The sequence below is a fragment of the Perissodus microlepis genome, chromosome 23, assembly GCF_051167445.1.
Source record: "Perissodus microlepis isolate ML-2025 ecotype Zambia chromosome 23, ASM5116744v1, whole genome shotgun sequence".
In the NCBI taxonomy this organism is placed as follows: Eukaryota; Metazoa; Chordata; class Actinopteri; order Cichliformes; family Cichlidae; genus Perissodus; species Perissodus microlepis.
The window spans coordinates 41,775,346-41,915,880 of NC_140482.1; the positions used below are offsets into that span (position 1 = coordinate 41,775,346).

The 140,535-nt window shown below is 43.4% G+C and overlaps 4 protein-coding genes and 1 long non-coding RNA gene across 8 annotated transcripts; 3 read left to right on the forward strand and 2 right to left on the reverse strand.

Moving 5' to 3' along the window:
• Positions 1–6,290: 6,290 nt before the first annotated feature.
• tnfaip8l1 (tumor necrosis factor, alpha-induced protein 8-like 1) lies at positions 6,291–25,166 on the reverse strand. Of its 2 annotated transcripts, none has more exons than XM_084922257.1 (3): positions 24,375–25,166; positions 10,412–10,691; positions 6,291–8,570 (listed from the first exon to the last, which is right to left on the reverse strand). In XM_084922257.1, exons 2-3 carry the CDS (start codon positions 10,681–10,683, stop codon positions 8,282–8,284), a joined length of 561 nt encoding a protein of 186 aa, XP_084778383.1. In that variant the 5' UTR covers positions 10,684–10,691; positions 24,375–25,166; the 3' UTR covers positions 6,291–8,281. The 2 variants fall into 2 exon arrangements, with proteins under 2 accessions (XP_084778383.1, XP_084778384.1); XM_084922258.1 differs by lacking the exon at positions 24,375–25,166 and adding an exon at positions 10,816–11,609.
• A 4,043-nt stretch (positions 25,167–29,209) lies between these two features.
• cope (COPI coat complex subunit epsilon) lies at positions 29,210–37,336 on the forward strand. Its single transcript, XM_084922256.1, has 10 exons — positions 29,210–29,346; positions 29,508–29,570; positions 29,664–29,764; positions 31,467–31,619; positions 32,129–32,182; positions 33,991–34,072; positions 34,367–34,522; positions 35,965–36,033; positions 36,700–36,774; positions 37,000–37,336. The coding sequence occupies exons 1-10, from the start codon at positions 29,245–29,247 to the stop codon at positions 37,051–37,053; spliced, it is 909 nt and encodes a 302-aa protein (XP_084778382.1). The 5' UTR covers positions 29,210–29,244; the 3' UTR covers positions 37,054–37,336.
• Positions 37,337–37,574: 238 nt separating this feature from the next.
• On the forward strand, positions 37,575–72,164 carry cers1 (ceramide synthase 1). Its single transcript, XM_084922255.1, has 7 exons — positions 37,575–38,685; positions 57,625–57,784; positions 65,065–65,245; positions 65,941–66,102; positions 66,271–66,418; positions 66,531–66,670; positions 68,795–72,164. The coding sequence occupies exons 1-7, from the start codon at positions 38,437–38,439 to the stop codon at positions 68,835–68,837; spliced, it is 1,083 nt and encodes a 360-aa protein (XP_084778381.1). The 5' UTR covers positions 37,575–38,436; the 3' UTR covers positions 68,838–72,164.
• A 6-nt stretch (positions 72,165–72,170) lies between these two features.
• Positions 72,171–86,529, reverse strand: ncln (nicalin). 3 transcript variants are annotated; one of them, XM_084922254.1, is made up of 15 exons: positions 86,234–86,529; positions 85,439–85,629; positions 83,864–84,008; positions 83,683–83,777; positions 79,999–80,079; positions 79,722–79,825; positions 76,820–76,908; positions 76,508–76,647; positions 76,227–76,405; positions 75,513–75,600; positions 75,386–75,424; positions 75,019–75,182; positions 74,852–74,905; positions 74,585–74,663; positions 72,171–73,556 (listed from the first exon to the last, which is right to left on the reverse strand). In XM_084922254.1, exons 1-15 carry the CDS (start codon positions 86,406–86,408, stop codon positions 73,494–73,496), a joined length of 1,686 nt encoding a protein of 561 aa, XP_084778380.1. In that variant the 5' UTR covers positions 86,409–86,529; the 3' UTR covers positions 72,171–73,493. The 3 variants fall into 3 exon arrangements, with proteins under 3 accessions (XP_084778380.1, XP_084778379.1, XP_084778378.1); XM_084922253.1 differs by having other exon boundaries at positions 75,019–75,179; positions 76,179–76,405; XM_084922252.1 differs by having other exon boundaries at positions 76,179–76,405.
• Positions 86,530–114,206: 27,677 nt separating this feature from the next.
• On the forward strand, positions 114,207–135,110 carry LOC146362244 (uncharacterized). The gene is made up of 3 exons (XR_014799448.1): positions 114,207–114,864; positions 127,087–129,542; positions 129,648–135,110. It is a non-coding gene; the product is annotated as an uncharacterized LOC146362244 (long non-coding RNA).
• The last annotated feature ends 5,425 nt before the right edge of the window (positions 135,111–140,535 follow it).

Genomic DNA, 140,535 nt, shown 5'->3' on the forward strand with positions numbered 1-140,535 from the left:
CTACACCAAAGCAGTTAATTTAAAACTTTATGTTTTATTAATACAGTCAGGACAGGGCAAATGAAAGAACTTTTTTCTGTAATTATACACATTTCTCATGTAGAAAAACTGACACGTGCTGTTGAAATTGCACTTCTTGATCTTATATTAACACATCTCAGTGATTAAATGTGTAGTTGACCATTTACACTGACAGAAAGTGGAGTTTCACTCGTCCAGCCCACTTGAGATTAGAGTGGGCTTTATGTTTCCCTGGATGAGTGAAATGACTTTGATATCCCTGCTCTGTTCGACTGAGATCTGGTAGCTGTGGAGGACATTCGAGCGCCATGAAATTTGCTATCGCATTATCCTGCTGGAAGCGCCCATCAGAAGATGGGTACGCTGCGATCATCAAGGGTTGGACAACAATAATACTCTGCTAGTTTTCTGCTTGATACCAAGTGGCCCAAAGTGTGCCAAGAAAGTATCCCCAACACTATTACACCACCTCTGGCAGCCTGAACCGCTGATCCAAGGCAGGATGGATCCATGCTTTCATGTTGTTTACACCAAATTTTTCCCATCCAAATCCAAGGATTGCAGTGGAAACTGAGACTCGTCTTGTTCTGTCATGTGCGAACTGTAGCCTCAGTTTCCTGCTGCATTCAGAGCTGCTTCTCTGCATAACTTGGCTGTAACAAGTGTTTTTTTTAGCCATCCTATCAGCTCGAATCAGTCTGGCCAGTGTCTTTTGACCTATTACATCAACAAGGCATCTTCACCCAGAGAACTGCCGCTCACTGGAAATTTTCTCTTTTTCAGATCGCGCTCTGTGAACTCTACAGATGGTTGTGTAGGAAAATCCCAGCAGATCAACAGTTTCTGAAATACTCAGTCTGGCACCGACAACCAGTCACTTAAAACACTAAATTCTTGACCGCGTCTACATATCTAAACGCACCATGTTATTAACCGATTAACGAGCAGTTGAGGAGGTGATGTGGCTGGTAGGTGCTGGGACTGGTTCACCGAATGAATTCGTCAGCACCACTCGGGCTCAGATGACCGCAGATAATATTTCACAGTTTGTTGTGCGATGATTTAAACCTATGAAAACGAGCATGACATTTCTGGGGTTTCAGGGTTTTTTTGCACATGAAGTTTGCACTAGACAGTGATGAAGTGCAGAGCAGTCAGACTAAGAGAAGTTTACTATTGCACATTCATTCCAATAAACTCTCTAAGTGGGTTTCTGTGTGTGTTAAAGACCTTGAATTCAGGCCTCTTCAAGGTCTCAGCTTTCCTCCAATCAACCACCCACTTTGTGAGGTCCATAAATAACATGGCAGCCAAACACACAATCATCGCTCATTTTAAAGTCAATGCAGAATAAGCCGCTGTCACAGTTGCTGTCCATTTCAGGCTCGCTGGACAGCCTCTTGAGCGCGGTTGCCTTTATTCTCTCCATTATATTAATCCGCTGAATATGTGTCTGAGTGATTGAAGGACAAAAACAAAAAGGGAACGTTGTCCTTTTTTTAAACAGGAGGCCTTTTTGTCACCATCGTACAGGCAGTCAGAGCATATGGTCTCCTTGTAACCTTGTCGACTGCCTCCTGCAGCGCTCCCTCGCTTGTTTTGAGTCCTGCAGCAGTCCGACTGCCCATCGAGAAGCAGCAGAGCGTGTGCGCACGGATACTTCAGCCTCCTGCATGTGTGTTTGCTAAACTTTACTGCCCCTGCACATACACCAGTGTCCTCAATGATTATTTTTTATACACACACACACACACACACACACACAGAGGGAGAGAGCACCAAGAAAACCTTACATAACTTGGTGGAAAAGATGGATGTAAAAGCAGTTCTTTGAAAGTCAAAGGCCCCCATGTCTGTCAAAATTTCCTGTGCAAAATGGCTTTTAGTCACAGTGTGAATGGCTCGGGGCACTTGGGAACTTTCTATAGCCACCTGGACAGCAGAAACGTGAAGTCTGGGGAGGATTAAACCTGTTCGCATGACTGTATTTGGTTCTGCATTCACACAAAGTGAAAATGAAAAGTTTCTCGAGAACACAATGTTCTTCTTTTTTTGCAGTATTAAATATGGAAGTGAGCAGATGCTGGCTTCCCTGAAGTGTCCAGTGTCGCGCTGGTGATAATCCTAGGGGGTTCCTCTTAGACTTCTGTGTGCGCATGCTCGTGTGTGTGCGTGCGTGTGTGTTTAACAGTGTCTTTCCCGTCCTCTCATGTATATTTTTGTGTTGTTTGCTTTTGGATTCCCCTCCACTGTGCTTTTCATCCTTGAACAACACGTCAGTCAGGTGCTCTCTGAGGACTAGAGCGAGAAAGGAAGAGATAGACGTGGGGACACCAAGAGAGGCAGAGAAAAGAGGCGGCAGACACGGGGAGAGGGAGGGAAAAAAGGCGAGTTTTGAAAGACTTCTAACTTCCAAGCTGACTGTCATAGTTGTGCTTGCCAGAGGGGAGAGCACCTTTAAGCATACTGGATGAGTAACGATGTGGAGGGACTACAAAAGCAAAGTAATACATAATAAGCAGCACTCGCTCGGCTCTGCTCTGCCAGCTAACCTACATGAGATTGGTGGCGAGAAAAAAATTGCAAGTGCTCAAAAGGTCAGCAAAGGCCTCGCGTAAAAGAGGCTTCTCTTTTACGAGCGTGCGCGCACTGTAATAAGATTAAGAAAGCGTGAAAGCAGTTGTTACAGTGGGATGTTGGCCTTGAGACGAAAAAGCCCCACAGATAATGTTGTGTCCAAATCAAAACACGACAAACTATCTTATCTGCCGTCCGTAAGCTCGGTTACATCAACGCAACAATTCACGCGTCTTCGTGCATCTGCTGCTGGGACAACAAGCCTGCAGCAAACACACGTTTCCTCCGCTGGTTTTCTTTAAAATGACACAATAAATTCTATCATCATAGAAATAGGCCGTTGATTCATTTTTGCAGTTTTTTCTTCAGTGCCACTAATCCTTTGACTCCAGGCCCAGTCCCTTCCTCACTCATTAGGCCTGAAAGGCATTTTATTCTGGCATGGATGATAAAAGAAAATCTAAAAATACGGCTGTGTTGTTGTACGAGGGCAGAGCGTTGCCTGTTGTTTGAACACAATGCCCTTTGGTTTGTTTTGTTGCACCACCCACAACTCAAACATTAGGGTGTTTGTGCCCGCATTGACATGCGGCCAGGTTTTCGCAGTCTTGTGCCAAAACTAACTGCCTGTATCCTTGCAGGGATGGACCGTGAAAATGCTGCTCGGTTCGTCCTTCCTCGCGTTTGTACGTGCAGGCAGCCAAGCAGGGAAATGATCCCTTTTGTCATTTTTGATCGCAGAGAGAAGTGCGATGCCACAGCATCTCAGCTCAGCTGCGTTTAGTTCGGGTGCGAGTCTATAGCGCAAATCATAACTTGGTAATCTGGGCTCGAACACGAGCGGAAAGAGTAATGGTTCCTCTGTATGCCTCGTCGTTTCGGCTCCCTTCTTAGGATGCAGGCCGGCTCCTTTGTAGTCACTTCATTATGTAAAAATGATAATTATGCCCCAATGGAAGCTCGCTTCACCAAAATGTATCAGAGCCCTCATTCACATCCGCTGATAATCACGTCGTGACTGTCATTTGGAAATTTTCATTTTCAGAAAGTGTTTAAGCGAGACACCCACACTGCAAATGAGAAAATAAGCAAACTTAAATTCCCTCACACCTCCTTCCCCCCGGAGATACTTTTACCTCTCAGGCAGCAACAGAAATTAATAATTTAAAGGGCCGCACACCTCAAAATCACATTTACATATTTTCATCCTGGCCTGTAGCCTCACACGTGCATCGACATCATTTGGTGTGAGTTTCCCAGTTTTTGAGAAATAGAGACGGCTGCCGTTTCCTTTAATACAGCTGCGCTACATGGCACTTTGCTTGTCAGGCTTAAAGCAACAAAAACCTCAGAGGGCTCATTCTACAGAAACATTTTGGCAAAAGGTCTTAAAACGTGTTTCTTTTTCTAACATTGAAGCTTAGACCAAGTTACAGATTTGTTTTTGCACATTTACTCCGCATGTGCTGCCTGTGCTGCTCCTTTCACAGGCCTCTGGAGTCACATAATAACAAATGAGTAAATTATTCTTCACTTTCAGTTTTGGTGACTTTATGATATTTGAAATGAAAATATCTGAAGAACAGTTAAAATGAGTAACGCAGCAGTCCGTTATATCTTACACCTTACCATATCAGCCCAGCAGACTGCTGGCTTCCTTGTGGTTGTCAGAATGGGAGGCAGAGCCTTCAGCTTTCAGGCCTCACTCCTGTGCAACCAGCTGCCAGTTTGGATTCAGAAGGCGGACTCTCTCTACTTTTAACTCAAAGCTTAAAATTTTCGAACATTTTAGTTTTGGGCTCGATCAGGTGACCCTTAGTTATCAGATATCTTCAGTATTCACTAAACGGTCTCTCTAAGCCACATTGTGCCTTTTGCCCTTTCCTTCCACTCATCCCCTTGTGCTTGCAGCAGATGGCCGCCTCTCCTCGAGCCTGGTTCTGCTGGATGTTTCTTCCTGTTGGGTTTTTACTTCCCACTGTCACCAAGTGGTTGCTCACAGGGGTTCACATAATTCTTGGGGTATTCAAATCTTGCTTTTGCTTTGGTGTGAGGACACAACAGTGTTTCAGCCACCCCATGTTTATTTTCTGAAGCAGAAGTTGTATGTTAGTGATAATAAAAACTGAATTTCACTCACCAACACTGAAGCCCTAATGTCTTGGATAGTTTATACCACACAGAGTAATAATGTTGGTCAGATGGTCCATTAAAAGTGGTCCAACAGTGCAAACACAGTTTAATGATTCAAATTATTGGATGAAGCCTAGCAGATGCTGAACTTTGAAAAACTCAATTATCCATTTAAATGAGCTGTAAAATACTATGAAACTAAAAAAAAAACCCTAAAATTTCGACTTACCCCCAGCAGAGCCAAAAGTACTGATAGAGGCCAAACTGTATTTTGTACCAGGCTCTCTCTGCTGTAACGTTTAGGATCAGAGTTGGTGGGGGGTCGACGCCCTTTTGGAGCCAGCCTCGATGGCTCCTAGTGGTTCTGCAGTTTTACCTTCATTGCCGAGCTCCCGAGGGCGCCGCTTAATTGACAGCTAACAGTCTGCAAACCTTGTTGTGAGAGGTTTATGTAGGAACTACTGTCTTTCCACTCAACTACATCCATCAAGCACAGAAAGCACTCAGCTGACTGATATTACAGCTCAGCTGATGGGTGAATCATCAGTGTTTACATCCCGTCAATCCCAAGGCTCTCCATCTCAAGCTGTCTGCACAGCGATACGGTTGGCGGGTGTATCCGAGTGGAAACTGTTTCTACAATAAACTGCTCATATGATGGTTTGTTTTGTGTTTTTTTGAGTCATCAGCCATGATTTCTGGAGCAACACGGCTGCTACATTTTTCAGATGCATTTCTGGCACTCTGAGCACCGCAAGGCGAGTTCCATCGAGATTCATTACGTTCAAGAGAGGCAGGCATCTCCAGAACCGGGCGACTCGCACCAAAACAATGTGCGTGGGTAAACAGCACTAGAGGCTGGGAGAAAAATATGTAAATAGGATTTTACTGAGAACTGTCCCTTTAACTTTAAAGATGTTTTTGTTTACTCAATATCAAAGTTACGGCTTTTAGGAACAGGAAGGAAAATAAGACGTGACTGAGTTGGTCACACATCTTTTTAGTCACACTGTGGTGCTTTGAACTCGAGGGCGAATCCACACACACACACACGTTTAGATAATGACCGTATTAGAGGATAAATGGGCACTTGCTACTGCAGTAGCCTTTCAAGTGTGCTACAGGGAGGATCAGTAGACGTGCTACTGGCCAAATTATCATTCCAAAGTCTGAGAAGTAGCAAAGTCAATGACAGATTAAACTCAAACTGAGTCCACAGAGTGCTACTCGTTGTACACTTGAAATTAAGCAGCAGCTGAGTCGAATGTTTAAACTTTCAAAAAACAGAAGCACAAAGTCCTCTGGCTTACTCATTTCCTGTTCTACCTTCGACTGTGGCGTGGCTTTATAGGAAGTGGAAAGAAATGACCCCAAGTTGAATTGTTTGTCAGTCAGATGGGTTTGTTTTCATAGTTTCCTAACAATGCTGGGAGCTGGGGGGGGTGAGGCGTGGGGGGGGGGGTCGACTAAATCCAGGTGAGCCACAGTCAGACGACCCTCCTGATCGGGTCAGAAACACCATCCAGATAAGAAGATGCGTAATTAAGACAAAAATAAAAAGACAGGAAATGTATCAGTTTTTTTAAAAAAGCATTTTGTATTAAATTTGTCGTGTCTGGATACAGAGAACGCACAAACACAATCCTATGTACACCAGTGAAAATAAAAACACTCACCACAGTCACAAGAGTGAAAATGCAACAAGAAAAGCACGTTTGAGTAAAATAAGTGCGACCGTTTCGAGGGCTCGTGCTGCTTTTTGGTGGATTTCAGAATGAGTGAGATTGAAACTCGCCCTGAGATGAGGAGGATTTGGAGAAAATTGCATTTAAAGACAATTAAAGGATTTACTTCAAAGCCTTCCCAAAATGATGAGGCTGGGCTTAAACGAATCTAACAAATGAGAAGTCATCTCACAATTAAACCGGCGAAGGACTAAAATGACAACAGCCACCACCTCAGTCTTCATTTTCACCATTAATGGGTTAGAACGATCACGTTCACACCATTTTCTGAAGTGTTGTCCTGGAAAAAAGAGTGCTTTTTAAGTAACAGCAGTCCCTTCTCTCCTCTCTCTTTGGCAGAGCTGCTGCAGAAGAAGTTAAAGTTTCAGCAATCCTATCTGGGAATGCACAGCGCTTATTACACGGCTCAATTTCCAATTCTCTCACAGGTACACACACACACACACACACACACACACACACACACACACACAGAATACAAAATGAGGCCGCAGCACAAAACAATCTCCCAGACAGGCTCAGTGATACAAAAACACACAGACAAAAAAAAGGAAAGATGCCCATTATGCAAGGTTGGAGAGGGCTGGTAGTAACTACTCATATACTCCTTTGTAAGGGAGAAACACAACATCATCTTTCACTCCATTAGAAGGACTGGCATCGCGCAAACAGAGATGTTATCCCCATCTCATCACACGAGGCTGCCGTGCGGTGAAATGGAGTGGCTGCTCGACGGAGGCCGGCTCCCAGCCATTACGCCACCCCGGAGCGGGGAGCTATAATTGCAGTGGGAGAGCACAATCAGGTGCTGTGTTTGTCTCTGCTCTAATCTCCGCGCTCTGCCCGGCGCTCTTCACAGACACGGCGCTGCAGCCTTTCATCTGCCTGCTCACTTTTTAGTTGGGATCAGTCAGAATCTGAGCTGGAGTTTTAGTGCTTTTAAGGATAAACGCGAGGCTCCCTAACCTGAAACACAGCTGACCCCGGACTAACGGCATCCATTATGGCGAGCGGTTCGACGGAGTTGGCGCTTAATTCCCTTCTGACAAAATGCCAGAGCAATCTTTGCACCTGGTGCCACATTGCGCACCGCCCTCGCCGCCCGGCCGTGAGTTTTCAGCCTAGATGAGCGTCCAGGCGGCGAGACATTCGAGTCGGCGCAGAGACGATCAACAACACGCAGCACGCTCAAATTCCTTCGAGTTTACATTCCCCCCATGACCCAAATACTTTGCCTTTGTTGTGGTGGCTATAAACCAGGCGATTGGAAGCAAATGTGGGTTTATAAGTGGCTCCGAAACAAAAAGCCACGCTCCTCTGCAAAGCAGAGTTCAGTGCATGATGGCGAGAGCCGCAAAATGCTGGCTGAGCAGGATTACTGCTGTCGTTCACATGGTTTCACTACAGTACAGCGCTTGTTTGGGATCGAGTGCAACACTGCTTTCAGGAAAAAGCAAACAGACAGTAAAACTTCTTTTTGTCCTTGGAAATTCGCTCTCTTCTTCCCCTCGTTGTGCTCCCAGACCCACTTTTGTCCATTTAACAGATACAGCTGGAGGCCTGTGCCTGGTTTCTTGCCTTTTTGAAGCGACAGAGAGAAAGCGAGCCCTTGGAACGAAGATAAAATATGCTATTTAAGGCACAGTTGTCAAGGCTAAGGAGATAAGAGCGTGAAGTTTGACATTCATTAAAAAGAAGGCTGGAAAAAGAAATATACTTTGGACAAAGTTGCCAAGCGAATTTCGATGTTACAGTAAATGCAAACACAAACAAAGGAAAAATAAAAATGTTCACGATGGCAGAGGTCAGAGGTTGCCTTCGTCGAGCATCTTATTGAGCCCGTTACAGATCCTCTGCAGGTGGCCGCGATAAACCTCCGAGGGCCCGTACAGAGTCGCCAGGAAGTCACAGTCGGCAAAGTGATTGAAGACGTGGTTGACTCGCGAGTGGCTCTTGGCTGTCAGGTGGCGCTTGATGGCCTGGTGCAGCAGGTCGCGGCAATCATTCAAGATGGCGCTCATGACGCGCCGGTCAAAGGTGAACTCGATCTGGTGGAAACTGACCGCCGTCATGGCCAGAGTGTGGACCTTCTTCCTGCGAGGAGACAAGAGAGAGGAGACGCTGTCACTTTCTAATTCTGACCAGAGCAGCAGAAGTAAAAATAGAAAGTGCTGCCGCAGGAATTTCTCCAGAAAACTTTCACAACCCCCATATATTAGTTATAGTATTGTCCTGTGCAAAGCTCACATCTCCATGCTAATATAATAACCCTTCTCTGCACTGAGCGCTTGTGTCAGCTTTGCATCCCTCCGAGCTCAGTTTTACTGGAAACACATATAAAGTGATGGAAATGTCCATTCCCTTAATTTGCTTCCATCAGCACACAGAAACGTCCTTTAACTGCACTTCTCCCCAGAATCACATCTTTAATGTTTCACAAGGCTTCCAACCTCCTGACCAACAATATAACACGACTTGTACTTCGCTCAGACACAGTCGAATAACCGATCGTTTATTGCAGCGATGAGGACTCTGCTGTAAGAGCCGCATCGCTTCAATAAGAAAGAAAAAGAAATCAAAGGTAAAATGTAGCCATCGCTGTTAAAGAACCAGCAGGTTGATAAACTTCTGATTTTGTACAGATATTATTCCAGCAGGTTCGTCTCTGACAAAACAAAGTGGTGATAAAATGACCTTCAAATACTGTCTGTGTCCACAACAGAGGACGATCCCCATTCATGTCCTTTAAAGAAATATAACTGGTGCTCATCTGTAGCGTACGTAGTTGGTGCATCAACAGATGATGATCCCTAACATGCTTATATACATACATACGTATTTTCCGCACTATAACGCGCACTTAAAATGCTTTAATTTTCTCAAAAATCGACAGTGCGCCTTATGTATGAATTCTAGTTGTGCTTACTGACCTCGAACAGATTTTATGTGGTACACGGCGCTCAAACATCTGTCAAAAATGTTTTAGTGTGACTTTGGTAAGCTACGAAGCCGCACCGCTTGATGGTTAGCTCGCTAGCTTCCACCTAAACATGATGTAGCATGTTCTGACTGAGAGATTTCTGAAAAATTCAAACGTACAGCTCTGCTATCACTTCCAACATAAATGAAGACAGAAAACTAAACAGCAGTGACGTTTGTAGGGTTACTGAAGTTGGGCTAGCTGGTATATAACGATGTGCTACGTGATCGCTAGCGACACAGCTATGTTAGCATAGCATAAACAGTGAAGCTGGAGGATGAACGCTAAGTTTTTCCCCTCGATAAAAGTTAACGTGAAGGTTCCTGATGGTTAGAGACAAATGCAATCGCATGGCAGGATGCTGTAAACGGACCAAACTTCATTCAGGAGAAGAACTGAGATAATCCATCCACAATACGAGGTTAGTCATTCAAATACTGCAACAACATGGGAACAGAGCAGCTGGAGAGGATTCAGCATTAATGAATCAATGGTACAGAAGTGGAGGAAGCGCAGTTTTTGGCTTTCCCCATATTCAAAAACGGCCTCGTCTCTTTGCTGTGACTGTCGCCCGGCATAATTTGCAGATTATGCTGTTTGCAGCCGCTGCAATGCTTTCCACGAAAACAGGCGCAGCTTGATGACACCATCAACATGCGCTATCGCGGTAGAGCGGTACAGTCAAAATCTCTACCGTTGGCTAAATTCATAGTTTCTACCGTATACTGTTTATACCACCCACCCCTACAACAGAGGATGATCCCCATTCATTTCCTTTAAATAAATATAGCTGGTGCTCATCTGTAGCATACGTAGTTGGTACATCAGCCAACATGGACCCTAACATGCTCACATACCAGGAAACTATAACATGGCTTTGAAGGAGAAGCAGCAAAGTTGGGCTTCGGTCTAAACTGCCTCGTGTAACACGAGAGCGATAAATGACGATCGTCACCTGAAGTTCTCCACCAGGATCAGCTCCTCACTGTTGAACTGGTTGTTTCTGTAGAGCACTCCCAGCTTCACCACCATCTTGATCAAGTTCTTGATGATCTTCTGGGACTCTTTGCGGTTGCGGGTGTACTCCTTGGTGACGCGGTACAGCTCGTCCAGCACTTCGCTGCTGGTGTCGTCGATGAAGAGGCTGGCCACGCTCTTGGTAGCCATCTTGCTCATCAGCTTCTTCTGCGCCTGCAGGGCCAGGCTCTTGGTGCTGAAGGAGTCCATGGTCAAGTCTGGGTCGAGAAGAGACAGAGAGAACATCCTATCAAGCCACAGTCTTATCGATAAACCCCATCAACGTGACAACATCTTGAAAGTTTTCTAAAATTGGCACAAATTGAGAAATAAAACAAGAACCGTTTCTTAGATGTCCTCTTTGACCTTCTCATATCAAAAGCAAAATGAGCCAAGAATACCACACTACCAACACACAATGTGTGAAGATATAGCATCGTCGAATTCTGTTTAAACTGCGGGGCCGAGAACTGTCCGCTTTATCAGATAATGAGCCGTGGCAGCTGTCAAATTAGTCCCAGCAACCCTCTGGCTCGGTGCCTGCAAGGTAGTTAGAGAAGAATGTGTCATTACGCGTGTGGGAGTAAAGTCAGTTACATCCCGACCACGCAAAGCAGGCAAAGTAATCCGAACGTCTCATCAGCTGAATGCACTGACGAAACAAGGCGAGCAGGAGGCAGACAGAGCCCACTCTGCACATGTGTGGATTTATTTATGCATGTCGTTTCTGAGTGTGTGTTTGTGTGGCAAGTGGGGTGACTCAGTGAAAGGCTGCGCCTGTGATAGAGGCTCATAAGGAGGGGGGGTCATCGGGTCTGCCGGCTTTCAGAGCCTCGCTGAGGGGAGGGAGCGAGAGCGCAGCACGCCGTATCGTTTCAGCAGCCTTCTGCAGATCACTTCTTTAGGCTTGAACAGTCTCCTTTTAAAGAAATAAAATCTATTTTCCTGAGCACTCCCTCTCTAACGTTCGCAGATCTCCAAGGATAACCTCAGAGTGCACGAGTGTAAACGGGCACCGCAGTCATTTTCCACGCCTGCCTTATAATACAGGGGGAAGAATGAGGGTGAAGGAAGGGGCATCTGTGTTACAAGCTTCATTTTGTTCGGACATGTTCAACATTTTTAGAGGTTCGCACTCTCAGAAATATATAGAAAAGAACTCTAAATGAAACTGAATACTGTGTTTGGCTTTACTAAAACAGTAAACAGACGTAATCGTTGCAATCTGAGCTTCTCCTCTCTATACTTTAGGTCTCATCATGCCTGCATGCTGAGTGCGTTTGAGCCTCTCTCTTTGAAACCGTTGGCCCTCATTGTGTTTATAAAGTGAGTATAAGTGATGGTGAGATGTACGAGCGCAGTGCAGAGTGTCCACTCAGTGCCTCAAAAACCCAAAGAAGCGTTTTATTCAAGTTACTGACCTATTTTATGGACACTAATTTAATTTCAGCACAGTGTGAGAGTCTGCTACAGTTTCTCTCCTCTGCTCGCTGTTTCACTGGGACTCGTGATGGAGGGGTTGGGCGGACGCCGCATCATGTAACATATTAACGAATCCACAAGGAAGAAGTGGGCCAATGGCAGGAATTTATTTCTAAGTCTAAACCTTCATATAATAAAGATCCAGATCAGGGTTTGATATTGTTTTAGCCACTCGAGACAATAACATTACTCGGTTGGTTTTGGTGTTTAGATACCAGACATGACACGTGCTGGGCTCAGCGCTGGCTTCACTGCATCATGTCAGTGGTCTCTGCAGTTTAATAGATCGTTAGGGCTACTGGGAAGAAACCACAGCAAACCTAAGGCGTATTTACATACAGAGCCAACATACAAAGAGCTGCAGCCTGTTAAAATGCACACCTGACGTGAATTTGAAGGGAAACCTGCTGCCAAGAAAGAGTTTTCCTCCTGCAGACTTGATCCAAACTCCAGTGTACAGTATGCCGTGTAGCAGAGATGCACGTGTCATTGTTTTCTCTGCCTGCTGGCTGGGCAGGAAGTGGTCACAGCGTGCAGTTAAAACGTGTCAATCTTTGCACGCTCAGATTAGGAGCTCTTGCAGGCGCTGTGGTCACAGTGGCGTCGTAATGTGTTTGCACCTTTGGGCTGAAATCACTCACCTACTGTTTGATGGATTTCTATGAAATTTAAACTAAATGCTCAAAATTCCTGGAGGTTCTTTAAAAATGTGTCTTTTTGGGAATATTCATGAAAATATGGTACAAATATTCCTGGTCCCTAAAAGATGACTGCACAGCATTTCACAATCTAATACAGCACCGCCATCCGGTCAAATCTGTACTCCTTAGCAGACGTCGCGTTTTTCTACATCATTATGAACATATAGCCAAAATATTAGTCTTTTGATTTTCTGCCTCATAAATGTTTAATATTACTTAAATCTAAAGGCACCGATTTATTTTCAGTGTTTACTGCCGAGTATGTGCCGTGAAAACATGCAAAGAGTCTCCTTTGCTGCAATTTATTTCCTGATAATTATGTACAATTATTCTGCCGTAAACAGAGCTCTGTAAACAAACACACAGGCGCCTCGGTTTTACATAAATAAATATTCTGATATACAGACAGGTGACAAACTAAACCAATAATGTGAAGCGTCACCTACGCGGGGACTGACAACGGATATGAAATTGTTCTGAGCGATCATCCTGCTGATGAGTCACGGTACAGCACGAGGGGAGTCGGTGAACAGCTTGATGAGTATGAAGATGATATTGGTCATATGCTTGGCCTTTGCAGTCGCTAGATGTCAACAAAATTGAACACCTCTGGAAGATTTTGGACCGACGTGTTAGACGGCGGTCGGCGACCCCGTCGTCAAAACACCAAATGACAGAATATGTTTCAGAAAAGAACCGGAGGCTTTGAGAGCCGAGCTGTAAATGAAGCTGCAGCGGTGTCCTGACACGTTAATGACACACTTTCAATTTAACGTAAATCACCCAACAAAGATTTCTCCTATCCCGTCATCTACGCTGTAGATATGCCATAACCCAACCACAAACCCTCACATAACTACACCCGAGCGACTGACTGGGTTTCTCCTGCAGACGTTTTTTTGAATGGTCAGGAGAGGATGGAGCGACTCAAAGGCGGAAATCCCATCTTCACGCACGAGAGTAAACGGTGCCAACAGCGTTTGCCACTGACGTAGGATCAGCCTGAGGCAACGTTTCAGTGCAGATGTACGAATCGAGCTCAGCTTGTAGGGATCGAGACTGAAACCTCAGCACATTCTGCTCCTGAAAAGTGTCCAAAACGACAAAGCACCAAACGTTGGCACTCCACTTTTGGCTCCTTTTTACTTTTAGTTTAAACTTTAATACTTTAAATCTAAAATAAGACAAATCATTTTGTCTCAAGAAAAACTGAAGCTAAAATCTTTTTGGAATATAATAATATCTTGGATTGTGAAGACTGCTACAGTCTGATAAAGATAAAGGTCAAGTGTCAAACTGACTTTTCTGGGACGTAAAACAAACAAAAACAGCTAAATTTAGTTCCCATCAAACCACCTGAGAAACAGCTGATTAAAAATGCATCATAACCTTTGACCCCTGTGCTTGTAAAGCGTGAAGGTAAAAATTCTGCACGGCTTCATTAAATATACTGAAAGCGAGCTGATTCTGAAAGACTGGTGCAGGAGGCAGCGACTGGTTTGTGTCCAGCTAAAACAAATCCAGGTCGTTTTTGTTGGCTGACTAATCGGCTAATAAACTTATTTTCGTCTGACTGTGTAAACTGATCGCACAGCAAAAAAAAAAATGACAATGACTCGGCCAAATGTGAGGATTAGTGGAAAACAATGCGCATAAAAATGAGGCAAACATTTTCTACCTCCAGGATTCAACAGTCACACCCTGTATAAATCCTCTGACGAGCCACACGTCGCCGAACGCGTGGCTGCTGCACTGAAACAAATGTCCTGTTCGCATCATAAGCGATTACTCTTCACGCCATGCGTCTCCACGTTAAAGAGGATTAACTGTAAACAAATACATGAATGGCAAATTGCCTCTCCGTAATAATCCGGATAACGTGCACACAAAGCGTGAGAGGTGCAATTAGTGCAGCCGACGCAGAGCGCTGACACATCCCTGCTGGGTGACTTGTGACGTTTGCCGTCGTTGGTGCTGGAAGGTAGCGCATCTGCTGCCTGCTACAGCGTGTGACTTTCATTCCTCCCTTCCTCTCTCTGCAATGCCTCTCGAAGAATATCAATAAGACTCCTCGGAGAGAGTGTCAGCAGGATGCTTCCCAGAGAGGAGCCACACGAGGAGAGGCAGAGACGGGGTGGAGGTTTGCTGTACATCAACCCTGAAACATGCAGGAAATAACTGTGGGCGTTAGAACGAGGGGTCATTTATATACCGTCTCACGCCAAATCTAGTTTTCCCAGCGTCTTGTTGCAGGTGCTGGACATTTAATCGGGCCTCTCGCCGCGCCGATCAAGGATCACTGGCAGATCCCTATCGACCGCTTCGCCGCGGTCGTAACTCTAAACTTGCCGTGCTACGCTTGTTACAGAAAATCCTGCTCTGATGCAACGCGTGTGAAATGGATAAGATGAGAAAGACACTAATGATCAGAGTGAGAGAAAAACCCAAACAAACAAAAAATCTGAACTTGGAATCTTTATTTCTATGCAAGTGACAACTGGAAGAAAAGAAACGTCACTTTGTCCTGTTGACACGAGTTAATCACAGAGGACGGCCTCCACAGGAGATGCACTTATCAGAACACGCGTCTGCATCAGCCTCCATCCTCTCTCTGCCTCCGCTGATGGATGTACGAGAGTTTCGAAAAGTGCAAATGGATAATGTGCAGACGCCATTTTCAGGCTCAAGGGTGATTTCGTGGCGCTCATTAAATTATACTTTTGCTGCAGATCTGAGGCGTCGTAGCAGTCGACTCTCCGAGGCCTGCCAACGAGCTGGAAGAGGAGGAAGGCAAGAAGTGGGAAAGGGTGGAGGGTTCGCCTGTCGTACCCGTACACACAAACAATTCAAATGTCTGGCTCTCAGCATTGTCTGCCTCTGGTTTCACTCGAGGCTTAAGAGTGACAAACAGACTCCTGACACTCTTATCTCGAGGACGGAAGGATATCCTCACTCCGGCTCTTAGTCCCCGCCCAAAGCTAAAGGTTTCGCGAAAACATGCTCTCAAGGGACAAGCGATGAAAAGGTTTTCGATTCAAATCCTATTTTTCTTCTGTGACTCTGCTGCACCAAAGCGCTTAGTGCCAAATCTAAATGGCCTGTGAAACGCAGCGGCGTCCAGGGACAGCCCGCCAACCCCAACACGTCTCCGTGGTATTTAGAGGCAACATTTTAACGGATTTAAGGCAAAACAAGACATGACAGCGGCAAATCCTGCTGAGTATTGTGGCAAAGTGTACGAGCCACAGTCATCAGTGCACGCAGACATCAGAGGAACAAACATCTGTTGGCTCACACACGTTACTGATAGGCCGACTTACTGAGCAGCTGAACATGAAATGAAAACAAAGACAGATTGCAGCAGCCGAGAGCTCAGCACTTATAATTGCAGCAGTAAGACAAGTCAAACTCATATACTCCACTCAAAATGAGCTGCACTCGCTCATATAGACACTGAGCAAAAATCTCAAAGCAAAGATGACTCATGGGAAATGAAACCAGACCCCACAGAGTGTCGGATTGATGTCTCAAGACAATAAGGGAGCCTGGGTAATGAACCCAGGGACGCGCTCCCGCCTGCAGGTGCAGACAGGCCTGTCAAGCCTGCGTGGCAGCCTGGCTGAAGGATCGCGGTGAAGAGAAGCTGTGATGACTTTAAAAAAATGACCTTCCCGACCCCCCCCTACTCCTCAGAGGACTATTAAAGCCGGATAGCCACCTTTATTATCTACATTTAATTTCCTTTGTTTGAGTTTCAGGGCAGGTGAAACCGCTGTCTGCAGTGGAGACGCGGCAGCTAAAAGCTTCTCCAGGTCATATGGGAAAAGAGGAATAAGTGGGATGACAACTCCTACTGGCTGTCACTTTCAGTTAGTGTTTCTGTGATGTGGCCACTGTGACCTTTTACACTGATACAGAGAAGACGAGCTGTAAAGACAGCAACAAGATCTTGATGTAGTGGCTACAGCCTCGACGCTCCAAGTTACCAAACAAATGCCACATTTTAAAATACACTTTTTATCACTATAGTTGGATTTCATTGTATGATGACAGAAACAATAACTCATCGAGCCGAATGAATGTGTCAACATTAAAGCTCCAAATTTTTTTCCTTAAAAAGGAGGCCAAAGGTCACAAGGACTAACCCGCAAAAACATATGTAAGATGTTAGTAATCATATTAGCATCGGCTCATATCAGAGCCAATGCAAACATCTTACACGCGCTCTGTCATAGTCGGCATGCTGTCGCCCATTTTTGGGGTTGCCATTGCTAGTTTTGCATTTTGAAACCAGACGTGCCGACTGAGAGATGGGTCAGACTCGCAGCACAAATTTGACTTCTGGAAGTGAAGGACTATGGGGATGCAACCGAAGAAGGCGCGCTTGTGTGCAGCACACCAAACAAAAAGAAAACCCAAGATAAGAAAACACAAGCATGCGTTGCATAGGCCGAATGCTAACTGGCTGGAAAAACAGCATTAAAACAATATTGGTATAACTGGCTGAAGAACAGGAAAAACTAAAGTACGCTTGTTTGTGATGCTGCCCCCTGGTGGCAGTAAACAGCTATAACGGTGCTGGACCGAAGCATAACCACGTCACTCCTTGACCGTGAAACCGCTCATTAGCATTCGTGAGCTGTCAAAGACAAGTCGTTTACCGAGGTCGTGTAGTTGTTGGTTTTTCGCAAACACGGATATTGCCCCCTGGTGGCCATCAAAATGTATTAATTAATTTAAACTTAATTGTTGCCTTCACTTTTCAGACCTGGAATCTGTGTCTATATTTTATACCATCTATGGTTTCAGTGGCACTTTTAAAAAGAAGATCCTGAACCTTATCAGAAAGCGATACTTGTAGCTGAAAAATAATGTAAAAATAATTTGTCCCAAAAATCTAATATCTGTCAGGCTCTGATTCCAATGAGCCCAACGAAAAAACAACAACAACAACAACAACAACAACAAACAGTTTAAAGTGTAAATATGCAACTTCCAAATTTATAAAAGAAAATTTACAAAATCTTCACAGTGGAAACAATCACTGTTTAGCTGGTCTGATGCATTAGTGATGGCACCCCAACCCTAAAACTATCACAATATACAAACAAGTTCTAAAGAGATTTCCATAAAGGCCCAAAAACTGGAAATCTAACCAAAACTATTTACATTTTCCCAACAAAGGGGATAATTATTGACATTATTTCTGCATTATTTGATTTGCACGTGTTGTTTTATGGTCCGCACGTGCTACTTGACACAAACATGTTTTTGGCTTCTGGCTGCTCACATGTAGGATGAAACCAACATGATACGAGCGCGGCACTGCTTTTCCAAAGGGGAGCGTTGTTCAGGATCCAGGCTGCAGCCTCAGCATCCGCTATACTCACCTGTCAATCAAACCAAAGCTGAGGTGTGACAGGTGAGAAAGAGGGGGAAATTGGATACACCTGTAGCTACCGCCCACTCTAACCCGTGCCGTTGTGCCTCATGAGGAAGAGGAGGTCACAGCTACCAAAATACCACCACTTTAATACCTGCTGCCAATCTAGACAGCTTGTTGGATGCTGATAAGAGCCAGCATAAAGAGAAAAACCAGTGAAAGATGTGTTTCTACACTGCTTGGCCACCAAAAGTTGCTAAAAAAGCTTTGGCAGAGTCTGTAGAACTTTCCATGACACTTCATCCTCTAAGTGATTGGTTGATGGCAGCAGAAAATGTCACGACTTTCATGCTCTTCAGGGATCGCTAGTCACATGGATTGGGGCACTGTGACCCTGAAAAAGACAACTCCATCAGCAGAGAAAAATCTTCACCGCTTCAGGATGGAGGCGATTACTGAAGAGACATAAATCATACTGAATTGTGCACTGCACAACAACAAAAAACAGCCCCATTATCTGCTCTCCACTGCATCACGTGTCGATAATTACCTCTGGCATTTCTCACTAACTATTTTTATCTGCTGCAAACACAAAATAATACGTCCAGGTGTATTAAACACAGGAAGACTCTTTCCCGGTTTTAAGTCTCACCTTTCCAAAAGCATAAACCTCGGCGAGCATGCAAGTGACCTTTACCACATCCTCTACCACTCCAAATCGCTCCTCTCCTGTCATTTCCTGCTGTAGTCGTCCAAGTAAAATAACAGATACCACAAAAAGACAAAAGGTGCTGCAAACAGGATCGATATTTTTATCGTTTTTTTTTATGAATAGCAATTTATTCTTAAGAGTTTTTAGTCTTTTATTTGCTTTTTTGGAAAAATATTTTTTGTTGCTCTCCAACTGGTTAAATAGTTCATCCATTCAGATTCAAACCAGCAATCAAAAAGCACTTGATTGCACAACTGACGGCATTCAGTTTTTAATTCAGGATTACTTACTGGTTATTTCCAGTAATCAGCAGTTAATTGTAATATTAGAGCAGCAGGGCAAGGTTAATGGCTGCCCTGCATTTTGTGGTGCATTTTGCATTACAGTCGAGCATCAACATAAGGAGCGGAGTCGAGACTTCTTCGACACAGTGGCAACAAAAAAAATCTGCATGATAAGCATCACAAAGCATTTATTGCATGGCTGCCGGACTGGACTGGATGACGCCCTGCTGTGTACACACTGGTGTGTTGTAGGGCTGCCACAAACAATTATTTTGATAGTCGACTAGTCACCGATTATTTTTGTTATTAGTCGACTAATCAGATCATCATCCATTGGACGTAAAACTTATTGCACCAGCAGCATCTGCTCTTATATAACTATCATTAGCTTACAGCTTTAAGTGTTTAAGGTATGTGCTAACTAAAAATAAAGACAAGATGATAGTTTATTAAATTTTAATGAAATTTGCAGATTGTTTCGGTGAAGTTTAATAAACTCCTTGCTATCTAAAATATAACAGGACACCGGAGTAAATTCTCGAGCATCTCACACTTCTGATAATCAGCTGTCTGCTTGACGTTTATTCAGCTGTGTAAAAACTATAATTTAATCTCAGCCAAACCGATTTACTCAGGAACAAATAAAATACTAAAAAAAAAAAAAAAAAAAGCCAAACAATAACATTGTTAAGTTATCTAAGTGACTTATATATCATGTTTAACCTGAGTAGCAAAAGACGGCGTTGAAGACGATTTGCCGGGAGTCCGGTGTTCTCACGGCTCTAGTTAGCCTTGCCCCCGGCTAGCTATCGAGCTACTGGGTAACAGACGTCTCCGAAAACGTCGGAGCGCTTTTGAAAATATGTGGTGTCTTGATAAACTGAGCAGATATTTGAGGTTTACACAGCTACATTCTCGCCTGAAAATATGTTAAACGTTTATTTTGTGACCCAGAAAGAATAATAAGAATAATATTAAAACTAACTAGCTGCCGCCATTGTTGGAAACTGAGCTGGGCCGCGCTATGAATTCTGGGACAGAGCTACTTCTTCTTCTTCGGGGTTTAACGGCAGCTGGCATCCTTGTACATGCAGTGCTGCCATCTCCTGTTTCAGTCCGTTATTACACTCTTAAATCCTACTACTTATTCCTGCGTCTTTTGTGATCTTACAAAGCTTCAAACGACGCGTCGACTATTAAATCAGTCGTCGACGGTTTTGATAGTCGACGTAATCGTGACTAGTCGACTAATCGTGGCAGCCCTAGTGTGTTGTATTTGCTTTCTTGCTTCTGGTTAAACTTCCACAAGTTATTAAAAAAAGATGCATCCAGTGTACCAGCGTTTCCATTTAAAAGCCTCATAAAACTGCAGAGCTGTAAGAAAAACAAAGTGTCAAGTTTGGGGGAGAAAACCCCCAAAACACTAACGATGTCATTAAATTGATTTTTGTGTGGCAAATCTTGAATGAAAGGGGGAAAAAAAAAAAAGACTTCTCTACACATTCTCCTCAGCTGTGTGATATAATCTGTCTCCACTCTGAGATACAATAGACAATCCAGGTTGTTATATAAGGTACATCCGTGCTTTGTGTTATGAGAGTAACCACTCAAATGAGCTCCAATGGAGCCACTCAACTGTTGGGGGAATCAACAGCAGGATTTCAGGACAAGTGAAAGTTGCAATTTCATCTTTCATCAACTTTTGTAGTGTTTGTCTCGCTCTTCTCTTGAGGTGTTGCATAACAGAGGAGGTGCTGACTGCTAATAGAGCCAGAGCTGGGAGCATTGCACGTGCTAACAGCTGTATGTCTGCGTAATGATGCTCTCTCTGCTCGCACTCATCCAGCTCAGCAGTGCTGACATGAAGAGCCATAATTGCACGCAGAACACGCGGATGGGGGCACATACATGCAACATGCATGCTTTGAATGGCGAGCCCTCTGCTTCCCACGCAGTCATCTCTGAAGACTTGTGCAGATTTGCTGAGAAAGGAAGCAATCAATGCCTTTCGCTCAGAAACCGTACTCCAACCCACCCCCCATTTTCTTTTCTTTTTAACACTTTCCTCAGATCTGCCAGAGCCCGCTCAACAATTAATAATTAACGCATTGGCACATAATGGATTGGAAATTAATAATTCAGTCTGCCGATATGGACTAAAATAGACTAAAGGCTAAGAGCAGTCTGCTGTGGAGCAACAGGTTCAGGCAGACACATGGGATACGGATAAAGGGTGGGCCGTCAGCGCATACAGTAAGAGACAGCAACTGCGAGCTGCTGGCAATAATTTAGGAACATCAGTCAGTGTTACGCATGTGTAATAAGGCTGGGAATACAGTCGCTGCCGCGCTGCCTGGGGCCAGCGCAGCACTCACTGACAACATTTGTTCTTGCATTAAAATGCATAAGTGGGTAGTTGTTTTAACTTAGAGCCCAGTTAATTTGGACCAACGTGCAAAGAGAAAGACTGGCAACAAATCGAGAGGAAAGAACAGCCCGCTTGTTACTTCGCTTTAACTGGCGTGTTTCAGTTTCAATTCTGTATTATTTATCACGTTAACACCGCTGCAAATAATGCAGGACATAATCAAGCTGCTCGTGCTGTGACTGATGTCCGGGCCTGTGACATTTTAATTAAGGCCACCATAGGAGTATGACACATTATGACTAATTTGCCTTACCTCAGAGCCCAGAGAGCATAATTTGCTAACTTGATGTTTAATAAAAGGAGCGCGCCTGGCTGTAAGAACAGCAGGGCTGAGGATTAGTGAAAACAGAGGGGTCACCGGCACGAGAGGATATGATTGTGACATAACTGATACCGTCCCTCGCTGCCTTTATTTCAAGTAACGTCACGATATTTTCAGGTCATACAGCGCTGGCCTTTCATGCAGAATCACAGGTTTTAGCGGCCACCTGCGTGCTCGGCTGAGCTTCGCAGGCCAGTAAAAGAAAGGTCAAACACCTCTCTTGTCTTGTTAATGAGTTACCATGGCGTCTCCTCAGCAGGACCAACAGTGTCTCTGGGATTACTGCCGCAATTTCATGCACTGCCCTTAATAACACTGCATGGGGAATGGTGAGCAACGTGACTGCTTTGTCCTGCTCGACAAGACACGCAAAGGAGGAGATGTGCACAGATAGAGTTACACGGAAATACAAACAGACGAGGCTTACCAGCGTCTGCTTAATCCTGCTGGGAAAGCATTATATATTATTGATTGTCTTTCAAAAATCATACAGTATAAAAAACAATGAACACAAAAGCCACGATTAATGAGGAAAACATATTTATAGTTCTTAAAACCTGCCATCAGTTATTCTCGCGGCTGTCTGTAGCAATGGAAGCCAATATGATTACTTTACAGCTATAACTTATGATTATTCTCATTATTGATTGTTACACTGATTAACCAATTCATCTTGCATACAGCAAAACCTCAAAAATAATGATCCCACTTCCCAAACACTGGAAGTGGTTTTGCTTTGTATGACCAGTGCACAACCTGCTGCAGGCTTTCATTTAGAAAATGTAGGCAATCGCTTCAGGGATTTATGGAAAGGTTATGACCGGTTATTGGAAAATAGTCCAGAGAAATGCCCACTGTCATTTCTAAAGAGTAAGAGGAGATAAATATAGCCAATTAAATATGCAGTTTAGGAGGATTTAAAGGCACAGCCTCCACCTTTCCCTTTTCAAAAACAGCAGGTGTTGAAATGAGGTCCTGCAGTTACTCTATTGTTCATTCTTCCTCGGCTCACTTGTTGCAGTTGCCACCAACAACGAAGCTACAAAGGAAGGCTTTGCAACTAAAAGAGAGCAGGTCGAAAAATGCCAAATCAGTTTTGCTTGCGTACGGAGAGACGGACCTCCGAGTCCTAATCCAAGGCCGTATTTCATTTAACATGCCTTCTGAGGCTGAGCGTGGTAATGTGTGCAGCCACTGCACAGTGAAGCTATTCATCCACCCCCGGCCTTGTCATGGAGAAAAGCTTTGCAATGTAAACATAGCAATGTGTTACAAAACATGCGTGTTAGAGGGTTTTTCCACAGTTTTGATTTTGATAAGCTGAGGATTAGACTGTGAGGCTAATACATAACTGTTGCACATCTCTCCTGACCTCCATACGCATCTGTGTACTTCGCTGCATTGATGAAGAACCGTTGCCACTGCACTTCTTGGAGTTCTTTAAAAATGACCTATTGACAGTCACTCTTCCACTGGGACAATTTCTGATGAGGCTTCAGCAAACAGTAGCTGGATCGATTGAAGGCCCAGATGCATCTCTCCGGTCCTTTGTCAGGTATTTGCAGCATCCCCCCCCTCACTGTTTCCTAATACTGTTCAACTACTGTAGGTAGTTTTTATTTTTAAGTCTGCCACTTCTGCTTTTGCCCTCCACGTGCCTCAGACTTTTTAAGGACTCACTGCAGACCATGTCGAGATATGCCAGGTTTTCAGCTAATCGCTCCTGCGGCATCAAAACTAACATTTTGAAACTGTGTTTAACAAATGATGTGTTTTTGCAACAGGCTGTTAGTAATAAAGTGCCCAAAGATACAACTTAAAATTGGTTCTCTGCCAAGTTGTCGGTCACGTGTAGACACAATACTGGTTTGTCCCTTGATTTTGGTTCCTTTTTTGTGGTTGTATGATTCACAAGTGGTTCAACACAAAGGTACAAGGACTGGGCTTAAAACGCAGCCAGTATCCAAAGGAGGACTGTGAAAGATTACAAGAAGGCACAGGTCCTTGTAAACAAAATGATCATGGACTTTTGCACAGTCCCACTGTAGTATGTACAATATGGTTACTAATAAACGTTAATGTCTTCCTATTAAATCCAGCAAACACGGTCTAAAGCCGCACAAGTCTGAGACATGGGCGGCTGGTATAGTACACACCACCCCCACAGTCAGAGCTTCAGCGGTGCTTTCTCATTACCAATCAATGACCAATAAAAGCAGACACATGATCCTAATGATCATCCGCGTGGTGAAGCACAAACTGTTTATCTTTCATTTCTCGCACCGCGTCCACATCTTATTAAACCAACAACCCGAGCGACTCTCCTTCACTTCGGAAACAGTCCGTTAGCCGCTAAATCGCTTATCAAACGCTAAAGTATCCCAATCACGCACGAACTGATTGGCCGTTACTTCCGCTGAGCTCGAGCCAAACATGGAGGCTGTCAAACACGTAAAGAAACGCAGAAAACAAAAACAGCTCTCATCAAGTCCGTGTTTGTCCGAGGAGGAGTGGAGGGGGGAGCTGGTTTAACCACAGGCCGCTGGGAGGTTTCATTAAGAACTGGTCGACCGTTGAGGTGGGACTCACCTTACTCTGAGCTTCACGGGGACACGGTCAGCCAGCCAGATGACAGCAAGTTAGTACTGTGAGCGAAGTGTCTCAAGAGTTCATCCTGGCAGAGCAGATAAATTCACTTCACAGCATATTCAGGTTTACTTCCACTCGTTCTGCTGCGTGTCGGCCGTGAAACGTCCTCGCTGCTGTTCAATTCAGTTTTTGTTCTGTAACCGTGTCCTCGGCACAGATGTGTAAATTATTGAACGCGTGTTTTCTTCCCTCGGCTGCTGCGCGATCAGTTACCACAGTTTGTTGTAACTCGATTCCTCCCACTCGTAAAAAAAGTTTCAAACTTGAGGGGCACTTGGAAATCACCAGATTGATGTGGGCTCGGACCAATGGAGGAGCAACGAGGGGGAGTGGTCCAGGCCCAATCAGGCCGAAAGAAAAGGGCCATTTACAGCCAGCGCAGTCCCTGCCCCCGTGCAGGGCTTCCAGTAATTATCCTCGTCCAGCTCCCACTCCCAAGGCTGAAAGTTTCCCAGAGGAAACGGTGTTAAGGGAACAATGAGCAGGAACTGTGGGGAGCAACTTTTCTGTCAGGGTCAAAATAATAAATAGCCTATAATGTGTCTTTTTAGCCTGCGTCGGTGCTTCTGGCGACAGTTTTGCAGACAAAATGTGCTAAACGCTGCTGAGAGCAGGCTGTTGGGATAATGATCCTGATGTGAGAGAGGGGGAAACTATCAGCGGATGTTTTCGGGACAGGGGAAGTGTTTCCCCGTCTGTCTAATGAGGATACAGAAATTCCCAAGGTCATATCCTTTTTGGATTGTTATGTTAAGACAATAGTTTATTTTATATATATGATGTAGGCCTGATACTCTTGCACTTGCAGTGCTATGTTCAGGAAACCCTTTTTCTTTTTTGACAGTCAGGTGTGATTATTGAGGCTTTATCTTACTGAGCTACAAGAACATTTTTGTATAATCTCATTTACTGTAAGATTTGTGTTTCTATGGGATGAGTCTGTGACAATGAGGATAAAATAGAACAGTTGTAGTGGTGAGATTGATCTGGAGCGCCCTCTTGTGGTATAATGTGAGAAATTACTCTGTAAGCTGAAGACCTATGCAGAAATGCACATAAAGTAAATTGTGTGCTGTTTTTCTTCTATTAGTACTAAGTGGTGCAGAGAGGGGTCGGGATTATCTGTGATAGAAGGAACCTGGAAAGAGTCCAGGTTGCAGTTCATTCAGCTCTGATGCTGCTAGCAGACAAAGGACACTAAATCTGCATCATTTTACTGCACACATTGAAGGATCTCAGCTTCCTTAGGCGATAGGCCATGCTCATATCTTTCTTGTGTACAGCATCTGTGTTGGTCTTCCAGTTCAGCCTATTGCCAGTGTGGATGCGTAGGTGCCTGTACTCCCTGCAACTCATCACCATCCTGTCCCAGGATAGACACGGGTCATGAAGTCAATCGTCATCTCTCTGGTCTTATTTACTTCCAGAAGCAGGTGATTCCCCCCAGACAATTCAGCAAAATCGTCTACTTGTGTTCAGTTTCTTGCTCATCACTAAAATACAATACATCCAACCACTGCAGAGTCATCAGAGTGTTTCTGTAGGTGGCGTGACCCGGAGTTGTACTGACAATCTGAGGTGTACGAGGTAAACAGGAATGGAGAAAGCACGATCCCCTGTGGAGCCCTGCACATCACCAAACCAGGCAGAGCACTGCTCAATCTCACAGACTGTGTCCTGCCGGGCAGTCTGTCATCCATATAGTTGGGGCTGAGAGTTCTCCATTTTTACACAGCATTCAGCTTACATGCTGTTTGCTGTACAGCAGGGTTTTAAAACAATACTGATGTCCATTTATAATAAGTCATAATTATAAGCAGAAGAATGAGTATTTGTATAGCACTTTCTAAAACACACATTTACAAAGTGCTTAACAGTTTGGATAAAATCACACAGTGATAAGTGTTCATATTTAAACATGGAAACACACAGTGAGATATGCACATTAGAAGAACAAGGGCTAATCCTACCCTGTAAAAATGACACTTCAGCAGTCATTTAAAACAAACCACAGATTCAGCTGACCTGAAAGCCTCTTCCAAAGCTTAGGAGTTATGACTTTAAAAGCGTGATTGTCTCTGGATTTAAAATAGGTGCAAGAAACAGTTAAAAGACCCTGATCAGAAGACTTGAGAGGCTGACTGCTGTTGTAAGGTCTCAGCAGGTCTCATATATAGACACTAGGGGCGCAACGATACACAAAATTCACGGTTCGGTTCGATACTTTGGTGTCACGGTTTGATATTTTTTCGATACAAAAAATGTTCATGCCTTTTTAGTTTGTCATTTATTAAAATTATAAATATATATTTTAATTCAAAAGTACAGTTTTTAAATTTAATGTTGCTGAAACAACAAAGTAATAAATAAATAAATCTATCTGATGGAGAAATCCCTCATCTTTGGAAAAGAGAGTTTATTACAGAGAAATGTCTCTTTCCAAACTAAAAGCTATACTATACGCTTCTTCTGGGCTATATTCTCAGCAGCATATTAAACATATCAGGTCCCCATAAGGAGAATCCTGTGCTAACGGCTGTCTAAATGACTCGGGTCAAGTTTGTAGCATGTGTGCTTGTTGTTTTTGTCTGCTTCCACTTGTCTTTGCACGAGGATGATGTCGGCGTAAACGTGCAGTCATATTCGTTGTGTTCCCACTAGTGCTGTCAGCGTTAATCTGAAATGACGTTAACGCCACAACGCGGCAAATCTCCGTTAACGAGCTACCGCGGATCGCCCCGTGCGTGGGGCTGGACAGCGTCAACATGTTAACGAGCTAACTGCGCTAATACACTAGTTCCCACCATGTAATTGAGCATTGCGTGGCACATCCGACATACTGTTTTACTTTAGTCCATGACGTGCTTACCTTCAGGGTCATACATCACATGAAAACCAAAATAGTTCCAAAGGCCAGATCTGAATGAGGGTGGGGGAGGTTCAGTTTGCCATGTCGCAACGAGCTTAGCTTCTGTCTTGCTAGCTTGCGCTGTGCTCAGTGGATCTGCGCTCGACAGTGCAGCCTAGGTGGAGTAGTCGAACGCAGATCCACTGAACTCTCAACACAGACAGCATCGTCAGAAGAAAAGTTGATAAAATAAATTAAAAATTTTGTATTGTTCGATACATATGCGTACCGAACCGGAAGCACTGCATCAAACGGTTCAATATCGATACGAGTATCGTTGCACCCCTAATAGACAGGAGCCTGGCAATGTAGGGCTGATTTTCAGAAATCTTTAAACGAATTCTGAAAATCCCTGGAAACTGAGGCGGGAAGCAAGAATAGGGGTGATGTGCGAGCACCTTCATGTAAGGAGCCTCACTGCTGCGTTCTGGACCACGAACACAGTCAAGGGAGGCGTCCGAGCAGAAAATGCAAGTGTGCACTAAAAGTGCCAAACTGTTGGGTTTCAGTGAAGGTTTGATTTTTGAGATGTTTCTTAAATGAAAGAAACAAGACTGGCTGAGCTCTGGGATTCAAACTTGCTGTTCATAAATAATACCAACGGCCTTAATACATGATTTGATGTTGCCTGAGAGCAGGCTGGTGTAATAACTGACCTGCTTAGAGATGTCTTCAGGCCCGAACAAATAAAAACCTCAGTTTTAGCACAACAGAAGTTTTTAATCGCAGTGGAGCATTCACTGAGGAGAGGTTGTTTGTCTTGACAGAAAAATACAGCTGTGTGTCATCAGCAAAGAAATTCTAGGAAGTGCCTTTGAAGCTGTTTAGCAGAATGCCCAGGAAAGAAAACTGCACCAAGGATTGAACCCTGAGGAACCCCACGTGTGAGGGGGGCCGATGAGGACAAACAGGTAAGTATGATGAGAACCGTTTGAACCAGAAATACCAACCCCTCCCATGATTACTGGTGTCAGAGGCTGCAGATACGTCAAGCAGAACTAAAGCAGAATAATCACTTTTGTCTAAATGCACAAGAATAAATCACATTAAAATAAGTAAAGGTGCATATAATTGGGTACGGTAAAAGGACTAGATGTTACAATCCCTGATAATGCTTTGCTTCAAATGGAGAAAGTCTTGAGGGATGGCTGTTATGAGGAAACTTTACCAGCGGCACACATCGTTGTGTGCCTCAGCTTCACAGGGTGTTTCGGTCTTTTACCCAGGCGAATCTGCCATTTTTTACCTTCCTTGGTTAGGTTTAGGGATTAGAGATCTGATCTAGATTATCATATTAAAATTTGGGACACATTGTCAGTAGTGGACCTTGGATTCATCGGGTGTTTTGGCCATTATCACTAGACACCCTCATCCAAGGAGGCCCTGCCAGGGCTGATCAGGCCTCTGAGTGTGTCGGTGGTTTATGTTAACTTGTTATTTCTCTTCTACTTTCTTCTGTTTAGTTTTCTACAGTTTATTTTCTTCTATTAATTCACTGCAACTGAGAAGTAATACTTACCTCTTTAATATATATGGAGCCTCACTTCTTCAAAGGGATAGAAAAGGTGAAAGAGAGAAGTGAGACAAGACAGGAGAGAGCAGAGCTGGAAGGGCTCTTCTATGCTATAAATGGGTACTACTCCTAACAAAGTAAGAACGTGACGATCACAAAGTGCCTTAAAATAGAAATTAAAAAATTAAAAAAAATATAAATATATATAACCAGAGCATTAAAAAAAGAGTTGACTAAAGACAACAAATTTTCAGCATGTACCACAGAGATATACCATAAATCTATGCTCTCAGCAGAGTTTGTTGTTGAACTCCATCTCCCAGAATCCTGAGCAAAACGTAAGAAGGTGACGTATATGTGCTACGTGTCCAGGAAGTTCTGTAGTCAACATGGCGGCGCAGCAGGGAGATGTTGATGAGCTGTTCGATGTGAAAAATGCGTATTACATCGGCAGCTATCAGCAGTGCATCAATGAGGCGCAGAAAGTGAAGGTAGGTGACAAACAGTTAACACCTGAATGCGTTTAAACGAAGCTCTCCTGCGTCCCCGCGGCTCTGTGTGAGCCAGCGTCCCGTTTGCGAGCAGCAGTGCTAAACCTGTTAGCTCAAACTTCTCTCGGTGCTGAAATGCTGCCTGTGTTTTGTCTTTGAAGCCGTCGTCACCAGAAAAGGAGATCGAGAGGGACATGTTTCTGTATAGAGCGTACATTGCTCAGGTGAGTGTCTCCATCAGAGCTCTGTCACTGCGCACCCACCGCTGTCACGGAGTGTCGATGAGACCTGTCCTCTTACTTTCTGTGTTATTGCAGAGGAAGTATGCTGTTGTCCTGGATGACATCAAGGCCAACTCTCCCCCCGAGCTGCAGGCTGTGAAGATGTTTGCAGAGTATTTGTCGAGTGAGAGCAAAAGGTACCATTTTTACCTCTCCAAAAGTTGATTCTGTTCATTTGGACGTAGCGTTTTGTGGGAGAAACGTTTGGTCACTCATCCAGGTGACTTCTTCAGTCTCAGCTGACTGCAGGTTTCCCCGATCTTTCCCCCAATCTTATAAACCTCCCAGCCCATTGTTCCTTCAGTGGGCTGGTTTCAGTCATTATGCAGATTTACTCTTTATAAGATCGGGGGGCATGATGGATAAAACGTATTATTTTTCTGTAGTTAATACTAGTTGTCACTGTGGCCTTCCAGTCTGTATCAATAGTAGGCTAAAGTTCACACAAGCAGTTCGATATGTGCTGGTCTTTGTGGCTCTGTGGAAAGCAGATTTAAGGTTGCCAAGAGAGGAACTGCGATGCTGTGTGAGGGTGTCAAGAGTTTATTTGAGGGTGGTGTATGACGACAGCGAGACTGTTGTGAGGGGTGTGGGAGGAGTGAGAGGTGGTTTCAAGGTGGAGGTGGGATTACATCAGGCTCTGGCTCCGAGCACCTTTTTGTTTGTGCTGGTGATGGACAGGCTGTCGGATGAGGTAAGGCAGGAGTCTCTGTGGACTCTGAGGATTGCAGACAACATTCTGAACTGTAGTGGGAGGAGAAAATGGGTGGAGGAGAGGTGGAAGTGTGTGTGTATGTGTGCTAGAGAAAAGAGGAATGAATGTCAACAGAAAAAAGATGCATGTCTGTGTAAGAGTGAAAATACAAGGAGGAAAGGTAGTAAAGGTCATTACCTGGGACGATCATCCAAGGCAGTGGACAGAGTGGGTAGATATAAGTGTTAGGAGCAATTTATGACAGAAGGATGGCAGCAAGCTTGAAAGGGAAGGTTTATATGATGGCAGTGACATGCTCTGATGTATGATGTCGAAATGATGGCGCTGGAGGCAGAATGAAGATGCGCAGATTTCTCTCTGTGAAAATGAGTATATCAGACGGCTCAGGCTTCTGACTTTGAAGACAAAGTTAAAGAGGCGAAGCAGAAATGTGTGCAGAGAAGAGGAGGAGAGTGGATATACTGGACAAAGGATGTTGTAATATGGTAGGAGGAAGATCTCTGAGAAAAGCTGTGCAGAAGGTTGGTGTGATGGGCAGTTAATTGACTGTGTCATCCCCCGAGGGAGCAGCTGAAAGAAGAAGAAGAATTAGATGTGCGATTACTTTTAAAATGCAGAGATTTGGGTTCAGCAGAGACTTCTTGAGTGTTTGAGGGTCCCGGGTTTTCATTCGTTCTTGATACAGGCCTGATGAACACCAACAGGTCTTATATCTGTTGGCACTCCAAACTCCAGGTGTTCAATAATGTCCTGTGTGTCCTAAAGAAGAGAAACAAGTGTTGTGTTAATAATGCACATAAGATACGATAAATAATTCAGTTCCCCTGTGGTTAACAGATTGTATAAAAAATATATTGATGGTAGGACTTGTAGATCTTTTGTTTATTTCACTCTCATATAGACATAGTTACAGACTGTTTCCTGTTCTCAGTGGAAATTGTGTTTTGTGATGTTACGTTTGCTTAGTTTTTATTCATGTTTTACTGCTTAACAAGCCTGACAGAATTCAGGAAGGTGTCCATGTACAAATTTGAATGAAGAAGACAGGAGATGGAAACAGCTTAATCTTCAGGTGGTAGTTGTTTTTTCTTCACAGCTTTTAATTAGGCTTTGTTTTTGTTCAGGGACGTAATCGTTGCCGATTTGGACAAAAAGATGGCAAAGAGTGTGGATGCTGCCAACACCACCTTCCTACTCATGGCTGCCTCCATCTATTACCACGAGATGAATACTGATGCTGCCCTCAGGACTCTGCACCAAGGAGAAAGCCTCGAGTGGTAAGAAGGGAGTGACATTTTTAGCTTAACAAGGTTTGATTTATGATCTGCTCCAAACATTTTCCCCATATTTTACTAATAATCACCACAAAAACAAGAACAGTTTAAATTTTAACGTTCATTTTTATTCATAACCAATATTTGATGGAGATGCTCAGTCATCTGAGCTCATTTTGCATGATTACTGGACTCACTGTGCTGCTTTGACAAATGCGCACAAGTGCCTACACAGCTAATATGTGGGAGTGTGAGAGGGAGATGAACTACATTTACATATAGAAGTCATCAATCATGTATTTTGTTTGACGTTTTTCTAAATATCACAGATGATTTCTGGGTTGTTTACAGTCTGTGAACTCTGTAACTTTGAGCCCTCGTAATTTGTTTTTGGGACGTGAAATGTGTCCTGTGTCATCTGTGCTCAGTGGGATCTTCACTCCCTGCTGTTTAAAGAGCTCTGCATGAAACTGACCAAGCCCTACCCTTGTTGTTCTGTTTTTTTTCATCAGTATGGCCATGACCATTCAGGTGCTTCTGAGCTTGGATCGTGTTGACCTGGCGAGGTATGACATTACTTGGTGTTTTCATCCAAGAGAAAAATGAACATGACAGTAGAGAATTTCCACTAGAATTGGTTGATCAGCTTCTGGAAGCGCACATCTACAGTTCAGTACAAAAATCTTCAACCAGCTTTCAGGCTTTCTTGTGATTTTTTTTTTTTTTTTTTTTTTTTTTTTGATGCGGTGTCAAACAATAGTTCTCCAGGTTCTTCTCTGGATATTGGCTCGTTTTTAACCCTTTATGGCCGGTCGGAGCGGGTACGCTCCGTTTTGCGTAACTATTTTAAAAGCCTGGTAGAACTGGAAGCACATAAGCTGGCACAATCATTTTTTGTGCACATGATACCAGAAGAGTTGTACTTACATCTTATGCATTCAGCTTGTCCGAGGTCACGGTTTCCTTCCACACATGGCTTTGCAAAAATTGCTTTAAAAGCATTTGCAGCAACAAAACCCAAATATTCCAGAAACACGCTTTGCCGATCTGATCAGCTGTTCATGACACTTCCTACGTTGGAATAGACGTCAGTGCGATTTATCTGATGTCGGCCATCACCTGCCCGAAACCGGAAGTGACGTCATTTTTGCGGAAAATATCGTTTTTTTCTATAGCGCATTTACAAAGATATGCTGGTGTTATTAAAATTCATGTTTACACTGCTGGAAATAGTTTATTTTGATGCACACGCAGTTTTTTTGTTTGTTTTTTCAAATTTGCATTATAATATTTTCGTTTTTCCTGCAGTATACAAAAATTGGTGTGTCTCAAAAATAAAACTATGAAGACACACAAATTTCCTGTGGTTGGAAACTATTTTGTGCAACTTTTTTGCATTTACACTTTTGAGGGATAAACCTCTGACTACAAATATGTGTAAAAAACCCAAAATGATTTTCTTTTTTGTAGTTTATTGCACTTTTTTGCTATTTATGTAGTTACTATGGACTTAAAGCATACATATTATTAAAATTTGGGCTGTAATGGTTGTATTGATGTATAGCAACTTGAAATGCTCCCAAAAATGGCACTACAGCATGTAAAAATATAAAGATAACTCAGGCGGACTTGGTTCTATGGTAGGTCTTAAAGGGTTAATCCAGCTCTTGTACCCGACCATTGTCAAAGGAGTTTAGCCTAAAAAAGGAGGAAACAGTGCTGTATCTACACATAATGAACAACTTGTCAAACAAGCATCTTACACAGACTGGGGGATTTTCAAAGAGCGTTTAGCCAAAAACACGGCGTATCTCTGCAGGGTGTGCAGCGTATCCCAAACACAGCCGGTGTGATGAAATCCCCCAGAGTGTGGGATCGTCGTGACAGAGAACAACAAAAAAAGGAGGCCAGCATCCAAAGACGAGCTTTGAATATCCTTCAAGAAGCCTGGAGAACTATTCGTGAAGTCTGCTTACAGAAATTACAAGATTATGGCAGCAGACACACACCCAGTCTCACGGGTCACATGCTAGCCTACTCCTGGTGCCACATAAAATGGGAGGGTGGCGTCAGGAAAGGGCATCGTGTGTAAAATCTGTGCAAATCAGCATGCACGTACATCCGCTGTGGTGACCTCTTGGGAAATAAGAGAGCAGCTACTTTCTATTGTATGTTTGCATGTTTCAATAATAATAGCATAATACAGAGAAATGAGGGGGAGCTCAAGACTTTTGCACAGTACTCTATCAAACAGTTTAACTCAGCAGACCTGCTGTGTGTATTACTAATTCTGTGAATTAGAAAAGCTTGCATTAACAAAAACAGACTGTAAATTGTGGCAGTCATCCTCTCATCACATTTTCTTTTTTCATAGGAAAGAACTGAAGAAGATGCAGGAGCAGGATGAAGACGCCACCCTAACCCAGCTAGCAACAGCCTGGGTTAACATTGCTGTGGTGAGGGGACAAACCTTCATTAATGTCCCTCTGTGCTAACCCTCAGTACATAATACAGGAGTTGGTGTAGCTGCATTGAAATGAACTAAAGCAGCAGGAAATATTGGTGCAGTGTAAAGCTAACCTAGCCAGAGTGTGACAGGTGGTAAATGGACGGTTCTGCTTATTAAACAGCTCATATCTTCAGGAGCTCTGCACCCCCGTCCTCATTAGAAAAACAATACGATGCATATAAAGCAGCTGCGACTGACTTTTCAGAATCATCACTGACTCACAGTCTGTTTGTTATTCCAGGGTGGAGAGAAGCTGCAGGATGCCTACTACATTTTCCAAGAGATGTCTGACAAGTACTCTTCTACACTGTTGCTCCTCAATGGCCAGGCGGCCTGCTACATGGCTCAGAACAAGTGGGAGGAGGCTGAAGGAGTGCTGCAGGAGGCGCTTGATAAGGTTGGAGGACAACAGCAGTTGGCTTTTTTTGGTTTTTGTGTGTCTGTCTAGTCTCTGCATTTATGCACAATTCACTGAATGCTTTATTAACTTGTTTCTAAGGCAGCTTTTAGATCCATGGTCTTAGAGCTGAGAGTAATGCCACTTTTTACGTAATGAATAAACTCATGTTAAGGAACATCTTCCTCCTAGTCGTGATCTCAGCCAATATGTGTGATAGTCAGTCAGATGCTTCTGTTACATTTACAGCCTGCACAGAAGCTTATTTTTGAACCCCATATTAATTCGTTTTCTGCACTGCTCTGGGGATGAAGAACTCCTAAAGCATAATTTATGGTCATACAACTTGGTTGGTACGCTGCCAGACGGGCCGTCCTCGGACCTGAGCGGACTGCAAACGCGCTACTTCTGCCGCACCATCAATTCTGCTTAACACAAGTTTAGTTAGAAAACCTGGGAATTTCTTCACAGTGACTCCACGTTCGCTGCATCCTGACCACCAGTGAGTGGTTCAACCCAGATAAAAATGACAGTTGTTGCTGATCCTTTTGTTTGTGACAGCAGCTGTTACATTTTGCGTCACGCTCAGTGGACGTGAATGGTCGTGTGTTTGGGTGGGAGGCGGGGTTCATTTTAGTGTGAACCATATTATAACTGCTGAATCCAGACGACCTGAAGAATAAAGTATCTTAGTATATAACTGAAGAAGTAAATGATCTGAGTGTAACAGCAGGGGGCAGCACATACACACTTCTTGCACTTGATCTCTAACAGGATTTGGTTGGACTGTAGTTTTTATTCCTCCATTCAACAAATGTTATTTATCCGTGTTCATTATTTAAACTATTGAATATAATCTGTTGTTGTAAATAAAAACTACAGGTCACTTTATAAATCAAAGTCATCTGCATTTTGAATCCATCTGCGAGTGCAGATCACTTTGATGCCAGTGGTTATTATAGTTTTTTCTAATTAGTTTTTATTTGATTTTGCCTTTTTGTTTTTGATTCAGTTTGGTTTCCTGGGTGTATTTTCTCATTTGAGTTAACATCTTTATTGTTTTAAAATGTTAAGCTTTAGCTTAGCTTGTATTAGTTTCGGGGTTAATTTGAGTCCAGATTCTCAATAAACGCATCAGGTAAACTGTTAGGAAATCTTAACCAAACTAACAGATACTAACGATTTGCCTGGAATAACCTTGGTTGGTGATGCCTGCTGTGAGTCTGGTCTTATCATGTTTACAGGTATTGATTTTAGAGAGCATTGGTTCATGTTGCTGTAATGTTCTAAAGCACACATGTTTTTGCTGTGATTCACTTAAAGCAGTGTGACATTAAACTGGATCACTGCGACCTGCAACAGGTCAAGCTGAGTCTTTCAGTAAGAAACTTTAAACATGCTGACAGTAAAGCGTCTTCCTCTCTCTCTCTTATCCCTATCAGGACAGCAGCCACCCTGAGACACTGATCAACCTCATCGTGCTGACCCAGCACTTGGGCAAAGCTCCCGAGGTGAGACTTTGAACCCAAAGCCGTCTGTGATTTAACCATTGGTTTTATCAATATCCTATAGATTAAGTCATCATCTTTCAAAGAGGTTTGAAGCAGCTTTGCCCCCTCACCCTTCATGCCTACATCGAGGATTAAAAATAAGATGCACTTCTTGTTTTGTTTTGAACCAGACAAATCCTTTCTGCCATAGAGGAGTTGCACAGTCTGAAGATCAGAGTTCATGAGATAACGTTCACTTATCTTCCTTACATTATAAGGACTTCAGAGCACACAGATAGCAGCACATTGCTGACATGAAGCTACAAGTCATCATTAGATTGTTTCCACCTGCAGTAACCGCTGATTAGCACATCTCACTCAAGGTTTCCTGGAGTTGTGAGGAAATTTATTTGCAAACTATACGAAACACAGGGTCTTAATATCTGGTATTATAGAAAGGAGTACACAGGTGGAGCATTTAGAGGTTTTATGGCATGACTCTGATATTCTTTACCAGTGTAACATGTTACAGTTTGGTTGCAGACATTTTGGAAAAGTTGTTTCTGTTGGTAACCCTGTGTCACCTTTTGTCTGTAAACCTGCTTTTTGTGGACTTTTGAACTTTGTTTTTGGTCAACGTTACCTGTTTTTGGTACTGTGTGTCTGATGAGTTTATGATGTCCCCAGGTAACCAGTCGATACCTCTCCCAGCTGAAAGATGCACACAGAGCCCACCCGTTCCTCAAAGACTATTTAGCTAAGGTAACATTCTTGCCGTTAAGCATTCTGACAAATATAACGGTTTAATGGATGTTATGAAAGTTTTAGTGCCAGGTGTCCTTTGGAGCGAAGCCACTGTGGGTCTTTAGCCCTTGTCCCACACTGGTGTCATTACGTAAGAGTGCAGATGTACATAAACATGCTTAAAGTGGGTTACAGTGCTCCTGTGGTGCTGAACTGTTCCCTCTGCTCTTTGTTCTCTTGCAGGAGAACGAGTTTGACAGACTAGCCATGCAGTACGCTCCCACAGCTACAGCATAGAGCATCTGCTCGTACTGAGGAGGCACTCTAACAATGGATGGACTTCACTTTAACACCACAGACCCAGCTTCTCCCTTTCATTTAAACGTGTACTGTGCTTTGGTATTTTTTGCTCTGAAACTTTGGCTGTAATATTTAAACCACACTAGATGTCACAATTCCCCGTGGGGACAGCCCAACGAGTCTTTCTTTTGCTAGCCACTCTTGAAAATTGCATTTGTTTTACAACACATCTGTGTAATGCCAGCATTCCTTTGAAATGATAATAAACGTGTGACCCGGCTGTGTGATGATGTGTGGATTTGTGTGCCTGAATGTATTAGCGACCGGAAATTCAGACATGAACGCGCTTTCCGAATTATCTGTGATGCAAATTGTGAACATGACGCTTTTTTTTTTTTTTTCAAACACAAAGACAACGGTAATTACGTCACAGCCCCTCTGCTGCTTTTTTCCTTTCTATTTTTCTTCTATTTATTTATTTTACCCGGTTTCTTTTAAGCGTAGCTGGGTTGTCTGTGCGTCTTTGAACGCACCAGTGAGCGCGGCTCGTCAAACCCTCGGACACGTTTAGTAGCCAGACGACGAGGAGGAGGAGAATAAGAGGAGGCGACGGGGCTCCTGGTGGGATGAGAACATCCTCATTCATCCGTTTTTTGAAGCTGGAATAACTTGTGTTCGTCTGAGACTCGGCCGTGTGACGGGAAGCTGTAGGTTAAACTCGGGAGACGTTATATAAGGCGAATAACGGACCCCGATGAGAGCGCGCGTGTGACAGCGCAGCAGGGTTTGCCACCATCACCGGAGAAGCGACAGAAGCTTTGGACCTCTTTTTTCACCCCCCTCCCTCTGTGTTTGTGCGCTCAAAGGCGATAAATGCTAATTCATTCAAGTCGCTAGCTAGCTTGGAAGCCCCTGCCAATGCTGCTCCATTCACTGCGGTGTGCGTTGCGATTTCATTTAGCTAGGCGGCTAACCGGGGCGCAGATGAGCTGAGTGCGTAGCGGAATGATTAGCAGAAGAAACCTCCTCCAGACTGCCGCTGATGGCTCAGATTAATTGTCTGTACTGGCTTCGTAATTTTTCTGCGTGATTCTCAAATCCAGCCGCGCAGTCCGCCGTGTCTGCTCTCATAGCTGGCGGGGGCCCTGTATCATTCATAAACTGTCGTGGACGCAAAAGAATGGGCCCCGGTCTTAATTTGGAAAACAAAGAATTAGGCTACTGAAGAGGTTAAGCTGGTTAGAGAGGCTTGCTCTGGCTTCTTTTTCTAAGCACAGCTAGCAAGCTGTTTAACCAGTCAGTCGCCGCGTCTGGACCGTACTGCTCGCTGGTGTCTTTGCCCATATTTTTCTTGCGTGCTGGTTTTTGCGCCTCACCACAATGGGTAGTCTTGCCGGGAGCGCCGGGGCGGTTGAAGTGGAGCCCATGCCGGGCTACATAGAGTTCATCACCAGATCCACCATCGTCATGCTGGACGCATGGAGAGACTGTAGCAGCTGCGGTCTGGAGCTCAGCAAACGGACTTTCCTGGATAACGCTTACATTACCTGGACCGAAATCGCCCTGTTTTTCTTTTGCGCCTATTTGTGGACGAAGGTCAGGAGGGGACTGACAGAAAGTCTGTTTAAGGTGGGTGCCATGCAGTCCCTAATACGCTCGTCTTAGGGATTCATTCTTCTAATTGAAACAAGTGTGGCCTCCCATCTGTCAGTAGTTATAACGGGAGGCACACGATGCTCTGTACAGGCAGGTGGGAGTTTAAGAAGTACTGTCTGGAACCTGTTGCAGGTTTAATACAAAGGAACAAGTTAGAGGAAGGGACACCTTAAATCCTCCTCAGATAGCCTAACCACAGTGTCAGAAAATATTAACCTGACTCTCAGGCTGCCACAAACACAGCTGCAGCGGCGCGCGCAGCTTCCCGTACTGCAGGTTCTCATTTTAGTGCCGTTCAAGTAGGGTAAGAAACTGTCCATATGCTCTCGCAGATGCACACGGTAGCTGCCGTACAGCTTCACAGCACACGCTCTGAATGTGCACGCTGTGTGCAGAGGAGGCGAGGAAGTCAGGGGGACTCCCAGGGGAAGAAATGTGTGCGTGTTAGATAGCCTTATCTACACGTGCTGGGTGAACAGGTCCAATGGATGCTCGTTAGATAAATTATTTTAGTTTCACTTTAATTTGGAGTATTTTATTAATGCTGCACGCCTTGTTTCTGCAAGTTTATTATTATTGTTATCCATCCATCCATCCATTCTCTTCCTCTTATCCTTCATCATCATCATCATCGTTGTTATTATTATTATTATGTAAATCTTGACTCGTCGTGTTTCTGGTAATCTAGTCACAGATTACAACTGTTGTGTTTTAAGGGCAACTAACCTATTTGAAACTATATAATTTCATATTATTAGCAAGTGATGCGGATTTCCTGCCTGCGCCTCCCCTCTCTTCTCTTTCTTTATCACACACACACACACACACACCAATCTGCTTTCATAGAGTAGAAATGGTGATTTTTTAAATGTGTGTAACCATGTGCACAGAGTGTCTCTGAGAGCAGCCTCGCAGCATGTCTTTTACCTCGGCGTGTCTCCTGCTGGTCACATACTCAGACTATTCTTTTACTCATCTGAGGCCTGAGCATTTCCATCCGGCTGGTGTTGCCAGGGAGGGGCTCTCTGACCACAGACTTGGCATGTGGTCTCTGGCCAGTTAATCTGCCTGGTGGTGGGGGCAGGGTGTCTACACACGTAGATGTTGTGATGAGGATGATTCGGCCAGAGTTGCACACAGGAGCTGAAAGCACTGTGTGCAGAGCCAGATGCTGCCTGTGAATGTAAAGAAGGAAGCCTGTTTTCATTTTTACATTATGCATGTGTGTCAGCGTATGTATGTTTGACTCAATGAAACATATGTGCAACATAATGGGGGTGGGGGGGGGGGGCTGTAGATGCTGAGTCAAAGCTCAGTTCACTTTTCGAGTTCTTATCAGGGATGAAGGGGGATGAAGAGGATGGGCTCAGTGTTCGTTCAGCCATGTGACGCTAATGCAGTACACCTATTACTGCTACTCATCAGAAAAGCTCAGCTGGCTGCCAGAGGAGCCCGACGTCCTTGTGTGATGTCTTTCTTAGCAGAATGGGAACAAGCCTCCCTCTCCTGAACTTGGATTTGAAGTAAACGACAGAGCATTTAACCTCAGCCTGTTCATAGTTACTCACTCTGTGCTGCTGCTGTGGTTTCTGATTTGGAGTAAAGTGGCTAAACTGTTATACATAAACACACGTCATTAATTTCAGAGCTGATGAGACCCTACGTGCATCAGATACTAGCACAGATGTTAGTGGGAGAAGCACTTTCCTGGTGCTTTTCTGATCGATTAAATTTTATATCTGCAAGGAATAAAGTCACACAAACTCTGAGAATGGCAAAAGCTATTTTTTTCATGACTGTAATTAATAGTGCCAAAGGTACATGTAAATGTTAATGTACAGAACTGTAGACATATCCGCACATCATTAACAGACAGCAGCGATTACATTGCTGCACTCTGTGATACTGGCTCATATCGAATACTGTATTACAAGTTCATACCAGCTTTGCTGCTATTGGGCCAATCGAATGCTACAAAAGAGCAATGAACATATTAGATAAGAAACCTTTTTCATATCACCATTGTCAAATTTAAATTAAATACAAGTTTCTACATTTTACTAATTTCAAATTGTTTAAATGTGCCTGTCTAATATACAAAGTTCTACATGGTCTGGCGCCTCCACCAATGAGTGATTTTATTAAACAAAAGTCCAGCAGTGTTGCCGGGTCTCGCCTGACTCGAGCCACTGTTAGAGGTGACTGAACTGGCATTCAGACGGAGCACCTTTTCACAGATGCTCTGTCATATCAGGGAGTGCGTACACTAAAAAGAGTTAGTGTATTACAAAAAGGGAAACAACTATTAGTGTAACTGGTCAGTGCAACATCAGGGCAGTCAGGGCATGTGCAATACTGGGGTTTGCAATATAATTGACGTGTTTCCGTTATTGTCATCTATACTGTCCTCTGTTGTCCACTCTTCTTGTCATTGTTTGTTCTAATATGATGTGATCACTGTTTTCGTCACATGACCTGTAAATAGTGTCTCTGTATGTTTTTACTAACTTGTGTTTAACACCAACCTGCCAGAGGGTCTGCGGATGGAAATTAGCCCAAGGCTGTAATCTGGCATATTTACATTTGTTAAAATCTTAATTAATATGCATTGCCCCTCTTTCTAAATAAAATAAAATAAATAAAAAATAAATTAGGTACTGCAAATATTCCCGTGGCAACAACTGAGTGAACATGGTAAAGATGACGTGCTGAGCATCAGAAAGAATTGTGATTTAAGAGACTTTAAGAGTGACATTGTTGCTGGTGTGAGAAACTGCTGATGTGATCAGAGGTCGGAGGTCAGAGGGCGGTGAGACTGCTTCGAGCTGATAGGAAGGCAAGTGACTGATATAACCACTCATTAAGACCAAAGTATGCAGCAGAGCGGTGCTGCGAGTGGTGTGTAATTGTGTGGGGCATATTTTCCTGTCACACGTTGTGTCCCTTATTACCAGCTGAGGAGCATTTACATGTAACACAATTCAACACAAAGGCTTCGCATGAAAGAACAGAATCTTGATTGAAGTGGAAGATTTTGTGATCTTGTTGCTTTTACATTGTATCAACTAATATTTTGAAACTCTTTCTTGGACATTTAAAGGTATCGCCTCGTACTCAAGGACATTTTAATGGCTGTTTTATCTTTGCAAAGTAAATCATGGTTAATTGCAGCCCTGCTTTCGCCTCTAACATTAACACCTGTAGATGATGCTTTGACGGATAAAAATAATTAGTTTCCTGTTTTGTTACTTACAGCGCTCCCAGTCCCTTTTGAAGAATGAAAGTTGACCCACTTTACAAGTCTACAGTTACCGGGGTTTGCATTTTTTCACTGTGGAAATCCCAATTATGAAAGCAGAGCAGAATACTTGATTTTGATTGGTGTTTGGCCAGCTTGCCTTGCACCGCAGCAACAAAAGCCGAACCTTGTTCCACTTGGATGACTGATAGAAGCACAGAGACACATCCAAAGTTAAAAAGAGGCATCACGCTTTCTGGGAGGCTTTATATTCACAACCTGGCAGTCCGGAGACATTTAGATGCAGCGGCTATTCAGGCAGGCGGACAAGCGCATATCTTTTTATGGTGCGTGAACTTTGTGCCTCAAAAGCAAGGAAATTAGGTCAAGGTTGCAAACCTGGCAACAATCCTAAGGTGTTGCATTTGGTGTTTATGTGAACCAAAAAGATACCAAAGCAGCCTCCACACACGCTACTATCACTTCACGTCACCGAGCCCTTGGGGAGGGTTAGCCGAGCGCAGTGGGGGTGGCACCGAAGCGCATGTGTGTTCGAGTGTTTTTCAGAATGTTTCACATTCGGTTTGGTGTACGAGGCACAGCAGCACCTTATTGGGTTAAATACAACTTGTTTATAAGGCACTTGAGGTCTGCTGTTGCACAAGATGCTGTAGCGCATCATTAGCACCACGACACCGTTTCAAAGGTGCACGAGACCTGCGAGTGCTGGAACACTTTTCTTCTGAGGAAAATGTGACATTACACAGAATAATTACACACTGCACCTTCCTGTTTGCACAAACATCTTTGGTTCTGTGTTTACGTGGTTTACACGGATGCTTGTTGTTAGATTGTGCATTACACTTATCAGGGAGTGTGCTTGTGTTTATGAGAACGCAAGACTTTAAAAACATTTGTTTATGTTTGCATGCATTTTGTCTGTCATTAAGTCCAATTTCAAAACGGGCCACTCCCGACTCCCGGCAGCAAAGGAATGGCGTGGATGACGACCGGTGTGTGAAATCAGTGAGGAGAGAGAGGAAGGGCGATAGAGGAGTGAGCAAAAGAGAGAAGCGGTGATTAGAGGGAATAATAATAAAAACAATAATCAAGAAAATAATGAAGAAGGAGGCAGGGGGAGGAAGGAAGGAGAGGGGGAAGTGAGCTGAAGGGTGTCATGGCTGGGGCCGAGCCTGCTGACTCAGCAGGCAGCGGCCAATCGTTAACACAAATGTGCGTACACACCCACACGCACGCACATGTTTGTAAAAGCACATATGCCTTCTTGCAACACATGTACCTGCTGTTCACCATCTAAATGCTGCATTAGGCAGCATCGTGTGTGTGTTTTAAAAGTGGTAGTACTAAGTGCTCAGTGGTCAAACTGGGAGCAGGAACATTTGTCTTACACACACACACACACACACACACACACACACACACACACACACACACACACACACACACAGCTTGAGCCTTGTTGCAGAGGTTGTCTCCCGTTATCGAGCTGAATGGTTCCTCATCCTCGGCCGCTCTAAACGTGAAAGCAGTCTGAGGTTTGACAAGGTTCCCAACCACAGATCCCAGATCACTTTCCACTAAGCCTCTGCTCATTGTTTTGCATTAGAGCCACAGTGAGAAACCTGAAACTGGACTTGAGGTTGAGGGGAAGCGATATCTATTCAGCCAAAAGTGCCCACTCAGGTGAAACTTGTAGGAAGTGTGTAATTTTGACACTGATTACAAGCAATCGTTATTTGTCGAGAAGTTTTCCTCTCTCCTCTCCTCTCCTCTCCTCTCCTCTCCTCTCCTCTCCTCTCTAATATATCATCACTTTGCCTTAGGCAGCACCTCCTCCATCACCTGTCACTCGATCTTTCTCTCCTGTGTGCTCCAGTGTGTCAGACATCATAAATACACAGCACTTACAGGTGCATTAAAGTGCCGGGCTTTCCCCGCTGTGTTCTCCACAGAGCATGGCTGCGATTAATCATCATTTGTCACTGCGATGGATCAGTACGGATGTTATACGTGCACATGCAGTTGTACATGTACATTTTAGTCTGAATAATACCAGCGTAGCGTGTTCCTGACAGTGCTTACACATAGTTGAATGTCTGCTCAAAGCTCATGTGCTAATAATGGGCTTCACGCACTTGCAGACTTGGTCCCGCACTGGTCCGTTACAGCCTAGCGTGCACTCGGCTTCATGCCGACTAGCTCAGATTTTATTTGCTTTGCTTTCTAGATGTTTTCACCTGCTGAGTTTCGTATACCTGCTTATGTGTTTTTTTGTTTTGTTTTTTGTCAACTAAAAACATTTGGAACTCCCACACAGCTCCCACACGCTGCCTATCCATCAGTGCCCTGCTAATTTCATTTCAGAAACCGAAGCAGAGTTTCTGAAATTAAACCAGCGCAAACCAGCGCAAACCGCTCTGTTCACCACTTCCCAAAAATTGGCCTTTTTCTGCAGACAGATTCATCACATGTTTGACATTTCATAGCCTGAATTATATAAATAAGTGTCTAATAGATTATTAATGAGTTGTCATTAATTGAGTCCTTAATGTTAACCTCCAGCAGGCTTCAGATTTCTGCAGATTTTCTTCATATTTGCAGACGACTCTTTCATATCCCAGGATTTAGTGCGACTCTGAGTCTCTGTGACTCCAGACAGTAAAGCACAGCAGATCGTTCATTTGATTTGCAGATAAAACTGGGAGTCGTGTGCAGCTTTTAACAGCGTGCACCAGCAGCTACAGAGCGGGGTCATGCATCAGCTCTGTTTGGTGAGTGTCATGGCGTTCCCTCCGGTTGCCTGGAATGTGTCATGCGGCCTTGACCGCAGCAGAGTTGCCGTGCCGCTGGCCAGCCTCTCCAGCTTCTTTCTCTTCCCCTCTCTTAATCGCCCATTTGTTTTCCTCCAGACTGACACGGTGGACAGGCTGCCACTGTGCAATAACACGCTGTCACTCGAGTTTTCACACTTGGCAGATGTCCTTCCTCTAACAAGGACACTTTACAAAAGTGTTTGAGGACTCAGCAGTCATGAGAAACCCCAGTTCATTCGGTCTGCTCATCAGTTCGCACGCATTGTTTTTCAGAGCCATCTCTGCAGCACTTGCTAACTACACTTGTTCAGTGTAGTTAGGGGGGAATCTAAGATCCAGGCATTCTTTGGAGCATTTTTGAGATGCAATTAGATCAGTTTCTTTACCCCAGTCTCTCTCTCTCTGTGGGAAACAAACACAGACACAGTCTGTGCTAAATGCATCCAGAATAGTTTCCTTCTTTAGTCTTTGTCATCCTCTCTTTCAAAATCTCTTCCTCTCCATCCCTCTGTTGCACTCGCCCTTGGATATCTTCTTCTCTGTGTCTCACCACCCACCGTGTGCTGTTGGATTTTATAGCTACACATAGCAAAACTGGAGTTTAGAGCTGGACCTTTATAGGTTCTCACTGACATCTGGCAGTGATTATAGAGGCAGTTCTTACAGGAATAGCCAAGGTGAGTGAGTCAGAGACAGTATGCAGACACTGGCATGTCACGCTTCACCATCCTCTCCAAGACAAATTGTAGCATTACAAACAATATGAACATTAGTGTGTGATAATATTTTTTAAAGTGGATCCATTATGCTAAAGTTTGGCTGCATGGTTTTATTCTTGGAGTAACCTTTGAATGACTTACAGCTCAAATTAATACTTATTTATCTCTCGTGAGGCTTTAGTGGAGCCCATCAGTTCATGCGCTCCTTTTAAGCCAATTTTCTTCTGATTGGCTGCCACGTGCAAATAGAATATTTGAGCAGCAGGTGGGTGGGGCTTCTGTGATGGCCTGAGAAGACCATATAAGAATATTCAATTTCCTTAACATCATACAGAGCCAAGAGCAGAAAAAAAAGTTTCTAACCAACCATTTAAAGAGCTTTGAGCTCCTAGTGATCCCGGGCACAAACTGTGGTCATGTTTGATATGAACATCTGTGTTTAAAACAGACCTGTTGTGTATTTGTCATTACCCGAGAGTCTAATAAAAGACCATGATGCACAAATGCAAACCAGGACCTCCTTGCTGTGAGGCAACAGTTCTAACCACACAGGTGCTGTTAAAGCATTCATGCACACACACAGCTGGAGTTTAGTATCGTGCCCAAGCATACTTCAACATGCAATTCAATTCAGTTTTATTGATACAGCGCCAAATCACAACAACAGTCGCCTCAAGGCGCTTTATATTGTAAGGAAGATCCTACAATAATACATACAGAGAAAAACCCAACAATCATATGACCCCCTATGAGCAAGCACTTTGGCGACAGTGGGAAGGAAAAACTCCCTTTTAACAGGAAGAAACCTCCAGCAGAACCAGGCTCAGGGAGGGGCGGGGCCATCTGCTGTGATTGGTTGGGGTGAGAGAAGGAAGACCAGAGTAGGCGGGGACTTGATCCAACCAGCCTTCTGATTCACAGATGACCCGCTCTTTCTGGCTGCGATCATTTACTGTGACTATAAAATGTGGGAAATTACAAAAAATAAATAAATATGGAAAACTATCAACAGAAAACGTTATTAACTACTGAAGCATTTGAAAGCTAAAGTGGGTGTCTGCACAGGTGTGAGTGGAGTCATATCACAGGTTCTGTCCAAACTAACAATTCAACTAAAGTCGTTATTTCATTTCAACTCCATCGTTTATGTAATGAGGTCTCTCTGTGGTAGCTATAAAAGTTAATAGTGTCTTTATCTTTTTCAATATCTCGGTGCCACTTTGAAGTGTTCAATGTTCTTTTTCAATGACTTCTGTTCATTTTTAATACGCCTGGCCTTTGTGTAGAAGCTGTTTGATATGTTTACGGTGCTTGCATCATAAATTAATCTTAAATAAAAAGGAAGAAGTCAGATTTCCACACCGCTCTGGTGCGATTCTTCCTTTGGGGGTTTTGACCCACTTGTGTCTTTTTGTCAGTTGCATGGTTGCAATATGTGGCTTGCAAACAACAACTCTTTTCATTAAATCCTGGATACATTAAAGCAGTTAAATGAGGCATTAGCACCAGAGCTGGGCTAAACGTTAGCAGCTGAGCTGTTGCCTGGGTATCTTTATGCTCCACACTTGCTTTCACTGCGAATCATTTTACACATCTCAGACGTGACAACAATCAGTGATTATAATATGCAGACTGCATAAATAAACTATAAAAGTTCATCAAATTTAAAGTTATGGTAAATCACCATATGACCTTTCCATTGTAGCAGTTAGCTTTCCTCTGTATTTGTTTAATGATGGTTTAGACCATCATGAGTAAATGGCTGTGATGCACTAACGAACGCCACCTGCAGTGCAGCTAAAACGTAACGAACCATGACAGATACGTTCACGTCCACCTAGAACCACCTGAGGCAAAGACTCTGCAAGACCTCTGGCACCGCAGGAAAGAGTCCCATCTTTCTATTGCAACGCATCAAACTTGTTCCTCTATATGGCTGCATGACGCCAATAAGCTCGTATCCAGTGGGCTCACAACCATATAAAACAACATAACTTCCAGGTCTGCTAAGTCCTTTGAACCTAGATTCTCTTTTTAATGAGTTAAAAGCGTCGTATAAAAGTCTTTAAGACAACAGCCTTGAGTTCCTGATTGCTTTATGGTCTCAATCATTAGTTTCAGGTCAGGTTAAATAGAATATGAAGTCTGTTTATATTCTATACTCATTTTCTAACAGCTTGTCCATCGCTTACTAACAAATTAGTAGGTCGTTTCACACTCATACATACACCAAAGTGTGCTCAGCTCGAGGACTGTAATTGGACTTCACACTGGCTACACCCGTCAGTGTTCACAGCAAGAATCAACTGTTTACTTACCATCGAACATATTTAATCCAGCCGGGTGTGCTGCTGATACATAATCAATGTTGCTCACTTAACCTCTGAATAAAGCTTTGTCTGATCAGTGTAAATTATCCCATTGAAGACACACACACACACACACGCGCACACATGCATTTTACTATTACAGTCCTTGTGCTGTCACAATATGTTCCATACTGCATTATGAACGACAGCCATATGTCTTCTATCTGTTAGTTGGAGTATCTCAGCTCTTTGAGTGTGTATGTTGCTTTCTTTGGTCGTTCTGCAGAAGATTCTTGTCCTGTGTTACTTCTAAAGGAGAAAAGTGCCCCGAGGTCAAAACTGTTGTAGTTTATAGAACAATGTCACAATGTGGGTTTCACTACTGTTACCATAAATCATATTACAGAGACATATAGTATAATACTATGGCATTAAATCATTAGACACAAATTATAACCATGTGACCATCACAGGCTTTATGTTGCTGTTGCCTGTGGCAGAACTAATGAAGTAGACTGTATGATAATGATGAAACTGTATTTCTGGTTAGCAGTAATAATAATGGATTGGATTTATATAGCGCTTTTCAAGGCACCCAAAGCGCTTTACAATTCCACTATTCATTCACTCTCGCATTCACACACTGGTGGAGGCAGCTACGGTTGTAGCCACAGCTGCCCTGGGGCAGACTGACAGAAGCGAGGCTGCCATATCGCGCCATCGGCCCCTCTGGCCAACACCAGTAGGTGGTAGGTGAAGTGTCTTGCCCAAGGACACAACGACCAGGACAGAGAGCCCGGGGATCGAACCGGCGACCTTCCGGTTACAGATACGCTTCCCAACCCCCTGAGCCACGGTCGCCCCAGTGTTACATTTTGTTCCTGCTATTGGACAGATCCATAGTGGTTTGTCATTTTTACCAGTTGGATGGACACAGTACTCTGGTCTATATCAGCTTAGAAACTTTGCTGTAACCTGCTTAAACCTGCTGGTCTGATTGCAAACAGCAAATATGAAACTTGAACCAGCTCCATCTACACTAAAAACGATACTTAATTGTGCAAAACTGCAGAAGTGGTTATATAATTGTCTACTTGTCATTAGGAACCAGGTAGATGAGGGTCAGTGTCATGCAGGAGGTAAACACTTCACATGCCCGGCTTTGTTTTTCTGAGGCAGGTGTAAAAATAGGACTAACGGATGAGTAAAAACTTGGTTATATAAACATAACAACCGTATAATATAAAAAAGAAACTGTTCAATCCTCTTCCAGTTGAACGTTAGGTCTCAGTCAGCATAGCTGCTAATCTGTTAGTTAGGAAACATAATGCTGCTTCACATATGTAACGATAAGTTAATGATCATTTGTCAGTTAATCTGAGAACAAGTGTCGGCTTATTGGCTCCAATAACAGGCTACACCTCCTCCTAATAGGAGCGTCTGCCTTTTCTCTCCCCATGTCATGTTAAGTTTGACACATTACAATATGTGCTGGAATATAAAACACATACCCTGCCTTACCCATGTCTTATGTCAATGAAATAATAAATTTACTCAGCAGGAAGTGAAACCACAGGTTTATTTTTGCCTGCGAGGTCTCTGGTAGAACACGCTGAACAGATTCAGAGAGTTCCTCATGTTTTATAGTGCCGTTTATAGTATGTATGGCATGCAAACCTTTGTTTAAATAACCAAATCAAGTTGATAATCAGTCAAATTCTGTTCATCCTGAAGTTGTTTCCATTTTTCTGTGTTGAGTGCACCGTAAAACAATAATCATGATTGTGGCGTTCTGAAGCCAGCAGAGTCAAATCTTCAGAAATGGCTTTTCCATGTCACGCTAATGCACTTCTGCAGCTGTCAGTCACGATTTCTGTTCATTCGCTCAGCTGGAGATGCTGATGGGTTATCAGCGCTCGTCCAATCACGTTCTGGCATGCAAATTAGTTGTTTCACTAGACAGAGCCCTGTCTAATCGTGTGTTTTTAATCAAATCAAGTTGAAATGTTCAGCAGTTTAGGAACATTCACATGAAAGTTGAAGAACCCATCAGATACTGTTTGGTCCTGTTAGGCTCACTTCCTACAGATGTATTTAGAATTACAATATATGTTGTTTCCCTTGAAATAGGAAAATATTTCTGGTGTCCTTCCAAGCCCACATTTGACCTTTCATTTATGGGGCTGAATTCTGAGTTATTCAGTCGGGTCTTTAGGATTCTCTGTAAGTTAAAAAGTGAAAGTTTTGTATTCTACAGTATGCAAACAGCAGTTAAAAGCTTCTGGCCATAGGCTGTAGTGCAGGTGTGAAAACCAGCATAAAAGTACCAAATCAAATGTATGTTTGTAAAACATCTGACTGCCGTATCAGGAGTAGTGTAGTGGGAATTGTTCATGTGTGCATCAAGACACATATGTTCCTTCCCTTTGTGATTAATCATCCAGTTTTTTTCCATAAAGTCAGTCATGCCGTGGTGAGCTGATTCATCCGAGGCTCAGAGAGAACTGAAATCCTCCTCTTTCTGTTTAGTCACATACAAATTAGCAGTTGACTCATTTCCCAGCATCCACGGCTCGCCGTCGTCCTCAGCAGACCTCTGAGTAGGCAGGATATGAATGCATGCCTACAACATACCAACTGGAGAGATTAGAAGACGAGTGAGGGCGAGTCTGTCGCTGTCCGTAGAGAATAGGAGGAGAGAAGGAAGGAAGTGTGAGATGCACCAACAGTGCAGTGCTAGAAACAAATCAGTGACGTTAGTGGTGTTTGTCTTTATCTCCTTGTTGGCCCACAACATTTCAACACATCTATGATATGACTCGACTTTCACATTGCTGGTATTTCCTTTGTTGCTGCTTCACATTAAAGGCCAGGAACTGTTGAACTACCCAGAAGCTTCTAATGAGAACAATAGAGACTGCTAATAATATAAACGGGTCACATTTGCTACACAGTCTCCACTGATTCACCGAGCTTGTCCAATATTTCTTACAAATACTTGTTACATTGTAAAGTTAGTGGGTACATGATGCATCTTAGATTAGAGATTAGAATACGCTGTTGACATGAAATTCACTGAAACGGTTTGAATCTTATCTGTCTGATAGTTTGTTCTTGTACGTGCGGAGTCTTCCTTACATATGGAAGCGAGTCCTGGAGTTCCACAGGGTTCTGTGCTGGGACCAGTACGTTTTACATTACACATGCTTCCTTTAAGCAATATGATTGGAAAACCCTACATATATTTTCATTGCTATGCAGATGATGCCCAGATAGAAATCAATTATTTAAACTACAGGCGTCTTAAAGACATAAAGACCTGGACGTCTTGTCATTTTCTGACGTTATTATATTCGCCCTACAAATCATAGAAACATTGTATCTAACTACATACTTACTCTGGTTAGTGTTGCGGTGGCCTCCAGCAACACTGGGTGTCCTTCAGTGCAGACATTTAGCTACATTACTTCTAAGCTGGACTATTTTAATTAATCTTCTCTTTGCCTTACAGTATTAAGTGTCTTTAGGTGGCTGTTGTTGTGATTTTACGCGATATAATTGAATAACTGCATCGCTGTGTAAACTTCAGTTATGTGTAAAGTCCATATTGCTGTGGTCACTTTTAGATGGCATGAAAAACAAGAAAATGAAGCTCTGTGAGGTCCGTTTAACTTTGTAAAATGGTGTTTTGATCTAAGCTGATCCAGTTTAAGGACTCCAAGCAGTGGTTGCTTGATTTTCTACATCCATGGAAAATAGCATAAACAAGATGAGCACAAGATCAACTCACCACAAATATCAAAGACAGGAACAGGAAGTGTAAGCATGCAGAGTGTTCTTAACTAATCAAATCAGCTATACAGGTCAGGCTTTCTAAACAATGCAATAAGTGGAGTGTTTCCAGCTCCTTCTGTCTCTCTGGGCGATAATCTTTATCCCCACTGACAGCTGTCCCCTCTTCACCTTGTTAGGAACAAGCAATGACATGGATGGAGTGAGCGAGATGATTTTGTCTTTAGAGAGACAAATAACCCGAATCAGGTGAGGAGGTGGGCTGGAAGTGTAATGAAAAGGATATTTGGTAATTTCGCATTAAGGTCAAGCCAGTGGATTCTAACCTACTTAACAGCACGAGAAACTTCTACGAGATGGGGTTGCGTAAATGGTTAATCACAGATAAACAGGCTGTCTTTACTCGCATATATATATAGTGTAAAAATCTGGCCATCCCTTGGATTAGCCTTTGCAAATCCTATTTGGCCTCGGTGTGGAAAAAAGATGTAAAGAGCACAGAGGGAATGTGTTACAGAATCCAGTTTAAAGGTGACACTGAGACGGACGCAGTGACGTCAGACTCGCTGAGAGGAATCGAAGCCAGGCTGAAGCAAAGGAATGAAAGAGGTTTAGAGAGAGAGTGCAACCCTTATTGAACAGAGCCACGCATGAGCCAGCATCCTGACTCACTGGCCCAGTTTATCTCCTTATGCAACAGGCCACAGTCCATTCACCTTCTCTCATCACTCGCTTCCAGGAAGTGCAGGGGGAGGGAGAGTGAAGAGGGTAATAAGGGGGTCCTGCTACACTTAAGCTGGGAAAGAGTGGGGAGAAAACCGATAAGGAAGTGGAAGCATAATGGAAAGAGATTGTAAGCCACACTGCAGGGCCTTGCCAGCATCCCTGCATGGTTGCTATGGGAACCAGCCATTTGTCATCAAGTCCCTCTCACACTCCCTCCATATACACTTGTACACTATACGCTTTTCTCCTTCTGTTTTAAAGGCCGGCCTCTCTCTGTGGCAGGGAGAGAAACCACAGAAGGGGACAGAGAGATGAAGCCTCCGGCTAGAGAACGAGTTCAGCCAGAGTCTGTCTGTCAGAGCGAGAGAGGAAGAGTGGGGGGGGAGCTGTTGAGTGGTCGTAGGTCCCAGCTGAGTGTAACTCAAGGCCCTGTCATTTATCCGACAGAGGACGAGCGGATTATCTCAGTGTCCTTGACCCACTATACCCCCGCTCTGTAGGCTGGCACAGAAAACCGAAGGGTAGATGGATGGAGTGGGCGGAGAGGACCCAAAGAGATGGTGGGCTGGGTGGCACGCAGCGAGACAAGAAGGGAGCCGTTGGCAGACTGTTACATAATCTCACAATCTGCATTTGAAACAAATGTTGTGGGGTTTGGGATACTCGAAGGCCAGAAGACCAGAATATAGAGAGCTCACCTTTCCCAGAATGAATCTTTGGTATTCCCCAAAAACACCGGTGACTCAGTCATAAATCTGCTAACAGCCACTCGATGCTGTTGGGTCATATCACTTTGTTGAGAGTGGCATTGTCAAAAAATAGCCAGCACAGGGGGGCTGCCTTGCTGTGTGCATGTTACAACAAGTACTGAAACCTAATACAAACCAGGAAGGCCAAAGTAATAGATCCCTGCCTGCACGTCTACAAAGAAGCCAATGTTTTGTGGTTGTCATTGTAATCATGTAGGGATTACACACAGTCACCAAAAAATATAACAACTTGGTTTATTATTGGACTTAATACTCAGGATGCAAGGAGCACCAATACACAAAAAGGTATAAAATGGTAACAACCATCGATTTGCTGTACTGTGAGTTAGAGCCTGAGTCATACAGGAGCTCGCTCTCTCTCTCTCTCTGTCTATATATATGTCAGGTGTAGGAGACCAGCTACTATGGAGGCAGAGCTTGACTCTGCACTAGCCGTGCTTAGCTGTGATGTGTACTCTGCTGTATGTAGCACCAATTTTTGATATTATATTGTATACACAAATATATATAGGTGAATATGTGTATATCTGAGACAGGCCGATGGCGATCAATCATATTGGTCGAGCTCACTTTTGAGTTTTAGGGTGTTTTCACACCTTTGCTATTCAGCCCATTCACATCAAACGCTGGTACGTGTTCCCCGTTTGTCTGTGCAGATATGATTATGGTAATTTAACTCAATCTTGTGGAGGCGGCGGTCTCAATACAGATGAACTCAAGAGCGGCTTGTTTATGGCGAGACTGTGACCCGACCTCAATCTGACCAAACTATCAAAAATACGCTGCAAATTTGAGGGAAATACCTTCTAGCTATGCTTTGCATTCTGGGATGCAGCAGAGTACACAAGCTGTAGTAACTAGCTGTAAAATGACCCGAGGACTCATTTGGATGAGCGGCAATGTTTGGTCAGATGACCACATTTGTCTTTCGTTTATTTACTTTTGTTGCTCTCGCTGCAGACACATCTGGCCAATAAGCAGACTGAATGTTTGGTTTGTAGCAGCACATTTGGGTTGCTACGAGTGCAGATTTCTTTGTGTGAACAGAAACCAAACCAGACGAAAAAGCTAAAAGTCGTGCAAACTCGTGCATGATTTGGATCAGAGTAAACAAACTATTAGAAGTCAAAAGTTTAAAAGCATTCAGCTCTTTTTTTAGACTTCCTCTGTAAATAGTTTTAGCTGCTATCAGTTTTTTCTCTTCTCAGCCTGAACAAGAATAGCAGAAAGAATGAAAAGTACTCAAATCCATAGACTCGAAACACAAGATGGACTCTACTCGTCAAACTGTGGGACACTTTTCACTCATTAGCTAGCTACTTGTTACTGAAATTTTAAAAAAGGACCACGATGTCTTATTTAATACAGTTTTAAAGGACAGATTCGACCCATAAACTGAGGCTATAAATCAGGGAAGCACTTCTACGATAGGCTTACTCTTCACACCCAGACGTCTGTCTTCCATAAACAGTCTATGCTCGTGTTAGACAGTTTTGGTACAGTCCGCAGAAACACATGGTAGTATCTGTCGCTACACGACTGTGACAGACCTTTGGTTGTATAACCCAGTGCAGAGTCGCTGCAGTGCAAACACAGTGACAGAAATACTGCAGATGACTCAAAACACATGTGTGTGTATATATATATATATATATATATATATATATATATATATATATATATATATTTATGTGGTGGAGTGACAGACAAGTCTGGGCGAAACAGCCAGAGGTGAATATAACAGATAGGATCCATATTTTTTAACTTTACTTGGAGATGGATCCGGAATGAGGGCGACTAACCAGTGAGATATGAGCTGGTGCTTTTGCTGCAGCCTGTAGCAGACTCGAGTGTTTCAGCCACTGTGAACGTGGGAAAGCTTATTTTTTTGAGTGAATCGAGGGGGGTGTGTGTTAAAAGAGTGTGGGAGGGGGGCTGTGTGCTGACAGCTGGCTTCTATAAATAAATGTCGCAGGCAGGAGGGAGACGGGGGTAGTGAGAGAGAGCTGGGGGTGAGGGGAGGAGACGGATGGGAGGGCTGATGGAGATGTACTGGAGACTTGAAAGAACGTGGACAGTGTCATGACTTACTCAGCACGCACCGTGTCTCAACCAGTCAGCAGCCCCGGCTGGGGATCGCGTGCCCCGCCCCCCGCGTGCTGCCTGTTCTTCTAAACACGTAACACATAATCTCACATCTGTGTTGCTCCATCAGCTTCTCGTCCTGTTTTGACTCGTGCGTGTGACGCAGACAGACGTCAGACCCAGAAAACAGCAGAGACACATAAAAGCAGGAGAAGAAAGATAAAAAAGCTGAAAACCGGAGTAAAAGTTAGAAACAGCAGCGTCATGCAGCAAAAGCAGAAACCAGAACGCTTTCTAATCTGCAGCCACGCTCACTCCATTAATTTGTCATGTATGTAAAAGGATCACGGAGCCGTAGACCAGCAGCTCGGTAACAACTGATTGAGATGCAGCGTATCACTGACACAGCCAGCTTTCACTCTGCTGCCTCCTGTTACCGTTTCATTGCTTTCCAGCGAGTGTGCGTGTCGTTTGTATACGAGGCGGTGAGATGACTCTGGTTTCCTGTCTTGGCGCAGCTGTGCAACACTAAGCACTTGCCTGTCTGATTAATTTACCTGGTGCACTACTTCACCTACGTGCTGTGCCTTTGTCCACGTCTCTATTAGTTCGAGTGTCACAAGTGATTCCTCCCTTTCATTCAAAATGAATCAATTATGCTCATTTTTAAGAGTTTCCACTGCCACGACAACAAAAGGCCTCACAAAGTGGTGGAAGTGAGTTTGGGGGAGGGCAACCAAGAAGATAACACAGGCTCAACGTGAGTGGGTGGGTCGGGTTAGGTACCGCCTACACGGGTTTGTCTGATGAGGAGCCTCTTCACCAACTTCCTCTATTTCTGCTTGAAAGCAAAGCATTAGCAGACTTTTCTGGGGACTGGCGGTCATGTGCTGCTACTGTAGTCTGCAGAGGCGTGCTGAAGCTCGCGAGCTTCATAGACTGCAGGACGTCGTTGTTCTCCAAACTGTGCAGCTGACCTCTCTTATTTAACGAAGGGCATTTCGACCCCTGCACATTTTTTAGTGTCTGTTCAGTTGTTTGTACTTTGGTTTCATTCTGCACTCAGTTGCCAGATTATTAGGAACAATTAAACAAGCGTATGATAGCCTGGCTGTAAACTGCAGTTGAATGAATCAACATGCTGGTTTTACTTTTCAGTCTAGTTTTGAAGTGCAGAAGTTAAACTGAGATGTTTTATTACACTGTATACAAATGTGAGTAAATTTAGCTCTGGCTGTGTTCGTTTCATGCCGTCCATTCAAGCATAAAAAAGGAACCAAACTATTTACAGACAACTTAACAACTAACTAATTGTGTGTTTGTATTTTTTTGCTAAAACATGGCATGATGTGCAGTGTGTCCTTAAAGAATTTGTGGTAACTGTGGACGTCGTGTCCTTTAGAAATGGGGAGAAAAAGCAAAGACCTGATACAGTCGGTCATGGTCAGTGGATAGTGGCTGTCAAGAAGCCATTCTTAAGATAAGGAAACAGGCAGAAAAGGCTGAGGTTTGCCAAATTACAGCAGAACTGGAGTGAAAATGAGTGGAAATAATAATAATGGAGTGATGAAACCAAATTTGAGATTCTTCGGCTCAAATCATCATCAGTATGTACGGACGAGGTGAGGAGAGATGCACACATCTGTAAAACATTTCAGTAAGAGGTGCTGGGGATCCAAATTATGGACGTAGAAAAGTACCATCAGATTTTGGTCCACCAGCAGCACAAACTTAGAAGCATCTGACTGGCAGCAGCTTCAGTGTCAACATTACAGTCATGCCAAACACGCTGCCAGTGCAGTGAAAGCAACCAGTGGAAGAGGATCAGTCATGGATTGCCTCATCCGGTCAGAGAAGACGCCTAACAGACTTCAGACTGTGTTAGGAACAAAGCTGGTCACACCAAATATTGGCTTTCAAGCAAATTGCATTTTTGCCTTGCATACTGCATTTCCATATACTATTACACATTTCAATAAATCGCTGTACGTACTACTTATTCACAGCTCGAGACTTTTGCACAGCACTGCACCTGCAAAACTCTCAAAGCTTCATGAAGCTTCATGCATGAACTGTTTAGCTTACTGACAATAAACTTGCAACTCTTTGCAAAATATTTGAAATTAATTATTAATTATTTTTCTCAGTACTTGCAGTGCAGCGCAAAACAAGATCGATTCTCTAAAATGAATTATGGGCAACTAAACGACTTCCTCAGCTCTGCAGCCTCAACGTGTATCAGCCGACTGTGAGCAGAGCGAGCAGCCATGTTTGCCTTCCCAGACTCTCACTGCATGTAGAATAGATTTTTTAAAAAGCGTCTACATGAATCAGTTTCCAAGGATCTACCCAAAAGTCTAGAAACAGCTCATTTAATTCTCAGCTCGACTTCCTCTGGTGTTTTTTTTCTCACCGTCTCTCTCTCTGCTCTCTCTGCAGCCTCTCGGACAGTGGTGTAGGCTGCTGCCCAAAGATGCTGCCAAGATGCCAGAGAGCGCGTGGAAGCTGGTCTTCTACACCATGTCCTGGTCCTACAGCACCTACCTGCTCTTCTTCACCTCCTACTCCTATTTCCATGACCCGCCCTCTGTCTTCTACGGTACGATACACAACACTGATCACATGTCTTCTGTAGCCTGTGCTAACTGAATCCTAAGCTCTTCATCATACAGGATGCTACAAAACCCGAACAGGTGATCTTCAGTCATAATTCTCTCAGCACTTTAACTTACACAGATACCGAACTTCTCAGCTCAGAAGCTGAAGCCATTTTAATCTAATGAAACAGCAGGGGCGCTGCCTAATCCTGTGGAGACACTGTGGGGGTAAAATGCCACCTTGAGTCCTCAAATAGGCAGATATTTATAGCAGCGCATGCAGGATGTGGTTCTGGTTTATGCATATTTGCAGCTTTTAACTGGTCACCTTTTATGGTTCTTTATGATTTATTGTAGTTTTTTATACAATGCAAAAAGCATATTTATTTACTTGTTTATACAGACCAGTATTTGTTAAAATAAAGCTATCTATTAATAATTTATTCATGTTTTCCGAGTTCTGCCCCACCGTTTACAATAAATCAGCGGCAAAATTGTACTTCATGGAGAGCAGCGCTGCGGCTGAGACCCTGTGTAATGCTCATCATTGCATTGCTACTAGAGGATAGATGCACACTGGGGATTTCACATATAATTCAGTGGTGCCTTTCATAGTCTCTCAGCCTCTTCTATCAGACACAGAGTTGTCGAGGCTCCTGCGCCGAGCTCACAAAGGCTAGCTGACGGCGCCAGGTTCGTGTTTAATCGCTGCTTCGCTTTTAATAGCTGTCAGCCTGAGATGTGTGCAGAAGCTTTATTCCTCTACAAGGCTGGACTGTTACTAATGGAGGGAGGAAGGGAAAGAAAGATACAGCTACTGTGAGAATTTAGGAAATTAGTCGAAATCAAAGTGCAGTGACGGGACTGAGGAGGGGGAGTGTATCGCTGCCCCAAAGAGATGAGAAAAGCTTTGGTCCCCAGTAGAGGGGAAAAAGGCTCCAGTTCCCATGCCTCCCCCTTGGCAGCTCCTCTGTTGTGATCCAGCTAGTGGCCCTCCTCTCAATGTTTAATGACGGACGGTCCAATCAATGAACATTACACAAGGCCCCAACGTAACCCCATATCACTGGAGACGAGCCTTACTCAAACACAGGAGGAGAAAGTTTCCGTCCAACATCCGATAGGTTTCAGTCAAATAAGCCAGGCTACATGCATTTAGCTCGTTTCTCACAGCACTTTAAAAACCCTCTGTAAAGCTCTCGGGGATAAATGCGATCGCTCCAGCTTCCTCCCATCCTGACTACCACAGCTGACCCTTCACTTCTGGTATCCCCTGGAAGTTATTGTCCATTTGCAGTGGGTTTCTTGCATATGTGTCACACATAAAATGTTGCAGAGCATCAAATATTAGCCAAAGATAACCATTTTTAAATGATGATTTCATTCATTAAGGGAAAAAAATCTCACCTGACCCTGAATAAAGTAATTGGCCACTTTTGTTAAGTCATGAATTAACTGTGAATGAACCATTAGCCACTGCCAGACCTGATAAATCAAGAAATCACTTAAATAAAACCTGCTGACAGAGTCAATTTAGCTAAAAGAGCTCAAAAAGCAACACGTCAACGCGAGTCATTGACATCTATCAGTCTGAAAAGAGTTACAAAGCCATTACTAAGGCTTTGGACTCCAGAGAACCGCAGTGAGAGCCGTTATCAGTCACAGTCACAGTTACAGTTACAGTCACAGTTACAGTCACAGTCACAGTAAGAGTCACATTTACAGCTACAGTCACAGTCACAGTTACAGTAAGAGTCACATTTACAGTTACAGTCACAGCTACAGTCACAGTTACAATCACAGTCACAGTAAGAGTCACATTTACAGTTACACTCACAGTTACAGTTACAGTCACAGCTACAGTCACAGTCACAGTTACAATCACAGTCACAGTAAGAGTCACATTTACAGTTACACTCACAGTTACAGTTACAGTCTCAGTCACAGTTACAGTCACAGTCACAGTTACAGTCACAGTAAGAGTCACATTTACATTTACACTCACAGTCACAGTCTCAGTCTCAGTCACAGTTACAGTCACAGTCACAGTTACAGTCACAGTAAGAGTCACATTTACAGTTACAGTCACAGCTACATTTACAGTCACAGCTACAGTCACAGTTACAGTTACAGTCACAGTTACAGTCTCAGTTACAGTCTCAGTCACAGTCTCAGTTACAGTCACAGTCACAGTTACAGTCACAGTTACACTCTCAGTCACAGTCACAGTTACAGTCACAGTCTCAGTCACAGTCTCAGTCACAGTCTCAGTTACAGTCACAGTCACAGTTACAGTCTCAGTCACAGTCTCAGTCACAGTCACAGCTACAGTCTCAGTTACAGTCACAGTTATAGTTACAGTCACAGCTACAGTCACAGCTACAGTCACAGTCACAGTTACAATCACAGTCACAGTAAGAGTCACATTTACAGTTACAGTCACAGTTACAGTTACAGTCACAGTAAGAGTCACATTTACAGTTACAGTCACAGTCACAGTCACAGTTACAATCACAGTCACAATTACAGTCACAGTTACAGTCACAGTCACAGCTACAGTTACAGTCACAGTGACAGTCACAGTCACAGTAAGAGTCACATTTACAGCTACAGTCACAGTCACAGTTACAGTAAGAGTCACATTTACAGTTACAGTCACAGCTACAGTCACAGTTACAATCACAGTCACAGTAAGAGTCACATTTACAGTTACACTCACAGTTACAGTTACAGTCACAGCTACAGTCACAGTCACAGTTACAATCACAGTCACAGTAAGAGTCACATTTACAGTTACACTCACAGTTACAGTTACAGTCTCAGTCACAGTTACAGTCACAGTCACAGTTACAGTCACAGTAAGAGTCACATTTACATTTACACTCACAGTCACAGTCTCAGTCTCAGTCACAGTTACAGTCACAGTCACAGTTACAGTCACAGTAAGAGTCACATTTACAGTTACAGTCACAGCTACATTTACAGTCACAGCTACAGTCACAGTTACAGTTACAGTCACAGTTACAGTCTCAGTTACAGTCTCAGTCACAGTCTCAGTTACAGTCACAGTCACAGTTACAGTCACAGTTACACTCTCAGTCACAGTCACAGTTACAGTCACAGTCTCAGTCACAGTCTCAGTCACAGTCTCAGTTACAGTCACAGTCACAGTTACAGTCTCAGTCACAGTCTCAGTCACAGTCACAGCTACAGTCTCAGTTACAGTCACAGTTATAGTTACAGTCACAGCTACAGTCACAGCTACAGTCACAGTCACAGTTACAATCACAGTCACAGTAAGAGTCACATTTACAGTTACAGTCACAGTTACAGTTACAGTCACAGTAAGAGTCACATTTACAGTTACAGTCACAGTCACAGTCACAGTTACAATCACAGTCACAATTACAGTCACAGTTACAGTCACAGTCACAGCTACAGTTACAGTCACAGTGACAGTCACAGTTACAGTCACAGCTACAGTCACAGCACAGTCACAGTTACAGTCACAGTAAGAGTCACATTTACATTTACACTCACAGTCACAGTCTCAGTCTCAGTCACAGTTACAGTCACAGTCACAGTTACAGTCACAGTAAGAGTCACATTTACAGTTACAGTCACAGCTACATTTACAGTCACAGCTACAGTCACAGTTACAGTTACAGTCACAGTTACAGTCTCAGTTACAGTCTCAGTCACAGTCTCAGTTACAGTCACAGTCACAGTTACAGTCACAGTTACACTCTCAGTCACAGTCACAGTTACAGTCACAGTCTCAGTCACAGTCTCAGTCACAGTCACAGCTACAGTCTCAGTTACAGTCACAGTTATAGTTACAGTCACAGCTACAGTCACAGCTACAGTCACAGTCACAGTTACAATCACAGTCACAGTAAGAGTCACATTTACAGTTACAGTCACAGTTACAGTTACAGTCACAGTAAGAGTCACATTTACAGTTACAGTCACAGTCACAGTTACAATCACAGTCACAATTACAGTCACAGTTACAGTCACAGTCACAGCTACAGTTACAGTCACAGTGACAGTCACAGTTACAGTCACAGCTACAGTCACAGCACAGTCACAGTTACAGTCACAGTAAGAGTCACATTTACAGTTACAGTCACAGTCACAGTCACAGCTACATTTACAGTCACAGCTACAGTCACAGTTACAGTCACAGTCTCAGTCACAGTTACAGTCACAGTCTCAGTTACAGTCTCAGTCACAGTTACAGTTACACTCACAGTTACAGTCACAGTCTCAGTCACAGTTACAGTCACAGCTACAGTCACAGTTACAATCACAGTTACAGTTACAGTCTCAGTCACAGTCACAGTTACACTCACAGTTACAGTCACAGCTACAGTCTCAGTTACAGTCACAGTTATAGTTACAGTCACAGTTACACTCACAGTTACAGTCACAGTCTCAGTCACAGTTACAGTCACAGTCACAGCTACAGTCACAGTTACAATCACAGTTACAGTTACAGTCTCAGTCACAGTCACAGTTACACTCACAGTTACAGTCACAGCTACAGTCTCAGTTACAGTCACAGTTATAGTTACAGTCACAGTTACACTCACAGTTACAGTCACAGTCTCAGTCACAGTTACAGTCACAGTCACAGCTACAGTCACAGTTACAATCACAGTTACAGTTACAGTCTCAGTCACAGTCACAGTTACACTCACAGTTACAGTCACAGCTACAGTCTCAGTTACAGTCACAGTTATAGTTACAGTCACAGTTACACTCACAGTTACAGTCACAGTCTCAGTCACAGTTACAGTCACAGTCACAGCTACAGTCACAGTTACAATCACAGTTACAGTTACAGTCTCAGTCACAGTCACAGTTACACTCACAGTTACAGTCACAGCTACAGTCTCAGTTACAGTCACAGTTATAGTTACAGTCACAGTTACAGTCACAGTCACAGTTACAATCACAATCACAGTCACAGTAAGAGTCACATTTACAGTTACAGTCACAGCTACAGTCACAGTCACAGTAAGAGTCACATTTACAGTTACAGTCACAGTCTCAGTCACAGTCTCAGTCACAGTTACAGTCACAGTCACAGTAAGAGTCACATTTACAGTTACAGTCACAGCTACAGTCACAGTCACAGTTACAATCACAGTCACAGTAAGAGTCACATTTACAGTTACAGTCACAGCTACAGTCACAGTCTCAGTCACAGTTACAGTCACAGTAAGAGTCACATTTACAGTTACAGTCACAGCTACAGTCACAGTCACAGTTACAGTCACAGCTACAGTCACAGTCACAGCTACATTTACAGTCACAGCTACAGTTACAGTTACAGTCTCAGCTACAGTCACAGCTACAGTCACAGCTACAGTCACAGTCACAGTTACAGTCACAGTTACACTCACAGTTACAGTCTCAGTTACAGTCACAGTTATAGTTACAGTCACAGTTACAGTCACAGCTACAGTCACAGTTATAGTTACAGTCACAGTTACAGTCACAGCTACAGTCACAGTTACAGTTACAGTCACAGTTACAGTCACAGTCACAGCTCCAGTCACAGCTACAGTCACAGTTACAGCTACAGTCACAGTCACAGTCACATTTACAGTCACAGTTACAGTCACAGCTACAGTCACAATTACAGTCACAGTCACAGTTACAGTCACAGCACAGTCACAGCTACAGTCACAGCTACAGTTACAGTCACAGTTACAGTCACAGCTCCAGTCACAGTTACAGTCACAGTTACAGCTACAGTCACAGTTACAGTTACAGTCACAGCACAGTCACAGCTACAGTTACAGTCACAGTTACAGTCACAGTTACAGTCACAATTACCGTCACAGTTACAGTCACAGCTACAGTTACAGTCACAGTTACAGTCACAGTTACAATCACAGTCACAGCTACAGCTACAGTCACAGCACAGTCACAGTTACAGTTACAGTCACAGCTACAGTCACAGCTACAGTTACAGTCACAGTTACAGTCACAGCTACAGCTACAGTCACAGCACAGTCACAGTTACAGTTACAGTCACAGCTACAGTCACAGCTACAGTTACAGTCACAGTTACAGTCACAGTCACAGCTACAGCTACAGTCACAGCACAGTCACAGCTACAGTCACAGCTACAGTTACAGTCACAGTTACAGTCACAGTCACAGCTACAGTCACAGCACAGTCACAGTTACAGCTACAGCTACAGTCACAGCTACAGCTACAGTCACAGCACAGTCACAGCTACAGCTACAGTCACAGCTACAGCTACAGTCACAGCACAGTCACAGTCACAGCACAGTCACAGTTACAGTTACAGTCACAGTTAGAGTTTAAAAAAAAGCCTCCACAGTCGTCTCTTTTATGAAATGTGTCACAAACAGTGTGGCTGAGTCATTCTTCACTCAGTCACCAGCAGATGCTGATGGTGTTTGACTGTAAATGTTTCTGAGATCTAGACGCCACCACAATCTGATCTGACAGATACTGTGACTCTATTTTTGGCCACAAATGGTCGACAGTGCGTTAAACCACATTTTGGCAGAGACAAACATGTGCCTCCATCACATGAGCTGGGGGCCTGATGTTGAAAGGCACGCCTCTGTTCCACCGCAGTGATACATGCAACGCAGTCGCCTCTTCGCCTTTTATCTTGTGAGAAATTGTGCAAAGAGCAGAAGCTGTCTTATGAGAAGAAGGACGTAGATAAGATGCATGTGAGGAAGTTCAGACGTGAACTTCTTCAAGAGGCTACACGACTCTTTGTGTTTATTGGAAGATGTTCTGTTTTCACTCCAAACCGAGGTCATCGTGCATTTATCGATTAACAAAGATGTTGATGACCGGCAGATAGTCATGTGTTATAGAGGCTTTAAGAAGTGCACACATGGTTGACTTGTGCACGGATGTTAATGAGCTCTGGATTTGAATCTCACCGTCAGCTGAGGCCTTTCTGCATGTTTGGTTGACCACAGTTTAATGGCTTAAAATTACAAAGTGTTACAAAAAAGTGTTACCAAAAAACCCCCCACAAAAGCTTGTTAAGACTAGAAACCCGTATCGCCCAGTGTGTGGTGTTGCTGCCCTGTAAACAGAGTATCTTTGTTATTTATGGTCGTGTTAAAGATGGCGTTGGCGACAGGAAGGGAAACAGTAAAGTCCAGAATAAAAACAAAATGCTTTACTGTACATCATTCATTATCTACATTCACAAGCGTGTTCTTAAAACACCTTCTTATGCAAGCAGGATAAAATTTCCCATCTGTCCCTGCAGACTGGAAGAGCGGTATGTCAGTGCCTACAGACATCGCCATCGCCTACCTGATCCAGGGCAGCTTCTACGGCCACTCCATTTATGCTACCATCTATATGGACGCATGGAGGAAGGACTCTGCTGTCATGGTGGTGCACCACATCATCACGCTGGCGCTCATCAGCTTCTCCTACGCATTCAGGTACTTTTTGTTTTTCCTGGTTTAATCTGTGAGTTTTTTGCACACGTGAGCTCATTTTCTAACACAGAAGCACAAAATCACAGTTCATGAATGATTGTATAGTTTTGGTTGGTTAGTCGAAACACCAGTTTGACTGGAGGGTAGGAGGCAGAGTTTAGTGGAAACTAGAGCAGATGTGTTCGTCTTTCTTTTAATTAAGTAAAACGCAGATTATCAGAAAAAAGTAAATCTGTAAATACGATTGCTGACAACATCGAGGGAATGACATTTATCACGTTACAGATGGCCCCGCCCCTCCCTGAGGCTGGCTCTGTCGGAGGCTTCTTCCTGTTAAAAGGGAGTTTTTCCTTCCCACTGTCGCCAGAGCTCTTGCTCTTAGGGGCTCATATGATTACTGGGGCTTTCTCTGTGTTGTTGTAGGCCATACAAAATGCTTTTGTGCAACTGTTGTTGTGATTTGGAGCTATATATAAAAGACTGAATTGTAATTGGACCGCTGACCTCTTCAGTGTTTTGAGGTAAAAAGGATAAAATGCTATGTGGTGTGTCTAAATATCACATTGTACCGACCCAAAGAACAAAGACAACAGAGTGAATGTATAGAAAATGTAAAAGTCAAGTCTGCTTTCTGCTTGTCACTGAGCTCAGCATCTATCAGGATCCTCGTGCCACAGTCTGTGCTCTCTGCCCTCCAGATACCACAACATCGGGATTGTAGTGTTATTCCTGCACGACATCAACGACATCCAGCTGGAGTTCACCAAGCTCAACGTCTACCTGAAGTCCAGAGGAGGAGGCTATTACCTGCTAAACGACGTGCTGTCCAACTTGGGCTCCGTCAGCTTCAGCATCACTTGGTGAGAGATTTAACATCGGCTTATTTTCCTCAGCTGCTTGATCTCCATTTGTTCTCCATCACGGTGAAGCGTTTCGTAGTCTTGACAGCATTATAATTATTCTGTCTGGAAGACGCTGAAGACGAGCAGATATGTAAAACATTGTGTTCCCGTTTTCGTCTCTCTCAGGTTCTGGTTCCGTCTGTACTGGTTCCCCCTCAAAGTCATGTATGCCACATGTGTGTCCAGCCTCCAGTCCGTCCCCCACATCCCCTTTTACTTCTTCTTCAACGCGCTTCTCTTCGCCCTGCTTCTCATGAACATCTACTGGTTCTTGGTGAGGACACTGGTTTTGTCAAATGTTTCATTCAAACCCTGAAAGTCTTTCACTTTTGGACACGCCGTCTGATTTCTTTGCATTTCCTGTTTTCCTCCCCTGTTGTGTGCAGTTCATTGTGATGTTTGTAGTGAAGCTGCTGAAAGTAAAGGAGGTGAACGATGTTAGGGAGTACGAGGACGAGGACAGCAGGAAGGAGCCTCCAGCAGAAAACAGCACTGATGATGCTGGACATCACAACTCTGCACAGGGGTGAGCCCAACCTTCAGCATGTGTACTTTGGGTCATGTAATGTAGATCTTATTTTAGAGGAAACCAAAGCAGCTGTGCTGATGTTCAGTGGCAGAATTTCCACATTAATAATAAATTATTAGATTTAACACATTTGACTGTAAACGGTCCTGTTTCAACCATCCTCTCTGAGCACTGCCTGACAGTACAAGACATCCAGACGTTACCAAAATACACATTTAATGATGAAACACATTTCTATAGCCAAGCCTTACTGGAATATGTCGAGTATACTAAACAAACAAACAAAACGGCGAGCCCAAAGCCATGCGAGCAGCTCTTTGATGCTGTGCTTTGTGCTGACCGATTCATCAGCAAGAGGCTGAATCATCAGTGACAGCTTGAGTGGGAAGCAGACAGCAGAAAGCTATACAACATTGAAGCATCAGGTAAACTTGGCCTCAGAAAGATGACATCATATTTACAAGGCTAACGCCGCGACATTCAGGCTGGCGAGTGGATTGGAGCTAGCAGAGAAACTCAGTGGGTTCCTGGAGCCTGCACTGCATGTGCTCGTGGGTTCCCGTGTGACCGTGTCAAAGGAGAATTTGGGAAACTGGACATTAGACAGATTTCCCTTTATAATGCTGTTTGATGGGACACAAACACAGAACGCTACCCACTCAGTGGGATGCCAAACACTGCACTGATGTACAACACCAGTGGGAGGCAGCAATGTGCTAAGCTGTGAGACAAACAAACTGAGGACACTGGACGCTTAAATTGTTGTGGCTCTTAGTAGCCGTGCCCTGAAGAATTTCCTGCTGTTCCACTTTAAGTGGGAACAAAGAATAATGTTATACTAAGGAAGACTTGAGACTACAAGGTCATAAATTAAGTAAGATGTAGGATCATTTTCTGGTAGACTTAATAGACAATGCTCGGGAGATCGCCCCCTACTGGCCAATAGAAAGACTGCCACGCTGAAAGCTGTGTTCCTCTCCTACATGCAGTTGACTGGGAAAGAAAAGAATTAAGGTCAAAGTTCATTCGCATTAACGTGAAGTAATGGGAATGAACTTTGACCTTCTGCATAGCGTCTATTAGCTTGATGCTAATGATCCATTGCAAACAGCATGTATGATTGCGTTAATCTTAGCATGCTAATGTTTAGCTAATTTAGCATGTTAGCAAGCTGACACTACAATTAGCGTTTAACGTAGCACTGCTAGCATTAAGGTAAGATGTGATGCTGTATATTTAAGCCTTTGTAGGCTACATTGTACAGCTGCTTAGACAAAGAGGAAGCTTTAATGCAGAGATAGTAAATTAATTTGACTTTGTGGGACACCGGACGCTGGAGCAGTGACACTCCGCTTTCTGTCAGTGTAAAGACATTTAGCTAAACATTTTCTCAATATAAGAAAAAGAAGTTCAGTTTCAACAGTAGTCTCAGTTTTTCTACATGACCAATGTGTAAAGTTACAGAAAAAGTTCTGGTACCTCAAATTACATTTGTTTATAACTGAAATATTACATTTTAAAATCCCTTTCACAGCCCGTGACAGAATTTAAAACCTCTGTTTTCACCTCGGTGCCACTGTGTAAACTTGATTTGCTACATGTTGTAATACATATTTGCCTGCAGAGCTCCACAGTGCCACAGTTCACCAACTGCTGGTTAAGCAGAAGAAATGCACTTTCATAACCCGTGGAAGCAGTTAGCTTACATCAAAAGTCACCACATGATATGATAGTCACAAGCTGTTTCTCTGTGAATCCTGTGTAATCTGTATTTGCAGCAGTGAGCTTTAAACTAAGAAGTGCTGACAAAAAGCAAAGTGTACTTTTAGCTGAGGTTATAGATTCATGTCGTTATCTGAGGGGCTGCCATGTGCATCCCTGCTGTGCTGTGTCTAAAACTAGCCTCATTTTGAATACTAACTCAGGTAGGCTGAGTTATCAGATGTGCGCTCCTGTCCCAAAGGCAAATGAGTTCGTGTAAGAAAGCCCCGGACGTGCTGTTTGGTCCTTATCTGCCTGGCCTTGAACACTTCTGATATGCCCTGTGTCTGCTGATGTCTCACTTATGCTGATCACCTCAGGATTCTCACTCCTTTCTCTCCCATCTGGCTTTCTTTCCAGGAAACACGTGCAGAACGGGATCACAAAGGAGAAGCATTTATAACAGGCCCTCCGTCGCCACCACCTGGCACTAGGCTGCTGGTACATGCAAGACAAAGACGCCCTCCTTCAACGTGGAGGATGTTTTAAAGGAAGAGCATCTTGAAAGGGAAACATCGAGTCTGATGACTTTTTACTCTCTGTATTTGTTTTTAGAACATTTCAAATCATCGCTGTCATTTTGTTTCCAGATTGGTTTAATTGGAGCACTGTGAATGTTATTTCAGCCGACTTTTTGTCTTACTCTTGTTAACTTTACATTTGACAGATTCAGTAGAAACGAGCAGTTTGAATGAGAGCTGGACTGTGATTGTCGCGTACAGTTGTGCGGGGCCTACAGCACCCTGCACAGCACCGCGGCGCCCAGGCGAGGAAAGGTTTTGGCCAGTAAATGGTTCTGTAGACATTTAGATATTTAGTAATTCCTAATGAATCGCTTCCGCCGTCTTACACCTCCGCCTGTCCTCTCTGACCTATGATATGAGGAGGAAGGGCAAAAAACAAACATGGCGCGGTGGTGTGAGAAAGGCTGCCTGGCCTTATGGCCGCTTCACCACATGTATTGATTTTCATATCATCGCACAAGTTGGTGGCTGGGACCAGGCGGCTCTGGTTGCCTGCTTTCATTTAGCTTGATTTCAAAAAACCAGGCTGTGTGTGTGTGTGTGTGTGTGTGTGTAAAGTGGATGTTTTTTAATCTTTTGTTTCTCTTGTACTGACCATCGCAGGCATTAGGAATATCCACCTGTCATTCCTGTACGGAAAGTTTATTTGCTTTGTTTTTTAAATTATTTGTTCCCGTGTGTGTGTGTTTGTGTGTCGCAGAGCATCTGTCGCTGACATGAAGGCGTACAAGCTGATTGCTGGTTTAATGACAGCGAATAGCTGGACTTGATTGACTGGGTTTCAGAATCAAAAGATTTCAGGTGGTGGCGGCTAAAAAAAAGGAGCCAATAATAATCATGGAAAGACTGAAAGATGAAAAACAAAATGTTATGTATGCGCAGATTATGGAATTCAGAAATGCATGACATCGGAATGATTTTGGAACTGCTATGAAATGATCACGAAACATCCTACAGCTGTGTAATCATGAAGTTTTTACTAACTCGTCCTAAAAGGAATCTGTTTGTTTTCTCTGTGTTTTTTTGGCGCAGCGAGGCCACCGAACACAAATATCCCAGAAACGTTTCCCCCAGCCTAAGGGAAGATTTTTCTATGATTTGTAATTTGAGCATATTAATAACTTGAACTCGAGTGAAAGGGAACGGTTCCCTCGGTGTTCCCTCGCTGGTTTCCAGCTCGTACTTTAGTGGGAACGGCCGCTGTAGAAAATAAGGGATATTTCAGTTTCTCCACCTTCTCGATCAAATTCAAGCGCTTGTTTGGATGAACAGCATGCTTGTGCTGCTGGAGCAGGCTGCAGATGTCGTCTGTCCCTACGAGACGATCCGCTTTGCTTTGTGTCTTCCACGCTGCTCGCATCGTGTTTGGGGGGTGGGGGGTTAGAGCTAACTTATTTCCTTTTCCTTAGTATCTGTTGGTGCAGATTATCTGCATTGATTTATTTTAATTTGCTGCTGTTATTTTTCCTGAGAGAGAGCAGTTTGTATTTCAGATGTGTCGTTGTTTTTCCTGCTGCGTGTGAGTCGCTGATCGTGATCTGACAGCCCAGGTCGGATATTGTCAGGGACCGGGGGGGCGGGGGGGTTGTCCATCTACGTGGCAAACATCTGGATCTAGTCTCCGACCTCTTCCATTTAATCTGAATGCTGGCTTGCACTCGTTTTACTGTAGTGGTGACACATCTGTACTGTAGGTGACACGGTTGATCCGACATGTTGCTGTGAGGCGAAACTATCCGTAGTTTGCCGATGAGCTCAGAATGAAGTCTGCAGTAAACCCTCAAAAATCCACGTCCTGGATCAGGTGTGACTCGCCCCCTAAAGCCTGACGTGGCGCTCTCAGAAACGTCTCTCCCACCGTGTCGCACAACTGCGCTGATGTCTGTACAAGTAACTGTTCGTGGGGTGGGCAGTATGGTTATGCATAACACTAGCCAACGTGCTAACTGCTTCCACCCTGGTTACTGTCCTTCAGAACCTCATTGTGTTTTTAATCAGTAAGTACAAATTCTGAATATTAAAAATGATCATTATGACAGATTTCACCCATATCGCCCACCCCCGGCTCAGAGTTGACTAAAACCATCCTGTCAACACTGGCTTACAGATGAGGTCGTGTGACCTCATCACTCCCCATCAGCGTACACTAAGAACATCGGGGCGTGATGTTAAAGTGCATAAACAGGACCGAGACGTTAGCAGCAGAGCCCGCTGTGCGCTCTCACCTCATCACCTCCACTCCCTTATGTTTAGGGGAGTGATGATAAATGAATGAAGGACTCACAGGACCTCCTGTTGCAGGTGATGGAAAGTAAAATGAGGATGTATTTGGTCCCTGTATGCATACAGTCGCCAAAGCTTCATAACTGACAGGGCGCCTTACTGATGAGGTCCAGTCAGGTGTTTTTGTTGTTCAGGTATGTTGGCTGGTTCGCAGTTACTAAAAGTGTTTTAGGGAGTGACGACACAAAGGGAACTTTCCACAGACTCATCAGTGTAACGGCATCTTTGAGAAGTCACCTTATTTAAGAGACTGCAGTAAGCGGATTATTACACGTTGATCTCGGCATCTCAGCTTCGTCCTCGCCCAATAAACAAACAACAAAAATGGCGTCCAGATTGTTTCTGGTCAACATGGAAGCTTTTTTTCCACCACTGAAAAACAAAGGCAGGTAGAGTTAATCAAAATTTCAATTGCAAAAAGATGAAATAAGAAATTCAGTGGCAGAAACAAACTTTCAGAGACTGCCTCAAAGTTTTTGACCCAAAGCTTTGTCATGATTTGATTGTGCCAAAATTTCCACCTGAGCTGATGAGGCGAGTGTCTGTGGGAGCAAAGAAGAGCGCTAACAGAGCGACAGGGCCAGAGAAAGCCCTGCAGGTATTTTTACGCATTGCACTGTAATTTATTAATATTATTTTTATTGTTCATCAGTAGATCAAAATTAAAAGGTGCATTTAGCAACTGAAGGATGATTAATTAAATCTCTTAATTTCAAATGTGTTTTAACTTGTTTTGGACCCTTGATGCACAAAGATGTACAAATGACCCCCGAGGTTGAACTGAATCTGGCCACTTTCTAAAACACGACTACTTGATAAAAACAAACCTCATACTTGCTTTTTTGTAATACGATTTTAATACCATTCAGCCAATGTTATCGTTTCTTTTTTCTCATTAAATAAAACATGTGGGTAAAGAACGATTTGAGTGTTTTTCATGTGTCATTTATTTTTAATCACAACCGTTTTCACTTTCATTGCAAAGATCAAGTGTTGCAGATGAAGCAGATTCAGTGCACGAAACAAAAACAAAGCCATTTAATAAATTATAACTCATATTTACCACACAGTCAATTCCCCCTCCACGGGTCTGCTGATTGGGAGGGGGAGGGGTCACAGGTCATGTGGTAACAGAGAAAATGCATTTCTTTAAAAAGCAAATTAACACTTTTCACCCAAAGCAAAGACGAGGGCAAGGATGTAAAAATATCTGATTTGGACAAATATTTTTGCAAGTCAGCAAAAGGTCCCATCTACTGATTAGAAAAGGGGTAAATGGGGAGGGGCTCATTTTATTGATTAGATAAGGAAGAAAAACAAAACATGGCTCCATGTGACATTTTGAAACAAGCTCTCCGAGTAGCTGGTGCCACCAGCGTGACCGTTTCTCTAAATCAGTTTGGAGATTTAAAAAAGGCAAATCAGACAAAGACGACACGTCACAGGAAACAAACAAATGGCACGAAAAGCAAACAAAAACGCCAAAGTGAAAACTATCACTACACAACTACATTAATGATGTGACGGGGTTTGTGTTAAAGGCATGGAGATACGATCTAAAGACTACTTCACATTTCATTTAGACAGATCGACGTCATGTCCGTAAACAGTACTCGTGTTTGAAGGTTTCACTCAAAGGAAACGCTCCAGTCGCTCTCGACACAACGCTCAGTCTACACACTAGAAGATTTCAGACACGGAGAAACCGTCAGCGGCTGATCGTGCGAGCGTTATATTTAGAGAGACTCCCTGGTGATCAGCCCTCCTGACAAAAGGAAATTCTGGGATAAACTGTGCGGTCAGCTTCTCCCTCTAGCTGCCTGAGACAACACGTGACGTCACGACGTTTGGCTCGTGAAGTACGCCGAGAAGAGGGACGGGGAGCGATCGGTGCAGCCACGTGACATCTCAACCAATCTCATCATGACCTGTGACATTAACCCCTGTCATTAGAGGTTAAAAACAACATGAGTGACCACGCTGAATGAATGACAGAGACATCTGTGGAGACTGAAATGATTCCTGATTATTCTGGTCCATGAGACCAAACGGGTCAAAGTTGGCAGCAAGACAGGATCTGACATCATTGTTTGTGCATTAGGGACGAAGGAAATGGAAGTGATTCTGCTGGTTTGGAAACCATCGTGACAACAGCAGCTCGGTCCAGCCTCAGTGTCTTATTGGCTAGAGTTTATTGAATTTGAGGAAAAAGGGTACAGTAGGGTCCGGGGCAATAAACGCTGCTGCACGCCTTAGTGGGCCTTGGCCTTGGGTTGAGTGATTCTACGGACAACACTGTACAGGACTCCAAAGTTCTGCAAAGAGACAAAAGAAACAGGGTTAGTCTCATGAGCCCAACACACTCTGCAGACCTCTACAGCTCCGCAGTGGACTCGTCTTCAGGTACTGCCTGACTAACTACACCTGGTGAGGTGTGGGTTAGGGTATGTCTGAAGTTGGCCTTGGGGCTAATCTAGCTGCTCTTGTAGTCGGTACCAGACTAATTGTTTTCCATTTTAATTGATGCTTAAAGCCGCTAAATTGTTGCATTGTAAAGGTTATGCAGCAGTCTGCCACCAGATGGCGCTGCATTGTTGAGAAGTGCAATAAATCTGTTAATCTAGGCCTGATCTCTCTGTTAATACTGTTAGTGTTTGCTTTTAAAAAGGCGAAAGAATAAGATGGTGTGTCCTATACAAAAAGAGGCCTTGACAGAAAATTAACAGAGATCCTCAGAGTGTGGAGGAGACACCAGGTTACATGAGAAGAGCTGGACGGGGCCACAGGAGGACGCCGTTTTCTTCACCAATGTAAGCCGTTCACACAGAGTAAATGTGAGAGATGTGAAAGTCTCTGCTGTGGTGAACTTTATTCCACCTGCAACATAATCCAGTATAACTGGGGGAGCATATTTGTAACCCGCTGGGTACCAGGATGAAAGACCAGCTGTCGGGCCTCACGTGGGTACAGCGCCCAGAGCGTCTCTGCAGGTCCTGGATGACAAAGACACTGACGGGCCCACGCAGTCGTTTTAGGACATTATGCAACACTGTGTTCAAATCCACCAAACAGCACCACAGCAGTGATCCAAATCTGAACGCATTCGCCGTCTCATCTCCAGACTGTCAGGAGTGCAAACAGCAACATCCTGACATCCAACTGTGAATCAAATCAAGCCCTTATGGTTAATTTAATTTTCATCTCCGCTGATGTTCGTTACATCATTTTGTGCTCAGTGAATTACCCGATTTGAGTATTTGGTTCCCTGGATCTGATGTGAGAGTTAAGTGTTCCCTAATGAGTCGAAAAGATGCCATCATGAATAAAGTGACATGACACTTACCTGGATAGCCAAATACACCATCCCCAGGTAGGCTGCGATGCAGACAGCCAGCAGCAGGTCAAAGATAGCGGGCTTCACTCTGAGTGAGGAAAAAGAAAAGTTTAACATGGGGAAGAGAGCGTTACTACATCATGTTTTAATTTATGAATTTGATCTCATATGCAACAAAGTTTCAAAATAATTATGACATCACAGCTGTGAGCTGCAGAGGTACGAGGAGCCTTAAAGCCCCTCTGTGCAGAGAAAACGAGCTCCCTGAAGCCGTACCTGTAAGCATTCATCGTCTGCTTCAGCTGGTCATAAAACACAAACTCTGGATCCCTGAAGAGGAGAGAATGAAAAGCTGACATGCTGACGAGATCAAAACCTACGAAATATATCAAATAAACCTCCCTCCCATCGCTGCGGGTGTGGATTTTTTCCTTTTTTTTTACCTCTTGTCAGCTTTGACGTAGTGTCTTTTGACATCCTTGAGGTAGCGTCCCAGGTGATACTCCAGGGTGGACACCACGGTGCTGTCTTTGTCCACCAGCTGAGCAGCTCTGGGCTGCGCCGTGAGCCAGTCCACCACGGCTGACAGCTGCTCGTCCTGCACCTGCTGGTAGGAGACCGACCAGATTACAAAAGACACGTGAGCTCAACACCTGTGATCGCTGAGAGACTGAAGATGTAATGAATTCAGAACTAAAAATGAATGCTCAAGTTATCTGCTGCACTGTGTATGTTTTAGGAAAATAAAATCAGGTTCCAGGGAGGCGTGCGACTCGGATGATGGTGTAACAGGACAGACAGGTGACGTACCATCTGCTCAGTGAAAATCTGCAGGTCTCCAGGTGCTCCCTTTAAGTTTAAAGAAACAGGTCACATTAGCATCACAGTGTCTACAATCTTCATCTGTTTAAACCTTTTTAAAAATTGCTGTTTAGACCTTTTCTGTAAGGTTGTAGACGACCCTCGCCAGAGCCTCTGCTACCAGCTTGGTGTTCCTGCTGAGCTTCTTCACATCTACGTGAGGCCTGTAAGACACAAATACGAGTTTGCAGACAGTTAGACGACAGGAAGTCGTCCGAGGCGAAGAGCAGAAACCAAGGAGAGAAATGAGACTGATCGCAGAGCGTCTGTTTTCACACACAGACAGGCTGAGACGTAGGAAGTCTGAGAAGACGCTCGCTCACAGAGAAAAGACAAATCGACGGCTACAGGAGAGGAAACGACTCTCCTGACTCCTTACAACCTCGTTTGGATTAAACATCATAAACATTATTGACAGAATGGAAAAGTCCTGCCTGTCTGCAGAGTAAAAAAGACCATCTCGATGATGCCTTTGCTAAGATTTTCCTGAATCTTGGTGGAAAATATCATCAAATAAAGCAAATGGAGTAAAAACAAAAAAGAAATACAGGTTATGTAGACGGTGCATCAATGTTAACGGCAGTTTAAAGAACATGACCATCTCATCATAACGACCATTTCAGTCACAACCTTCCTGAGCAAAAACATCAACAAAACAAGAATCTGACCACAGCTCAAGACCGGCAGCTGGAATCGAAACACTATTTTTTGGTGATTCAAGAAACTGCAGTAATGAACCCACCCAGCAGGGGGCTCTCCCGCTCCGTGGCGAGAGGAGGGGGACACTGACCGCACGTCCATGATGCTGGAGCGCTGAGCCAGCCGGTGCGAGGGCAGGTGGGACAGAGTGAAGGCGGGCAGGCGGCGGATCCCAAAACGTTCGTGCTCCCACGCCAGCATGTCGTCAGCCAGGTTGATTTTCTTGTGGACCATGGAGAACTTGACCTCTGGATACTGACTCGCAACCACCTGGGAGGAAGACACAGAAGAATGTAACCTCTGCTTTGGGTATAAGAAGAAAGGTGATCCGTCTAAGCTGCTCCAAGACTCATCGAGTCTGTGACTTCTTACCGCCTCCAGCTCTTTCAGCAGGGAATACTGAGGGGTTCCCTCTTTGGGAGGTTTGGACACATGGAGGTGCAGAGAGTCTCCGTTCCCCAAAGTATCCAGACACAACACAAAGGCTACGTTATCCTGCAGCAGACTGGAGTCTGACGAGGAAGAAGAGACAACAGATGTAACCAGCTTTTAAACACATTACTACTAAAAATACTACAAACTACATTCAATAATTATAAAATATGTTTTTATTAACTTGATGTTGAAATGTGGATTATGGATGCATGAATGCTGCAGGGTTTGTGTGAGACTGCTGAACGATACCTGTGTGGTCTAAATTGTCCTCCAGCCAGCGTTTGGTGCCCTGGTAGTTAAACTTTCCTCCGCCGGACAGAAAGAACAGCAGGTTGTACCTGAACACAGCACGATTCACACATGAGAGGTTTTTGCAATATTGGTATATACACTCACTGCAAACATCTGAACAGCCAATCACATGGCAACAAATCAATCCAATCAGAGATGGGAGCCCAGAGGAGAATGTATAAAATGCTTCAAGCTGATGTGACATGAAAGAATGGATCTGCCCTGCTTTGTGTGATTAGTGGTGATGTGATGGTGTGGGCGGTGTCTTCTAAGCACACTTTTAAGCTTTGAGACATGGCGTCTTATCCTGCTGGAAGCAGCCATCACTGTGGTTGTAAACACATGGTCAGCAACACTCAGACAGCATGTGGTGTTTAAATGATGCAGCCTGTAATTATGGCGCCTACGGAAAATAAAAAACAAGGTTTTTCTAAAATGACGCAAATGTCCAACGAGTTTGATCTAAAATGCAACGACCACAACTTGAAATTGAGGCTAAAGTGGAAGAAGCACAAATAACAACAAACAAACTAAATCAATCTCTCCTCCGCTGCATGTCTGAACGTCCCCCCTGAGCCTGTGCCGAAGGTTTCTTCCTGTTTCGTTTCCATTGTTGCCGAGTGATTGTTCAAAGTGGGTAATTTGATTGTTATGAAGCGCCGTGAGGCAGCTGTTGTTGTGATTCGGGGCTATAGAAATAACATTCGATCAAATCTAAATCTCCTGAGTGCTTGTGGTCGTTCAACAAATAGTCAAAATAACAGAGAAATTCACAGATTTTCAATAAAACAAGACAACACAGATTACCAATCATGTGTCACCCTCGTTTCCATAATATCCATAAATAGGAACAAAATTAGACTGACAGCATACGTGGCTTGGACTGACTACAGTGATGTCAGGAGGGTCCTTAAATTCAAATCTATAAAATGTACTGTGTTTGTGTAAATTACTTTGAGGAGGCATTACCCAATCAGCTGAAGTGATGCTCAGCACATCTCTTTTACTGTAAATAAGCATCTGATGGAGTTTAGTTGGAGCTAAGCGCAGCCCTGCAGTCACATCGTTTTGATTTGGTTGTTGTGTAATAACACAGCTTCCCATATTTGATCGCACTTGGCTCCAGCAGGGAAAAAATGATGATGAAGCCAATCTCTAGGCTTCATTTCAGCTCCAATTAAAAACCATTGACGGATGCCATCACTTACTACATCCATCTTATATAAGGCCTACAGCAGTGCCAACGATGCACTTATGGTAAAGTCCACTTTCGCAGTCTTTAACAAGTGATTTCTTTCACTTCCTCTGCTGTTAAGTACTTTCAGACACACCATATCAGGATATTAGTGACCACTCTGAGTGTTTAACACGGTCAGATGTGCTCGTTATCTCAGCCGAGTGCAAAGATAATTCAATACAGTCCTCAAGAAGCAGCCTGACCATAACAAATGAGACCGACGTAACAAACAGACTCTGGCTTATGTTCACATGAACTACTGAGGTCAGCGATCAATGCTACGTCTGTTTCCTCATATACACTTTGCTGCAGATGTATTCACTGACCCATCTAAGTCACTGAACTCAGGCGTTCACATCCCTTTCATGGCCACAGGTGTATAAAGTCATGCAGACCGCTCCTACAAACGTGTGAAAGGAGGAGTTGCTCTCAGGATCTCAGTGAACTCCAGCGTTGCACCGTGACAGCTGAAGTGAAGCAGAAGTGATTTGGAACGACAATCATAGAGCGCAGACGTCCACACTGATACGTTTTTGAAAACCCATCTTCTTCTCTCCGTTTTGGCCTTCCAGCCACACTGAGACGGCGTTTTTTGAAAACGCTCTTCAAAGTGGATAAATTGGAAAGCGCCGGTTTCGCGTCGCGGTGTGGACAGCGTAAACGGCGGCTTTCAAAAGCCATCACGCATTTTAGTCATTTGATGCAGTCATGTGACCAATTCAACTACGACGGCGGAGAGCATTGTACAGCAGTGGTTTTGGTTTCCTCTCAATTTCGACAGTTATTAAAGATTAATATCAGTGATACAAGCTCCAGATAAAACTCGGCACTTTTCCTCGACATTTTGCCACAAAGTAAATAAACGGCAGACAGAAATGACGCAGCTCAATCACCTTACTTTTCATCACCAAGCACAATGCAAAGTGTTGGCGTGAAGCAAACCACCGCTGGACTCTGGAGCAGCGGACACTTGTTCTCTGGAGTGACCAATCGTGCAATTCGATGGACGAGTCTGGATTTTACGGTTGCCAGGAGAACGGTGACTGCATTGTGCCAAGTTTGGTGGAGGGGGATTATGGTGTGGGGTCGTTGTTTTTAGCTTCTCACATCTTACATAAAGGGCGAGAAGTTCCTGTGAAAGGAATTCTTAATGCTTCAGCATATTTTGGACAATTTCATGCTCCCAACTTTGTGGAAACAGTTCGGGGACGACCCCTTCCTGTTCCAACATGACTGCACACCAGCGTGGCGAGCGTGGTGTGGAAGAACTCGACTGGCCTGCACAGAGTCCTGACCTCAACCCGACAGAACACCTTTGGGATGAATTAGAGCGGAGCCAACATCAGTGTCTGACCTCACAAAAATGCTTCTGAAAGAATGGTTTGGGGGATTTTTGACAAAACTCTTAAACCCCGTGGAAAGCTTTCCCAGAAGAGCGGAAGCTGTTATAGCTGACATCATATTAAACCCTATGGATTACGAATGTCACTCGAGTTCATGCGTTTGTGAACACAGGGGCAGAACAGACCTTCAGCGCGACGTCTAGCTTAAAGACATCGCACCACGGTGCTACCTGAGACACAAATGATCAGAAAGAATCGTAACGTGATCGTTGTTACTCACGCAGCGTGCGTCCTCTTGTAGGTGTAGAGTTTGGAGAAGAGTCGGGCCAGTTCCAGTAACATGGACACTCCACTGCCGTTTGAGTCTGCTCCGTATGACAGCCACTACACAACAGAGCACAGGCTGATTACTTTGCTGCCCTATTTTCTCTTTTTTGACCAGCTCTCCACAAATATAACCTCTCCTACTTCAGCAAACTCTGGAGATATTTACTGACAAACCCCCTGACTGTGTCCAAGTTGTCAGTGATGACCGAGTTAGGAAAAAAGAAGCATACCGGAGCAACACCAAAGGAGTCGTAATGAGCCACCACCACGATGGTGGGGAGGTCCTCTCCTCCAACTCCAGCCAGACGGCCCTGGTGAGCAAACAGATTCAGCCGTTATATCACGCTGAGAATAAAAGAGGAAAGAACAGAAAACAATCTCACTGTGTTCGGTTAATTCCACTCTTCTGCTAATCTGCTGATCCTCTGCAGTCAGACTGAAGAGCTTTTTTAACACAAAGCTCAAAATGACAGTTTTTAGTCAATATAATGTACTTAAAGGCTGCATCAGCTCTAATCTTCACCTTTCACCAGCAGGGCCGCGCCTACATTTATTAAAAGAGAACAGAGGATGGAGTGACATGTGCTCCTGAAATTCAGATAACTTATCTCCAATTAGAGTAAAGCGAGTTTAGAGATAAGCATCCCCTACAGAGGTTTCATTAAATATGAGTACACACTAACTGCAGTCATTCTGTTCAAGATCATAAACATCAACTAATATTTTTCTTTCTTTTAACAAAGGGATGAGTTTGTGGTGCTGAGATAGTCCATGAAACTCTCAGGCAAACACAGCTTCTGTCCATTTGGACATTTTAACCCGAAACATCAACGCGCTCGTCTGATACAGTTCAAAGGTTACTCTAATGTAAAGTCTTGCTCCCATCAGTTTCCCGACTTTACAGACTAAGAGTCAAGGACAAACTAATCTTGTTGTTTCACTACAATCTGACGAACACTCTCGGAGGAGGAGAGATTCTTGTGAACTGTGCAGGACAGATGACAAAGCCTTCAGATGAAATCATTTTGAAATTTTAAATAACATGAATTGTTATTCATTCATTTATGTTTTTTGTTCTGTATTCTTTTATTTATATTTACATGTTTAAAAGAAAACAATTCAATTTTATTTATATGTATTTATTTTAGTATTTTATAAATATTTTATTAATTTAGAGAGTGTTGATTCTCAACAACAGTCCAACAATCACATGACCTCTTATGCGCTAACACCTGGCAACAGTGGGAAGGAAAAACAGGAAGGAACCTCTGGCAGAACCAGAAAAAAATGTAATGACTAAAACACATGCAGCCTTTAATCAAACTGTTTTTATTAGAATATTTATTTATGCTAACAGTCAAAATCAATGACTTTGTTCATTGCGTTCAGTCTATTTTGGCAAATTCATGTGCTGAGAGCAAAATATATGATCATGTGTTTTAGCAGTTTTTAGCAGTGTTACAGTTATTCTTCATCATCATCATCATCACCTATTTACACACGAGTAGGGCTGTTCGATATAACCATATATATCGGATGACGATATAAAAACGTCTATCGTTTCATTTTACGCTATCGTTTGTTTCATGGTGTCGCAAAATAAACTGTTTACAGCAATATTTTTCATGGTTCTGATGGTCACTGTAGTGACTGTATTAATTTATTAAAGTTCTCTCTTTCTCTTATATTTAATATCACCACACTACGGACGGACAAGCGTCTGTTTTTATGCGTTGTCGTTAGCAACAACGACGGTAACACCAACGCGTGTCCGCTTGTTTATGTTCCACATAAACCTTTCACAATAAAGCTCAAGATCCTGTTGAGACTTTTCAAAATAAACTGAATCACGTGAAAGAGCAGATTATTTACGGATGAGGAGTAAAAAAAGCCGCCAGGTGCTAAAAAATAAACCGTAGACTCAAACGTTAGAACAGGCTTTTCCCCGCAGCACGCCGTGTAATAAATACTCAAAGAAAACGGCGCCGTTACAACTTATGTCTAAAAATGTATCGTTTCATGCATCGGTTAAAACACTCGACTCCAGCTACATGACGCGCAGCTGGAAACACTTCACGCAAGTCGAGCTGCCCGAGATTCACAGACTTTACAGAAAATGTTACATTTTTGTGATTTATATCGTTATCGGACGATAGAATTCTTATATCGGGATATGAGATTTTGGCCATATCGCACAGCCCTACACACGAATACCTAAAGTCAAACAGCGCCAAGCAGTTTAAAACTGCAGTTTATTGTAAGAACTCTTTGAATTATTTCCCATCCAGAAACACTGAGTCAAGTCAGAGTAATCCCTGCTGAGTAAATCCACAGCTTTTGACCTGCTTGACTGTTTCTCGTTCAGGAGTTTAAGCCCACCCACATATTCAGAAGTCGCACACAAAACACTAAACCAACAGTCAGAGCTTCAGGCAGCAGCAGGTTCCACCTCAAAGCAGAGAGAAAATCCTCTCAATAGGTTTTTGTTATGTATTAGTGTTTTTTATGAAAACAAAAATACTAAATAACACAACTCGCCTTGGCAACATTTAAGAGACCAATGAGGAGAATCGAGCACCATGTTCCCAATGAGTAAATTAAACCGTGTTTCATTTCACTCAGTTGATTTTCCTCGTGTTCACCGTAGGAGGAAAACGCCTTCAAAAGCTCTCAGAGAAACGATCCAAACAAAACTTTAAACTGTGACCCTTCATTATGCAAAACATAGTCGTAACAACCGTACTGCTTTGGCTGTGGACAAAAAAAATATCTTCCAAAAAGGCTGTAATATTCTAACATACATGAAGCTACTTTTCCTTTTTCACAAAGGACTGCCAAAGGGATCCGTCTCTTCTCCCAGGAGCGACATTTGTCAAACAAGCGTGTAAACGCGACACTGTGGAGCCACCTAATACTTTACATCTACCTGACATGAACATGCAGGTATCCTACACAGAGTTTACAATAGTGACTAAGATACAACAGCAACGACAACAATGACAACTGACAATGTGGTGGAAGTGTTACTGGAAGTCAGTAACACACACGTAGCAGACATGGAAACTGTAATCTTACACTGGAGGTCCCTGCAATCTAAATATTAGAGGTAGGGGGAAAAAACACAATACAGCATAGTATTGCAATATTGTATTTACACAGGGGACATTAAATATAAATATTTTACTAAATGAATTAAAACACAAGAACAAGAGGACCCACCTCATGCACCCCAAAGGAACGTTGCTGGGTGCAAATGTAATAGTTAAATATGAATCTGGAAACTTTCTGCATTTCTGTCTTTGTGATGATCAGAAAACAAATCGAATGACCGTATTCGATCGCAACCTGATTTCAGCGTTTGTGTGCTTGATGATCTCATTTTGCATAAATCATTTTTGAGTTATTTGTTTTATCCAGTAAGATAAAAGGTATTGATAAAGTTTACCTTTAAGCACATCGTTTGCAGTTGAAAAAAGCTGATAACTCACATATATGTTATTGCAATATTCAGCATGACAAAATATAAAAAATAATAGTGTATTATGGGATGTTCCCACCTCTAGTAATGGTGTCACATCTGCTACGTGAGCTTTTTAGACTTCTACATCAACGTGACTTTTTTAAACCCCAACCTCCCCAAATATATATTTTTATATAAACTAACTGTGAGCAACAAACTAAAAAAATAAAGCAAATTAAAACTGATATCTAATTTCTCCTTTTTTTTATTTGTCATAAGGCGCAGTAAACACTCTGGCAATTATCTCAGGGATCAGTTTTTACAGAGGTAAGTATGGTTAACATATGGCTGTAAAGCAGGAGAATTATCCACCGCCAAAGTCTGGCAAGGAACAACACAAGGATGAAATCAGAAAAGATAAATGAACATCCAATCAGTTTGTAATGTGGCTCACCTCTAAACTGGTGATGGCCCAGTCACTGACGGCTTTGCTCTGGGCTCCACTGGTCACCATCTGAAAGCCGTTGGCTGTGGCCGTATGCAGCAGGACTAGAGAAAGCACAAAAAACATTATAAAAATCTAAAACGTGACGTTTAAAATCATACACATTGCAGATCATCAGCAGGTTCTCTACCTTCGGCTGCTGATAAGGAGCCCTGTGAGGATGAGGAGGTCAGGGTCTGTGTGTAGATAGACAGCAGCTCGTCATCCTCCATGGCGAAGTAGACGGGGACGATGGTCTCAGTAGCCAACATCTCAGGCTCCAACTCCATGAACTGCTACAGGGAGACACGGTCGAGGACAGCAGTTAATAAAAGGGAAGGAAATCTGACTCAACCGCTTCATCTCTGCCAGCGCCGAGAAGAACAAATGATGGGCGGAAGCAGCAAACTGCTTGACACATTTACAGAGCTGTGTAACAAAAATCTGTGCAGATAACAATTCACCAGACATGTTAATTAGTTTAACATAACACATCAAATGCCTACTACTACTATACGTCCCTCCTTTTCCAGAAGATTCCCACGCGTGAAGTGGGAGGTTTAATTAGTCACAACATGTAGAGCATGAACACAGGAACACAGCACACGCTCAGGCTTATATGGTGCAAAGAAACCCGTCAAAAACAGCTCAAAGAGGTGGTGCTGTCAAAAAAACAACTGCCTCCTGTTCCTATCACAACTGAGGTGCCCTTGAGCATGGCACTTATTGCTGTAAAATTATGCTTTAGTTTTATCTCTGTGCAGGCTATTAGCAGCAGAAAGGGAAAAAATATACTATGCATAAAAAAATGTCAACACTGGGTGTGTCTGCATTTGTGCCTTCCTGCGATGTAAACGTGTAAAACACATGTTCTGAAACATGTTCTGACCTGATGCCTTACTTGGTCATATCTTCTGCAAATTATAAATATAAACTAAAGCTGTGAGCACAAAGTAGCTTACCTGCTGTTGTAATGCAATAAATTATAGCGCACACTAACGAAATCAGTGATGACTCACTCAATGGTAGCAGAGCTTTTATTAGGACAGGGTAGGCTTATATATTTCTCTTTGCTTTAGTGAATTTTCATTTAAAAAATGGCCGACAATTATGTAAAAACAAACACCAGAGTTACTAAAATAAGCCAATAATATACAAATCAGACGGGCTTGTCATAAATGTGACTGCGACCTGCCCTGATTGAAACAAAAGCACTCTGGCCAGCAAAACCAGCTTCACAGCTTCACTAAATTAAAAAGAATGATGGGCCAAAAGGTGCTACGGTGCAAACGCAATCCCAAAACTTCAGCCTTTGAAGTCTGATCGTGTGGCCTTGACTGGATTCAAACCTAACACAGTACCTTTAATATGAAAGCACAATCAACCTGGAAACAGTCAAAGGAACGTGCGCTGAACCTCACCAAGACCCTGATTTACTCATTTTTCAGTTCTACTTGAGCAGGGTACCCGAGCTTTTATTATAGAAAGAGTTTTTGTTTTTTACTTTGTTTTATTTTTAGATACATTATTGATTTAGTGACCGTTATGCAGAGTGTATATTTTGCATAACCTGTGGAGCAGTTGGGTCAACTTGTTTAAAATGTGCTATAGAAATAAACTCTGACTTCACTGTATACTAAACCCACCGTGGAAACCAACACAGCACTGAACTGAAAATGAAGAGGCATGCGATAGTGGATTGTGGTGTTACAGACTGGCACGCTACCTGCACTATGTCTTGCGGCATAGCAGACATGTTCCTTGGCAGGATGATGACCACAGCCCCCGCTGACTGGCGCAGGGCTTTCTGGTACTTGTCATAGGAGAAGTCCGCCAGCCGCATGATTACACAGCGACGACTTAGCACCTCTGCCTCCACAGTACGGGCCTCCGTGTTCAGGATGGCATTCCTGGTACCTGAGAACACAAGACACAAGGTTTGGAGCAGCACTGAGTGAGACCTGAAACTAATCTTTCAACACAGGGATGCTGAGGGTGAAAAAAGCTGCTTGGCACAGACCTTGGAGTGGTGAACTATTTGTCAAGGCTGACAGCTGCTATTTACTTATTTCTGCCACAGATACTAGACAGAGGAATCCCTTTAAGACACCCTTCATCTCCTCAGTCACTCTTCAGTGTACATGTTATACAGCCCTACAGGTCATTCACTCATCCAGCTAGTTATCAATTTGAGGAGGAACAGCCTGCCAGGGTTTTGCGCCTCTCACATTTAAGTTAAAATCATTAAACGTACTAAATGAGGATACGTCTTCAGCTCTGAGCTCTGGTTGCATTATTTAAAGGAGCCTGGCTCCTGCTTGGGCCATGAGGAAATGAGCTAGCTTATGCTAAGCTACGTTAGCAGCCCCGTTGTCATTGAAACTCCGCTTCAGGAAATTGGGCGCTTACTGTGTATGACAGCAAGGCTAACTGGTGTCGGACACTGAGCCCAGTCTCACCAACTTCACGCAGGGACGTCTGCTTTTTTGTGACAAGCAGGCTAAAGAAGCAGCCACCTTACCGTACGGCTGTCCCTGTAGGTCGTACTGCTGCATGCGGTACACCGTGAACTCGTGCGACGCCTCGGCCGGGAGCGGAGACACCAGGATCAGCACCGCCGGGATGAAGACGATGAAGGTGAGGGGAAACGAAGATTTAAACATGTTATCGAACACCTCGCTGGCTTCCTCAAACATTGTGGCGACTGTATTGAGCACAAAGCTAAAGATAAAACGACCCGTTGAGCTGTCACCGCTCCCACAGACTGACAGCCAGCCAACCGCAACCGAAGCCACTTCTGATCAGGCGGGCAGCTGGACGACCTCTGGACGGGAAACCGACGAGTCTGACGCCGCTGTTTTTTGTTTTTTCATTAAACCGATTTGCTAAAGTGCCCAGTAAACAATAAGAGACATCTTATTTTTATTTACAATAGTCAATCGATAATTTCTTATTTTAAACTGAGTTAAATTATGGGTCTTTCAGGGATCGTGTAGGACAACCATAACGGAAGAACTGTAAATTATTTACTGACACCAGATGGCGCTATGCACCATGGAAACCAGAAGAATCCCTGCGTGATCATACTGAAGCATACAAAAGCACTAACTCGAGAAATAGTGTTGTGTCTACACATAACACAAAACTTAGCAAAGAGCCGACTTTAAATTGTATCTTTAAGCACTTCAAATCATTTGTTTCCATTTCTTTCGTTGAATCTACAAAAAAATGCCAAAGATAGTTTGACTGACATAAAATTGTATTTTTGTATCAACAAAGTCATTCCCAAAGACCTTTTAGCTGACAACTTGGCATACCTCAGCATTGTGTGCAGTGTTTCCTTAAAAAAAAAACAGCCATGAAAACTGTACAAATGGAGAAGAAAAGAAGGAGTGGGCCTAAAAACTATTTGCAGAAAGTCATGTCTTTGAAATGGAAAAAAGAAATCCAACCAAGACCTGATACAGGACCTGAACGATGCATCTGCTCATTCATTTGATACTCTTCACTGAAGCCCCGTCAGAAATGGTAAATGGACCTGTGAACTGAGCACTCGAAGCATTTTTTACTACAAGCCTCATTCACCCATTCACACACATTCATACAAAGGCTTGTTTCTTTATCTAAGCACCTTGTCTAACATTCGCACACATACTCAGATGGAAGCAACACAGGGTTATAATTTATTTATGTTTGATATATTAAAATGATTTCCCATCCTTTGATATGCAGACTGGAGAATCAAATCACTGACCTTTTAGAGGACCAGTGCTATTTCTTGAGCCACTGATGTCCATGTCCATGGTCACAGAACTTATGGAGTAATGAACCCAAAGTCTGGGATCATCTTGACAGAGAACAGAACTAAAGGCAGCCAACATCCAAAGAAGTGCTTTGAATGTCCTTCAAGAAGCCTTATATACTGTATTTTAGTATACGCAAGCAATACATTTCTGCAGCTTTTTCCCATTTTTCTACCAAAGTATTAAGTAAATATTAAAGTATTAATATGGGGTAGCTCAAGAATTTTGCACTGAACTGTAAGTCAAATTTGACTGGAAATTCATTTTATAGATTTTGTATGACTTTTCGCCTCTGTCAGTGCGCCCCAGGGCAGCTGTGGCTACAATGTAGCTGCCATCACCAGTGTGTGAATGTGTGTGTGGATGGGTGGACGACTGAATGTAGTGTGAAGCGCTTTGAGGTCCATAGGGACTGAGTAAAGCGCTATACAAATACAGGCCATTTACCATTTATGACTAATTTGAGTATTTCAACTATTTTTCCTGAGGTTATCATGCCTACAAACAAGCTCAGATGTGTATAATTATAGTGAGGCCTTTATTGTAGTTTTTGTCCAGTTTTATAGAAAACCAGAAGACTTCCTCTGAGACACCCCCCCCCCCCCCCCCCCCAAAAAAAAAAAAAAAGAAAAAAGAAAAACATGTAAATGAAATAAATATTTTAGCAAGCTTTTTTTTGTTACTTCACAGGAAGGTATAATACATTTATTTAATTCATTAACAACCTGCAGGATCTTACAGACTGCTAATAATTACCCTCCCCCTGATTTCCCTCAGAGTGACGCCTGATTTGGTCGTGTATTGTTTCTCTTTGCAAACAGATTCTATGATTCGATTATGCACAGCAGTAACGAACATTTTATAATATTTATATCAAATAAAGGCATCAGTCAAATTGAATTGTCTATTTTGACTAAAGTTCGATTCAAAAGTCTCTTCATGTTGAGTATTAAATCATTGGTGTTCGTGTTTGGGTGCAGATTTGACAAATCAAAAAGATATTTCTAATGAAGTTTTATATAATTAAAAAAACAAAAACAATAAAAATTAAAGGCCCCAGTCCAATAGGGAAAGGCTATATTCTCCCTCTCTCATCTCCCCTCCATCGCTCTCTCCTTTTCTCCCGGGGCTTCTCTGCTAAGTGGGAGATTAATGCTGATATGATGTCCTGCCATCCCACTTAATGGACCTTGGCGTCATTATTTCCTGTTGTATGAGTAATCCATGCCCAGGCTGGTGAGAGGGCAGGCAGCAAACAAAGCACAAAACCAATTTAGTGTGGATGTTGAAACTCTCATTGTAATGATTTCGCATTATTGAGAAATGATCATCTGGAGACCCGCTAACACGGCCCGCCGCCTGCTTGAAGGAAAACAAACTGCTGTAGACAAAAGTAGAAAAGGAGAATTGTTCGTGGAGGAAAGTGATGTTCTTGTGTGGCTGGAGCGTGAGCGGCATGGCAGCAGCTGCATCACATGAGTCCAATCGCTCAAAATTCATAACATTCTGTTATCGCGCGGTCACCCGACACACTGGCGCACAGAAATGTGTGTGGTCACGTTTTTCTCTTGATGTCGCCTTGGCAAAAACGTAAAAAATAACAATAATAATTTTCCTCTACTGAAGCCTGAGCGATACGACAACAGCCCAACACACCCTGCATGAACTGTTCAGTGTCCTCATTTCCTTCCAGTGCTCCTGGGAATGTCCTGAATCAGTCTGGCCCCTGCTCCCGACCCCGAGCCACAGAGAAACACTTTCTCTGTGAAACCACACAAAAGATGCAGTCAGTGTGTGTGTCGGGGTAAGTACGGTGGATTAACGAAAGATTATCTACCGAGCTGTAAGTAAGCAACTTCTGTGTAGCATGCCTGTGTACGTAGCAGCCCCCCCCCCATCCCATTCTCAGAGGATGCTGTCATTTTCTCACCACATGGTCACACTGAAGTGCTTCAACGACAAGGTCAGCACTGCAGAATGCCAAAGATACACTGTAAGGGGGAGCGCTCTCGGGCCAGAGTTCCCCACACAGACACCACTATTACCGCACAATGGTGGTCTGTCTGACTAAACCCTTGGAGCAGCTCGTCTGGGTATTCAACCCTTAAAACACCACCGGCTGTAATCCCCTTGTTAATGAGCAGAAGCCTGGAAAACAACAAGATCCCATCCGATGGATAAATGTGAGAATAAGTGCAGAGGTCCATGATATGACAGCCCATTCCTCATGGAGCTTTAAGAGTAGCTAAAGTCCATCTTCCTATATTAGTCTTACTCATATGTGCAGTCACACTGTCTACAACCCAACTTTATTCAATATATATATTCAATGTATAATCACATTTACCTTCTTTATACACCAAGAGCAGGCTTAACTGAGGAGGGACTTCTCGTTAGTCTGCATATTGAGCACTTAGTGAAAAAGCTGAAGGTTAGACTGAGTTTTATTATGGAAATAGGGCCTCTTTTAATGTAGCACCCAGGAATACACTTGTACAGGCGTTAATCCTAAATATTCTTGATTATAGTGAAATCATTTACACACATTGTCTAACTGTGCATCACATGTCTTTATTTTTCATGTCAAACTAGTTGTCCAGTCATCACTGTGTACTTTGGCTGGTTTCTTGGCTGTCAGGGAGCATAAAGAGACGCCCTTCTTAGCCCTGCACACGCTCACAGACTGCTGCTGTGATTTGCTTCACATTAGACGGTTCCTCTTTGACTGATCGATTGATCGCTTGATTTTGAACATGTAATAAAAAAAATAGGCAGAAAATTTACATTGTTGAAAAGGAGCAGCACATGAATTATGAACTAAGCAGCTCACGTATGCATACATAAGCATACACAAGTCTATACACACACATACATTCAACATGCAGTTCACAAACTAACCTGATTGGACACCTGTGCGTCTCTTTACCTGGTAACAATAATATCATTGTATTTCTATTCAGCTGTTTAACGTTTGTTTCCAAGCTTCTTTTTTACTTTATTTTATTCTGTTGTTTGTGTTGTTTTGAATTTTACAGTTTTTGACTGTAAGAACAGAAAATTAGTGTGTTCAACAAATCCAACAATATCAGCAGTTCACAGCTGTTTTTCTCACTTTTACAACATTGTCCTGCAACATTTCAAACAGCAGTCATAACGTAGTTATAAAGCGGAAGCACCAGTAAAGAATGTGAATAATTTCTCATTTATTACGTGCGTTGCTTCAGACAGTTTGTCTTGAATGTGTTTCATGTGAAATGAGCAGCAAGTGCAGAGCGCATGGTTGGTGTGTTCATTTTCCTCTGGCATATTTACATTGACGTGTTCGTTAATATGTCCTATTTCTGAATAAATAAATTGACGTTCTACGTTGACACTATGTTTTGCTATAGTTGGATTTTTGTCTTATTCCGATTTAACGCTGACTTATTTTTTTCAGACCATAAAATATTTTATTAATCTCTGAGGTGAACAAATTCAAAGGTTGCTGTAAATTCTAATCAGATCCAAGATATTTGTACTGTTGGCAAATCAGACGCTTAACATAAATCATTTATGTGCATAATAAATACCTTTGGCCCCAACACTGACGCCTGTGGGACGCCACCCACAATCTCTAAATATTCACATTTCTCTTCTCCCATCTTCACAAATTGTTGCCCGATTGTTCAGTAATTTCTGAATGCTTTCACTTATTTTAAATATTTCCAATTTATTTAATAATATTTCATTAATAATTATAACAAATGATCATGGAATAACCTTCAGAACAAGCTGAAGCTACATGCTTCAGTTCACAGCTCTGATAAAGACGTCTCGTAATATTGTATTTTGTATTTTGTTATCTGTTTGTTTGTTTTTTTATCTTTTTGGTGTTTATGTAATAATTGATTGTATCATTTGCAAAGCTTTGTCTTCTTGACCAGGAAAAAAGATTTTAATTGCAGGGACTTCCTAAGCAAATAAAAACGAAAGTAAAAACTTTTTAAATACAACCAACAACTAAATACTTTTAATAGGGCAGAGTAGCTCCTTTAAATAAATATGGTATCACAAAACAAGTAAGTTATGAATTAGAACAATTATATAAAAATTTAAAATAGTTCAGAGAATAAAAAATTAAATTTGTGTCTTAATGAATAAAAGCTTAAACCAAACAAACACACAAACTCGGTTGAAAACAGATAAATAAATCAGTAAAATGAAATCTTACAAACATAAATTAATAAGATTAAACAAATACCAGGATTCACAGAGCACCTGAATCTAAAATAAAACACTTAATAACCACCAGTGCTGGCAGGGCCGTGCCATAGGTTTGCCATAGATTTGCTGAAGCCACATGTTCCTCCTCGCTCGCTCCGTTCAGCTGAGCAGCTGCTGCTGTCGGTCCCTAAGTCGCGGCTGAAATGCAGAGGAGACCGTGCCTTTTCAATTGCGGCTCCGATGCTCTGGAATAACCCTCCCCTCCAAATTAGACAAGCGTCATCAGTGCAGGTCTTTAAGTCCAGATTGAAAACCTATTTTTATTCCCTGGCTTTTAACTCTGTAGGAAACTGACACCTTCTTATTTATTTTATTGTATGTAATGATTTTATGGTATTTTTAATTTGGTAGTTGTTTTGATCTGTGTTGTTCAGCACTTTGGTCTGCCTGGTGTGTTCTTAAAGTGCTATACAAATAAACGATGATGATGATGATGATGATAGGTGCCGCGTTTACTGTGACATCATATATTTGACTATAAAGACTAAATAATAGCTCTCCTACACCTCGTGGTTCTACTACATGTAGAAAACAGGCCATCCTTCTCTTTTCTCCTCCTGCTGATTTACAGTGATTTGTGGCCTGGTGGATGCAATAATACCCTGTTTTCTTTATGTACCAGCCAATTGACTATTGGTCATTTTCATTAGGACCAGTGGAAATAAGACAGGAAAAAGGAGAAAATGGTGTATGACAGCTGAGTTGCAGCCACCCAGACCCTGAGCCTCTTCGGTTGCGCAGGGCAACAGTCAGATAATGGATGACGAGGCCTCTCGGAGCCAGCCGTTCCATTAGGTTTCGTTAATGCAGTCAGAGGAGGTTGGTGTGGCTCATCCGCCTTCATATCCACTTTCAGAGACGCTCACTCTTGCTGGCCGGTTGCTTCAACCAATCTCCCCGTCCCTCTCTCTCTCTTCCCATCGTCTCCGTTTCTGCAGTTAACTTCCTCTTAAGTCTTTCAGCAGATCAGAGTGTTTGCTTTCTCCTTTCTTCTCTCAGAGTTTCTGCCTTTTTTTAGCCTTTGTTTCCTTCTCTGTGCTGTGAGTCTCAGACGATCACGGGCTTTGCTGTTTCAGATTAGCTGATCTTGCAGCATCATTGCACAAGGCGAAGGGGTACATATTGTCTCTGATTTACTACTCTGAGGGATTTGTGGCTGATTCACACTTTTGTAATCCAGATTCTTAGAATATTATTTTTAGATATGTGCGCCTCCCAAATACTATGCAACCGTGTGGGTGCAACATGCGTGTTTGGCAAACTGGGAACTCTGGGCTTGAGCAAGAGGCGCGTGTAATGTGAACTACTATCTGTACAGTGTGAACTTTACATTTTGGGGGGCGGAACAAAGAGAAATTCATGAATGGAGACATGGGTGTGTCTTTTTGCAATCACCCTTGTGTGTAATGATGGAAATGTATAGTGTAGAGTGGGGTTTGTTTCTGCCACATTAGAGGCCACTGTGGAATTATCTCCCACGACAATCTGTCCACTTTGCAGTGGTCACACAAAATCTTGAGGGGAGGATGTATTTTGTAATTTTCGTGGGTCATGTAATTTTTTTCTTTTGTTATTCTTTTTGTATTTAAAGCTTACACAATATGAGTCGTTCATTCCTTTTTGTTTGGATGGATTCATTTGACTTGAATCAGTTTTTCACTAATAAGCTAAAAATAAAGACGTCAGTTGGGGATGTGCGTCTCACTCATCCTCAGGTCAAGTGTCAAGTGGGAAATGTTTTTGCAGCTTTCCATGTAAAGGTAGTCGTAGTTTTGTTTCTTTTAAGAATAGTTTGTGTTGAACCACAGATCAATAGCTGCACCAAGCCGATGTGTTGTCTGCCAACACTGATCTGTGATGTGTGACCGAGAAACCTTAAAGTGGAGATCTCAGAAACCTGGATGATCGAGCGTCAAAGACACTCAGAGTTGCTTCCATGTTGATGTACTTTGTTTTTTGTGGCCCATCTTTACTGACTTGATCACTTTTTGTCAAATCTTGCGTAAAATCAACTTTAAAAGTTGAAGCGACTCAATGATACATCAGTCAAAAATACAGTCATGGTATGTGGACTCAATAAAGGGCTTTAATAAAGGCCACAATATTAAAGTAAATTCCTTAATTTCACTGATTAAATTCAAAATAATTAATTATTAATGAAGTCGTGGTTATTAAAAGGTGTTTCAGTGATCAGTGGTTCATGCAAGAGTAAAAACTGTCGACTCGCTCTGTCCGACATCAGGACGGGAAAGCATCTATCTGGGTGCTCTGTTTTAGTCTCGTTCAACAATTTGCTAGAAATAAATAATACATTTTTACAATAATAATCAACAGAAACAATATCTAGCTCTCAAACGCGCGTTAACTCTGCACAGTAACAGTTCAGAACGTCGCTCTCACACAGCCGACAGCAGGAAATATGTTGCATCAGCCAGGCTGTAACTACTGAGATTACTTTCTTTGGTTTAACTAAAGGTGCTGCGTGTAGCAATCAGGATGCATGAAGAAAACTTAAAAACTGCCAAAATTAGCACAAAGAGAGATTACACAGACTCTCTGCTTGGAAGCTAGCAGGTTAAAAAAATAAATATTCACCTGTTGTTTAGTGTTTGGTCAAACGAGCCTTAAACATGCGAGAGTCGTACGTGGTTTTACTGTAATGCCCTTTATGATCGTATAAATCAGGCCTTCCTTTGAACACCTTCAGCTGGTCCAAAATGCTGCTGCTTGCCTTCTTACTAGAAGTTCCCTCATTTCACAACGTATGGAAGTACCTTTGCATGTTAGGCTGCTCCGCACTGAGCACATTTTTGAAGTACGCCTTAAAACTCATTTTTATTCTCTGACTTTTAACAAAGCGGGAGATCTTAGGTCATTTAGACTGCTGTTGTGTTTGTCGATATGAGTTTGTGTATGTATGGCGTCTCTTATTTTACTGTGTAACTGTTCGTTTAAAGCGCAGCACTTCTTTAAAAATGTGTTTTATAAGTTGGGATTTGGTTTTTTAGAGCTTCGATCTGCTTAGAAAACTGCCTGCTGTTTAAAATTAGCTTCTATTGGTAGCGACAGTGAACCAAATCTGTAAAGCTAAAGTCTTTCCAAGTTGCTTCACGTTTATCACCAGTGTTGGTCAAGTTACTTGAAAAAAGTAATCAGTAACTAATTACTGATTACTTCCCCCAAAAAGTAATCCCGTTACTTTACTGATTACTTATTTTCAAAAGTAATTAATTACTTAGTTACTTAGTTACTTTTTAAAAACAGGATTTACAACCTGAATAGGTGATGAAGTGATAGATCTTTCAGACCAATTCTACTTTTTCTGCATAATCCATCATACAAAATGTAATCAAATGGAAAAGTCTCTTTTTAAAACTTGTTTTATTAGTTTTAATCTTTTAACTTTATGCATCAAGCAAAAATTTAATTATATGCAACATTCTCTGACTGGAAGAAATTAGTTTAATATTTAAACCTGTTTTCTGCACATTCCAGCACATAAAATAAAATATTTTTTTGTGTTTACACTCAGTCTTTCAAATAGATGCAAGTAAAACACAGCAGAAAATAAATAAAGTCAAAGACTAGCGGTCCTGTTGCTCTATTTTCACCTGTAAAGCAGGAGTGGGGCAGGCGGAGGTTTACCCTGGTGCAGGTGTGCCGCAGCGGTCAGTGGAAGAATCCGCGAGTTTCTCTGTGAGTTTCCCATCACGTGGTAGCTACTCGGTGCTTGCTCGGAAGTTTAGGGGTTTTTTCGCTGTAAAAAGAAGTTTTCTTCCCACGAACAACGGACGCTAATGTTTTTGTCACTTTTTATGGAATCAAACTCAAAGTAAGGTCAGTACTTCCACGCTTTAAACGCTGCACGCTCATACTCTCTCTGCACTCGATATATGATCCATTGTTGATCTGCACACAGCTGTTGTCACCAACGTCGCACTCGCTTACGTCACTGTCATGAGACATTCTCGCAAAAAAATGACGGTTTTAGTAACGCAGTAACGCAGCGTTCCTACGGGAAAGTAACGGTAATCTAATTACCGTTTTTGCAATAGTAATCCCTTACTTTACTCGTTACTTGAAAAAAGTAATCGGATCCCATCTCTGTTTATCACTTAAAGTTGCCCCATTAATATTATACACTGGCTGGCCGCTTAATTAGGTACATTAAAGCATCAGAACAGGGAAGAAAGGTGATTTAATTAACTTTGAATGTGTTGGCTTGAGTATTTCAGAAACAGCTGATTTGGTGTGATTTTCCCACACAGCCATCTCTAAAGTTATCTGGGTCAAATGATCCTGTTGATGCCACAGGTCAGAGGAGAATTGCCAGACTGCTTTCAGCTGATAGGAGGACAACAGTAAGTGGAATAACCATGTGGTACCACCAAGGTTTGCAGAAGAGCATCTCTGAGTGCACAGTGCTTTGGAGGAGTCGGGCTACAGCAGCAGAAGACCACATGACATGAGTTCACTGTATATAAAAGGCCTCCACAGTCTGCAGATCTCCACTGAGTAAAGCACCTTTTGGGATGTGGTGGAACAGGAGATTTGTTGGCTTGTGTCCCTGATGTGAAGCCAACAAAGCTGCAGCAACTATGTGATGCTATCATGTCAATATGGACCAAAATCTGTGAGGAATGCTTCTGTGCTACGAAGCATTAAGGCAGCTCTGAAGGCAAATGGGGGTCCAATGAAATATTCCCTAATGACGTGGCTGGTTGGCTGGCTGAGGCAAATAAAACCTCTGCAGGTTTATCACTGTAATTTGTAACCATCATTAACATTACAATACATATAATCAGCTCATTTATTGTCAATAGTCATTGTGCAAATGAAGCGATTAATTCAAGTGACAGAAATAATCCTGTAGTCGTTCACGTATTAGGAAGATTACGGTCAGGATAAAAGTTTTCTCTGCTTTGTTTACCTGTTTATACCGCTGACAATTTATTCGGGAAGTGTCCTCCACCCCCCCTAAAACTGATGTTTACACTTGGAGATAGCACTGCCTCCGACCTTCCCCTCCTCGTTCCTTCACTGCTTCGTGCTTTTGCATCTCGAACAAAGCGGCCCTGATCTCCTCCTCGTTCGCGTCTCCGTCATGTTTTCATCTGCCTGGCTGGTGCATCACAATGGATGCCTGCGCCTGCTGAGCGCCCTCTGACCTTCTCCCTCACCCATCTGCAATTTCGTTGTCTCGCCCAGCTGAGCGGGAAGCTGCCTGTCTGCCAGCCTAATAAATACAAAAACAAATTGCAGCAGGTTGAAAGTATGCAGCGTGGGTTGGAGCTGTTAATGTAATGAACTTGGTTTCATGGAAAATACGAGGCAATTAAACTCCCACGGTGCCTCCCTGCAGACGGACAGACTGAAGGGGGGTTGGAGACCCTTGAGGGAGAGAGAGGAAGGTAGAGAGCAGGGAGAATAGAGCCATTTAAACGGCCCACAGGAGTAGGAAGTGTGCTGGCTGTGATTGATCTTAAACACCAATTAGTCATGAGGCCGCCCCATCCAGAGGTCACATCGGGCCTGTGGGAGCACTGTCCGACCATTGCTCACCCTCCCGCTGTTTGTTTTGGTTGTTTGCCGGCTTGATTGGCCTGATTGCCGGCGAGGTTTAGGCTGTTTGGATGTCGGGAGAGAAGCAGGAATCAGGACTGGGATCAGAGTGGCATGCGTTCGTGTTTTTAGAGCTCAGTGTCTGGTCATACGTTATCATTACAGTGGGCTGTTGTTTCTTCCAGCAGACACACTGTCACGTGAAGCAGTGTGTCATGGAAAACACTTATTATACCTCTATTACTATCCTTAGATTTTCCTTTTTCGGAGTGGCAGAGGGGGGCAATTTGAGTCATGCAGGATGCTGCATATAGAGAACTACAGGCCTGGACAAACAACTTAAAGAAATATGTGTATGTATTGTGAAGGTTTCGGGTCCAAGCAAAGGGGAAGTGAAGCAATCTCAAACAGTTGTGCAAGACACTGAAGAATTTCACAGTGTTATCGTCTGATACAGACACATTATTTTCTTCCCAATTAAGAGACTGAGTGAACAGGAATTGTTCATGCTGAGACTTTATTGATTAAGTTTGATATCATTTACTAGCCGGACCTCAAACCTGATATTTAAGGTTCACGTAGCTTACCGTTGTCACGATCCTGGGTCTTTGACCCAGCGTTTTAAGTTTTAGGTAATGTTTGATGTTTATGGTTTGTTTTCAAGTTCATTAGATTACCTAAGCTCATTTGTCTATTTCGATTCCTCTTGTATTTTCTTCCCCTGTATTTACGTTTCCCTCACCCTTTGTCTGTGAGGCTGTTTTGACTGCATGTCTTATGTTATCAAGTTTGTCTTCTTCACATGTTTCCTGTTTTATTTTGGAAGAGTCTGGTGTTCTTTGTTCATTGTAGTTAGTGTTACTCTCCCCTGTATTGTCATTATGTTTCATTCTAGTCAGCTGTGTTCTCGTGTGTCTCCACCTCCCCTGATCACCTCATGTGTGTATTTAAGTCCTCAGTCTTCCTTCGTTCGTCGTCAGGTCGTCTGTTTTTCTCGCCATAGTCAGAGTCACAGCCATTGCCATAGTTAGCTTTCATAGTTTGTTCCCAGTTTAGGTTTCTGTTTAGTTACTGCTCTTCTGCTGCCCTCATTCTTGTTTGTTTCTTTCATGATCATCAGCCACAATAATAGGCTCGCTTTTGTTTAAGTTCACTCCCGTATCCTCACTTGTGTTTGCACCTGGGTCCACCACACACATCTCCGTACGGTCTGTCTCCACAAACCGTGACAACCGTAAAGACTAAGAGCAAAGAGCAGCTGTATTAAATCAGTCCAACTATGGTCGGGTTTATAGCTACAATGAGCACCTTCTCTGAAATGACGCGTCAAAGCAACAAAGTTGTTTTGGTAGTAATGTGCAATTTCAAATCAGTATATTGATTAACACTATATTTACTATTTTAAATACTGTTTATATAAAAAGTAACCAGGTATCCATCCCTGATTTATTCCATAGTTTGTTCCAACATCTTTGGCGCTTCGTTGTTGTTTTTGTATGTGTCAAACTGCTAATCTCTGCTTCTGTGGTTGTCTGTTCTGTTAAGTGCATTGAGAACAAATAAAAAACATGTGTACACATATAAGGTTGGTTCAGATTATGAACACAAGGACAATATCAGTATCTAGCGTGTGTTAGCATGATGCTTTTTCTCATTTTTGCAGCTTGGACAATTATTGTAGTTGTCAAACCTTCTGTCCTCCCTGCATTTATTTAAAATAGCAACTGTTCAATATTCTTTAGATCCAAGTTCATATTCAGAAAAAAAAGACAAGAAACAAAAGGCTGTTATTGTGAATAGGCTGCTTTTTTAACTCAAAATATTTTTAGTGAGTGGATACAGTGTGCGACAAAAAGGAAAGGGAAACACAGAATCTGGTTACATTGAATACAAAACAGAACTTCTCATGTTAGAACACAGGTAAAGAAAAAAGAAAACAAACAAACAAGCAAACAAACAAACAAAGAAATTATCAAAAAAAACCACAACCCAGGAGGGGCGATTGATACTAACAAACCCTTTCCTTACAAACCACACAGAGTCAGCTGCAACATCACTGAGCTTCATGTTCCCATTAACACAGACACACATCAGGCCTCTGTGGAATAAGCAGAGTCAGCAGGAACATCCTTAAATCGAAGGTTAGAGAAGTTTGACAGTAAATGACCCCAGATTTGATCAAATGTGCCCTTTTGGTTCTGGATGAAGCAGTGGATCTTTTCCAGACTGAGGCACGACATGAGATCAACCACTGAACATGGGTGGATGGGGCAGTGGCCTTCCACCTCATCAAAATGGCACGCCTAGGTAATATTCTCATCATCCTCACCCACTGTACCAAAGAGAGCAAGTAGGGGGTTGAGAGCCAGTTTCAGGCTGGTAGCCTTGTTCAGAGTGCAGAAACCTCCCAAAGATTTGCCAGGGCAGAGAAAGTCCAAAACATGTGGGTAAGATTGGCACCATCAGACCTGTTACAGCGAGGGTCTAAGCTAGGATAAATCTTACTCGTACTCGTACCTGCTCTGGTACTCGTAGCACAGGAGTTATATCCAGTAACCACCGTTTTCTAGCAGAGCAGTTTTAACCCAATTAAAATGTAATTAGCTTCTGGGCTTTGTCAGCAATTAAACAAAATGTTTAAGATGCAAAAAGGCTTTTTATACACGAGTCCTCACAGTGGCTCCCGTGTCTGCACATGAAAATGATAGAGGGAGGAAAATATTTACAATATGGCCTACAGCTATTTGCCATGCACTGCGTCTGCACATCCTCGTGTAAGTAATGGTTTCAGTCTGGCCATCTCTATAAATACTGCCTGCCTCCACCACTCAAGACAGGGTGACACAGAGTTAGCCCTCCTCGATAGGCCTCAGATCAGCTCAGCAGAACTTCAATCAAAAGCCCGACTCAAACGTGAGATGTTAATTTGCTCCAATCAGGAAGCCCTGATCTCTGAGCTTTTGCTGCATCTGGTTTGTAATTGGGCGTGCTACTGTAAATATGATACGAGGGGCTGAGTGGACTGCTGGAGGCTTTGTTGTCTTCTCTTCAGCCTGCCAGTGAAGGTTTATGAGGTTTATAAGTCCAATATCTGCCAGCAGCCCATCACAGCATGGCTGCTACAGCGTGGTATCTGCTTCCCGAGCCACACTCCCTGACTTATTCTGTATCATTTTCTCCTTTGCTCTCAGAGTCATTGTTTGTTATGAATATAAATATTGGCTGGTGTTTGACAGATGCAAGAATGTGAGGGAGGAAGAAGGACTGAAATTCTAGTGAATTTCAGTCCTTCAGGAAGTAATGTGGACCGGCGCACGCAGCTGAGCGCGAATGGTTTCCTTCTGCTTTTATTCGCACTTTCACTGACTTTTGTGTGAAATAAGACTTGCCTCCCTCTGACTCTATCTCTCTCAGTGGATATCTCAGCACTGACCCGCAGATTATCGATCTAGCTGCTTACACGATATCAGCACGGCGCGCTAACCTGATCTCCCCACGCAAACACGAAACATCTGTGCTGCTGACTCTCATAAAGCCAGCTGACCACCTCAGTGGGAAACAGCACTCAGGATAACAGTGAGACTCTGTGGTCTGAAAGAGCTCAAAATCTGCTGGCTTTGAAGCCCTTCTCTCACTCAGCATAGATAACACCCAGGCCCCAGCCAAAACTCACATCCATCTACTTACTGCACACAGGAAATGAAGAAAATGTGATGAAATGAGTGAGGAAAGCAGAGAAAGATGAGGTTCAAACAGTAAAGTCGAAGCTGATCCTTCATGTGAGCCGAGTTAGCTGTCATATCATTTTATATATGACACACTCACCAGCCACCACACGAACTGATTATCTGCAGTATAATATTAATGAAGAAAGGTTTTATCTAACTCTGCAGCTTTACCAAACATGACATCCAGCAGCCACATTATTAGGCACACCTCGCTCAGACTGGGTTGGCCCTGTTGGCTCCAGCACTGCTTTAGCTCTTCCCGACACAGATTCAAGAAGCACGCCTCAGAGATTTTGGTCCATATTGATACGATAGCATCACACAGTTGCTGCAGATCTGCTGGCTTCACATCAATGATCCATGATCCTGTTACGCCACATCCCAAAGGTGCTGTACTGGAATGAGATCTGGTGACAGTAAAGTCGTCGTTATGTTCACGAAACCAGTCTGAGATTATTTAACTTTGCTGTGTTATCCTGCTGGAAGCAGCCATCAGAGGACGGGTGCACTGTGGTCATAAAGGAACAAATATGCTCATCAACAATACCCAAAGTGTGCAGAGAAAATATCCCCATACCATCACACCACCAGCAGCCTGTTTATGCCAAATTCTGACCCCACCATCTGACTGCTGCAGCAGAAATGGAGATTCATCAGATGAGGCGACCTTGTGCCAATTTTCCGTTCTTTCATTTTCATGAGCCTCAGCTTCCTGCTCCTCGCTGACAGGAGCGGTGCTCATTGTGGTCTTCTGCTTCTGCTGCAGCACATCTGGGTCCATGTTTACTTGTTGTGTGTTCAGAGATGCTCTTCTCCATGCCTCGACTATAATGAGTGGTTATTTAACTTACTGTTGGGTTGAAGACGCCTGGCTGTTTTCCTCTGAGGCGTTTTCACTAAAAGGATATTTTCTCTTTTCCCATCAGTCTCTGTGGACCTTAGTGTGGAAACATCCCAGCAGATCAGCAGTTTCTGAAATACTCAGACCAGCCCATCTGGCACCAACAACCATGCCACATTCAAAGTCACTCAAAACACCTTTTTTCCTGATGCTCAGTTTCAGCTTTCATGTCTAGAAGCCTAAATTCACTGACATGTGATTTGGATGATTAGAATTTTGCTTTACCGAGCAGTTGAACTGGTATACCTTATAAAAGGGCCAGAGACGTATAATATCTATGAACAGGTTTCTGAATATGCAGAATCAATGCTACTTTCCTGGTTTCTCCTGCAGTTCCAATACTGCTGACGCATCATGTTTTAGCAAATTTTGGTTGCATGTCGCATTACAGAGGCTTGGACACCAGATAGGCTGACGAGTCAAAGGATGTAATGTGTAGTATAAGTGTGAGGTAGGTGCTTTCTTGGTGGTTAGGATGAGGCGCTGCAAAGGCATTGTTTCCACAAAGAGCGGGTTAAATGTGTTTGTAATTTCTCCGGGGTTGAAACTGTCTCACACGGTCAATTTTTTTTCAACCCAGTATTTCAGTTCAGCTGCCGTCATTAAGGGCAACAATCTCGCATCAGCATTTACACACATTATTCCCGCGCAGCCTCGTGATGCAGTGTGTCAGTGATCGTTTTGTCTCAAGGCGAAGCTGCATTTTAAAGTACAATGCAGGGTGATGGTGGTGTTGCTGCTCTCTCCTTATGGCTGAATCCCAGATGAGGATGTGTTGAGGACCTGACAGGAGCCGATTCATCATCCCTCACAGCCCATCCATCACCGGCGGCAGGCAGAGGAGCAGCGCCGGGCCGGGGGTGGGGGGGACCTGGGAATGTCTGTCTGGGGAACGCTCTGCTCCGAGTACCCCACTGGGTGCTCAGTCCAACATGTGCTTCGGAGAGCCTCCTGTAGCGTAGCGCAGTGATTAGTTCAACCTGTGCAGCATCCACGTGTTGAAGTGATAGATTGGGAAAAGCAGAAAATAGGCAGAGGTTACAGAAAATCTATTAATGTCATCACACCCGCAGAAGGAGCCGGTACAATCAGAATCCAGGAAGGACTCATTCTTTACTTTCCAAAGCTCCCTGACTTTGGATTTAACAAAACGAAAAGATGTTGAGGCATTGGAGGAGGGCCCAGGTGGGGAGTTTCTGACCCATCAATGGCAGGTCAAGTCTGTTTTACTATCAAAGCTTTGTTTTATTTCTTTGCTTTTCTGATGTCATGAAACTTTTTATTGCTCCAACATACAAATAAAATACTAGATGCTCACTCAAAGAACTGGACCACAAGACCAGTGAATTCCTTCCAGCTGAGCCCCTTAAAACCAGCTCATGTTTAATGAAGCACTGTAAAATGTTACTATGAAAATGTTCTTACAGGCCCTCAAAGTACAGTGGGATGAATAAAACTGACAGCAGTTTTTAAGCCTTTATGACTTCACTACAGGTGACGGCTACGTTACAATTTTAGGGCTAAAAGACACATTTGAGCTCTTTGAAAAAAAACACAGCTGCAGCCAGACTTCAGAAATGAGTCCGTCTGTGATGCAGCATAACAAAAAAAGCACTGATCCCTCGGATCTTTGATCTGTGTTGATTTTCTGATACTTTAATGGAGAAAACTTGGAAAAGTGGTGGAGTGGGAAAATGATTGCTAAAGCTGCAGTCACAGAGAGCTACAGACCAGTCAGTGCCCCCCTCTGTCCTCCACTGGCAGCTAGAGGAAAACATTTATTCCCCACGTGGTTACCAAAAACCTGCTACGATTGTAGCTTGAATGGACTTGTCTACAAACACTGTCCAGTGAAACTGGAAAGCATGGCACAAACTAGAAATTGAGTTTTTATGCCTTTCAAAATAAAAGGCAAAGCTTTTACTTTGAAGGCAAACCTTCTCTATTTCTGGTTTGCGGTACACTTTTCCAAGTTTTCCTGCCTCTCAGTTAGCAGTTGGCAAGTGTTTGCTGGCAGCAGTGTGGCATCTTTTGGTGCAGCACCTTCTTTGCCAACCAGTCAGAGAATAAATGTTTTGCCTAATGGCCTCTCACGTTTTATAGCCAGCCTCAAGTGGCCATTCTAGGAACTGCAGTTTTTGCATTAGCTTCATTTTCCAGGCACAGAGGCTGCTGCTTGACTGAACCACCCTTCTTATGTATTTATTTAATGGGATCCACCTTCGTGTTTCACTAACTCTTCTCTTTTGTGCTCGTCTGAAAGATAAACAGGTGCAGAAGGTCTTCACATCCCATTAGAATAAAAACTTATAGTGTCTGGCACGAAATTAAAAAGCTGGTAGCGTTTGTACATAAGTGTGCATGTGTACTGTACATATACAGGGTTATTTCTATATCTGTGTACAGTATGTGTGGCACACTCTTCCAGCACCTGTCTAGCTGTCCACCGCGTCCTTTCCTTTGATGCTGGGCAGTGGTGTGTCATCCAGATGTGGCGGCAGAAGAGCAAATAGTTCAGTTAGTCCCTGAGGATTTTTCCCCCTGAGCCCCTCATACAGGCAGGGCCGCTGGGAAGAGCCATGCAGCTTTTTCTCATCTGTTTCCCTGCCTGCTCACTCCTCCCTACATGGCACTTTGCTGTACACCTTTACTTCACACTATAACTACCTGCTACCCCTTTATCTCACCTCCCATTTCCTACCTCCTTCTAGTTTTTACCCTTGTCCCTTATATCTCAGTTTTTCTTTGCCCTTTCAGAGGCCTCTTAAATTCCCAACTGCTGCTGATTTCCCACATCTATAGCTGGATCGCAAATAGAACGAGCGTATTGGTTGAAGGGTACAGAAAAGCCTCTGTGATCTGTCCCAGTGGCTAATCTGCCTCACTTCACTAGCTCACTGTGATGACTCACTGTCATGGATAAACTGAGATGCTTAAATTTACCTGAGCCATTGTTGTTGTTCTTGGTTTCATCTGTGTTTTTGCTACCATGACAAATGAAAATGTCTGTTGGCAAAAAGACAAATGAAGAAAACAGAAAAAGGTCAAAGTAAACAGAAAGTAAGTGAGGGCATTGGAAACATACACACATATGGCTGCGGTGTCTCTTATAAACTGAGCTACAGATGACCTCCTGCCTGAGAAGTATGGGAAAGAACAGAGTGAGAGGTCTGACAGCGAGCCCTCCGGGCAGCATGCATCACACACAATCCCTGTCTTTAAAGGCTTACAGCAAGAAGTCCCTGAGCTTTGGGGAACACATGTGTCGATTTTCACTCAAAACAGTTATCAGGCTCTTTCTGTTTGTGTGTGTGTGTGTGTGTGTGTGTGTGTGTGTGTGTGTGTGTGTGTGTGTTGGCCTCTATTCCAGTTACTTTCACTGTATCTGGCTAACAATAGAGTACAGCTGCAGAGAAGGTGCTTTAACGGTCAGTGAAATAACTGTTGCTGCGAACTGGAGCTGCACCGTGCAATATGGCAGCCTTTAACTAAATGATGTCCGTCCGATTAAAGCAAGCCTCCGCCATGCTTGAAACAACCCCAACACTCTTAGAGGTTCTGAACATCTTTAAGTTTGTACAGCCACAAACATGCACAGGAACATACATCAACTGAAAGAGATTTGGCACAGAAGCAGAGATGATAGACTCTTTTTTTTTTTAAATTTGATATTTCAGAGTCATTTTTCTCATGTGCTGCTGCTGCTGCCCTGGGTGAGGAGGCGAGGTCTGGTTTGGTCTGGAAACAGGATGTGGGCTGGAGAACTGGGCATCTGCCACATGCCATAGAGCCTCTGTAGCTTATTTGCATAGGTTATGTGTGTGTGTGTGTGTGTGTGCGCGTGCGTGTTCAGTGTGTAGCTGGGCGTCCACTGAAATCCTTGTATGCATGTGCCTGTTCAGTTTTTGCATTTATGCTTGCAAATTTTTGGTTCATGCCTCTGTTCAGTGAAGAGCTTGTGTATAACCAGTGCGTGCATAAATATGTGTCTGTGCATGCAAGCTTGTTTCCCTCCCACGTTTCTTGCGTAGGCTTCTTTTCCTGGCACAGCAGCCTGCATGGCATCCCGGCTGGCACTGTCTTCAGCCCACCCTGCTGCTGCCTGTCTCCTCTGGCCTTTCATCAGCCTCACCTCTTGATCTTTCTGCCCTAAAACTGTGCAGTTCAATATCAAACCACGAAGGCAGGAAAAAACAGAAGCAAGACAATATTTTCCCTGACAAGTGAACAAATTTAAATCATGTGTCATATTTATTTTCAGCATTTGCTCAGTCACAAAACATCATAGAAAACTTGGATGTGACCTATAATTAAAATGGATTTTCCTCATTTTTAGGGATGTATGACTTGATATCTGCTACTTTATGTATTTCTTTGAAAGCAAAGACCTTAAATATTTGCTTACTTATTTAAAATAATTGTTGTTATCAATCTCTGTCTCTCTCCCACAGCATGTCTTTATCCTGTCTTCCTTCTCTCACCCCAACCAATCACAGCAGATGGCTCCGCCCCTCCCTGAGCCTGGTTCTGCTGGAGGTTTCTTCCTGTTAAAAGGGAGTTTTTCCTTCCCACTGTCGCCAAAGTGCTGCTCATAGGGGGTCATATGATTGTTGGGTTTTTCTCTGTATCTATTATTGTACGATCTACTGTACAATATAAAGCACCTCGAGGCGACTGTGATTTGGTGCTGTATGAATAAAACTGAATTAAATTGTCCCACAAGGGGAAATTTGGTTGTAACAGCAGCAAAGAAAAAAGCACAAATACAAACAAACACACACAGTTTTTACAGAAACAAATATTTACATCATGGACAACAGTTACAAAAACAGAGTACTGTACAGTTATTAAGATTAAAGTACACATAAACAACCCCAGGTCGTAGTGTGCAGACGGAGCAGGGTACTGGAAGATGTTTAAATAATTAAGAACATTTAGAAAAAGTACAGGTTGTGTATTGTACCTGTGCATTAAAATTGTACCTGTGTCACATTTTAGTTAATAAAACATTACTGTGTCTAATACCTTTAGTCTGGCATTACGGCCGTCTCCATTGTGGACTCTTGAATCCAAAGGAAACCCACAAAAGGTGGAGCGCTACGTTCAATTAGGTAATGCAAGCAAGCTTGATTATTATTTTGTTTTTCTTTATTTACATGTTTTGTTTACTGTCTGGCACACAAGCTGTGTGGAAAGCATGAGTCAGTAAAGAAGCTTTGAGGGTTACTTGGAGATTCAAAACTGACCATAAGTGTGAGCATGTCTGCCTGTCTGTTATTGAGTCAGCAGAGTGTTGGTGATTTTTACTCACTGTGGAGCCTCAGTACTCAGTAGCCCCATTTTAATTGGTCTGACACTTCATGACTGATGTTGTGCTTGCTGAATGCTTCCTCTGTGCAAACACTATATTCAGGAAGGCAGAAAATTCATGAATGGACTTGTGGCGTCCCATTGCAGTGCCACTCTCAGGGGGCTGCTTACTTGCTCAGTCCTCTTTTACACCTTGAGGAGCACAGGCCTTCAACAGTTGGTCTCCACTTCTGTTACTGTGGCCGTCGCCCAGCAGCTCCCATCCATGTCTGTCTGCGGCATCCTCTTCTTCGCTTTCCTCGTGGATTCCAGTCAAGTGATTGTTGAGTGACATTTGACTGGTTCGTCCACGTCTGTGCGATCAGCTGCCTTTGGTCCTTCTAGTACCGGGCTGCCATAAGTTCCTACTCTGCACGGATCTGTCGAATCGCTGAAAGTGGAGGATCAGTCTGAGACGCGTGTTAGTGACGGTCGGTATCCTCAGGGGGTTAAACCACTCCAATTTCCAGCCAATAATGTCATCTTTGCATTAGCAAAAGTTTCTTTAAAGGCCTTAAATCTCCACAAAGAAGACCTGTGACCCAAGATTGAGTTGGGAGATTGCCACCAACAATAAAATAAACAAAGCCCCGAGTTTTTCAGTGAAAAATTACCTTTGGAAAGAACATATCTTGATTTAAGTCACATGGGAAAACAAGAAAACTCAACTGCTTGGCACCGTGTCGTTAGCGCCCTGATACGCACGAATGTTGGTTCATGGCGTAAAAGGAAAACATTACCGTCCAATGACTTTCTTTCTATAAGAAAACGAGACCTCATCATACAAACAATGTGAAATGTTGTGTATATACTGTAACATGGCCATGTGCAGCTGAGTGCTGCAAATCCACTCTGCTTGGTATTTCAGTAAATGTTTGGTTTCAGACTCTGAAAAAGAGATTCTGATCCCGGTCGTTCACCCTGCATCCTTGTTTTATCCTGGCTTAGTCTGCTGGAAACTCTGAATGCTTCACGTCAGTTTCAACAAACAAATAAGTCCAGTGGGAAAATATGAAAAACAGAGATGACATCGGCACCTTGGCTTGAGTAACGAGCATCCATTTGTGCCCTGAAACATGTCGTTTTACGCAGAGACGTTATCGCTTCGTGTATTTGTGCCACGTCTGCTTTCATCCAGTGAAGCTTTTTTCCTCAGAAATCACGATGAATGCTTCTAGTTTTCAGGCTAGATGATAATAAACTGCAGTCAGGCTTTATTTGACTTTGTCTTATAAACATTTGTACATTTTTGCCTTCACCTCAACACAGAGATTTTGTTTTACTTTTACTTTCTTTGAGCCAGTGTTTTCTTCCCTCTGAGTATCTGAAGAAAACGCTGTCCGCAGTTCATCACCGCAGCCAGTCCACTGAGCATAGTTGGCGGCTCCTTGAATCTCTGCCCACGTGCCCTCTGATTTTTACTGAAGACTGTTTCCAAATAAGAAAATCAACTGAGCCAAGACATTTGTAGGCAGGCATGAGAATGCAATGATCTTCCTATACTTTTGTCAGAAAGATGGAGACAGAAAAACATCCATCATCTTTACTGCTTATCCATCTTAGGGTCACAGGGGGCTGGATGCTCTCCCAGCTGTCAAAGGGCACGATTATAGTAATAATGATGCTTAAATTGAAATATTTCTACAACCATGATCAAGTTTTCCTGTTTACGAAAAATATAATCCGAAGGCTGAAAGGCTGTGTTACTGGACTAGACTTAAATGACAACCTAAAAAAATGAACCAGTGTGATGAGGGTCAAAATAGCATGTGAGCACAATTCCCAAACATCTCTCATGCACTTTATTGCCAGAGGTCACTCACCCATCCAAATCGTGGATTTGGGTGTTTCAGTCACTTCCATGGAGGTGAATGAAGTCAAGCAGCTTGGCATGCAGATATTTTAGCAGAAAGTTAAACTGCTAATAGATGTTTGTTGGTATTTTTGGTCACATGAGGGCAGCGAACAAAGTGATGTATTTTTTAAGTTATAGACTTGACATACTGACCTCGTTAGCAAATGCAGAGAATCACAAGCTGAGTTAACCCAGAGAAAGCCTTTATTGTGGCTGAGAAACGTCCACAATGCAAAAGTCCAACAGAAGGTAAACAGAACAGGAAGGTCAGCAGATGCTGCAACTTTCATCTGAATGCAAACCACCTCCATCTGCTTCATGTTTTCCTGTAGCTCACTTAGTAGTTAGCAAGTATTTGCAGACAAACATGAACAACTACAGGGAAGAACCACTTCTGTAGCAACCAGTGCTTGTATAACATGTGGTGGACAATGTGCACATCAAGTGATGTCATGTAAGAAACACACTGAGGGCTAATCAGTGTGTGTGTGCCATGAGACACAGGAAACAGGGTGAAACCAATTCCTGACAGTGAGACAAAGGACCTCCAAATTAAAACAGGAAGTAGTTTAACAGGGAAACACAGAGATGACGACTTTACAACAAGAGCACAAACTCATGAGAAAAATCTCTTTGTTCTAGCTGCTAAACACTGCGGCCCCCTGTGGTTACTTACTAGCTGGTCAAATATTAATATGGAAAAGTGTTGTATCAATGCAGGACTCACCTCAGGACGCCTCGTGGTGCTGCAGGTCAATTAAACCCTCGTTTATAGGCACCGATCACTACAGAGTAATGTATCTCTGAAGTTAACACTGATGCACTGAAAGCCAGAAAAACATTAAAACAGCTCAGCATGTTCCTCCCATCATCGTTCAGCAGCCTTGTCTCGGGGTGCCCAAAGCCAGCGAGCAGTAGCCATTTACAGCATCGATTGTCGCAGGCCACAGAATGACAAAACTAATCACTGGTGCTCACAGAGAAAATACAGACTATACTTCAATTATGAGATTGTCTCATTTTCATTGTTTCACAAAGAAAACCCAAAGTGAAGGAAGTTCACGTATCTGCTGTACTTATTTCTGAGTGAGGGAAGAGTGCAGGGGGAGATGGACAGACAGATTAGAGCGATGCCCACAGTTGTTGTACCGGTCTGTTAAGGTAAAGAGAGAGCTTTTGATTTACCTGTTAATCTACATTCCTGTTGTCACCTATGGCCCCATGGGCTGTGACACAAAGAATGAGATGGGAGATAGAAGCAGTGGGAATGTTTCCTTCCAAGGCTCATTTTGACATCTGACATGTCCTGGATTCCTTCTACTTGAGGTGTTTTGGGCAAGATTTGCTGGGAGGACACCCAAAGATGACCCAGGATACAGTGGAGAGATTAGGTCCCTGCACCAAGCACAGGAAAAAGGATAAAAGGGGGTACCTGCTGGTTTATAATGTGACTTCTGTTAAAAAGTCAGTCTCCAGGTGCTGGTATAGCTCGCTGATCCAGAAGCACAGGTTTGATTGTGTCCTGAGGCAATTCCATGAGTGTCTTCCTAGTTTTCCTGTCCTATCCCAATAAAGGCTAAAAACATCAGTCTGTGACAGCTTGAGTCAGAACATTGGTGGCGCGCACTCGAACAGCTTTACGAACCACAAACCAAATTGTTGGGTGGAGGCCTGTGCAAATAAAACCTACAATGTGTGGACAGCGAGGTACAGCTGGGGGTAAATAAGAAAATATGTCTTTATGTAATTTTGAGTGACTGTCACAGAAAACGCCATTTGGAGAAACACAGTGCACCGGTATCCTCCTCTGCTATTAGGTCAGCACTTAGAAAAGTGAGGACTGAAAAACCCCCAAACTCTGGAGTCTAATTTTGTGCAGTGAAATGACAGATTGCACTGATAAAGTATGAAATTGTGAGTTATTGTAGGAAACAGGAGAACATTGCAGGGGCTGTTCTCGTCCTCCAAACTGCTGCTGTAAGATATTATCTAACTTCAAAGGGAACACAAGAGTTTAATTAATAAATGTTATGTCTGGACACGTAATACCCTCTGAAATACTGTCTAATCTTTGCTGCTGCCCTCTAATCATTTTAGATTTACACAGGGAGCAGTTGGAGCCACTGCAAGCTGCTTCTAGCTCGGAGGGGCATCATTAGTACGTCCTTGCTGCGTTTTATACAAAACGTGTTCCTTATATCTTCTTCTCAGTGGCATTAAATTCTACGTTTTAACAAAGTTGAACTATTTTATCAAAACTTACTTTTTATGGCGGTGACTCTGTGCTGTAAAAACACTTCAATAAGGACAGGAAAGTTGTTTTGGACTCACTGTTTTGGGGATAAAAGTCGTGACTTTCTACTTACAAGATCTGCAGGGCCTCCTGTCACTCTGCGGTGTCAGACTGAAAGGCCACGTCCCAAACTGCTGCATCGTGCCTGCTGATGAAACACTGCCGACCCTCCGCCGGCTGAGCTGACAGAGTGATTTACTGGGTTGGACACAGAGATGCCTGGACTATAAGTGGAGGTAGTTCATTTTTTCCATGATTCTAAGTTACAAAATCGGAGATTAATTACACATTACACATTGATTTAGGTGGATAAAGTAAACTTTGGTTTAGAGTTGGCTAGTTGTTAAATCTTTCCCTCTCAACCAATGAAAAGCTTTCTTTTCTCTGGCAGCACTTTCTATTACAGCTTGATAATAAAAGGGTAATAGTTGGGTAACAAGGTGGAAACAAGAGCGTAATAATGTGGTAATATCTAAGTTATTACTATGCAAGGGGGTGGCTGTGGCTCAGGGGGAAGAGCAGATCAGCTACTGATTGGAAGGTTGGTGGTTCGATCCTCCTTCCCCAGTCTGCATGTCAAATATCCTTGGGCAAGATACTAACCCCGTTGCCCTCCGATGCGTTCAGATTAATTTGCACTTACGTTTAGAAGTGCTTGTATGAGTGGGTGTGTATGCGTAGAAAAGTGCTATATAAGAATCAGTCCATTTACCATTTTGCAAAAGTAATATCATGCTAGGAACAGTGGTTACAGTTGAGTAATATTACACTGTAATTGGATAATAAGTGCCACAAAACTGGGGGTAAAAATGTGGAAATATAGCTTTGTAATAAAGTGGTATTAGCAGGGCAACAAGGCAGAAACAAGAGCGTAATAATGTGGTAATATCTAAGTTATTACTATGCAATAACGAAAGTAATAACCAGTTAATATCCAAGTAATATCATGGTAGTAACAGTCAATTTTACTTGAGTAATATTACACGGTAATTGGATAATAAGAGCCCCAAAACTGGGGGTAACAATGTGGAAATACAGCTCGGTAATAAAATAGTAATAGCAGGGTAACAAGGCAGAAACAAGAATGTAATAATCTGGTAATATCTAAGTTATTACCACTCAATTACCTGTGGTAGTTTCTTTGTAATAAGCACAAGACAGAGCTGCAAAATGCAAATGCAACAAATTACCACAGGTATTTAAGCTCTTGTTTCCCACTTGTTACCCGACTATTACCCCTTTATTATCCAGCTGTAAAAGAAAGTGCTACCTTTTCTTTTTCTTTTGTTTGGAGGTTCCCAACGGCAATAAACAGAACAGCACAAATTTAGGAAATATATTACACATACTGTTAAATCTAAGTTGCAATTGTTTACATGTACGGTTTTTAACACAGCCCCAAAGGGACTTTCTGTCTGCAGCTGGACTCAAACCAGGAACTACACTATGGAGGCATCGCCTACAGTGGTAAACAAGCATTACTTTAAAAGCTAAGGGAAGGACTGTCTAAGTCACACTTTGCACAGATTCGCTCAGAGAGCAGTTAGCAAGTAAGTTTGCATCTCCTGTGGATGTGGCCACTAATCTGAAATTTGGTGGTTTGATCCTGGATGTGCAGCAAAGGTTCGTTTTAGTTGCGTTCGTTCAGAGCGCGCAATTAGACATAGAAAGTGCTTATTTAAATGCATGTATAAGACGTGCTACATAAAGATCTTTGTGTGCTCAAGGCCCTACACATGAACTGGTCCATTCCCAAGAGAAGAAATAGTCCCATATGCAAGAGGAGAGGCCTGACATCAAACCCATCGCTTGCTCACTACCAGTGGTTGCTGGGCCGGTGTGTAGGTGTGTGTAACAAGTTGATTTCAGTTGCAAAGCCTCAAAACCCTGTCATTAAAGCATCTTCATATCTGGCTTCAAAGCAGCAGTCTATAACGGATTTTTAAAAAAATGTGGTCTAAAGAACTCACATTTTCACTTTACGGCACATTTAACACTGTAGACTGTACGCATGCCGTCAAAGCACAGTAATTGACTTCATTTTTAAATAAAATGACTTAGCATAGTCCCATTATCGAGTGAAATGAGTGGGAACAACTCATCTGATCTTTCCTCTAGAATTTGTGAAAATTTGCTTCTTAATGTTTGCGACCATAAGTGGTTAAATGGCTTTTCTGCCCATTGCTGTTTCATTGATTCAACAGACTTATCTCCTGCAAAGGCACATTAGACCATTAGTCCCGTAATAGCGGGTAAACATTGGAGACAATCGCAAGGCAAACAGAGAAACACAATCGATGCCTCTCAGCTTCCAGAAACATAATCCTGCACCTGGACTCCCTCAGAGTACCCAAGCACCTGTGTGAGGAAAAAGGAAGGAAAGAAAGACTGTGTCCCTTTAAGGGATAACTCACAGAGGAAGAAGGAAAGACTGCAAAGAAGGAAGGAGAGGAGGTGTCTATGCATACGTGTACATGTCAAAGTGATAGACACTTGGGCGAGAGACGGAGAAGGAGAGAGAGGGAAGAAAGATAAGCAGAGAGATAAAGAAGGGGAGACACAACATTGCATTAGACACTAAAAGCCATACATCGCTCACTAAAGGCTAATGCAATTGCCACACAATAAGAGCGTCTCAGCGGAGGCTGTAAAAAGAAAAAAACCAGAGAGGGGAATGTAAGAGGAGAGGCAGGGAGGGAGGGGAGAATGGAGGGAGGGGAGGAAGGAGGAGATCTGGCAGCTCTGCCTCCAGACTCTCATATGGATCTCCTGGGACAATGGTTGAAAGTCTCTCTCTACTGTAACTCCTGACTGTGTGAGCGGCTGAGTGGCTCGCTGTTCTTGCTGTGTCTCCAGAGTGATTTATCAGGTTTGCAGGGAGGAGAGACAGAGGGAGAGAGGGGGAGGGAGACAACTCCAGTAGCAGGCAGGCAGCAGTTACCAACCAGCTGGCCGGGTGTGTTAACTCCACATCTGACCTCTATGGGAACAGAGCGATCTCCTCTCCTCTCCTGGCTGACTGTGGGAACGAGGAGAGATCTTCATTTCCCCCACTCTCGCTGCTCCTGGCTGGGCCGTCGAGCTCGGGGAACCGGCCCCTGGACGGAGGAGGACATGACAGGACAGGACAGCTTTGGGAGCAAGATCTCAAGAGGGAGAGCCGGGCTCTGAGGATTTCACGGCCGAGCAGCGACTGGACCTCGCTGGCACCGCCTGGCTGTCGGTCAGGCAGCGATGCAGTTGTCTAGTCAGTCATTAGCCAGTCAGATGGTTAGTTAGTCAGCCGGGAAATCGGTCAGTGGGGTCCTTCCCAAAGAGTCAACTCTTAGTGCATACCCTCATCTGAACTCTGAGGTGACTCAGACTTGCCATGTAGCCAGAGCGGACCTGTGGGCATGGTGAGTGGCAAACACCCCTCTCTGTCTCTCACACACTTTTTTCCCTTTGAGTGTCTTCCTTCCGTGACTTCGGTGCTCCTTTTCCAAATGATATTAGTTGTGCTCTCTTTGTGTGTTTTCCCTTCCATGCCTCTTCCTTTGGCAGCTGACTTTTCACAAACACGAGATAACACGTTTGATCAAAGCCATCGGTGTGATGTTACGGCGTTTATCCTGCCACGGTTTGATCTTTTAGGGAAGACGGTGCATCTGTCTGTGTGACAAACAAGTAGTTGGTTTTTCAGCTGGAGAGATCTCACACGGGCGGTTTAATCTGGCTGCTTGTTTTCGGCGTAAATGGAAACTATCATCTCCTTTTAGTCGAGGCTACTTTAAAGCGCAACACTGTGGATTTTGTGATGCTAAATCAATAAAGGCTTTTATAAAAGTTGAATAAACCTGGGTTTTATTTTTGATCCCTGCAAAGAGAAGAACAGATATTTCACACATACCTGCGTGCAGACACACACACACACACACCTGCACGACTTCGGGCTGCTGTAACAGCACTTTTTCTCAGAAAACTCATGACTGAGGGGGGTTTTGTACAACGCCATAATCTCAGCACTATTTGGAGAAGGAGTTTGATTTGATAAACTATCCCTAAAGCCAAGTGCACAGAACATTTTTGGACAAATAGTTCAAATATTTGAACCTGCTCCAAGGCTTTATCTGGGTCTGCTAAATCAGTCAGTTGTTCCCATGTGCAAGAGACATGTTACACAAGGGCAAGGCTAATAGAGAAGCTGTTTAAATGGAAATGTATAGTATTTAAATTAAATTCTGCAGTATATATGTGCGATATTGTCTTAAGTTCTTTATGGTTGATCGAGCTAATAAAAAAGAAATGAATAGAGTTTAAAGTTAATGGAGCACTCGCAACGTTAATCGGAGCATGAATTAATACCCGACTCTGCAGCTGTAAGCATCTTTTTGTGACTTTGTGCCATTAGTTTTGTTTTCCTGCCCAGCTGAGGCGTATAATTGAGTCTCGCAGCTCTCATCAGCCCTCCAGTATAAAACCAGCGACTATTTATCCAAACCAAGTGAGCAACACAGAGCCACCTGCCCAGCACGAAACAGAATATAACAACCTGGAAAAATGAACATCTGGGAGAAAAAAAAACACTTAAAAAATAGAAATGTCTGGGAAAATGATCTCACACCAAATATTACAGATATTACAGATTTCTCACCCCCTCCGCCCGGAAACACGATCTGCTTTATGAAAGCCAAACGTTGGAAATGTATCAGGCCAGCTGTGTTGTTGCAAAAGAGTTAACTCTTAAAGCCTGCGTGACCTAAACCCGGTCAGACACAATCAAGATGCAGACGTTTTATTTTTACATGCGACGGCGCCGCACGGTTAAATTAAAGGACTTAAAGGGGAACCTGTTCTTATTCACAGCTCATCATTTCTTGGAAACCATTAGAGTCATCCTGATTATTCTGGGCCCTGTTCCTCCTCAGACATAGCCGCTAGAAAAGATGGACGTAGCTACCGTGATGTCACCTGCTGGTTTTTGGAGCCTTGAGATTGTTTTCACCATCATCATCTTGTTGTTTTGAAACCAGATGTGACGAGCGAGGGGCGGGACTGATAATGAAACCGCATGCTCATTTGCTAATGACTTGTCAGTCAGACGTTGTAAGGCACGTTCCCTGGATAAAACTTTCTAAAGCAGGACTAAAACTGACCAAATGACCTCAACGTTTTATTCATTCTGACCAAAATGAGCGACGGAGCTCATAAACCCAGCAGGAAAGTTGAAGTCCGCAGACTTTTATACGTTTTTTGAAACCGACGCGGTCGCTCAGTTCCCACCTTGGCTTCACTTTTCAGCCCTCTCCTTCTTGCGTCCTTTTTTTGTAAAGTCTGTCGACTCAAACAGGACGTTTCAGCTCCTCTTCTCTAAGACCCGCCCTCCTTTTACGCCAACTTTCTTCTGATTGGTTGCACCTCAGAAACAAAAGATCGTGAACAATAAAGGGGTGGGGCTTCTGTCGTCACTGCCATAGCTGTGCCCTTAGATTACCATATTGAGGCTATCGCCTCTTTGTGATGTTAGGCCATGTTTACTCTGAGCACCTTTAACAGCTGTTTGTATACTATACATATAATTTGTATGTGTGTGATTTTAAATCTGGCCTTCAAACTCATTACCTGACTTTCATCTCCACAGACAAACGTGTCAGTAAATATTTTCATTCATCGGAGTCAGATGTGTGAGCAGATGTGTAAGTGCTCACTTAACGTTTGAGCAGCAGGAAATTAGGAGAAACCACTTGAACTGAAATTACACGCAAAATAATCGGGACTGAGATTTTTACAAAAATGCAATCAGCGCATTATCCTCTCGTCTCTGCCTCTGAGCTCGGTTTGTGACTCATTGCCAGAATAAGGACAGAGAAGTCTGAACGATCCACGGCTCCTGGCAACATTTGGACCATATTTTTATGCTGTATTGTTCCAAATATTTCACTAGAAACATCAAGCAAACGCCCTCCGATTGCCTTGAATGACAACTCTTGGCTTAATGTATCCATAGCATGAATTAGTATTTGTTAAAGTGCTCTGATGGGATGATGCAGAGACACGTCAGAGATGATTGTTGGGATTGAGCCATAAAATGAAGTTATTGCTGTGAATCATCAAAAACTAGTAGGCTAAAAGTTGTATAACCTTATATTAGGCCAAGTCACCGACCTTTTAACCATTTTTTTTACATTCAAACAAGCGTCTATGTGTGTGTTATGCATGCAGCTTTCTGTTCCTGCTCTTTACTTGAACATCGGCCTGGCCTGGTCAGCTGGTAACTCCCCAGGGGTGTTACAAAGGTGGCCGCTTAGTAGCCAGACTTGCCTTTGAGGTCTTAGACGGCGACGCTGTAACTCGAAAAAGGCCGAACAGCTCAGATTCCTGCTCGAGGCAGATGTTGACATGGGCGTTGTCTCCTGAACAATGAGCAGATGTTTGTTATTTGGGCTCAGCTGCTAATTTTGTTGTCGTTATATAGAGTCTGTGTGGGAGTGGGAACACGCGTGTGTGCGTGTGGTGTGTTTTCCCCTGCAAATGCACTCTGGTGTGATTCCACAGTAGTTTGTTGTGCACATGTGTGTGTGTCCGTGTGTGCAGCCACATGGTCCTTCTCTCTTCTCTGATGGTTTCCCTGCACTTTGTGTGCCCGCTGCTTCCCCTCAGATCAACTGCAGAATTTTAGAACGTACAGGACAGCATGGTTTCCCTCAGCTCTTTCAGCGCGGCCGTTCGCCCACCACAGAGAATTTCTGTCTGAACCGAGGCAATTACAGCGCACATCCAAAGCCATCTTAGCCAGGAACCAAATGAAGGAGCCTTTGATAGCGCTCCGACTGATGCATATTTACATTTTATGACCAACCAAGTAGTAAACAGCTTGCCTTGTTGGCGCTGGAGCGAGACTTTAAATGCAGGCCTGTTTGCACACAAGCACACACATCAGCGCGGATACATCAGCGCGGATACATCAGCGCGCACACGCGTGCTTAAAAGCTTGTGCACAAACTGACAAAGACTTTTCAAAATATCAATTCAGCCATTTCCTCTTCTGCCCAACGACTTGGCGACAGCGCCAGCTCCATTTGTTTGCTGGTCACTGATTTCATAATCAGTTTTGTTGTGCTATGCCTGGCTGCTGCTGCTGCTGCTGTTTTGTTTTTTTTTCAGAGCTGCAGACGCAGCAGCGGCGGCAGCAGTAGCCTCCAATTGAAGCCATGTGTGGTGGAAAAACAGGCCTCGGTTTGTGGAGGGATCGCATGCTTGGAGTGGGAGGGAGCTTGTCGGTTACAGAGGTCACAATCCGAACACGCCAACTCCTCCTGGCCTTCTCACACGCCATGCTGACGGATGCATCTCAGTAGTCAGTCGGGGCTCGCTCCCAAGCCTCCTTCGCAGTCGCACAAGCAGCTAGGTCAGGATTTTATTCTTCGAGCTGTCTAAAAGTACAGCGAGACGACTTCTAGGGTGTGGTACAAATTAAAATAGTGAGTGGTTTAGCTCGGAGCAGTAAGAGGCTTTATTAGAGTTAGCTTTATTAATTGCAGCGATGATAAATCCCGCCGTCCTCGGACGAACCCGGCAATCTAATGTCACCATGTCTGCGTTTATCTCCCCGAGTGCTGCATCACCTGGGCACATCTCTTCTTCCTCGAGCACCACACTGTGCCATCATCTGTGCGTCGTTTTTTGTCTCAGTTTGCACCGATGCCTCCCTCAGGCTTCAGCTCCTCTCAGGTTCTTGCTGAGAGTCTTTCCCTTCCAGTCAAAATGTTATCAGTGCAGCCACAGCTATTAGCTAATAGCTGAAATAGCTACTACTATCAGATTCAGAGAGGCTTTAATGCAGCCGTGCCATTTCCGTTCATGCATTATAATCGATCATGTTCCTTTCAGAGCAGAGGACCAGATCTTTTGTCTTTTTCATTTCTGCTGTGTTCTTATGAGGTGAGTGAGCTCCTCTTTAAAGACAGCACTCATGTGCTTTAGCACCAGGTACTTTTTAACGTATAACTCCCAAATCTGTTTAGTCTCTGTCCTTTTTTGTTGCTTTTCCAAGAAAATGTCGGTAGTGATTGATTTTGCATGAAATTACATCTCTGCCAAATTGCATTAACGCTATGCAAAGTGGATTATTGTTAATGGGACATGTGAAAAAGCTCCAGCTTGATGTCTGCTCCTTTCATCAGTCACATGTGAGGGCTGGTTTATTGAGAATGAGTGATCTAATGAGCTAAATAATGAAGCCCAGACCCAACGAACACTGGTAATGACTTTTTAATGCCCGTGGGGTCTTTAGTTACCTACAGACGATAGATTGGTTGAGCTCGGAGGGGGGTTACCTGTCAGCTGTGTCCTATATGTAAAAATGGGTTGGAGATAATGGTGGTGGAGACTAAAAGCCAGCGGTTACTGAGAAGGACAAGTTGCGATAGGTGTTGAAACGCAAGAATAACAGCGATCTTTCCTCAGAGGCGTTCACAGGATGTTGCTCTTGTTTGTGCACAAAAAACGACACCGTTTCTTTTAAAGACGGGAAAAAACCTTTGGAAAGATTTCACAGCCTGAAGCTGCTTTGCTCAGCGACGTTGACCAGTTCCTGAGTAAAACGAGGAAAGTTAATGACACCTTTAAAGCAGAGGCATACTTGAAAGGAAGTGTAACATGTCAGTATTTGTTCCAAACAGCGACACTTGAAAGGAGAGGGTGAAAAGCTTCGTCTCAATGTTGTTGAAAGGCGGGAGCAGCGGCATCATTTCAATATGCTGACAGTGATACATATTTAGGTCAAGTCGCTCCTTGAAGACAATGGCAGCGTTTCTCTTGGTTGCTCACACGTGAAGTCGTGTGAGGAAACGAAAAAAGAAATCTCAAATCAACTGAGCGGTGACTGAGTGAGCTCGGTGTGGTCGTCAGTTCTGTAAAGTTGCACAAGTTTTAGATGGATTCACTCATTTAAACCAAAATGTTTCTAATGCAATCTGTTTTATTTGTTTGTATAGAGAATGCTTTGTAACATGAACCATCCCAACACACTGCAGCGATTAGAGCCTGAGCAATGCTTGGAAAGCCTGTCTGCAGATGGGCTGCTAAAATATGTCTTCAACACTTATGCAAAGGTTAGTTAATCTGTAGAGAGTACAGATTGAAGAGTCCTAGGAGAAACTGTAAGTGCACGACTGCATGACTGGTCTAAAACGACCCCATTCAGTTCATGTTGTGTGGCTGAATTAAAAAAGCTCTAAGAGGAAGAATGAAGTCACCGAGTACTCGGTAAAGGTGATTATGTAGGCAGTCTTTTCAGAAAATGTCAGTTACTGGCCTTCTGTCCAACATTTTATTTGCTTGGTCGTCCACCACAGTATGGTGCTGGATTGTTGCAGATGCTACTTGTGACCGGGTGGTTACACGATAAGGAAACTGGCAGTTTGAAGCTGTTTGCAAAATGAAATGACAGACAGTCAAAATATGAAGCTGTTCAGCTGCTTGTTAAGAAATATCTAATCAGCCAATCACATGGCAGCAGCTCAGGAATTTGTAGACTGAGCGTCAGAATGAGGAAAAAAAGTGACTTGGAACGTGGCACAGTCAGACGGGCTGGTTTGAGTGTTTGATGATCTGCTGCGATTTCCCCACACAAACGTCTGGAGGGTTCACGGAGGACGGTCGTAGCTCTCTGGGTAAAAAGACCTTTCTGGAGTCAGAGACAGAAGAATGTCCAGACTGCTTCAAGGCCAAAGAAAGGCGACAGTAACTCAAATAACCACAAGTGACAACCAAGACACGAAGAAGAGTATTACTGAACGCAAAACACGTCCTACCATGAAGCAGATGGGCTACAGCAGCAGAAGACCACACTGGGATATTTTCAGGCACTTTTAAAAACTTTTTTTCTAGCAGTTCGAGTCTCATGGTGAAAAGTGAGCATTGTTTAAATGCCAGAGCCTTCCTGAGTATAGTTGCTGACCATCTTTATCCCTTCTCCTACTGGACAACATGCCTTTTCACAAGACTCAGGTCATTTTAAACTGGATTCATGAACAGGACATTGAGTTCAGTGCACTCTAACGCCCTCCATATTCACCAGATCTCAATAGAGAAGTGGTTGAATTTTTCAAACCATGTCGATATGGACCTGAAGAACGTTTCTAATAAAGGGGCAAATGCAAGTCTAATTATAAATAAAGTCACCACTATGCTGAAAGAAACAGCGATATCTTTCTCACACGATTCTTTTTTTCTTTCTTGTTTCCATGTTTCGCTCTCAGCACTTTGGCTGCGTTTTATAAGAGAAGGCTGACAGATGACAGCGGCACCAACGTGTGAGATGCTGGGTGACGTCAGCTCAGCGTTCACGTGTGAAACTTACAAGATAAAGTGTGTGTGTGTGTGTGTGTGTCCTCACCTGGCTCTCGAGCTCAGCGTTGCCTCCTTCAGCCTTTCGCCCAACAAGCAGATCGTCTAAACTGCGTGAATGAGGTCAGTTTGTTCGGCTGAGAGTGCACACCTTGCGCTTTCTAAATGCGGTGACTGGTTCACACCTCCAGCATAACGCACAACGAGAAGCTCCTTGAGGCTGTGAATTATGTTTGTGGACACTCACACAACGGAAAGCAGCCGTTTTTGAGCACCTTTTAATGATTATTTTTGAGGTGACATTTTATTTTCACCATTATCGCGTCTAACTTCCGCGTGCCGCCCTGCGATTCGGCCCGCTTGTCAGAAAATATGTCACCAGTAATTTAAAGCTGACGGTAACGTCGAAGCTATTCTCACAATTCGAGCTTCACACCCTGCAAACAAACCGTGACTCACATTTGTTAGAGGACGTGACCACTCCCTTCATTCACTCGCACTCACTGTTTTCTCCTTTTCTCTCACGCAGACACACGCAGACACACGCAGACACACACAGACACACACAGACACACACAGACACACACACAGATACACGCAGACACACACACAGATACACGCAGACACACACAGACACACACACAGATACACGCAGACACACGCAGACACACACAGACACACACACAGATACACGCAGACACACGCAGACACACACAGACACACGCAGACACACACAGACACACACAGATACACGCAGACACACACGGATGCACGCAGACACACACAGACACACACAGATACACGCAGACACACACAGACACACACAGATACACGCAGACACACGCAGACACACACAGACACACGCAGACACACACAGACGCACGCAGACACACACACAGATACACGCAGACACACACAGACACACACAGACACACGCAGACACACACAGACGCACGCAGACACACACACGGACGCACGCAGACACACACAGACACACACAGATACACGCAGACACACACAGACACACACAGATACACGCAGACGCGCTGCAGCTCATGCATGCAAATGAACGGCGCGCGCACGTGCAGAAAGGCAATCCCTCATTCCACTTTACTGTTCAGTGAAGCACAACTTTATGTTCAACGTCTCACAAGCTCGACAAACATATTTATTCATGATTCCTTAGCAGGGAGGGGCAGAGTGTTAACTCTGCCTGACAGGGCAGACATATTTCTCTGTCTGGAAGGATTCGACATGCCTTCGTTAGCTGCACAGCGTGTACTCGGGCTCCGCAGGCCATTTTTAAAAATGTGTACAGAGGCCTTTGGGGTCCTGTAATGTCTTTATGTTAGCCGTGAGGTCATTCTGAGACTTGTGGCGCAGATATTTTTAACCTCTGGTTAGGCTGAGCCATTAAAACAAGTGCAAAGTGCTAAAAAACTACATTCATGTTTTAAAGTTCAAAACTGTTCCCATGAAACGTGGCATTCCCAAGTGACCTGTGCAGGGCTGGACTGGCCATCGGACATTTGCCCGCTCGTGATTTTTCGTTTTTATGGGCCGATGGTGTTTTATTTCTTTTCTTTTTTTAACGGTATAAATGAAAGGTGGTGGATTGGCCAGTTGGTCATGATTGACTCTGGGCTGGACCAATTAAAGCCGAGGAGGTCGAACTTTAAAGTTGAGGTGAAAAGGTACGCAATTTGTCCTGCACTACTTCAGCTAGAAAGTTGCTAATTCAATCATGAAACTGATCAATGATCAGCTGATCGGCTTTTAAGCTTGATCAGCTGTTGTTAATATTAATTTAATATTAATTTCTAGTATCAGCTGATGTTTGCTGGAGCCACAGCTGTAAAGCTGCTGGTCATGATGTCGGTTTGGATATGTGGTGAGAGGGAAACATGAAGATGAAACCAGGAGATGTCCTTACTGGATCATCAGAGCTGAACAGGTGATGGAGAAACAGGTTTACCTTTTAGGTGACATGGATGAGTTGAAGTTATGAACTGTTTCTGAGAGACAAATAACACCAGGATCCTTTTCTAAGTAGCTGACAGCTGGTAACTGTGCAGGGGCGGGTCTAGCAAAGTTTTGCCAGGGGGGCCGATAGGGCATTAACAGGGAGAGGGGGGCACAAAGAAATACTTTTCTTTCTTATTCTCATTTAAAATGTCTCGCTTTTAATAAATAATTATCTGAATCTTACAACCAAAGTTTTCATCTGATGTAAAATTTACTGAGTGTATTCAGTAAATATTAAGTCTAGTATATATCCTAGTAAGTTATAGTATTCTTTCCTTTGGGAATCTGTGCAGTCTGCAATTCTGTTGAAGAAAGATGTTGAATCTATTTAATTACTGGAGAAAAATAATAGATTTCTGTGCATTTGTTTTATACGTGCATTAAATTAAAAACATTTTTGTCAATTAAGCATCTTGAGGCAGAGGGTGGGGGGGTGGTTCCCTATTTTTTTTTCTTTTCTTCTTTTTGCTGGGAGTTGGCAACCCTGTTAGTGAGGTATATGTAATTATAAATTAGGTTGTTTTATATTTTTGCTAAGTACTGTTTACCAGAATAGGGAGAATGGTGTAGGTTTAAGTTTATTATAAAGGCTTTGTGGCTTTAATACCATGGTGGGCCGGTCACTAGTCAAAATGCTCGGGCTGATTTTTTGTCCCAGTCCAGCCCTGCCCGTGGGCTCATCATTTATTTATTTATTTATGTAGCACAAACTCACAAAACTCACCTCAAGGTGCTTTATATTCTAACATAAAGAGCCTACAATATCAGGAAGAAACCCCAACAATCACACACCCCCATGAGCAGGCACTTGGCGACAGTGGGAAGGAAAAACTCCCTTTTAACAGGAAGAAACCTCCAACAGAACCAGGCTCAGGGAGGGGCGGGGCCATCTGCTGCGACCAGTTTCAGGTAAAGGGGAAAGAGAAGTGAGCAGAGGGAGAGACGGGACAAAAGGAGAGAGTTTAATAATTATTACTGATTAAATACAGTGGTGACGTATGAACGCAGAGTGAAGAAACACAGTGCATCATGGGAATCCCTCTGCAGCCTGAGCCTGTGATGGCGTGACTTAGCCTGATCTTAAATGTAGAGAAAGTGTCCGAGGCTCTGTCTCTCATTCTGCTTTCATTGTGTCTCATACTGAGACTTATATTACACAATGTGTACTTACCAGTGCAGGTTATCATCATCTCAAATCAAACACTGCAGCTTGTGCCCTTATCTAAACGGAGATTGCAGCATCTGACTGCGGGTGTTTTGCAAAGATTTACAGCTTGCTGAGTGTCTGACCCCGCCTCCTCTACACAGAACAGTTTGTCTCCATACTCCATGCCAAACAAACAGTAACCTCATGCACCAGTGGCATGTGATTTCATTTAACATACTTGTGTTTATTAGTTGAAAGCACCTTGATTGGTAACTTTGGTAACACTTTTTTCTTGGTTTACCGGAGGTTTGGGTGGGTCGCCTAGCAGGCTTGAGTAAAACATGTTCCACTTTTGAGTGCAGGAAGAATTAGATACTGTAATGATTTACTTTTTTATTTCTTTTGACTCATCGCTTGTTTATTTAGTTGTTTCAGAGTAACTAATTACTTAATTTGTCAGTGTTTCTTTCCCCCCCCCCCGTGTGTCTTTTGGTCTGATCAGTCACTTTATTGGTAAGTTTTACTCTGTTTCTTACTTCTTCAGCTTTTTTGTCTCCATTACACATTCGAGTTCTGCTTACCTGCTTTTACTTAAACATCCATTTAACCAGGAAGTGAAACTCCTGGTTAAACAATCTCTTTTCATAAGCTGCGTTAACCTATCGTGTCGTGTCCCTGTGGTGGGAGAAAGTGGTTTGCGTGGTGCTATCATCATTTCTCATCACTGGGTAAAAGAAAACCTGCTTTTAAAAAACCCAGCAGTCCCTCAACAGTCCGCCTACTGTGAGGGAGAAATTTCCGAGAATTTTCTCCCTGAGAAAATGAATTGGATGGCAACTGTTGAAGGTGTGAAGTGTGCACTGTTCCACACTCAGGCTTTGGATCGTTACGGGTAAACCACACAGGTTCTTGTGGTGACCTTTGTGCAGCTGTGCTTGCAGTGTGCGCACATAATGGTACACAATTTGAGGCACAGCAAGTGTCTTTTATGTACCTGTGTTGGACTGTTTTTCTTTTTTTGGCTCACCCTTTCACCCACCAGGTACTCCAAGAAGTTGCCAAGATGTAGTCTGACCGTAAAAGTGAGATTTAACAAACCAGCCATAACACGTTAATCAGTGAGGCTTAGAAATGCCTCTCCGTGAACTCGCTGCTTTCTTTAGCCTGAAAGTTAACGATCAGACACGAGGAGTGGCTTCAAGCTTCTCATCCAGCTAACAAAGGGAATAAGCATGAGACAATTGGGTTATATCGCTCATCTGATCTGGATTAGCATGATGGAGAAAAGTCTCCATGGTTTCGGCTCTAAAACTGAGGGAGAGGAGACGGCGGCGACGTACGAAAAGCAATAAAGGAGAAACTGTTGAGACTCTGCCCTAACCTCCCCCTCAGTGCTGCTTAACAATCCTGTCATTATTTCTTCCCCACCAGGGTGGGCCTGGAATTTTCCCTGAAAAACAGCATAAACAAGAACAACAAAGGATAATAATACACGGTGACACTATAATTTTGCAAGAATAATAAAAAAAATGTTAAAAAAAACAAGACAAAAAAACTTTTTCTTCTTTCTTCTCCTGTGTCTTGTAATCTGCACTTGGGGGGGGGGACCAAACTGAAACCCTCCAGTTTAATTGGACACAAAACAGAACCGAGTCACTTTGCTGTACTTGTTGTTGTTCTGTTTAAGAAAGGAGCAGATTTCCTTCTGGTGCCTGTTATCCTGAGCTGACATTTCATGGTGTGTATACTGACTCCAGGAGGACCAAACGCTCTGCGCTGCCTTTGCCATTTCAAACAAGCGATGTTTTATTTTTGCCCTCCAGTTCCTTTAAACAAACTGACCAGGTAGCTGGCTCTGCATGTTCCCACTAGTCTCCACATCTGCTGCTTCCTGCTGATCTGTGCAGCAGAAAAAGTCTGCAGAGTCATTCCTCTCACCCCGCAAATGTAATCTTTATTTCTTTGTCACAGATAAGCTGCATCATCTGTCACTCCAGGGTTACGAAAGCGAGATGAAGCGAATCACAGATTATCAGATCAGTTCAAGCTCTGATATACAGGTTTTATTCCCCAGGAGTAACTCAAATCTTCTTTTTTCCTTTCTCCACCTTTCTTTTAGGTCACAGGTGCTTCACAGCTGCTGTGGGAAAAAGGCATCTGGAGCCCACGAGGACGTAACCTTACAAAGGGCAGGGGAGGGCGGATGCAGCCTCTCTATCTCGGCTGTGGTGGGGAGGGTTCCTGGCACCGTGATTTGATGCACAAAGAGAAACAAAAATCACATTGCCAGGGATTTCCACTCCTTCACAGCTCAGCTGGTGACCCACCGCACTGTTTCTATCGCGGGTTGCTTTTGTGTAGCCGTCCTAGCTGCTCTGATTGGATTCAGTTGATTTCTGATGCTGGATGTTGCTATGGAGTCAAATATTGGTGAAGTTAGATACGGCGATCAACTCTCAGCAGACTTCTCACAAAGAGAGCTGTGAAATAGCACAGAAAGTGTCGAAACGCTCACGAGGCTGCCGTTAAACGTGCAGCTGTCTGAAATTCAAACTCTTCACACGTCTCGTCTTTCAAATACGACAGGAAGTTGATGTAAATGCACGTGAGGGCCCTGCAGCTTTACGTGATAGAACTAACTTTTGGAGTCAGCTCACGTTTCAGCTCTCGGATTTTAGATTTAAACACACGGGGAAGCGGCCCTGATCCTACACCGGCAGCACGCTCCGAAACACAAAAGCGAACCTCAACATCCGAAGCACCGCAGACGCTAAAGCCACCAACTTTACCGGTGAGCAGTCACGTAAAGGTCTGCGTGAGGCTCTGGTCCCTCGAAAGCCTGCCACCCACTTGCTAAAGGCACAGAGCTTAGCTAATTGGTGAGCATTGATCCCTGCTATGTGTTGTTCACAGTGGCTAAGTTCAGTGCCTGAGGTGAAATAGTGGATTCGACGTTGGGGGATTTGTTCCGCTGAATGGAAAGAACCTGATGATCTCGGATATGAGGAAAGGAGGAGGGAGGAGAAGGGGGGAGAGATTAGGTGGGAAAAGGGAGAAGCTCGGCTCACGGCTCTAATGTGGGCTCACCTGCTTCTGTGGACCAAAGGCAGGTGAGACAAGCTGTACTGTTTCTTCATTTGCCTGCAGCAACAACTGTCTTCTTACCTCTAACATCTGGCAAGAATCATGGTGCATGCCAAATATGTTTGAAATTGTTTGAGCGAGGCCATGTGACCCAGGTTTAATGTGTTCTTTCAAATACCTCAGATTGCATCTGGATTAGGAATGTGGTGCTAAATGTCAACTGTATCTGGGCGTGCCACTTCACGTCCGACTGAGGTAGCTTAGGACGTCAATGCCAGTGTTTAGCACTAACCTTCCCACACTTTATCACCCTTAACAGAAAGTCTCCAAGCTTTTCCTACGATAAACTAGCTGATTGATTTCATGTTGGTCTGAGCTGTCACTTAATTTTTCTTGGGTGGATTTTTAGCAAATTAACACCAGTGCAAATTAAGAAGTAAAACCCTTTTTTCCTGAAATAAAAGTGTCTTAAGTGATCACAAATTCTCGCACTGCTCGCTGTGAGCTGCGCGACTGCAGTAAATTTGCCTATTGCTGCGTAATTCACCCCGAACTTGGTGCTGCTGTTCTAACGCTGCATGCTGCAATGATGTGAGCAAAAATAAGCTGCAGCACTCACAGTTGTTTCTGGGCTTTGCCCTCCTGTGCCTACTGAACTGGTATCAGTGTTATACCTGAAAACTGGCTCAGTTCAGCAGGAACAGGAGTGGAGCCTACTGACATGCGACAGCTTCGAGCGACAGCAGCGAGACCGAGATTCAGCTGTTGTTGGTTGCTGTGTCAAACTGACGTGATGCTCGCCTCGAGGCGGTGATGAAATCCAAACCAGAGTCCCCGAACCTGTCAGACTGAAGCTTGACGTCTCCGTGGAAGTGCGTCCCGACTTAGACGACTGTCCTTTCCTTCGTCGACGTGTAAATGTTTCATGAGCCGATGGGTAGGTGTTTGTGAATACTCGTACATACTAATGAACCCAATCCTGTTGTTCTGTTCAACCTTCATCTTTCTCCTGCATTCTCCTCCTGAGACGCCTGCAGACACGCCCCTCGATCTTCACCTGTGTCGTCTCTCTGTCTGTGCCGTCAAAGGCCAGACTGAGACTAGGGCTCATTGTGAGCTAATCCCAGTGAAATGTCTGCTATGTCTGTGTAATGGATTTCAACCAGCAGCCCCACATTATGAGCGAATGGGAATGTGTGCAACTTGGAGCCACAAAAGGAAAAGTGCTTGAAAATTTCATATCCAGAGGAAAGTGGAAGCTCATCAGTAAGCGTGATGAATTTGCTCTTATCCGGCACCTCCACTGATCCTGGCTGCCGCCATAAAATTATGTTTCCATTACTTGAAATTTCTGCAGATAAATGTTCCATTCAGACCTGGAGGAGATTACCCAGTGAAAAGGTTAGAGAGGGGTTTCTCTCTATCGGTGATGCCGACTTCAGGGCATTGTTTCAGCCAGGTGGTACCACTGACAAGTTGGCTATGATTTGTGTAAGTGTTCAATTGAACAAAGTGTTCAGTAGAAATGGTGCATGAAGTGCATTCTTCTAAATGTCAGCATGTTCATTTAATGCATGATTTATTCTGATGTTGCAGGTGTTTCGTTCCAGCACAAACCCAGCACTGATTGAATGTAATAAAGCTTAAATGAGCCTGAGAAAGAATTCTGGCATTGCTTTATTTCTATTCAGTGTCAAAAGATAACATCGCTTATCCCGGGAACAAAAGGCATGTTGCAGCAGGAAAGAACAAAGACGAAGACGATAGCGGCAATCGGGAAAGAGACGAGGCGAGACCTAAGCCTAAGATGAAAAGAAGAGGTTAATGGAAGATAATTACAGAGTTTTTAGAACAAAGAAAATAAAAAAGACGCGCAATGTTTGGATCAAAATTATTTCTGAATGACTGTGAATATGAAAGATATCATAGTCACGCTGATGCTTCTGAGCATTTTAACCACGTTGGGCTTTATGGAGAGAAAAGTGACCAAATTCTGGCAAGATGGCGAATTTTTAAGTTGTTAGCTGATGATAGCATCACATGGATATCTGCTACTTAGTCCTGAGTAACATACAAATAACACAAGCATAAAAAGTGCAGTATGGGCTTCAGCACAGCAAAGCACCGACACCACAAACACGGTGATAATGCCTCTGGCTCCAGCCTCCTGTGTCAGCGTCGACCTGTCAGTCGAAGCAGGCCTTCCCTCAGTGCCTTTAAAACTGAAATAAAGCTTAAAAGTGTAGATCATAAAAAATATAGCTGGTCTTGTATCAGGCTGTAAGACATTTGAGTTTCTTTTCAGCCTCAAGCGGTTGTTGGAGGAACTTGAGCTTTTTGCCACTTCAGCACAGATATTATTTTTGTTGACACCCGGCCTTAATTTTACGCTGCTGAGTCTCCCACTCGTTCTTCTTCCTCATCAAATTGCCATGCCAGCATTAACCCACAACGCAACTCCACCACTCACAGCTCCCAGAAAGCAACGGGCCGAAAGCAGACCACATCTGCTGCTCGCTTAAGAGTCACATATGGCCTTGACTCGTGGGCTGGACTCGGGGTGAATGTAGCTGTCTCACATAAGCCACAGCTTCACCTTATGTGGTCCAGATGTCAGGTGTGTCCTGACATTTGAGCCACATCTGTCCCACGCAACATTTTCCATCGTCGTAACGGCGTAGCGAGTGCCAGAAGTCACACGAACGTGTCTGCTGATTCAGTCAGAGGGTCAGAAATGTTATTTCTGTGGTGGAGCCATGAGTCACAAGCCTGAAGCAGAGATGTGTTAGTGCTCACCGAGGCCTGTGAATGAATCCACCTTTAGTGATTCAACGCTGTGTATAGGTTGTGACTACAAACGTCGTCAGTAATCATTTTTAAACAGTACCGAGCTTTTAAACAGAGGAGATTTGGGAGATTCTTGATTTCGTCTTCTCAGGAAACACAATTTAAATGTAAAGTTGACTTAATAAATAACATGCTGTAAAAACAATAGTTTACATTTTAGCTCATCTTCTGTTACAACTTCCAGGCTTTTTACATTTCACATCAGTCGAGGTTCAACTTTCCGTTTGAATTAAAGCGAGTTAAAACGGCTGCCTCAAAATGAAAAACATGAAAACACACAGGAAGTCTCCGGCACCCAGACCGAAGCCGCCAGCTCTCCTCTTAGTCTCCATAGCAATGTCAATATCCCTTTTATCTTCAGGCCTCAAAGGCTGACCAGATTTCATGATGTGGCTGCGTTATTGAGCCTGATCTACTTTTCTTGCCCCCTTCGCCATTCAATCAGCGTCTGTGTGGTTCTGGCCCATGGCTGTGAGCACGGCTGGGTAATTTGGTTTAAAGCTGAGCAGGAACATCTGTTCTACAAAGCTTTAGCTCCTTCCGTTCCTCGGGCCTCATGGAAACAAACGACGCCAGCGGTCAGCTCGCTGCTACGTAACATCAAACCTGCAAGTCACCGCACGGAGCCTAAACCCTCTCGTGAATAATCTCAGAGATGAGAGTGTGACGATTCTTTGAAACACGAGACCCAAATCTATGAAGTCACGTAGGATTTATCGTTCGACTGACTAAAAACGCTTCATTGTTTTCACATGTGCCACAGACAAAGTGACACTCAGAACACGTCTATTATGGAACTACAGCGTGTGCACGGTTACAAACATGTTTATCACGGATGTAAGTCAATAAAAATGAGCATACTTGTGCAGGACGTCAGCCACCTTACAACCAGTGCTGGGGTTGTTAACGCAGGATGTTTCTCGATTACTCAGCGCAGAGAATCGTTTGCTGCACTACTCGTTACATTTCGTTTGACGTTACTCCATAAAACGGCCTTTGCGTTAGCGTGCTGTTTGTGTGGACGCCTGTAAAGTTGCGTTAGCAGCATAGCATGGCTGCTTATTAATTTCACCATCGTACTTTTGTCCTTTCATGCACTAAAACCAAAGTAATGCTCATATCTCCACTTGTCAAAGCTGTCGACCACTAAACCATTTCCTTCTTCGTGTGCACCCTGAACCTCTGGATGACCGCTTTCGATCACATGGCGATTATGCTGGTCGCCTGTTGGAAGGCAACCTGTCTCCAAACACTCACAGTCAGACTGGCAACGGTTTGCAAATCATTTCAGCTGGTTGGCAACTGTGTCATTTTGCAGCAAACGCGTCACTGTTGCTGCTATATTTGTTCAGATTTACGAGGCTCTGTCTGGACTCCCAATGCAAGTGTTTCACATTTCTGTGTAAGGTATATTTCTGTGCATGTAGATGGTGGTTTCTGTCACAGTGAACTCATTCAGCAGCAGCCTGGTACCAGACTGACTCTGTTTTATTTCCATTTTTTAATCCCCGTCCAGTCAGCTGACTGTAAGTTTTCACAGATCTTCAAAGCAGCCAAGGCAACAAGTTCACTGCACGTGTGCTTTCCACCATTTTCCCCAGTCTGACTGTAGTCCTAGTCTAAAAGTAAGCTTTGCTGTCAGGAAGCCAGATATACAGAAACGTTGTGTACAAGTGGTTTATGTAACTGTAACTGACCTCTGACCCTAAGTAGCGATCCTCCTCTCACAGTCGTCACATTTGCACCTTTGTTTAAGGCATTTTGGTGTAGTATCGTGTGCAGAGTTAATATTGTAAAGGAGGGGTGTTGTGACCCAACCACAATATTTTCCTAAACCAAACCAAACAGCAGGACAGCAGAAGTTAATGTCACGTACGAGAAGGGCGACACAAAACTCAACATGAGCAACTTGCGACTCGCACGTCTGTGCATCTACGTAAGGTTCTCGTGTCAGCCTGTCAGAAGCTAAAGATTAGGATAAGGTTGCCTCCCTTCACAAGATTAATCCATGCTTACCTCGTTCTTTAAGTGTGAGCCTTTGTGAGCGTCTATATGCGACGAGTTGGTTGCTGTGAACACAGAGCAACTCAAAGCCTGTGAAACCACTTTGGCATAACAGCAGCATCTGTGCCAGCGTGTAGCTCATATCCAAGGTTTTTGGATGGTGTTTGGAGTACCACGATATGTAGATCACACACTGATGAGGAGGAATTGCAAGCCTCATCATCAAATCAGTATTTGCCTAAATCTGCTGCATTAGAGCAAAAATGGTAGCTATTCAGCGATGGATCGCTAAGGTTACCTACTCGACATCGACATGTTGAGCACGTTAGCCTCACTAAGCCTCAGATTGTTTTCCACATTTCCAAAGGAGTCTCCCGCAGAGCCCCTCTTCACGAAAACATGCGTCTTTGGAAACTTTAGGAAACCGAAGCCAAATCTTCACCCTTGGAACATCTTGCACAGCACAATTAGTTAAGTGGTCACGCTACTCAGCCACAGCACAGCGAGGCCGAGAGAGAGGATTAAGAAAAGAGAGTAAACACGCTCACATATATTCCCAAGGTTGACGACAAAGTCAGCGCAGATGGCCGACATCCAGCACCTCAAGAGAGAACGGTTGTCTTTGGTCATTTTATTCCACACTAAACGAAGAAGGAAATTTTTGTCTGAAATTATCAAATTAAAGAGAAAAAAAGTTGCTTAATAATTGCCTCTGTGTTATCAGTGTGTGTGTCTGCATTCATTCATATCTCATAACCTGGAGCCAGTCTCCTTTGTGTCCGCTGTCCAGCTATCCAGAGTCTGATAAAGAGGAAACAGCTGGTCTCGGAGCGCCGTCCACATGTTGCCCATATTGGCATCAGATTAGATCTCTCCACAATGGCCTTTTCTCTTAGTTATTATTTTGTTATGATACAGCGGAAAATGCAGAATGAAGGCAACATGCAGCGCATTCCCCTATAATTAGGAAGCAACTGAACACAATTTGTTGTTTAGGCGTCTCTTTGTTCTCCCTTGTTCCTCTTCATCTGCTTTCTTTCCCAGTTTATAGTGTGTGGATGAGCTACAGTATGTCTGTGCACAGCTACACAGACATGATTCATTAAAAAAAGAAAGAAAGTTGAGCGCATTATCATTACAAGATCCAAAAGTGTTCCCGGATTCCTCCGAAAAGAATTCCTCAGCCAGGTGCAGTCAACAGAAACCACCATGTGAGGATAAAGAGGGCTGTATGCAAATGTTTGAGTTTTCCATCCGGACATGCAAAGAATACGCCCGTCTTCTTTGTTCTACTTGTTGACATGCCAAAAGGAAAATGGCAAGCACCACTGATTGATTGGGTGTAATTATAACCCCGACACTGGATATTTGCACAGCCATTATTGATGTCTGGCTGCTGAATTGTAAGCAAAATTCTAAATAAATGGGATTCTTATTCCTATAGGGAGGCGTTTATCCCTATAGGAGAGGGCCTAAAGTTTCCTGTTGCTGCCAGTTGTGTGTGTGTGTGTGTGTGTGTGTGTTGTCAGCTCCTCTCTAAGAACTATACATGAATGTTCTCGCGTGCACGAGCACCTGCTTTGGCAGAATGATATTTCCATACTGCACGCTTGCACACAAAAGAGACGTCCTGCATAAAATAAATGCCGGGATCGTGCTGTGTGTCAGTTTATCAAAGGTTACTTAAACAGCAGCCACGTCTGTTACATGAAGTAATTATTACATTTATGTATAACACAGTTATACGTCGAACAGTTCTTGGCTCATGCTGAACGTTACTGAAGTCGATGTATTTTTTATGATCTTATTGCAGCTGCATTGTAACTGAACCGCAGCTAACAGCTGCAAAAAGATTCAGAGCAGTCCTCGATTCCCGTGAAGAAGACAACATCCCATGATTCAGCAGTTTGCAGAACCACATGTAGCAGCGGTAAGCTGAGGCCATCATTATCAGTCACTTGTCTTCAGTGTTGGGAAGGTTACTTTTAAAATGTATTCCACTACAGATTACAGATTACATGCCCCAAAATGTATTTTGTAACATATTCCGAATACGTTACTCAATGAGAGTGTCTGTTTTCTTGTGAAAGCCTGCGTGCGCTAGTATCGTTTGCCACTCGTAGCTACAATCCTTTGAGGTTTTGACGTCACATTTTCGAGCTTACTTACAACTGGGCTCGTCTTTTTAGCTGCAGTGGTTATTATTATATTTACATGCTTCCATCTCCCGTTTCTACAGAGCCCCGCAGGGGACATGGGAGAAAAAAAAATTAAGATGGACTCACTTACCACACTGGCTCTTAGTTTCATACATCTCTGTTTTGCGAGATCCCGAGTTTGTTTTGCGAGATCTCGCAAAAGTCCGTCTTAATTTTTTTTCTCCCATGTCCTCTGCGGGGCTCCGTACGTTTCTGCTCGGTGACAACTTAAACAATTTTTTGAATAATAATTTTTAAAAATATTTCTTCACGTCATGCGGGTCGCAAGTAGAGGTGACATGGGCTGTGAGATTGAAACACGGGCATTAGAGCCTCTTAATGGGTGTTTTGTTTGGGTTTCCACCGGCGTGGAATTACCAAAAATAGAGACGGGACAGCCTAACATATGAAACAGGAAAAGACCGCCGTGTAATCCCTTTATTTCAAGAAAGTAACTGTATTCTGAATACCACCTTTTTAAATGGTAACTGTAACTGACTTTGGCAGCGCTGCTTCGCTTCATTGAGGTTTGTGGGCATTTGCACAGCTCATTTCAATCTGGCTGCTGTCAGGACTTTGACAGGGTCATTGCAGCACCTCGATTCTTCTTTTTTCAGTTATTCTGGTGTCGATTTGCTGCTGTGCTCATGATCATTGTCCTGTTGTGTGACCCAAATTTGGGCTAAGCTTCAGCTGTCGTACCGATGACCTCACATGCGATGTACTTAGCTATATAGAGGAGTTTATGGTTAACTCAGTGATTGTAAGGTGGCCAGCTCCTCCACCCTCCTCCTTTGGACATCCCATTTCATTAGGAGCAGCTGACTGAAGCAGTCAGGGTGTGTTTAGTTTATCCTGTAAAAACTATCCTGTAAAAACTTTCTTTTCACAGTGCAAATACATGCACTTTGACAATCCATCAAGCACAGCAGACAGGCATGCTGCTTTCAGGGATGCTGTGTTTGTAGCTGAATATCTCCTTTGTACTGGTTTGTGTGTGGCTGGGAGCTTTCAGACCGTGTGGCACAAAGATCCAGTGGAACGGAAACATAGAAACTCTTTTGAATCATAAAAATGATTGAAACCATAATAAATGATAAGAATATTTTAGAAAGTGTGTCACAGATAAAGGAAACGCTATAGGCACCATAAACCCAGATAGAGCCATTAAATGTATTCCTCTATAAAGTATAATGGGCACATAGATGATCCCGCTCTGCCATTTCGGTGCAGCATGTGCGATACTCCAGCCACTGTCTCCTGTTCTAAAATGACTTACAGTTTATTTGTCAGCAATAAAGCTCAAACTGCTCTGATGTGAGTACAGAAGTGGGTTAAAAAAGCTGAACGTGAACGTGTTCTGCTGCTTAAATCGACTGCCAGGTTGCCGATTATGCAAATGTGTTACGATAACAAAACAATGAGACAGTTCGACCGTCTCCAACTGGATTATCTCGAGTATTCTGATGTGATTTCCCTCCATATTCAGCCAGAAGGAAACAGAACAAGATTTTGTGGGTGTGCATGACAACATATCAGCACAACAGGAATGATAATCCTTCCCCCTCTCAACAGTGAGTCAGTTCGTTCCTGTAATTTCAGACATTTATTACATTAGAGGCGGATCCCACCCTGTCTTTAAACAATGTGCGCTGTACTGTCGCTCGCTGTGCTTAAGTACGGCGCTTACATGCTGCTGTCTGGACCGAAGCATCAATACGTCCTCGTGTTTCTCTGAACAGCAGTGAAATCATATCTCTGAAGATCCTTTTCTGTAGCTTTGAAACAGCTGCTACACGTTTTTTTTATCCATTATGGGCTGAAATACTTTGTGGTCAGTTTGTTCACAGTGATAAAAAGCTGTAGACACACTCCTGGAAATATCTGTGTCCCAACAACATATCGTTTATCGTTCTCCTTCAGCCTCAGAGCAGATCATTTGTTTGTGCCCTTAGTGAAATGCATCCTAAGATGTTTACTGAGTTGAAGGAAGGCAGAAAATTGACCTGGCCCTCAACTGATCACTTCCTTAAATCTTCTGAAAGCACCATCTGGTTTTAAACTCCAAACGAACGCAGCTGTAGGACGACAGAGAGAAACCGGACGGTGCAGAATGTAAACCTAAACTCTGACTTCATGTACAGATTGGGTTCTATCTCATCGCACGAACACAAAGACCACCTCTGTTTCAGTCACACTCACTGATCACTCTATTAGGTGCACCTTGCATGCGTTTGAGGACGGTGAACTCATCGTCATGTTCAAGAAACCAGTCACATGGTGTGTTGAACAGGTGAACACCAGCAAAGTTACACAGGAAGGTTGTGACATTTAAACCATGCTCAGCTGATACTAAGGGGTCCAGAAGTGTTGCTACAGACATGGATCCTTGCCTTTGTTACCTGTTGAAGTTCAGGCTCTTGCTGCTGGGCTGTGGTCAGCGTGCACGCAGCTCTATCATCACTAGCTTAGCGTTAGCATGCTGTCAGAGCAGATGCTTGCAAAGAGTTGCATTCACTGTATAATGCAGTTATTTCTGTCCTGGGTGCAGTTTGCACTTTACCATCGTGCTCGTGTCCTTTTGTGAAATAAAAATAACAGTAACGTCCACATTTCCTCCCCTCAAAAGCTGCACCACTCCACCAGTTTACCCCTCCTGCATTCAAACTGAAATCGACTGGCTGTAGGAAAAAACAAGCATGTGTCTTTTTACACACACACATTTATTTTTATTTATTATTATTATTATCATTATTTATTTTTATTTGTTTGGCATGGACTTGCTGCCATGTCATTGGCCGATAGTGTATGCTGCTGTTTTTCAGGACTGAACTAAACTCCAAACTTTGTCATGCTGGGGCAGAATGCATGAACTGTGCATTTCACCATATTTGGGCAAAAATGCAGGACTGGTTTAAGAGTCGATAAAGATATTTTGGATGATATGAAACTGGAGTGATCTGCAACGTATATTAAAAAGCGCTGACCTAGTGGAGCATGCTGCACACTTCTTAGATCCACCCTTGAATTCTATATATGACCTGTCACTCACTTTCAGAAGACGGGCCTTTGGGTGGAGTATTCCTTGATATTGATTTCTGTATTAGTCAGCCACGCATCTCTGCAAGGAAACTAGAAACGTGCCACAGAAATGACGTCAAGGCTGAAAATGAAAGCCACAGTTTATAAAACAGTGTCATTTCCCTTCAGCAGTACAGCTGTACGGACATGTAGCAGTATTTTCTTTACGAGCACATCCCAAGTGAGTTCCTGTTTTTCTTTTCTTTTCTGGGCTCTTCTTACACCCAGTCCTTCTGCACCACATGTGCCACCGAGTTGTCGCAGTGCTGATAGCAACCAATCACAAGCTCCCCCGTGTAGCTTTTTTGCCTCACCCGCTGCCTTCCCCTCTCCTCAGACAGTACATCATTAGCTGTCTGCTGAACACCTGGAGGCAAAGCCAGCAAGGTAATTATTGAGGGCATAGCCACGTCTGCACGCAACCGTCATTAACCCATCGTACCTCATTTACAAGAGTGAAAAGGCCTTGTTGTTGTAAGAGGAGAACGAGAGAGCAGCAGCATGGATTGGTGATCAGCCCGTGACACGTTATAGAAATGATACAACAAATGTCTCTCAGGCTCGAGCTAATAAAGCCTGGAATTTGCTGTTGCTTTTTCATCAGGCAGCCAGACCTGGAGCCATGCCAGGACCAAGGATGAGGGAGTTTTATCCCCTGCACTTAACGGCAGAGATGCAGGATTTCATGAAGAGGGGGGAATCACACAAACAGACACACACACACACACACAACTAGCTATAACTTGCTCGGTTCCCCAGCCACAAAAACAAAGCAGACGAGAGAGCTTAGGGTATCTGTGCATGTTTAACCTTGAGCGTGTGCATGTGCATCTTTTATGTGCAAGACTACATGTCATTATTTGTCATTTTACATTGATTTAACGCTGAATAATGAGCGTGTGTGTGTGTGTGTGTGTGTGCATGCTTCCTGCATTTTTTTGCCACAACACAATCACCTCAAGCTCTGCATGGGCGACAGCAGGACTCTTCCTTCCTCACCTTCACCGCTACATTTCCAGTCGACACTGACGGGCCCGTGCAGCTTTCAGATGTCATGAACGGGAATGCCTGCATGACAGACTGCCAGGAGACTGGAACATCTCTGAAATCGTTATTGATAAGCAAATGTTTTTGACTTCAGGAAGTCGTGCCAGGTGTGTGAAACAAAGAAAGAAGAGGCAATAACTCCTGATCGGCCTAATATTATGTGTTATAAGACTGAAGTCTCACCCAGCATGAAATGTCTTTGAAAGACTGTGTGCTGGTGCAGTAACTACTTCAGGTCATTATTAGACAATAGACAGAAAATCCCAGTATCATGTTTGAGCTTTTAAACACACTTCCTGGGGAGCCTAATGGAACTGAGGCTAACTCTCGGGGTATAAGGCTTTATCGCTCTGGCCTACGGGGACACTTTGAGGCATTTAATGTCTGCAAAATCTAGCTTGGAAATTCTAGGAAAGGGATTAAGCCTATTTGCCATCTTGCCTAATCTTTTTTTTATCGCCAACACGGGTTTGTGACTTACTTACCACACTGGCTCTTATCAGTGCACCAATCCACTTGCAGTAATTTGTAATAATCCATCGTTCCTGCTGTTTCAATAAGTCGTTCACTTTCTAACGCTGTACCCGTTTCATTTTTAAAGAGGTTTTTTAAATGAAAATGTAGTTTTAGCATTGCAGGCAGACGGGACATGCTTCCCAGCTGCACCAAGAATGTCATTTTCTTGCAACAGTTGAGTCATAGCGTGATGACTGCATGTAGTCTGTGCCTGCTCAAACAACACCAGCCTTCAAACGATTAGCAGAGAATTGCTTGATAAATAAGAACTGGAGATGCTTCTTTCCTGGTCATTAACTTTAGGAGGACTTATCATGTAAACAGGTCTTTCTTTTAGGATATACTTCAAAAACCTGAGAGAATTAACCATGATCTTATATTAAGAGTGGGAACTTCCAAATCTTTTGAACCACAGATCGCTTTGAGTTTTACAGCTAGTGAGAAACCCCCTGTCGCTTGGAGTGATTGCACTGATTCTTTTGTAAAAACAAATAAAGCACTTGCTGGCATGCTGCGCCTTTGCAGAACGGCAGACGACTACTTTTGATTTGTAAAAATACTTTCCTCCATCTCAGATCAGTGTGCGTCAGCAGGAGAAATACAGTACAGTACAGTAGCCTGTATAATTTAAGGGTACATACTATCTGCTGAACCTTATCTCCTCGTGCTGCCAGACAGTCATAATGAATTTATCAATTAGCCCTGGCTGCGTATGCCCTTGGGGCTGCAGTCCCAGCCCTCACCTCCTCTGCACTGAACTCCAATCAGTCATCCTGTCAGAAACGCAGGAA

Bases quoted from the DNA above. Each gene is read 5' to 3' on its own strand.
- tnfaip8l1 (XM_084922257.1), bottom strand. From the start codon at position 10,683: ATGGACTCCTTCAGCACCAAGAGCCTGGCCCTGCAGGCGCAGAAGAAG. The intron at 8,571-10,411 runs GTGACGATCGTC...GTCTCCTCGCAG, and splicing joins ATCCTGGTGGAGAACTTCAG to GAAGAAGGTCCACACTCTGG.
- cope (XM_084922256.1), top strand. From the start codon at position 29,245: ATGGCGGCGCAGCAGGGAGATGTTGATGAGCTGTTCGATGTGAAAAAT. The intron at 29,571-29,663 runs GTGAGTGTCTCC...GTGTTATTGCAG, and splicing joins ATAGAGCGTACATTGCTCAG to AGGAAGTATGCTGTTGTCCT. The intron at 29,765-31,466 runs GTACCATTTTTA...GTTTTTGTTCAG, and splicing joins TTGTCGAGTGAGAGCAAAAG to GGACGTAATCGTTGCCGATT.
- cers1 (XM_084922255.1), top strand. From the start codon at position 38,437: ATGGGTAGTCTTGCCGGGAGCGCCGGGGCGGTTGAAGTGGAGCCCATG. The intron at 66,103-66,270 runs GTGAGAGATTTA...CGTCTCTCTCAG, and splicing joins GTCAGCTTCAGCATCACTTG to GTTCTGGTTCCGTCTGTACT. The intron at 66,671-68,794 runs GTGAGCCCAACC...CTTTCTTTCCAG, and splicing joins CATCACAACTCTGCACAGGG to GAAACACGTGCAGAACGGGA.
- ncln (XM_084922252.1), bottom strand. From the start codon at position 86,408: ATGTTTGAGGAAGCCAGCGAGGTGTTCGATAACATGTTTAAATCTTCG. The intron at 76,406-76,507 runs GTAAGAAGTCAC...TCTTCCTCCCAG, and splicing joins TGCTGAAAGAGCTGGAGGCG to GTGGTTGCGAGTCAGTATCC. The intron at 73,557-74,584 runs GTAAGTGTCATG...GTCTCTTTGCAG, and splicing joins TGGTGTATTTGGCTATCCAG to AACTTTGGAGTCCTGTACAG.